This window comes from Tursiops truncatus, chromosome 3 (genome assembly GCF_011762595.2).
Source record: "Tursiops truncatus isolate mTurTru1 chromosome 3, mTurTru1.mat.Y, whole genome shotgun sequence".
NCBI lineage: Eukaryota > Metazoa > Chordata > Mammalia > Artiodactyla > Delphinidae > Tursiops > Tursiops truncatus.
Genome location: NC_047036.1, coordinates 128,672,577 through 128,816,755, shown reverse-complemented (window position 1 = coordinate 128,816,755; position 144,179 = coordinate 128,672,577).

The window sequence follows — 144,179 nt, the reverse complement described above, 5'->3', positions numbered from 1 at the left end:
TTTGTGAAATTGAGTTTCTTTTACTTTGGGAAAATTTTGTGAAATACTCAATATAGTGAAAACAGACCTGTCTTTCTAGAGGAAAGACATTGGAACTGACTCATATTTCTGCCAGCAAGGACTTCTCCTTGGGAGAAATAGAAGTTGCCTTTGTCTGTTTTCCCTAACCCTGTGGCAGTTAATCTCTCTCCTGCTTCAACCACATTACTGAAGCCAGGGAACACGAGGGGACAGGAACAAGGTGGTGAACTCAGTATGATGTCTAGTTTGTGGATGCTTCTATTATATATGTATATATATATTATATATATGCTTCTATTGTATATAATAGAATTTATATTATATATAAATATACAACTTATTTATTTATTTATCTTTGATGCATGCAACAAGTGCAAGGGAAGATGTGTTAGCTGCTAGTTTTCCCATCCTTCAGTCGGACTGCTGGGTTTGTTATTTTGTGTAGTCAGATGATAAGCTAAAGGTCCTGGAGAGACTTAATCTTTGCTGGAGCTGCTGCCTGGTGACACCATGACCTGGGAAGTCCTGTCTGCAGTGGCCATGAATAATAAGAGTATTGTGTGCCTGGCACTGAGCTAAGAGCTTTACATGCACATTTTATTTATTAATCACAAAAACTTTATCATGTGGGTTTTATTCTTATTCCCATGTCACCAGTTAAGAGAATTGGGCAGAGCGAATAGAATGGCTTCCATATGTGGCTGGTGAGTGATAGATCCATGATATGAACCCTGTTCTGTTTGGCTACATATCTTTACCTTCAACCAACAACTATATTGCTTCCTGAGTGAGTGTAGATATATCCTACAGAATAGGATCACTCAACCCACCCGGTATACACAGCAAAGGGATAACAGAGTAGAAGGAGGGCAGGTGATTTTCTCTGTGTCATACAGTGAATTAGCAACAGAATCAGAACTGTTTCCTGAGTCGGTATCAATGGCTTTCCTAGTTCCCGTGTTCTTATGCTTAAGCATCGTTATTACTCTCTGTCTTTGTGCTTCTCTATGACAACTGGGTGTCTTTTAGTCGTCCCTCTCATGACTCAATGCTGACATGATTTCTGTCCCATCTATGCTTACTTAGTCTACAAGTCCATTTTCATTCTCTCCCACCACATAGTCCTGTTAGCCCAGGAGGCCTGAGGCTCTTCAGTTATACACATTTTAATTTCTTCACAAGCCATTCATCCTGGATGTTAGGTCTGATTTAGTAGAAACTTTAGGGTGAGGGACAACACCACCACCTCGCCTATCTCATTGCTAAGGGAATGGTACTGTGAAAATCATGGATAATCATTTGCTCACTCTTCTTCATTATATATAATTATCAAGAAACCCAAAAAGGAACTTGTTGGGACCTTCATCACATGGACAAACATATGATAGCATGAGTCGGACAATGATTGCAATCAGTACACTCACTCATCTCTATTAGACCTTGAGAAAATCTGGACAAGCTAGAGCCAGTGGCTTTGTAATCACATCTTCTAAAGCAAAGAAACTACCTAAATTAAAATAAATTGCTTTTCCATTACCTCCTGGAAACATTGTGTCATCCCTTTCTATTGGTGTCCTGTGAAAGTTAGGATGCCACCCCCCCACCCCCGTTTTGTGTTACCAGAGAGGGTGATACAGTAATTGTGATGTTGATAATCAGTAATATCTTGAATGTGCTACTATTTTGGCTAGTGAGTAGAAAAAAAATGAATTCCAAGCAAGGTTGAGGACTGATTTACCTCATTTCCCACCAAACTCAAATCAAAATAAAATGCCTTCCATGTCCTCTTAGATTCTCTTACTGGCTTTTAATTATTCCAGCTAACATCGATATTCCCTATTCTCCCTTACTATTTCTCAGAGAGACACTGGGGCTTATTAACCATAAGATGTGGGAAGTATTGTTCTTCTAGAGTAGTGTTTTCCAAATTCCAGTACAAGAATGGATGTTTGCATGATATTTACACTAGTGCATGGCAGAATGAATAAATAAATCTGTACGATATACAGATTGCAAAGGTTGTTACTCCCCAATCCCCTCCACGTGATCTCCACTGGGTCTTATCTCCTTCCTCACCACAGTATTTCCACCACCAGGAGCACTGAATCACACAACAGGCATTCAATACAATATCCTTTCAGTAAATGAATGAATGCAGTGTCCTATTTTGGGAAGAGCTGTTCTTTATTCTGTGATTATGTCCTAAGTTTTGGTGTCAAAATATCTTTTTAAAAAGGAAATAATAGTAATAGAAATTATTTTTAATACCCTTACTTGAAAAAACTAAAGGCTAAGGATCCTGTCTTGGTCATCTGAATTTGATTTTTTAAATTTCACTGGGTTGGAAATATAACAACCTGGAAATCACTGGTATAATCTATTTCTTAATGTTAAAATGGGGGGATTGCTGTCCAGAGAGAGAAAATAACTATTCTAAAACCTCAGTAACTAGATTTTTATCTATTCCCCCATACCCCTTTTGTTTTATAGAATTATAATTATAGGTTGATTCTTTTTCTCCTCCCTCCCTTCCTTCCATTCATTCCTTCATTCTTGTGTTTTTATAGATAATTGTGGTTTTTAAATATCGTAAGCTTCTTGAGAATGTGGCTCATGCTATATTCTTGTTTCATAGGATTAACAACCCCCCATGTTTGGGATGACACTGTGCTTGGTATGCAGCTTCTGCCTTGAAGACTATGCTTAGTGGATACAGATAAAAGCAAGGAACTCTTTTTCTTTTCTTTTTGGATATTAATCCCTTTTCTGATGTATGGTTTGCAAAAATTTTTCCCTATTCTGTAGTTTGTCTTTTCATTCTATTAGTTGTTTCTTTTGCTCTGCAGAAGCTTTTGAGGTTGATGTAGTCCCATTTGTTTATTTTTACTTTTGTTGTTTGTGCATTTGGTGTCCTGTCCAAAAAATCCTTGCCAAAACCAATATTGATGAGCTTCTTCCCTACGTTTTCTTCTAAAAGTTTTATGCTATCCAGTTTTATATTTAATCCTTTGATGCATTTTGAGTTAATTTTTGTGAGTTGTGTGAGATTGGGGTCCAGTTTCATTGTCCTGCGTGTGTTTCTCCAGTTTTTCTAGCACTATTTGTTGAAGAGACTATCTTTTCTCCATTGGGTGTTCTTGGCTCCCTTGTCAAATATTAGTTGACCATATATACTTAGATTTAATTCTGGGCTCTCTATTCTGCTTCATTGGTCTATGTGTTTATTTTTCTGCTAGTACCGTACTGTTTTTATTGCTATGGCTTCGTGGTATAGTTTAAAATCAGGAAGCTACATGCAGATGAAAAGATGCTTGACATCACTAATAATCAGGGGAAAACAAATCAAAACCACAATAAGATATCACCTCACACCTGTTGGAATAGTTATCATCAAGAAGATGAAACAACAGGTGCTGTTGAGGATATGATGAAAAGGGAACCCTTACACCCTCTTGGTGGGAATGTAAATTTTTCCAACCACTGTGGAAAATAATTTGGAGTTTCCTCAAGAAATTAAAAATAGGCCTATCATACAATCAGGCAATTCTACTTCTGGGATAATATTCCCAAAGGAAATCAAAACAGAATTTTGAAGAGATATATGCACTCCCATGTTTATTGCAGCATGATTTACAATAGCCAAGATATGGGAGCAACCCAAATGATCATCACTGGATGAATGGATAAAAAAGATGTGGTACATATTCACAATAGGATATTATCCAGCCATGATAAAGGAGGATATCTTCCCATTTGCAATGACATGGATGGACCTTGAGCACATTATGCTAAAGGAGATAAATCAGACAGAGAAAGACAAATATGATATCATATCACCTGTATGTAGAATTTAAAAACTCATAAAAGAACAGTAAAATGGTTGCCAGGGGATGTGCGATGGGGGGAAAGATTGATGGTGTTTAAAGTTACAAACCTGCAATTAGTAATAAATAAGCCATGGAGATCGAATGCATAGTATAGCGAATATAGGCAACACTATTGTATTACAATTTTGTAATGTGATAAATATCACTACGGCAGTCATATTATAATATATACATATATACTATATGTATATAAATGTATCAAAATGATACAATGTACACCTTAACTTTACTTCATGTTATACATCAAATTTATTCAATTAAAAATCAAGGAAATCCTATTAACTATCACACTTGTTTCAGAATATAAATGGAGACAAGAAAAAATAAGCCTGAACCTGATATGTAAACCAAGTATTGATAAAAATCTGTTATCTGATCAGTCCCTTGTAGGGAAAGAAATTGATTTATAACAGATCAATTAGTTCATAAAAGTGGAATGACACATAGAGCATTCACCTTGAACATGGATTTTGAGGTTAGGTTTGAAAAGATGATTGATACCCCCTGCGCACCTAACCCTCGAAAATGAGAAAAAAGGAGACATTATTTCTGGATCTTGTTGAAGCTTGTGATATTGCAAAAAAGGACCACATTTCTAATATTTAAACCAAAGATAAAATATGTAGATAAAAACACCTAAATGAAATGAACTTTATTAATGATGCAATGAACATTAGATAGATCTAAGAAGAAATATCATAATTTACTTTTGTCTAGGCATTTGCTCTAGATGCCTGAGAAGAAATAACAGACCTCTCTTTATCTATATTCTATTACACGTTTTGCACCTTTCCACTTTACCTATTGTTAGTTATTCATAAAAATCTAATTAGTAATTTGGTTGAAAACTCCTTTTATACTAATTGGTCAGAGTGCACATTCTTTTTTTTTGGGGTGGGGGGCGGTACGCGGGCCTCTCACTGCTGTGGCCTCTCCCGCTGCGGAGCACAGGCTCCGGACGTGCAGGCTCAGCGGCCATGGCTCACGGCGCAGCCGCTCCGCAGCATGTGGGATCTTTCCGGACCGGGTCGCGAGCCCGTGTCCCCTGCATCGGCAGGCGGACTCTCAACCACTGTGCTACCAGGGAAGCCCCAGAATGCACATTCTTACTAAAACTGACCTGACCTACTAAGGACTGTTTTTTCCCTATCTGGTTCTAATTCCAATTATGCTTTATTTTACTTCTAACTTTAATTGTAATTTCTTACATAAGTTGTCCTTGTTTCATACATATATATAAAACTTCTAATATCTTAAATGGTAGTATAATAGGGAAAGCTTCCTCTTTTTTCTTTGCCTTTTTATATTATCTTGCATGCGTTAATTGTGCAAATTAAAAATCACACAAATAAAATAAAAATGAAATTAAGCCCTAATCAACTGAAGGACCAAGTCCCTGTTTTTTCTGCCTGGTTCAAAATTTGCCCAGGTTAATAATACCAAGTAAAACAAAATAAATAAAACCTGATAAACTTGGGGAAACTTTTGCTGCAATTTATTATTATTATATCTGAAACTCTTAAATACAGCCCTAAATGTTGTCATAAGGTAGGTTATTAAGGATAAATCAAGGTGCCAACTTGGATTTCAGTGCAAAATGCCCATATGCCAAAAGGGTGGGGGAGTGAGTAATTTGGGCGTGGCGGCTCCCAGCAGACACATTCAGTATCAGTGTTCCAGTCAAACACTTGGCTATGAGCCTCTGGACGTCACTTGTCTTCCTCCTACTGCAGAATGTCAGCTGAGGAGAGCCTGTTCTTAATAATAAGAAAAAAGAGATAATAGAAAAGGAAGCAATGCTTCTGAAATTCCCTTGATGCTCTCAGTGCAGTCATACCCTCAGGGGGTGAAGTCATCCAGACAGGCTGCTGCCATTTGGGGGACAGAGTACCCCATCCCAGGTCTGCTCACAGGAGCTTATTAAATTCTAGAAGAAAGACAAAGCTCCTTGTGTGTGCTCCATACCAATGGATCAAATGCATTAGGTCCAGCCCGCTTGCGTGCTTCATCCACTTGTCTTGGGGACTGATCTGGCTTTATAGACAGATTGAGGTGTGCATGTGCGCCTGCGTGAGTGCGTGTGTGTGCGTGTGTGTGTGTGTATGTGTGTGTGTGTAAATGCTTGGGGATGGACATGGGGCACATTTATGAGAAGGATGCAGTACACAACACCAGAGCAAAAATTTCTGGTGAATTTAGAAGAGGTTACGTTTTAAGTTTTACCTTTTATTTACACAGCATATTTCCATTTGCAAAGTGCTTTCACATTGCAATCTCTAATTTAATCCTAGCAAGACTCCAATGATATTACGAAGACAGGCATAATTATCCTTTTTTTTTTTTTTTTTCCAAATGATACAACTAAGGTTACACTACTTGCCTGTGGTCATATAGTCAGAGTGGCTAAGTGGGATAGTCATGCCTCCAGCATAGGACCCATCTCTAAGCACAGTGTTCTCTGCCTATTCCCAAAATTGCTGACCAGTAAACATATAATAACTAGTTAGTTTGCCTTTTTATTAACTTTAAATTCTGAATATATCAAATAGTTGTGAAATCTGATTTATACTTCCATGGTGAGGGCATTTTTTTTCTCTGGTATAAAAAGAAAATTTTCTCTTAAAGTTGCAGTAATAATACTACTACTGACATTCAAATTATCTTCACACAGATTATCTCTTTTGAATTGCAGAACAACTCTTTGAGATGAGCAGGCAGGACATAGTTCTTATGACACAGTTTAGTGTCCCTAGCAGTTCATTTCTTACATATAGGAAGTGTCTCAGCCCATCAAATATACTTCCAGCCTTGGAAAATTTCTCCAACCTTTGTTGGTAACATTGTGTGTTTTCCTCAATATCCTGCAGCCTATATGTCCTATCTTTTGACCGAGTCCTGGCATCCAGTACTCTGAACTTGACAGAGAGTTACACATCCTCACTTATTTGGGGAAAGAGCTTGTTAAACTGCTTTGACAGTCAGAGAAACTGAGACCAACAAAGTTAAATGACTTACCTAGAGCCTGCCTATAACTCCTAACCAATAAAGATGTAGGAACTTTGTCATTATGAAGGCCCATCACGGAGTCTCCCACACCAGAGCTGACATCTGAAACAAACATATTTACCATATGTCTTTGGTGTAGTTCTTACACATCAAATAAGGAGGCATTCTTTTTGGTATAGTGATTTCAGGGGACATTATATTTCTCTATAATAGCTTCTCCAGTGGTAGATTGATAGCTGCAATTCCACCATTGGATAAACACCTCATTTATGTCTTTCACTTGTCCCTGGGAGATCATAAATGTAATTGAGAGGGGTAGATATTAACCTCCTTTTAACCATTACCTAGTTGACATAAAGTTTTCAGTCCCTTTGTGAACGGGATTGAGGAAAGAGAATGTGAGGATAGATCATGGGGGGATGGGGACTCAATGACCATAACGATGGCTACTTACTATGTTACAGGCATGGTTACACAACTCTACATACCTTTTATTATCTACTCTTCAAAACAAAGCAGTTTATAATGCATAATGTCATCAGAAGAGGAAGTCAGCTTATATAGAAGGAATAATTTTTCCAAGGCCACCATGGTTGAAACAGATTTTTTGTTGTTGTTTGATATACACAAGATCATGCCTTTCTACTATACTCTTCTGTCTCAGGCAAGATACATTCAAGGAATCATACAAAATAGACTTTTAATGCAGAAGTAACCATAGAGCTTCCTGTTATTCCAATGGAAAAGACAGATCTGTCCTACTTCTCTATGTAGGCCCATCACCATTCTATAACATTGCCCTAGGACCTAAACTTTTACTTATGTACATATGTTGGCTTCAGACCTGCGGAATTTGAGAGGCTACTCTGCAATTTTTAGAAAGAAAGACCAGTAAGGACTGTTTTTTCCACCTGGATGAAGTCACAGAAACATTGAATACTGTCACTGAAGCACAGAGCAATTACTCCTGGAAACTGTTCAGCCCACACCTGCCTCAGGGGCAGGCCTCAATCAAGGGGGAAATCAGAAATGAGTGTTTGACCTTCCCGGGATTGCTAGTTTATCCTCCCACTTTTCTATGGAGGCCCAGTATGTAACTCACTGCACTCTGTTGTGCATTTCTGCCTCTTTTCTACATGTGCAAAGAAAGGTGAGGTTTTCTAGGAAAGAAACATTAGGCATTGTTCAGCACGTTGGGGAGGAATTTGGTGTTGGATTGGGGTGAAAGGCATCCCAAAGAAAGCATTGTGATGGTAGGAAGAGCCTTGAACTGGGAATTAGGGGCATCTGGATTCTGGGCTAAGCTCTGACACTGAGCTGCCCTCTGGCCTTGGATAGCCACACTGGGTGACCACACTCCACCCAGCAATTCAGTGTACCCATGGTTCCAACTACCCGTGCTCAGTCCTGCCCTGTAGAAAGCAAGGACTGCCATTGTTGGAGTGCCCACAAAAGTCTCTTCTCCTGGTCCTTCAAAGTAAGTGGACAAATATGACACATAGAGATCATCTCTAGAACTGTCAACAGAGACTAGTTTTCATGGATTGTGAAATGGGGAGTGACTGCTAAGGGGTACAAGGTTTTTATATGTGGTGATAAAAAAAGTTCTAAGGAGATTATAGCGATGATTGCACAACCCTGTGAATGTACTAAAAACCATTGAATTGGGGTGACTTGTATGGTAGAGGAACTATATCTCAATAGAGCTGTTATTAGTATTTTTTAGAAAGGCCTTACAGATCAGTGTCTAATTTTGTCAGTGTGTCAGCTCATTCTCTTGCCAATTTTGACCTTGAGAAATACGTGCCCTTTGGGACAAGGCTTGCTTCTCCCAAAATAAAGGCAATATATTCTTTCCACCAAATATTTAGGGCAAGAGTACACAGTGGGCTTACTGTTTGTGCAGCTGATAGGTGAGAAGATGACAATTTCCTCTTTGGTATGACTTTAGTCACACTTATCTGGAGGCAAATTAGAGATGATTTGAGGGGAACTAAAAAGGATCATCCACCTCAAAGAACTACCTCTACCCAAAAAAGTCAATTATTCAGTCTCAGGAGATGAGCTTTGCAGTTTCTGATTTCTTTTAAAAATCAAATCTTACCTTGAATGAATACTTTAAATCTTCAACTTAGGGTTAATTGGTTAATCCAATCTGTTCCCTGTATGATGATGGGTGTGGTGTTTCCAACAGTGTTGAAATTCTGGAAGATGTTGAAAAGTGAGGTGTGGACGTAAAGTGGGAGAGAACAGAGAGAAGGGATGAAGGCTCCAAAATCAGTCTTCACTAAATTTTTAGCCCATGATTTAAAGCTGCTGCGGATGCTGAAGGGAGGAGCGATTGAAATTCAGGAGTCAGGATGTTTTTGTTTCACGCACAAACTAGGTGCAAGTTGAAATTGGGAAAATAACACTATTCAGGAGAAAAGGGGTGATTTAATTGGAAGGCTTTAAAAATGATTCACTCTACAGGCGTGTGCCCTTAGAAAATGTGTTTGAATAGGAGAGGAAAGGAGGAAAGGGTTTAAGAAAGGAGACAACGGCAACAGAATCAAGACCAAACCCTTTAAATTAAAGACCAGAAATGTTCCTTTTATCTAGGTTTCCACTAACCTCAAGCTACATGGTTCTTCCTCCTTACTTAGCAACTAGGGTGACTCAGCACAGGATGAGTTGCAGAGAATAGCTGTGTGGGAGATTATTGTTTTCATGCCCAGCTATCCTGTCCCTCCCAACACAAAATATTCTTTTGGGAAGTGGCCCCTTTCACAAACTCTGTTCATAAGTTTCCCATGGAAGCAGGCGTGTTTTCACATGCCCTCCCCGCTGCCCAGAACTGTTGTCTAAGAGTGAACATGTGACTAATCTATATAAAGAAGTCTCTTCCTTAGGATTTCTGGTGCCCAATGCTTGTTCTCTAGTAAATGATTGAGCAAAGTTCAATATAGAACACAATATTATTTTAACATCTAAGTACCCAAAGGGAACTCTGAACAGAATATTTTCAGTTGGCATCTCTAATAAAGTTTGATGTTGTTATTTGCTCTGTGGATAGTACTACATACTTCATGCAATTGACCCCAGCCTCATCCAAAAAAAAAAACAAAAAAAACACCTCTCAGGCTATTGAGAAATTGATATCACATGAATTGATTTATAATAACCTAAACCACACGCAATAAACCGGTAATTGAATCGAACACATCATAAATATCCACCTTGACTTTACCTCCTGGCTGAGCAGATGATGCTACCTTCAAGTTTTAAATTTCATGATAAAATATTTAAGCTGGTGTAATATAATAATAGGGCATTAGCATTACGGATAAGATGACTTCTCTGCTGCTTTTCTCCTGTAAGTGGGAGAATGTATTGCTATTACTAATGATATTTCAAGGTCGACATCATAGCAAATGTTAGGCAAATATTTTTGACATAGAAGAAACTACCTGAAGTAGAGAAAAGTCTGGAACCTTCTTCTGTCTCCAACTCTGTCCCTTTCTAGCCATGTGAACTGGACTACCACCTTTCCCCCTCTGAGCCTTGGTTTCCCCCATTATAAAATTATGGTATAAGATTAGATAAACTTTTAGTCGTGAATCTAAACATGACATGTGTCACATAAACTAGGACATTTAGCCAGACAGACTCTAAATATTGTTACTGCTCTATGAATAATTTTATAAAACAATTCACAATTTAGGTTCAGAGGAACTAGTGTGTAAATGTTAGATTTCCCACTTATTAGTTGTGTGACCTCTTGACTAAGTTACTTAGATGATCTAGGACTCAGTTTCCCTGAAATTGAAAGTGGTGGTAAGTCAAAACAGTAATATCTATCTTACAGAGTTCTTATAGAGTGCAAATGAAGTATTGCATGGCCAGATACTTAAATGTTTATGTTTTTCATGGTAGTAAAAAATGGAAGAAATGGTAACAGTAAGTAGTAGTATTAGTATTCAAGCTGTGATAACAGCTAATGTTTATTGAGCCCTAACTATATACCATACACTGATTTGAACATTATATACGCACTGTCCCATTTCATCCCCGTAACAAGTCTTTCAGAAAGGTACCTTAATTTCCCCACTTTATAGTTAGAGAAAAAGGCTTACAAAATTCAAGTTACTCGCTCCATGACACAGTTAATAAATGGTGGTACTCAGATGCAAGCCCGGGGCAGTCCGAGTCTGGAATGTGTTTTTACCTACAGTGTTATACTGATTTATTCCTCCAGAATAAAAAAGATTCAGATTTATATGTGGAGATTTCTACTTCCAGCAATATTTTTGTTTGAAATGAAGAGTTCCACTAAGAATACCGGAAAAGCTCTACCGTCAAAAAATCTGTTTAAAGATGTTAGAGAAGTAATAAGGCAGGGAGAAATCAAGGGATAAGCCACTAGAGAGAAAAGGAACTCAAAGAACTCAAAGAAGTGAAAGTGACATTCAGCACCTTTTTTTAATTTTTTTGAGGCATTGACCAATTAAACTGCACCTGAAAGGCTGAAAAGCTAAGTAGGACCTTTGAGAGTTTCATGGGGCTGGGGGCCACAAAATGTAGTTCAAAGCCCACCAAACGGATGGTCCTTGGTAGATACTCCAGGTTTTTTTTTTTTAAATGGAAATGCATTTCTTTTATTTATTTTTTTATTTTATTTTACTTTTGGCTGTGTTGGGTCTTCGTTTCTGTGCAAGGGCTTTCTCCAGTTGTGGCAAGCAGGGGCCACTCTTCATCGCGGTACGCGGGCCTCTCACTATCGCGGCCTCTCTTGTTGCGGAGCACAGGCTCCAGACGCGGAGGCTCAGTGGTTGGGGCACACGGGCCTAGTTGCTCCGCGGCATGCGGGATCTTCCCAGACCAGGGCTCGAACCCGTGTCCCCTGCATTAGCAGGCAGATTCTCAACCACTGCGCCACCAGGGAAGCCCTACTCCAGGTTTTTAATTGTGGGTTTTTTTTTTGGCCGTGCTGTGGGTATGCGGGATCTTAGTTCCCCAACCAGGGATAGAACCTGCGCCCGCTGCATTGGAAGTGTGGAGTCTTAACCACTAGACTGCCAGGAAAGTGCCTTAATTGTGAACTCATTCTAATAGTAAGGGTGAACTGGAAATAGATTAATCCTCATAAAATACTGAAGTCTCCCTCTGAATCCATAACTGTATTAAAATAACTTGTGCCAATTCAAACTGCCTGCTAGAAGCAAAAGCAAATATCTGGGGGCAGATAACATTATCCAGAGCCTCAAAGATCCTCTGGGATTGTTCACATAATGAAAATAAAAAATCAAATAAAAAAAATCACTGGTTGTAAAAAAGACAAACAACTTGGGTCACTCAGCACAGAATTGACCAAAGATGATGAAAACATAACAGGACCACAAGAAACTCAGATATTAAGAGTTATGAATTTAAAGTAACCATAACTGCTATGTTCAAGATAGTGAATGACAAGATGGAGAATTTTCATAGAAAACTGATGTCTTCAAAAAAGAATATCGATCTACAAAAAAGAATAGCGAAAAACCACAATATCTCAAATTAATAACAGAACAGATAACAGTATATTTGCAGAGTAGAGAAGTGGAAGAAAGGTCAGAAGAAAATATGTAGTCTGAATCACAGACAACAGGATGAAAATGCAGAAAAAAACCAGAAGGGACATGAGGACACAGTGGAAGGATTAAACATAAGCATAATTCGAGGCCCAGAGGGAGAGGAAAGAATGGAGCAGAAGCAATACTTTAAGAGAAAGCGACTTAGAATTTTCCAAAATAAGAATTATTTATATGTGTGTGTATATATGTGTACACAAATATATTTATATGTATATATATGTATTTTTTTCCATTTTGACACTGAATTATTAATACAGGTTTATACGCTGGGGTTATTGTTCTCTCTTTAGCTGGAAGAGACCTTTGAGGCAATGAAAATTTCAAACCACTGAAATGACAGTTGCAGAAAGGTGGATATTTAGGGGCTCTGTACTTTAACAACAGAGGGGCCCTTTGATGATGTGAAATTTGAGTGAATGAGAAACGTTGGGAAAAAATGAGTACCAGAGACGTGATGAAATTTGGCTTCAGAATCCTTGCTCCCTTACATATGTGGAACAGCAGATCATGGCTTTGGGATCAGAAGAATGTGGGGCAAAATCATTGTTTTTGTTTTGAGAGAGGAGTAGGGAAGTGCTTACTCCCTACCCACTCCCTCATTGATTGTGTCATTCAGCTTCTTTAGGCCTCAGCTCCCTCAGCTGAAAATAAGAATGACAATGCATTCTTCACAGAGTTTTTTTTTTACATCTTTATTGGGGTATAATTGCTTTACAATGGTGTGTTCGTTTCTGCTTTATAACAAAGTGAATCAGTTATACATATGTTCCCATATCTCTTCCCTCTTGCGTCTCCCTCCCTCCCACCTTCCTTATCCCACCCCTCCAGGCGGTCACAAAGCACCGAGCTGATATCCCTGTGCTATGCGGCTGCTTCCCACTAGCTATCTACCTTACATTTGTTTGTGTATACATGTCCATGCCTCTCTCTCGCTTTGTCACAGCTCACCCTTCCCCCTCCCCATATCCTCACAGAGTTTTTATGATAACTGACAATGTACGCAAAGAACTGGCCGAGAGCCTGACACATACAGTGTGCTCTGTTAATGTTAGTGCCTCCCCACACATTTTTTTTCTTTCCTTTATTAATTATGAAAGTCATTTCTGACTTCCGCGCAGGGTTTCTTGTGAACTGGTCGAGGTAGCAATGGTTTTCTGCCCAGCAGAACCAGAAAACAAGGAATAACAAGGATTCAGTTATAGTTTTATTATCAGCAATATCAATACCTCTGAGAAAATTTGGTTACCCAGATGTTGGGACAAAAGAGACAAGGCAAGTATTTAGATTTAATAGGTACTTTTTGAAAAGTTAGTGTCCCAATTAGCAGGGAAGGAATCAGGTAAAAGAGAAATCACCCAGTCTTCAAGAACACTAACCAGGAGTCACAGGACTATTTGGGGAAAACCTCCTTTATGATTACTTCTGGTAGAATGGTTTTATTCCATTAGTATATAATGGTTTCCTTTTCTATTTCATCACTTGAGATCGTTCCCTTTCCCTAATAGCAGGTAATTTGATGTTTCTTGTATTCCAGTTTCTCTCTGGTGGCATAATCTCAAAATTCTTATTAAACATAGTGGTCCCATTGGAGTTCATGTTTTCTATATTATCAACCTATCCATAACACAACGTGAAATAACATGCACTAAGCAGTTTTTACCCAAGGATAGGAAAAGCAAAATGGTCGGGAGTGGGGGGTGGTAGACACGACTAATGTCTGTCCTGGGGTGAATCAAGGTCTTCCAGCTGCCCGTATCATACTTCCAAAGGTCCCAAATCATTCTAATATATGTTGTCTTTCTACCATATTTATTACATGATAATATTGTTTTGAGAACTGGATGAGGTTATCACAGGTGAAGTCATAATATAGAAAAGTTAATAACTATTAGTTGTTTTAATGGTGAAGCTTATGATAATGATGGCTGACAGTGTTTTCTAGCAGAAGTTGTAGACGAGCTTTAAGATAAATAAAAGAAAGTTATTCCTCTCCTGTATAAAATATATGAAGCGTGCTGGATAAAGAGGTTCTACAGGTTGAAACTACAGGTTTTGGGAAGATGAAATTAATTGAGACTAACTACTAAACCTGCCACAGGTAATTTAGGGGAGGAGATAACTTTGTCTTGTGATCATGGATTTAAGTCCTCTAGAATGCCTTCGTAGTTGACTGTCCCTACTCTTTGGGATAAAAACTCACTCTCTAACAAAATCTAGACAATCCACTCAACTTGTACCATGAGATGATTGACAAAGAGTCATTATCTGTGTTGTTGTTTTTTTAATTGAAGTATAGATTTACAATATTGTGCTGTGTTCTTAAATGAGAGATTTTCTCTCTACCTCTAGTAAATTTTGGCTTAAAAGGAAGAGCCAAGATGATAAAGTTGGGTTCATATTTCCTTAGATTTCCACCCACATTACTTTGTGTTCCATAGACATGTTTCTACAGACAAGTTCCATAATATTTAGGAAGCAACAGGGCATCCCTGTTAGAAAGTTAGGAAGAACAGAAAAATGTGGATTGACGTAGGTGATCATGGTAAGGTTGGTGATGAAAGGGAAATGTGCTATTCAGTTTGCCCTTCAAGGAGGACTAGTGGCCCTGGCTCCTAGGAATGCTGTCAGCAAACAGACTTCAGTTGGTAGCACCTTCCACAGCTGCATCAGCTGTAGAGAGTCAACCTCATCCAACTGCACATCCTTCCTAGGTGGCCCACATCCAATGACGGATCAAGGTTGGGATATAAATGCCTACTCATTTTGGGATAACCTGGGCCACTTTAGTTCTAGAGTTGTCTGTGGGTTTGCTAAGGATATCGTTGGGTCTGTTGCACAGGTCTCTGCTGAATCCTGATTCCTTCCCTTCCCTTCTACAGGTGTTAATTCCAAGGATACCCAACCCCAATAAATATTGCTGCACCTTTAACGGTTTCAGAGTCTGCTCCCCAGAAAACCCAACTTGTGACAGATTTCTACTCTATGGGGTAAGTAGAAAATACCCTGAATTTAAAGTCTGAAAATTCTAGTGCTGTCTGTGCCACTTATTTATGTGACCTTGGATCAGGCATATCACATCTCTCAATGGTAGGTTTTTGTCTCTGTGTTCATGTGTGTGTGTAAAATACAGATAGAAATACCTTCCTCACAAAAACATCTCTCAATGGTAGGTTTTTGTCTCTGTGTTCATGTGTGTGTGTAAAATACAGATAGAAATACCTTCTTGTCATGCAAGAAATAAATGAAAGAATGGTGGTAAAAGTGCTATAAATATGGTAGGACAATTTGTAAGTCCCAAAGCGTAATGATGACGATAATTACTGAATCCTCATTGTGTATTTCTTTAACCTTTGAGCAAGACCTTTGCAGATTACTGTTCCTGTATTAATAAACGAATGCTAACACATTACTCTCTTGAATGCCCTGGAAAAACCTTTCAAAGAAGTTCTTAAATAGTCATGAGCTTGGAAAACATAGGAATATATGTTTTCCTCCAAATGAAATAGGTAAAAATATAATGGTAAAAAAATGATGGCTAGAACTTTATTGTAATTACCTGTATTTGTATTCATGTAGCACAACTTTATACTCTTTCATCTCAAAATTGAGATTTCTATGCAAGAGAGATGAATACAGAGATCTTCTGTTTGATATTTCGTTTGAATTGTATTTTTCTCTGCCAGAGAAAAGTTTCAATATTTCATATATTGAAGATGCCATAAAGAACAAAACAAGACAGAATTTAAATAATTAGGTAGACATGCACCTTATAGTCCTATAAGGGAATCAGGAATCAAAAAAAATCAATTCCAGTGCGGAAAATTAGACATTTACATCTTGTTTCAGGGAGTCTATAGTTATGCCTATAGATTGTAAGTAAAAAGAAGTCTATCAATTAACCAGACTTCCAAGCCTCAAATATTCCGTTATATTCATTATATTCATTCATTCATTCACCCACAATAATTTAATGTAGTACAATGTACAATGCACATGGCTCCTTGAAAGCAGCATTTACTTCTTTTTTGTTCACTGTTACATTCCCAAGAGTCTGGCACAGTGGTTGGCACAGGGTCCATGCTTGAAAGTACTTGTTGAATTCATGCATGAATAAATTAATGAAAACACTCGTCTGGGTTCCTTGGCTGAAAGCCAAAATGAATCAGCTGTAGATCATAGGTCCTTGTCACCTCCTAACACCTCCACTTCATATCTCCTCTAATCAGACTGTAAGTATTGCTGGTTGTCAAGGTTTTCACTATCCTTTACATAGGGAAGTTCATCAAACTCAGTATTTTTCTTTTTTTAAAATTAATTGGAAGTACTTATTCAGAAAAATGCACAGGTCATAAGTAGACAGCATCATGAATTTGTACAAGATGAATACACTCATGAAACCAGTACCCAGATCAGGATGTCAGATATTACCAGCAACACAGAAGCCTTCTTCAAGCCCAGTCTCAGTCATTATTCCCTATATTTCACAGTTTTAGTTTTCATAAGATTTTAGTTTTAGCTGATTTTCAACTTATAAAAAATGGAAACACACAGAATATATTCTTTCATACCTGGCTTCTTTTGGTTCACATTGTATTTGAGATTGACCTCTGTTGGATATAGTTACTTCATCTTCATTTCTGGATACTACCCATTGTATGAATATACCATGATTTATTTATCCATTCTTCTGTTGATAGACATGTGGCTCTTGGGCTGTTTTCAGTTTTGGCTACTAGGGTTAATGCTGCTGTGAGTAATCTTATGTACCCTTTGGTACACATACTAAGCATTGTGTTGAGCATGTATTTAGGAGGGTAATAGGGTATGCACTTTTCAGTTTAAGTATACGTATTACCAAAGAGTTCTCCAAAGTGGTTGTATTGGATAAGCAGTGTATTAGTGTTCCAACTCCTCCACGTCCCTGCCAAAACTGGCTATTTTTGTTGTTTTCATCCTAGTGTATGTGTAATGGTATCTCATTATGATTTTTTTTTTTTTTTTTTTTTTTTTTTTTTTTGCGGTACGCGGGCCTCTCACTGTTGTGGCCTCTCCCGTTGCGGAGCACAGGCTCCGGACGCGCAGGCTCAGCGGCCATGGCTCACGGGCCCAGCCGCTCCGCGGCATGTGGGGTCTTCCCAGACCGGGGCACGAACCCGTGTCCCCTGCATCGGCAGGCGGACTCTCAACCACTGTGCCACCAGGGAAGCCCCTCATTATGATTTTAATTTTCATTTCCTTAATAATTAAATTGAGCTGTTTTTCGTATGTTTTGGGGTCATTTGGAGATCCTCTTTGGTAAAGTGGCTGCTTGGCCATTTTTCTAAGTTTTCTAGAAAAATAGGAGTTTTAGGAGTTTTAATATATTCTGGTTGTGAGTTCTTGGTAGATAAATGTATTGCAAACATATTTTCCCACTCTATTGCTTGTCTTTTCACTCTTTCTGTGCTGTTTTGTTTTTTTCTGATGAAAGAAGTTCCTAAATTTGAAATAGTCCAGTATAAAAAAATCTCATTTCCCGTCAAGGTCATAAAGATAATCTCCTGTGGTGTCTTCTAAAAGCTGATTGTTTTCATTTTTCTGTTTAGATTAACTTTCTACCTAGAGTTTTTGCATACAATATGAAATAGGACTTAAAATCTCTATATATTTTCCATATGGATATCCAATTTATCTAGCATAATTTTTTGAAGAGACAGTGGTTTTCCATCTTCACTGTAGTATCTGTCACCTTTGCCATCAATCATGTGACCATATGTATAAGAGTCTGTTTCTGGACTCTTTTTATTCCATTTTATTTATCCCATTTTATTTCATCAGTCTTTTTATATTTATCTTGTACTAATATAGCACTGCCATTATTGTTGTTATTTTGTAATAAATGATGAGACTTGGTAAGTCTTCCAACTTCGTTCTTCTTTCTAAATAGTCGTGGCTTTCTTTTCCTTTGAATTTCTATAACATTTTAGCATCTGCCCATAAATTATCTCCCCTCCCTTCTCCTTCCTTCTCCTCTCCTCCTCCTCCACCCCCTTCTCTCTCTCTCACATACACACACATACACCAGAAAAGCAAAAACAAAAACTCTTCAGCAAAGTTTTTTGAAAATTTGAACATCCATAAATGCAACATACCATACTACCAGAAAAAGGGTACAAATACAACTATTTTAACTCCACATATACTTTGAACTCCACAATACAATATTCTTTTTCTTTTTTTTTCGGGTGCTGCATAATTTTGTATTTCTTTCTTTTTTTTTTTAATCTTTATTGGAGTTTAATTGCTTTACAATGGTGTGTTAGTTTCTGCTGTATAACAAAGTGAATCAGCTATACGTATACATATATCCCCATATTCCCTCCCTGTTGCGTCTCCCTATCCCACCCGTCTAGGTGGTCACAAAGCACCGACCTGATCTCCCTGTGCTATGCGGCTACTTCCCACTAGCTATCTATTTTACGGTTGGTAGTGTATACATGTCCATGCCACTCTCTTCATCCCAGCTTACCCTTCCCACTCCTCTACAATATTCTTAATGTTTTTATTATTTTTATTTATCTTTGTATTATTAATAATTTTTGTTACTTTCTATTACCATTGCTTACTTTATTTTGTGCTTACATGAGGTATCATATTCTTACTCCCTGAGGAATCACATGTACCTATATATCTGAATTCATATGTATGCATATATTCTTACCAGTCTTGGTCATTTCACAGTAGCTCATCAAATGCTTCCTTCCTGAGTTGTGCTCTGTCTTTGTGTCGTGACAAATCTCTTCTGATTTTCTTCATTCCACCCTGGCTGCACCTTCTCTGTCCCTTGTAGGCTCACTTCCCTCTGCCTGACCCTTAAGTATTAATGTTTTACAGGCTTCTGGTCTGCCATCCTTCACTGACTTCACCTTGTCGTGCTAATGCCCAAGGCAAGTAGAGGACCAGAGAAACCGTGGTGGAAGAAGGTAGGTCATGAAACTTGTATCTTCATCAAAAGGAGAAATGTGTTAAACATAAGTCAGTAGTACAGCTTTTCATCTCTTGCTGGTGATTGAATGAAGGTACCCACTTCTGTCTTTTAAATGCTAACTCCTAAACCTCTAGAACTTCCTCAGGTTTCTCACCTGAGCATGTTCAAATATCAAATGAATGGTCACATTTAAATGTCCTGCAAATACTAAACACCCAACATGTCCAAAATAAATGTATAACTCAGCCCTGTTCTATCCTACTGGCTACCATAGCTCTGTGAATGATACCCTCGTTGACCCAACTGCTTAAGCCAGCAACCTAGGAGTACTCTAGATTTCCTTCCTGTCAATACTCAGCTCAGATGTTACAACGTACCAACTGCCTGTCCCAAGGATTTTAGCTGCACTGTGTGTATGTGTGTGTGTGTGTGTGTGTGTGTGTGTGTGTGTGTGTGTGTGTGTGTGTGAGTGAGAGAGACAGACAGAGAGAGAGAGAGAGAGAGAGAAATATTGCATACATTATACCATGTTATATCTTTGGCATGTCTGTCCCCTCTATCGGACTATAAGTTGCTGAATGGCAGACACTGTGTCCTATTCATCTCTGAATACCTAGTGTCTAGCATGGCTCACTACTTTGTAAATATTTTTGAACCAATTTGCATATTTCAAGGTTAAGTGGGAAAAATGTGATGGAAGTAGAGCAGATGGATTTCTGTAGTGGTCACTAGAAGGAAAGGATCCTTGGAACTGGGAATGCCAAAAAGGGCTTCATTGAGCAAATGGCAGTTAGATAGGATTGGATTCTAGACTGATACTTACTACTGGTGTTTCCTGAGACAATATGTATAACATGTGTAATACTAAGTTTTCCCGTATGTAAATTGGGTATCATCATTTTTTTTTACTATATCTGTGAGAATTAAATGAGATGGTCCACTAAGGAGAATGACTAGCATAAAATAACCACTCAGTAAATGTTAGTTGATAATATTAACAAAAGAACTCAAGCACTGATAGTTGGGAGACTACAGTGCACAGATGGAGGATAAGGAATCTGTGAGGTTTATAAAACAAGACACAAAGGAGAGTATTACAAATTTAGCTGAGAAAGTGAAGAGAGATTTAATTCAGCAGAAGACAGTGAATGTCCTCCTAAGTGGTCTTAATTCTGAAATATGTAATTATCTGAATAATAGGACTTAATTAGTGGAAAAGGACAAAGGGGTCATATAGCTGGCACGCAAGCCTTCACTTCCTCAGTTCTCTGACCATGTCAGACAGCACTAACCAATGACATATCTAGATGTGGCTTCCAAATTCTGAATAGATTGGTCCAGGCAGGCATTTCCCATCAGTCAGGAGCTGACTTACCATCTCTGAGTAGCAAGTGTCTCTGTGGCTCCGTTTAATTTTGCATGTGCTGACATAGCCCAAGTAAGGGGAGAAACTACACGATCACTAATTAAATAATACAAGAATAATCAAAAGCATAATTGTTAGTTACACATATTTCTAGTCTATACCCTGAAATTTCCAGGCTGTTTTTTTACCCCTCGAATTAGTATGATCAGGGCTTTCAAAATCCATACACATGATCACATTTTATCCTCAGAACAATCCATGAGGGTTTGGAACCAAACTCACAGAATCCACCTCACAAATAAGCAAACAGATGCTTTGTGATACCTTAAAATTCTCGAAGTGAATTAATGTTAGCACCAAGGTGGAAACCCTGGCCTTGGATATCTATTTCAGAACTGGGGAAGGCAGGGGCTGATTGTTCTGAGTAGCTTTTGCCCTCTAGCTCAATATTCTAGTGCAGATCCAGTTTCTAATTAACAGTCATAAGTTTTATCGGAAGCACATTTTCCTTTCTTTTATTACAGTTCCCTTTTAGTTTCTTTAGTTCAGCGGGTGATCTTCGGAAGTGATCTATGAAACGAATAGATGCTTAAGTAATTGGAGGTTTCCTCCTATCTCCTACGTGGGGGCTAGTATCCTAGGTGGAGTTGAGAAGGTATGTTCTGCACTCCTCACCTTGACCTCATCCATCAAATACTTGGGGAAACTCTAAACTGAGCAAAGGTCAACAGGTTTCTTTCTCGCAGGACTCAGAGCCTTTATATCCCCAAGAGAGTAAAATAGTATTCAGTGCCTCATCTTTTCTGTGCATTTGACGTCGGATCACATTTTGTTTCACTTTTCATTTTATAGTGAAATTTATCTTTCTCTGCTTATTTTTTCCTAAACAAGTGAAAAGCTTCTCTCTAAAATTAGACTCTAAGCTTCTTGATACTGATGATACGATAGAATTATTTTCTAGATCCCATAATACGCAGTGTAGTACTGAGATTATGCTATTAATTCCACGTTTCAGATGTGGAAATTGGGATTAAGAGAGTAACGTGAGTTTCTTAGGGTTTCTACTCTTAGCCCAAGGGCTCTTGGGCTGTACTGCCTTGTCTCAGTTTCTTTATCTGTAAAACGGGAATGTTAATAGTATTTACCTCATTTTTTAAATTGGAGTATAGTTGATTTACAATGTTGTGTTAGTTTCAGGTGTATAGCAGAGTGGTTCAGTTATACATACATATATATCTATTTTTTTCATATTCTTTTCCCTTATAGGTTATTACAAAATATTGAGTATAGTTCCCTGTGCTATACAGTAGGTCCTTGTTTGTTATTACCTCATGGTTTTGTAAAATAAGGATTAATTGAGTTAATTTATGGAAATTCTTTGACACAGTGATTAGCATAGAGTAACTACTCAGTAAAGATTATGTATATTAATATATGCAGATTAATATATGAAAGAAAATAGAATATATTGTGATCACCCGGCAAAGAACTATTGTAAATTATGTCTTCAGTCAAGTTGTCTGCAGTTCAGCAGCTGTCCTTTTGCCCCTATTTTATCTGAAACAGGAGTAACTTTTTCTCTTGACAACTTGCTAGGGGTTCAGCCAGTCACTGAAAGACAGAACAGCTTGAATGTGGAAGACATTCTATTCCAAGGGTGTTGGGCTATAATAGGATTCAACCCTAGGCTCACTGTGTTCTAATCTAGAAAGCTCTGTTCCTGCTTTTTATGACCTTCTTCCAGACAGAAAATACTCTAATTTAGTACTGGGGGTTCAGGATGGAAGAAACTGATCAATTTTAGCATATCTTAGCTTCACAGTTTTTATAGGCCAGGAAACATCAAACGGAAGCTTAAAAGAAGGGAATGGGAAAAATATCAAATGGACACCAAACTCATGACAAGGTTACAAGTGTTTGAGTATTTTGAATTTGGGATTATGAGTGGTGAAGTGGGACAAGAATATGATCTAGAATCAGAGAACCAAGATCCCAGTCCTGGCTAGAGCATTAGTTTGTGTAAGACAGTGTGAATTTGTCTTCTCATCTGAAAATGAGTACAATAATAACAGCTACCCCACAGGATTATAGTGAGGGGAAAATGAAATAATGTATGGGAATGCACCCAGGAAACATTCACTATTGTCATTAGAAGTTAAGGACTGATGTCATCATTATTCAACCATCCAGAAAATGTACAAAGACGCAAGAGGGAAGAGATATGGGAACGTGTGTATGTGTATAGCTGATTCACTTTGTTATAGAGCAGAAACTAAGACACCATTGTAAAGCAATTATACTCCAATAAAGATGTTAAAAAAAAAAAAGAAAATGTGACACACTCAGCATTGTTCTAGCCTATTTTCCAGATGGAACATAAAGCAATATGCTTAGTCTGCAAAAAGACCATAACCTAGGGGCACAAAAAATTAGGACCAATGATTTTACTATAGTATGCTTCCAAGTCTTTATTTGAACTTTTCTACGTATTCCCCTTGAAAATTGCTAAATCTTCTTTAGTATATACTTTTGAAAAGTGTATATAAGAGAAGGGCCTTGAGGAAACTTTAAACTTGCTTGTTGCTTATTGAGGGTCAGTAACAGATAATGATTAACATACAATACAGTCTCTTCAAGCTGTGGAAAATAGCATTTGATTTGCCAACATTAATCACATTTCCTTAACTTTGGGGGTGCTGAATGAAGGCTGTTTGTTGAGTGGTTAAGAACACAAACTTTGATTTCTGACCAGGACACAGTTTGCAAGCCTTGACAATTGTAAGTTACAAACATTTGGACAAGCATATGACTCTCTTAGCCTCAGTGTCATCATCAGAAAAGTTGGAATATAGTCCGTGTGGGCTGTAAAGACGACTGAATGAGATAACACACCTATAGGTAATGCCCAGCACTTATTAAACTTCGAATCTCATTTAGTTATCCCTTCTCCTTAATGTTGTACCTAGGGTACTGGGAGACGGATTGTGCAGAATCCTTTATCAATTACATCTGCTCGAGAAACAGAAATATACAGAACATAAGAGCTGGCCGGGGCATTAGATATCATGTAGTTTCAAACCATCTTTTCCCGAAGGGTGTCTGATGCTCTGACTAGCTCTGTTCTGATTCGAGGCCAGATTGCTATACCTTCCTCCCCACAGGACTTCATCGTCTTCGTCCCTGAGGGACACTTGATAGCACACTGGGAGGGAAGGGACCTGGGGACGTAGAGAGCCTAAAGGGAGATGAGAGGAAAGTTAACCTGTTGGAAAGGAAACTTGAAATAAGCTTAGACTTAAATCAGAAGAAAAGTATGCCCCTAAGCCCTTTACACAAAAGCCCATAGCCAAAGGCAGTCACTTGGAGCAAAAGAAAATGTTGCGTTAAATGAATTAAAAGTTGTGTGTGCCAAGGCGGAACAGACTTGCTAACAGTGAGAGACCCATTTAATGAATATCAGCCAGGTATAGATTTATGCACAATAAAATTCTGCATTTGACAGATTTTTACTACTCTGCATTTCAAGTTTATACAAAGAGCTAATAATTTTTCCCGATAGGCCATTCTTCCCAAATGCATTTAATCAGTGATAAGAACAACAAAAAGGCCCCATTCTGTGCTTCAGCCTTTATGATTCTCTGTATGCTATTTCTATGTTTAAAATAAAATTGCTCTTTGGGGAAAAATTTTAAAAGCCTGGGCAATGCTTTGAATGTGGGTGAGCATTCAGGAATGTCAGAGCTGGAAGTTTCTTTAGGGGTCATATTAGAGGTCATTTTCAATACGGGAAACCAAGACACCAAAGTGATTTAGAACAGAAAACCAGGTTCTCCCGTAGAAATGCTTTATAAGCTTCCAGATTCTAAAGTCTTATGCTTGGGGAAAATAAAGTAGGTGTTCGTCTACTTGTTATGATTGAGATGCTTCATCTCTACCTCCCCTATATGGCTTTGATGTTTGAAACTCCAGTGCTCTTTTTGTCAGGTTGTACTTTTGTCATGCAGGGGGGATCATGGTCACATGCCACTTTCACCCAGCAGTGTAAATATAACATAGGGTTTGTCAAGAAAAAAAACTTCTAGGAAAAAATAGTAGAGTGCATAGGCTAGGCTTAACTGCTCTACAGGCATTATGGCCAACCTTTTAGAAGAGAGGGCCCCTGGCATATGTTCTGCATATTTACAGGGTCAGAGCGATGGGGACATCCATGTGACTATTTCAGTAGTGCACTGGGGCAGGCTTCTACTGTGTCATAAAAGCTGACTGTGCTCACCTTTTCCCAGTTGTGCCTTCATGACTTCACATCGTTAGCTTGATATTGGCCACGGTGAGAGTACTTACACATCAGAAATTGACATACTCTACAAAGTGAGGATTTTTTGGGGGGGGACAGGGAGTAGCTTCTCTACTACAGTATAGCTACAGCTGTACAATAATGGAAGCTTTCTGGTTAGAGATGTGCCTTTGTTAGAAAGAGGAAGACTTGGGTGTTTACCCAGACCTTCTGAGCTCTCTTCTGCAAAGCTACCCAGAAAGGGGATGGGGGTAGAATGAGCACTCCAGATCTGTCCCTCACCAGCTCTATTACAAAACCCTCATTCTCCAAAGAGTGAAAATAATTATAATAATACTGATAGCTAGTATCGAAAAGCCCTTACCATGTTCCAGCCAGTTAGCTAATTTGTCATTTAGTTCTCAAAGCAATAGTTGACACAGTTATCATCACCATTTTATAGATGAGGAAACCAAGGCCTATAACATACTAAATAACTTGCTTGAGGAATTAGAGCTTTATAAGAGGCAATGGCAAAGGTCTGTCAGATTCTGCACCAGGAACTTCTAAGCATGACTCTTTTCTGTAGATTGTTCTTAAGATAGTGGTTTCCAACTTATGGACTGTGGGTCCCAGGGAGAAGGAGGTATAAATGAGCTGTAGAAGACTTAAAGGGGTAATTGAATCTATACGCACAGGAATCATTGGGTATGAACCAAATAATTATCTCGCATGTGTTCATACTATGGTATTCAAATTTATGTGAATACTGTTGAGGTGAATACATATTTACTTTTTGAATCTATATTAGCATTAATTGTCTACTTTGTTCTAAACATTTCACCATGTACTGAGCATATAACAACAAAATAGATAAATATGTCCCTTGACCTAATATAATTTCTTAATTAATAAACGCTAAATACTGTGATGTGAGGTGATAAAGTTTTTTGGCAATACAGAGAACACCTTGTTTTGGAAATGTTCGGGAACTCCTGCCTCTGGAGTGAATGCCTCTTGCCTCAGCAGTCTTTTTTTTTTATATATATTTTTAATAATGCCTCAGCAGTCTCATCCCTAAATCTCTCTGCCTTTTGTCCCATATGTGCCTCTATGATCCAATCACTGCAACTACTGTTACAGCGTCCTAGCTGATCTATTACCCTCCAGTTCCTCTTGAACCAAATCTGCCCTGCCTGCACTGCCAAGTGCTTCTTTTTAATGCTTAGATATGGTAAAATCATTTTCTTCTGCCGAATGATGGTCAAATCTGACCAACAAAATACAGGTCTAAGAATCAACGTGTGTTTATCTCTCCAAATTTGGTGTAAGTCTGTATAAGTGAACTATACTCACGTTATTTTTTTTTTAACATCTTTATTGGAGTATAATTGCTTTACAATGCTGTGTTAGTTTCTGCTTTATAACAAAGTGAATCAGCTATACATATACATATATCCCATATCCCCTCCCTCTTGCGTCTCCCTCCCACCCTCCCTATCCCACCCCTCTAGGTGGTCACAAAGCACAGAGCTGATCTCCCTGTGCTATGCGGCTGCTTCCCACTAGCTATCTATTTTATGTTTGGAGAGAGTGGCATGGACATATATACACTACTCATGTCATTTTTAATGTTCAGTATTTACTTATTGTACTTCCTTCATGTTCCTCAAAATCTCTCCCTCTCCCCCTCTCCCTTTCTCTCCTTCTCTCCATATCTTCCTGTCTCCCTCCCTCCCTCTTTTACACACACACCACACACCTCAACAAAAAAGCAAAACAAAACAAAATAAAATAGTGCGCAAACAATAAGATACCTTTTTAAAGCATTTTAAAGGCTTTGGCTGAAGCAAAGATCCCATCTGACTTAAAGTTCAAGTACTGATAAACTTTGCAAGTATTCTCCCAGCAAGTCCCAAGTCTCTCCTCTGTCAGATCTAAAATTTGCATCATTTTCTATTCCACCTGCAATTTTCTTTTAATTTATGTTATTTTCAAACATAATTCTAACTGAAAAATACAGTATATTAAGCATGATATACCAGATCTAGATACAGTAACCGGTTGTTTTTCCTCAGCTAATGTGCTTTTTAAAATCAGTTGGTATTTAGCCTGAGAAAACACCTTTTGAAATCTTAATGAAACCCTATTATGAGAAAGTTAATTAAAATGTGTCACTCTTCCCTCTTCTCCCCCACCCCTGAAGTATGAGGTGTTGCTTTGTACGTGTGTAATCTGGATCTGGAGGGGGAATTTCTCCATATTCAACTTCAGAGACTGCTTCTTGAAAGGAAAGCAAACACTCTGATTTTAAGAAACATGATCAATATATTTCTCCTCGTGGTGTAGAAAACGTCAAAGCGAATCAAGTGTGATTGGGGAGCTAATTTCTAATTTAGCTGGGCCAGTGTAGAAACGCCTAAACTGGCATGGTGATAAAATCCAAAGAAACCACAGATAAATGGCTATAGTGGCGGGCAGCATCTCTTCCATCAACCCCCCCATCAAGGCTCCAACACTGTGCTCACATGGAAATGTTCCTGGTGCTGGGATACTTTCTGCGCAGCCTCCTGCTTGTAAAACCGCATGCTAACACTCTACAGCTTCATTAATGAAAGAAGGATAATTGGGAGATCTCCTTAGATTTGAAAGTGAACATCTGCTTTGGAACATTTGTTAATTTTTTTCTTTTTCGGCTTCCAAGAAGGTCCTCACATTCAATATCAAGATGGGAGTATAATTGAGACCTTCCCTGCTGACAGTATAACTGCCTTTCATTGCTGAAGCACAAATAATTACTTATAAAACAGAAGGTGGTCTGCTTAAAAAATTCAAATAAATGTTCTAGGTATTTTTAGACATCCTTTGCTACAGACCTTTCTCATCCACTCTTGGATCAAATGACCCCTCTTAAAAGAATCAGTTAGCATGATGAATACTCTGACAGCTGTTTCCTATAGATGTATTCACCTTCATTTCTCATTTCTTTTTCCACTTGTTGAACATTGATCTTGTCTCGTCCTTAAAGCCATCTCCATCTGAAGTATATGGAGATCCGTGTTTTTATTTACACAGTTATATCATCCAAGGATCCCATCATGAACTTAGTGACTTATTGTGTTTGCCTGTTTTCATCACCAAGAGAGAGCAGAGAAGTTAAGATGTTTGTTGAGAGAAGATGATGGAGCTTAGAATTCAGCATATCAAGTTGGATTTAGGTGTGGTGCTGAATTCCAGCTATATCTCAGAATTGACTTTTCTCCCCATTATACGTGTGTCTGTCTTTCTTTTTCTGTCCTACCCTCTATTAAAGCCCCCAAATTGTTGGCTATATGGAAAGCTGCTATTATCAGAGTGATATCATGCATTATAAGCAAGATAAACGTAATCTTCCTAACTTAATACATTTTTTTTTAAAGGACATTGGCAACACACAGAATCAGTAGGAAGGTTAGAGGACCAGTCATGGACATATGGAGGAACCAATTCATATTCTGCCTTTTTTTTCCAAGATTCGTAGTCCTGGGAGAGAGGAACCAATTGTCTGAATTTAGGGTGTATGTTCACCATCAAGTTTACCTGGGTGGTAAGAGAATGGACCTGGTATAACGTACCTCAAGGAAGTCCTTAACCATGGCAGAGGATCTCAAATAGGTTCTTCAACTAAATTGTAAAACAGAAAATGATTTGTGTGACCATCTTTTGAATTCTTTTAAGGATGGTGTATAGCTATTACCATTCTACATGCCTGAGGAGAGAAATAATTATGTACAATGGCTGCTTAGGCATCAAAACTTAATCCTTTTCTGAAACCCAGTTGGCTCCATTTGATAAAATAGGCATCTTAGTTTACTAGCCCGCTAAGGCTGCACTCAAGGAGGAGATACCATTCCTCAAAAGGAAATCGGAGTGCTATTAGAAAGTAGAAGCTGACCAGCCAACAGAAACCCATTTCTACTGCGCTGCATATACAATAATCTTTGGCACTCACAAGGCAGCACTTTTTGAAGTGTTTTACATGGACTACTAATATCCCTCAAACCAGTGATAGGTGTTTCTAGGCAAAAGTGTTCTTAGAAAAAAAAGTTTCAGAAATACTCTCTACTATAATCCTTTTCTAGGAGATGAATAATATGAAAGGCTCTAAGAAGTCCTACAATAAATAGTCAAAAGGACTGTTTAACTGTATTTCCCAAACTTCTGTGATTTTTGAATCCTCTGATAGAGTATCCTACAGAATTACTATCGTAAAGAACTTACTTTAGAAAACAGTCTTGAAGAAGTATGTTTTGATACTTTTAGGAATTCTCCAATTTGCTAGTACTACTCTAGGATTTAAATTCCCTCATGGAAATGATCATAGCCAAAGGTGAGGATACTGAAATAATGTTTAATTACTTACTTGTCATTCCTTGCCTGAGTACCCACCATTTTCCTACCTCCTTTCATGTGGCACTGCCCATAAAGAATGGGAAGATTATTTTATGTGGTCCTCTTCCCTTACCGTGTATGTACATTAGGGAATCACCTGGGGAGCTTTAAAAACTATTATCTTCCATCTTGATCTATGAACTTAGCCCTATGTATAAATGATACCTTGAAGCCATCATGATTGGAAGAAGTTTTAAAAATAAGTGTATAGAACATGAAGACACACTGAAACTAAGATTCTGAAACTTTAGTATGTGCCAGAATCACCTGGAGGGCTTCCTGAAACACAGATGGCTGGGTCACACTTCAGAGCTTCTGTTTTTGTAGGTCTGTGGTGGGGCCTGAACACTTGAACTTCTACTGAGTTTCTGGGTGACGCGGCTGCTGCTGGTCCCAGGAACACACTTTGAGAATCATTTTTCTAGAACATGAAAATATACAATTGACAGTGTTTTTAGCGTAGTAGTCCTATTTACTTCCCAAGTTGGCACATGAATTTGTTTAAATGAGAACGTATTGTCTTTTGTCAAGCGCTATGCACACCTACAAGTTTATTACTTTATTTTCACTGTAGCATGTATTGAATCTTGGACCAGTATTGTGTTGCCCAGACTTGTCCACCGTACAGTGAAGGAAAGCAGTATTCTCAAAACTGAGTTTTAAGAAGAATCTAGATTTGTGTTCACTGAGGTTTGGAAGCAACAGAGAATATATGAAGTGTGGCTTCATAAGTATTTGACATCAGGGGTAGAGGTCAAGAAGGATTATTCTGTATACATTTTCAGAGACTATTTCTTGAAAAAAGAAGTAAACTCTTACTTTGAAAACACTGATTAAGACAGCTCCTGCCTCTGTGGAGATAACCCAAAATAAAATCAGATGTGGGGCTTCCCTGGTGGCGCAGTGGTTGAGAGTCCGCCTGCCGATGCAGGGGACACGGGTTCGTGCCCCGGTCCGGGAAGATCCTACATGCCGCAGAGCGGCTGGGCCCGTGAGCCGTGGCCGCTGAGCCTGCGTGTCCAGAGCCTGTGCTCCGCAACGGGAGAGGCCACAACAGTGAGAGGCCCACGTAACACACACACACACACACACAAATCAGATGTGGTTTGAACTATTTTCTCAATCATGTTCTGAAAAATCATGTCTTTGTGAGGATCTTTTTCAGCTATTAAAGTATTACATCAATAGAAACATGACCTGAAGCTTAGACAAAGCTTCAAACTGGTTTACCACAAAATGTTAAATCAGTATTTTAAAGAAATAATAAATTATTATCACGTCATATACCAATAATAAATAGTATAAAATTAAATCTTACTTTTAATTAGTATTTTATAATCTGTTTTAATATTGTTTATTTTATCCTCTAGAACATTTAAGATTATTTTATGGCATAATATATTAAAATAGTAGGGCTTGGGCTTCCCTGGTGGCGCAGTGGTTGAGAGTCCGCCTGCCGATACAGGGGACACGGGTTCGTGCCCCGGTCCGGGAAGATCCCACATGCCGTCGAGCGGCTGGGCCCGTGAGCCATGGCCGATGAGCCTGCGCAGCCGGAGCCTGCGCTCCGCAGCAGGAGAGGCCACAACAGTGAGAGGCCCGCGTACCGCAAAAAAAATAAAATAATAAAATAAAATAGTAGGGCTTATATATAATTTATAGATAAATATGCATATGCCAGAATAGAAGCACATTTATTTGTGAATAAAATTTTCGCTGATATAGTATATAGTAAAAAAGTTTGGAAATCACTTCTTTAAGAAGTTCTTAGAGGTGCTGTTTAAAATTGAGACTCTGATGTGCATGGACCAATTCATCTTAAGTGTATCAGGCAACATGCCAGCCCTAGTACCCATCAGCTAACACTAAATCATCTCTCTATGTTGTCAGTAAGTTAACTTTCATTCGAATAGCCACTGAATCCTAAAATATCAGACTGGGTTTTGGTGAAGAGGGGATTTCTTTGAACCAGAGCTTTTGGCTGGCTTTCAACTCATGAAACCCATGATCCTCTAAGAGTTAAATTATAGTGGGACATGAATGGCAAAAGATGAGCAGTGCTGTAGCGTGCTAGTCATGATCAATGTCTGCTAAGCAAGTGCTTATCAATAAGGAGGCTGTCACCTCCTGTTATTCAACTAGCCAACTCTAAGCATAATTGACAGAAAAGAAGCAAACAGGGAAATGTGGTGGTCTCGTTAATTCTATGGGGTGAAGAAACCGCCAGAATACGTTTCTGGTGTATTTCTGATTCCTAGAATACTAGAATATTAGAGTGTCTCCCGGGCTGTCCAAACTCTACATATTCCAAAGGTCTTTAGGACTGGTCCTTGACCAGCTCCTGGAAGATAACCTCTAAGTCCTTGGAATATTCTGCCCGATAAGAGCATCTTTGTATATGTGAAGACTTGGGCCATGCCAGATAGTTTATGCGAATAGGGGAATTTATGGTGAATACCGGTTTTTATTTACCTGGGGTCCTGGGTCAAACCTCAGTTTGACCTCTGGGGGCGGTGCTGAAGATTGAGTAGCTAAGGTCAGTCATGTGGGTGCCCCAGGCCTATGTGACTGACCTCCACTTTGGACACCAAGGGTCAGGTGACCTTCCTTGGTTGGCAGTGCTTTGTACCTGTTGTCACACATAGTTGCTGGGAGAATTAAGCACTGCTATGTGCCTCCACTGGGAGAAGATAGCTGGAAGTTTGCACCTGGGTTCTCTTGGACTCTGTCCTATTTGCCTTTTACCTTTACTGATTATCATCTGAAGTTGATCTTGAGGACTTGTGGTAACCCTCCACCTGCCCATAATTTTATCTCCATGAGGTCAGAGATCATACTCATTTTTATGTATGTTTTTTGTCCAGAATGTTGTAGGTCTTTCATTTATATTTGTTGACTAAATTAATTACGTCCATAGTGAGGGAAGAAATCTTTACCTGTGAGCCTTCAAGCTGTTTGTCATCATCATGGTCCTGTCTTTGCCCCATCTTTTCTCTGCCATGGATTCCTCACCTTCCTTAGACGTGGACTGTGGCTTTTGGAAGCACCAACCCATATCTTCCCGCTTTCTCCAAGTTTGGGGTAAATGTCAAGGGGCCTTTCTTCTACAGAAAGTCTGTGGCCTCTAACTAATGGAATTTCCTCCTAAACATGCATCACAGAAGAAGTATGGAGAGCATAGCAAAGGGACATCTGAGGAGGGAGAGTTCACTTCCTTTCACAGGTTCCCAAAAAGTACATTCAAATTAGATATTAGAAGAGGCAAAGGAAAAGGGCCTTGCTGGCAGGTGGAAAAAATGTGAATCAGCATCAAATTAGGAAAATGTTTGTCATAAATTGAGAATATTAGGTACTTAGTTTGGGTGAAATCTAGATAGTATTAAGTGAGTAATTATCTTTTAAAAAAGACAGGGATTAGGTCATGAATGGCCTTAAATGCCAAACTAAGACATTTGAATTTTACCCTTAATTCACCGGGAGCTATTGAAAGATTCAGAAGTAGGAAATCAAATAGTAAACTGCACCTTAAGAAGTTGCAAGCTAGATTGGTTGCAGTGAGAAAGAAACTACAAAAGGAGAAACCGGTTAGGAGACGGTTGCAATGTAAGTTGAGGAGGAAACGGCAAAATCTGCTTTTTAGTCCTAACACCAGTTTGCAACAGAACTGTGAGTTCCTGAATTATCAGAAGCAGCAGCATGTTCATTTTTCTGGAGCCTTGAAACTGGCTCCCTCTTCAAAGGAAGTATTTTGAACCCAGTGTAAAAATCATACGTCAGCTGGGAACCACAGAATTCCCCTGGCAATTTTCCAAGATCGTTAGAGGTAATAGGAATGATTTAGGTAAAAATCAGCATGAAATGCCCTCAGTGACAAAATAAATGAGATTCCCTCTTGTATGTTCCAAGTTAATATTGCTTTGTGTAGGTGTGTTAGTAGCTTTGCTGATTTATATTGAGTCTTAAACGTGCAGAATGGACACAGGCCAGAATGGAGGCAATTATTAGGAAAATTGAAGCCAAATAATCATTAAAACTTAAAGAACTGATTTATGGAATCCGATTCTTAAGTTCAATTCAAAATCAATAACTTCAAACCCTCCATTATTTTCATTTCATATATCCCTTTCTCTGAGAACCCCCTTCTCCCTAACTCACTTGCCTGTAGTACCTCAATAATCCTTAGATCCTACCAGGCTCTCTAATCCATGATCCTACAGGATTCTCATTATCCCTCTTCCCTTTGATGCCCTCACTATCCTTCTTACCCTGTATCAGTTGTTACAATCAGTTCCTTGATTCTCTTCTCCCTTTCTATGGCTTGGCAAAACACTACCTGGCTCAGTCCAGCTTTCCTTGTACTCTAGGACACAATCTTCTCTTGGTTTTTCTCCTATTTCCCTGACCACTCCGTAACATCCTTTGCTGATTCCTCTTCTTCCTATCCTGTTAATGATACGGGTGCTCATTCTGTGTACACTCTGCTCTCTTTCTCTGTGCATGCTTCTTTGTTGATCTCATCCCATCTTGGCTTTAAATACAATCTGTATTCCGATGTATGCCTCCATCTGAGACCTCTCTCCTGATTTGCATATCCAGTGGCTACTCAGCGTCTCCATTTGGATATTGTGCTGGTTATTTACCTAATGACTCTCAGCCCCAAATCTACTCTCTGAAACTCTGCTCGTTGATGCTAGTCTTGGGACTCTGAAATATATTTCCCAGATTCCCTTGCCACTGATTTCCTCTTAGATTCTCCCAAATGAGGTCTCGAGAGAGAATTGGGTACCTTGCCTCATATGCCGTTGACCTACCTTTCATTTCAGCTGTAGTGCAGAGAGCAGCGCCGTGCCTGCTGACAGTGTTCTACTTCAAGGGCTTGCTATTGTCTTTCAGCTCTTATGCCTCACAGTTCTCTCCCAAGCCAGAGCACCCACTTAGCCTGTATACAGGTGCAGCACAGAAATTCAGGAGAGTTAATACCCCTGCAGGAAACCCTCAACCAATGACATTGGCTAAATACTCCATCCTCCTGGCTTTCCTGTGGACAATCCTGGGAGGAATTCGGGATACTTCTCATAAAAAGAATCCACTTCCTGTTGCTTACAGTCAAAAACCTTCATAATATATTCATTTTTGTTACTTTTTCTTTTGCATCTTATTTTGCCCACCTCCTCACTCCTGCTTCCTGGGATCATCTCCTAAACAAACTACCTGCACCCAGGTCCTTGTACTTTACTTTTAGGGGAACTCAGACTAAGACAGCAGTAGAATTTGAAGGGGTTCCCTTTGGAGGTTTTGTTTTCTTCTAGTTCCCCCAGGGTCATTCCAGAGTGGCAACAATGAACCCAGCCTCTGGCTCCTTTTGGCACTGCTAGATCCTCATTAATGTACTCTTTAGTGCTTATCACCTTCTAAGATGCTCTTGGGTTTACTTATTTATTTTGTTTATTATTGATGGTTTATTATTTATTTGTTTATTATTTATCTATTTCCATTTAAACTCTTCAAGGACACAGATCATGCTTATTTTATCACTGGTGTATCCCAGCTGCCACAAAGGGTGTCTGAGCACACAGTGAGCACTGAATAAGTATTTATTGAACAAAAGAATGAATGGCTTGACCACTTAATTATCCAACTGGAGAGAGCTGATTAGCATCTCAATTTCTATTTCTTTACCTATAAAATGTAAAAATAATAGTTACCTTCTTCACAGGTTTATTATATAAACCTATGAGTGAATAAAAGTAAAGGACTGAGCACATGCCTGGTACTTAGTGAGCCCTTTTTACACATTAGTTATTATAAGAGTGTTAACACTTCCTCCGATGCATCATAGATATTAGACAGTCAGACACACCATTCATGTTTTCTCAGGCAAAATATAACAATTAGACTGATAAGTTGCTTAATCACAGACAATCAGCATGGTTTGTACAGACCCAACCCAGCTCTGTCACCTCCTGTTTCCTGAACTTGGCTCCATACTACTTAGGGCAACATACTGCCTTCCTTGGAGTTCACCTGAGAATTTATAACTAGGTATACTCACGTTTTTCATGATTAAAATTGAACCTTTGATTCACTCTACCTTCAGGAGAAATTAGTTTATAAATAAAGGCTCCATGCCAAGAAGCCAGATAAGAAGTTAATTAATTGAGTGTTCAGTGTGTATTACTGCCAGAAATTCAATGTTTTATACAATGTCTTTTCCCTTTTGATCCAAAAAAATTTTTTTCCAAACAGCCATGGAATGTGTTTTGTTTTGTTTTTTTCCCCTCTGTCTAAGTCATAGAGCCAACGGATATTTGAAGCTGACCTTTGAGATACTCAGGTGCAACAATGTTATACACTGGGGTGGACGGCAACAATGATGCATCAGAAATAAATCCAGCTCCCCCAAAAGGCACAGCCAAACAGGATACAGAATAGGAAAACAGGCTCTAAGAGAGGGGCATATTTTCTCAACATTACCAAGCAGGTCAGTGGCACAGGTTAGGACTGGACACCTAGTTACCTTATCCTTGGTTGACAACCACCTGTCTGTTTTCTCATCTTTATGGAAATATCACATGCAGTTCTTGAAAACTCAAAATCACACATAGAGGGAGAAATCTGCTTTATCCTCTTTTAACAAGTCTTGAATTTTGTCTTTATTATGCAGGGAGGACTAGGCTTTCATCTTCCTTCTCCCTCTCCACTGGGCTTGGACTCTCTTACATTTTTAAAATGCTGCATAGAGAAGAAAAAAAAATCCCCCAAATGGACCACATGCTGAAAAGCTCCTGATGTTGTCAAATGGAGCTAGAGCATTATGTTTCCAAATTTCTTGGGCTAGAGCCCTGCCTTCCACAATGGTGCTTTCAATTTGGGGGACTAAATGTTCTCTGGAGAATGAGGTGGGGTGGTATGGAGGAAGCACCGGCCAAATGGAATTAACCAAAAGTCAAGAGCCTCTTTGTTAGGAAACAATGCCTTTGATGACCTGGAATCATAGAAACCAGACTCCAATGTACAAGTATTTTGGTATACCACACCCCTGCCCATCAAGAACAGAAAGATAATTTTCCTAGGCACATCAGCAGATGGAATTAAGCTGGAACTGGTGTCCTGTCAGCTGTTCCCATCTGACAGTGAAGCTCTCCAAGTGCTTAGTAGAAAAAAAAAAACACATTAAGCCCTATAAGCTCTCAATTTTGTACCGAAGTTGAATATCAAACTATGCTTCAAAACTTTCTCTTGTCAGGTCTAGCCATGCTAGACTTGAAAAAAAAAAATCCCTCCTATAGGTCATATCATCTTACCTCCATGTCTAAACATATGGGGTTCCCTCTACCTAGAACACTCACCACCCTCAGTCTGCCCACCATCTCCTTGCCCAGTGGTTAAGAGCAGTTCTCCCTTAGTTCCAGTCCCAGGTCTTACCCTAACTAGTTGTATAACACTATAGGAAAAGTGCTGAAGCTCTGTGAGCCTTACTGTCCTCCTCCAGAAAATGAAAATATCTCAGAAGATTGTCATGAGGAATTAACCCATGTTAGAACATTTAGAAAGGTGACTGGCACATGGTAGGTGCTCAATAAATATTAATCTTATGATTATTATTATCATTATGAATGTGCTTGGATTTTGGAGTCAGACATGCTTGAATCTAATTTAATTTGATTCCTGGCTTGGCCACTTACTAGCTATATGTTCCTTACATTTATGTTTCCTCATCTGTAAAAGGTGAGACGACCACCACCACCACCATCATCATCATCATCATCATCATCATCATCATCATCATCATCATCATCAAACTTATCCACAGAATGTTATAAAAATTAAATGCGTTAGCAGCATGCCTGGAATTTGCTTAATACTAATAACTTAATGATTCCATACCTAATAACTCTGTTATTTTTTTAAGGCTCAGTTGTGATGCTACTTTTTCCAGAGATATTTCTGTTACTCATTAAGTCAAAGCCTCTTGACAGCTCTCACAGCACCCTGAACTTTCTCCTGCTATGAGAAGACTTGCCATATCGTAATTTCTGTTTACTTGCCTGTTTGCCACTCTAGACTCTGAACTTCAGTAAGGCAGGAATATTTCCTGGTTTATTCCCCATCATCTCCTAATCAGCCAGCACATGGCCTGGTACATGGTAGGTTCAACAGAAGAATGAAAGACTTTGTTTCTGTCAGTTTCTTCTCATCCTGTTTTCTTCCTCCTGCTGATGGTAAAGGCATCCATGTATATTCCTTTAAGGACTTGCCAAGACCTGGCAAAGCATGGGATTGCATCGTGTTTTGTTAGACAACATAGAGTTTAAACATTTTAAATTTATTTGTCAGGCATCAAAAATCTGAGGATTTAATAATCAAATCTGATTTCTGATTTCTCATGAAAAACTTTTGAGATTTCACAAGACTGAGGTTCATAGACAAATTCCACTTAAATAGGTTCAAAGTTTAAAGATCCATTTTGCAAAAATAGCCTAGAGCCTGTCAACTGAAAAAAAATGCACAACCTAAAAGCGGAGAATTATGTTTTATTCGGTAAACTTGCTGAGGACTTGCCTCTCAGATAGCTTGGAGCAGGGGTGGGGAACTGCTCTGAAGGGGTTGGGGAGGAGCCAGGAGATATAGGAGTTTTTGCAACAAAAACCAGGTAGTCAGAACATCAAAAGGTTACTGTTGATTAAAGAAAACAAGACATCTCAAGTTAGTGAACTTAGCACCTTTCTATGTGTGGGAAGATGCAAGAGTCTGGGCTCATTGAAATCATTCCTTTGATGTACACCTTAACTATCTAGGCCAGTATCCTGCTTTTCTCCATCCTCCGGCTGCTGTGGCCAATGGCTTGATGGCTCCAACATCCTTTGTTTACTGATATGGCAGGCAACTTTCCTCATCCAGAAGCCAAATAATAGCTGCCCCTTTTGGGATGGTTTGATGAAGTCTTCACTCGGCCTGTTTCACTCATTTGTGTTCCCCTTCTGAACATAAAGCCTTGAGTTTACAACCCTTTGGCTAAGATGAATAAACAAACTGATATTGGATATGAGGGGAGGGGAGTAAAAAATTGATAAAATCCCATGATCAAGAAGGGTATTTTAAAAAAAATTTTATTGAAATATATGTGACATATAACATTATGTAAATTTAAGGTATTCAACACGTGAATTGGATACACATGTATCATAATAGCTATTGTAGTGATAATTAGCACCTTTATCACATTACATAAGTATCCTTTGTTTTTAGTGGTTGGAATCATTAATTTCTTATCTCTTAGCAAGTTTCATGATTACAATACAATATTGTTGTCTATATTCATTATACTATGCAGTAGATCCTAGGGCTTATTTACTACTCATTGTAAGTATGTACTGTTACGAAATACCTCCCCTATCCCTCCACCACACAGTCCCTGGTAACCACCATTTTACTATCTGTTTTTACAAGTTTGGCTCTTTTAGATTCCACATGTAAGTGATATCATACAGTACTTGTCTTTCTCTGTCTGACTTATCTCACTTAGCATAATGTGTTCAAGGTCTACCTGTGTTGTTGCAAATGGCAGAATGTCCTTCTTTCTAGTGGCTGAGTAATAGTTCATTTTACATACTACATACACACATACACACACACACACACACACACACACACTGCATATATATATATATGCATATATATGTGTATATACATTTATATACTTATGTATATACATTTATATACTTGTGTGTGTGTGTGTGTGTGTGTGTGTGTATACATCTTCTTTATCCATTCATCTTTTGATGGGCACTTAAATTGTTTTGTTTCCATAGCTTGGCTACTGTGAATAATGCTGCAATAAATATGAGAGTGCACATATCTCTTGGATATCTTGTATGAAGGGTATTTTTTTCTTAACCTAAAAAAATACATTTTTATGTTCTTTAAATGAGTATTTATTGAACTGCTATACTCGACGGCAGGCAAAGTTATAACAAGCCTGTAAAATCAGAATGCATCTACTTCCTCTCATAATACTCTGTGGCTCTGGGTGAATGGCATCAGTTATATGGGCCAGTATCTTCATCTGAAAACCTGGCTTATGCTGTGTTGCCACAGACACACCACCACCACTTAATACCACACAGGTCAGTTTAATGTGAACATTAAGAGATGTGATTGTGGAGCCCAACAGAGTAAGGTTCAAACTACTTACTAGGTGGATGATCTGGGGCAATTTTTTAAATGTCTGTGAATTCAGTTTCCTCTTTGTAAAAGCAGGATAGTAATATTACCTGCCTCCATGTGTTATTACAAAGATTAAATGGGATAATCCATCTAAAGAACTTACATGTTCACACATATAGTAAACTTTCAAATGATAGTTGTTTGTAGCAGTTGAAGCAGTATAAAGGGATTAGTTGTTGAAGAGGTTATAGAATAATGAACAAAAATTTCTGAAGGATAAGAAGCCTCCAGAAGCCATCCACTTTGTAGTAGCAAGATTTTTTGAAGTAAATACAATGATCATTAGACAATAATAATATTCCACACACATAAAACATTTCCTCTCATCCCTGACTTCTGGGAACTAGTAGAGCAGTATTTATATTATGATCAAAGAATAGAAGCCGGAGAAGTATGGTGATTATAATGGCTTATCTATAACTAACTTGTTGGGATTAGCAGAAGACACCTCCTGCCTTTAAAAAGATAGCTTCCCAGCAAAAATATTTACATAATAGTTAAGATAATGAGCATTGGGATAAGATTACTTGAGTTTGATTTCTGGTCTATTACTTACCAACTGTATGATCTCAATCCAGTTGGTTAAATTCTCTGTGCCTCAGTTTCTATATGGGTACAATAATAAACACTAGAATGTCCCAAAGAGTATTGTGTGGAATAAATCAGTTAAAATGTGTAAAACATTTAGGACAGTGCATAACACATTATAAATGCTCAATAATTTATCTCATATAATTATTATCCTATATTTAAGATGACTGTAAATGGAGTTAGCTTACAGATATTGCCATAAAGTTGTCATACTAATTAATGCACATGAGAATTAAATTCCTTCATTTGTGTTATACTCTTTATTGCTGTTTTGTTATTCTTAACGGGTTTCCCTCATGTGAACCAACCAGGAAAATATGCCTAGAGTTATCCTGGAATGTAGAATAAAACCCTAAATTTAATTAAAACCTAAAAGATGTCTTTTAATCAATCCAGACCTTTGCCAATAGAATGAGTTTCCCAGAAGGCTGGCAAATCATTAGGTATAAAAAGGCATTTGTAGGAAGATAAAATATGGAGGGATAACATGATTCTTAAGACTGTTACTGCCCTAAGATTGCACATCAGGATCTATTGCCAACATGGAAAAGAATGATCAAATATTGTATTGTTAGACAATTTAAAATTTTACTGAAGAAAATTATAATGACAGTGTACTTTTAAGAATTTCTTTAAACTTTTCTATAGAAACAGAGAGGTAGGGTAGCAAAACAACAGTCATCAGTAATATCTATAATATACACAAAATATGGAAGCCTGGAGACAAACCACCACCTGTGTGTGTCATATTGGGATCGGTGTGGAAAGAAGCAGAGGAAGTAATGGAGTGTTTGGATAAAACTGAGGACAGGAGAGTTCTAAAATCACAAGTAGGAAATCTGGAACCATGGTGGATTAATTTAAGAAGAACGGCAAACATCAAAGGATTCTTTGCATACTCCAACTCAGGAGTGAGCACAAGGCATTCATGGTAAGGTATAAGGTGACCAAAATATGATGAGCCCAAAGAATTCTCAAAACTGGCTAACTGATGCTCCATCCGAGGACTGAGAAAAATTCCTGAGAATAGAATCCAAACTGAGTAGAATAGATATGATAGGATCAAAGGAAAAAGAAGGCTCAGATGAAGGAAAGCAGAGGAAGAAGATCTTGGAAAATGCAAGATTATATTGGAGAGAGAGAGGCTTTGTGTGTGTGTGCATGTGTGTGTCCATGCACGCGCGTGCATGCACATGTACGTGCATTTCAGAAAAAGGCAGAAGGAACTCTAGATCAACAAGCTAGAAAAGGAATTTTGGCCCACTCTTCCTTCATACAAGCTTAGGAAAAGTATTCTTATGTAGAAGTGAGCAACAGTTGAAGAATAGCATTCAAATCTCATACAAAGTTATTATAAGAGTAAAAGATAAGAAGCAGCAGAAAAATGTCCCTACACTCAATTAACAAAAAGAAATAAAGTGACACAATAAATATAAGAAGGATATAAGTCAGAATAAAAAATTTAGAAATCAGAAATGAGGTGATACAATACAGGACAGAATTATAAGTAAAAGAAAATTCATTTCAGAAATGAAAGACTAAACCAGAAGGTACATGGGAGCAGATAAACACAGCACAGACAGCTTAATGGAAATGGAAAATTGAAGGGAAGATAATTACGAAAATTTTAAAAAAGAGTGAAGAGCTAAAAGAATTTGAGAGAAAATGAGAGATATAGGAGCCAGGCAAACAATATCTAACATGGATAAAATATAAGATCTCTGAAGCAATGAAACAAAACAAAAACTAGAAGAAAAACTATTTCAAGAAATTGTTCTTGAAATAAAAGCAAAACATGAAACACTGTGTACCTGGGAAAATCCACACATAGTGACTAACTAGAAGATATATCCTTGTAGGTCTACTGAACTTTAAAGACAAAATGGGAAAGAAAATCTTTGGGTACTTGGGCACTCATGAAGGAAAGAAAGTCAAGATTGTTTCAGATTTTCTAAAAGTAAAATTTTGTTAGAAAACCATGGAGGATCATTTTCAAGATTCTCAAAGACAGGATATTTAAGCCATAGTTTGTTTTTGTTTTACTCTACCAAACTGACTTTCAAATGTAAAGTTCATAAACATTCTCTTATAAACATGAAAGACACAGGACATATTGTTTCAATGGGACTTTGCTGAGGAATGTGCTAGTAAATACATTTTACATAACTGAAATGCCTGTGAATACACTGGTACATAAGTACTTGTGGTGAGCATTACATAATGGATTTTTATAGAACTAATAATAAACGATGTTTCTAAGTGAGAGAGTATAGTATAAAGGAGCTATGTACTTTGATATTATAAACACATTATAACTCTAAAACATGGGATGAGAATGTGGAAAGTATATGAAAAGTATGCTTGCTAGTTGCCTTCCAGTTATTAATTAGAAGAAAAGAATGGTACTTCATATTAGATGTTAGGCCAGTGAGAAGAGGGGGGAAGAAGAAGTTACTAGCTAGTTCAATATTGCTCACTGTTGTGAACCAGTAGTAAATAACTAAAATGAGTAGACAAAATACAAAGAAAGCAAAATAAATACATCATATTTTTGAATACATATAAATTACTTGTATTAAACAATATGGCAGAAAAGAAGCCAATCTTATCAATCACCCCAAGAAATTTAATTGGACTTACCAACTTATTAAGACAAAAAAATTTTTTTCTGACTGGTTAGCAAAGTAAAATGCTGCTGTAAACAATGTGAATACCTAAAATAATGAGATTCATGGGTGGGGGAAGTTTGGACCAGAGAAATGCAAATAAAAAGAAAGAGGAAGTCTTGATATTGTTATCATAACAAGGCAAAGTGTAAAGAAAAGGCCTTACAGAGAAATGAGGAAAACTTATCATGATAGAGGCTCCAATTCACAGTGAAGGTGTGTCAGTTATTAATAGTTATATACTCATTAACACAGTATTTTCATAAAGCAGAAACAAAAACAAGATGCAAAGATAAATTGACATAGACACACCAATTATAAGAGATTTTTCACACGTTTTTCTCAATGTACAACAAATCACATGAACTAAAATTGAGTTGAAATTTAGAAGACTTAAATAACATAACCAATAAAATAGATCTTGCAGATATCAAACTATGAGCCCAGATAACACAGAATATACTTTATTTTCAGGTGTACATGCAGTGTCCACAAGAATTGATCATATCATAGACCAAAAAGAAAAGGTTAATAAATTCTAAATAATAGAAATAATACTAGGAGCATTCTCTGGTGGCCATGCACTAAAACAAGCTACGATAAAAACAAAACCATAAAGGCTCTTTGCCTGGAAATGAAAAGGAAAAGAAAAAATCCTGCTACTAAGCAACCCTTGGATCACAGAATTTCTTGAAAATGAATAGGAATAACGCCACACACACACACACACACACACACACACACACACACACACACACACACACACCAGAATCTACAGTGTACAGCTAAAGTAGTTAACAGAGAAAATTTGAGAGCGTTAAATACTGCTAACACTAAAAATCAAACTCTGAATGTAAACAAATTGAAAAATCAAAAGCTAGAAAAGAAAACCATAGTAAGCAAAAGAGACCAGAACAAATTCATAAAAGCAGAATTCAGTTAGAAAACAGAGAATGACACCCAACATAGGAACACCTCAATACATAAGGCAACTGCTAGCGGCTATAAAAGAGGAAATCGACAGTAACACAACAATAGTGGGGGACTTTAACACCTCACTTATGCCAATGGACAGATCATCCAAAACGAAAATGAATAAGGAAACAGAGCTTTAAATGACACAATAGACCAGATACATTTAGTTGATATTTACAGGACATTCCATCCAAAAACAGCAGATTACACTTTCTTCTCAAGTGTGCACGGAACATTCTCCAGGAAAGATCACATCTTGGGTCACAAATCAAGCCTCAGTAAATTTAAGAAAATTAAAATCATATCAAGCATCTTTTGTGACCACAACACTATCAGATTAGAAATGGATGACAGGGAAAAAAACATACAAAACACAAACACATGGAGGCTAAACAATACGTCACTGAATAAACAAGAGATCACTGAAGAAATCAAAGGAAATCAAAAAATACCTAGAGACAAATGACAATGTTAAACATAATGATCCAAAACCTATGGGATGCAGCAAAAGCAGTTCTAAGAGGGAAGTTTATAGCTATACAAGCCTACCTCAAGAAACAAGAAAAATATCAAATAAACAATCTAACCTTACACCTAAAGGACTAGAGACAGAAGAACAAACAAAACCCAAAGTTAGCTGAAGGAAAGAAATCATAAAGATCAGTGCAGAAATAAATGAAATAGAAACAAAGAAAACGATAGCAAAGATCAATAAAACTAAAAGCTGGTTCTTTGAGAAGATAAACAAAATTGATAAACCGTTAGCCAGACTCATCAAGAAAAAGAGGGAGAGGACTCAAATCAATAAAATTAGAACTGAAGAAGTAGAAGTTACAATAGACACCACAGAAATACAAAGCATACTAAGAGACTACTACAAGCAACTCTATGCCAATAAAATGGACAATGTGGAAGAAATGGACAAATTCTTAGAAAGGTATAACCTTCCAAGACTGAACCAGGAAGAAATAGAAAATATGAACAGACCAAGCTCAAGTAATGAAATTGAAACTGTGATTAAAAATCTTCCAACAGGCCTTCCCTGGTGGTGCAGTGGTTGAGAGTCCACCTGCCGGTGCAGGGGACACGGGTTCGTGCCCCGGTCCAGGAAGACACCACATGCTGCGGAGGGGCTAGGCCTGTGAGCCATGGCCATCGAGCCTGCGTGTCCAGAGCCTGTGCTTTGCAACGGCAGGGGCCACAAAAGTGAGAGGCCCACATACCGAAAAAAAAAAAAAAAAGTCTTCCAACAAACAAAAGTCCAGGACCAGATGGCTTCACACGTGAATTCTATCAAACATTTAGAGAAGAGCTAACACCCATCCTTCTCAAACTGTTCCAAAAAATTGCAGAGGAAGGAACACTCCCAAACTCATTCCATGAGGCCACCATCACCCTGATACCAAAACCAGACAAAGATACTACAAAAAAAGAAAATTACAGACCAATGTCACTCATGAATATAGATGCAAAAATCCCCAACAAAATACTAGCAAACAGAATCCAACAACACATTAAAAGGATCATACACCATGATCTAGTGAGATTTATCCCAGGGATGCAAGAATTCTTCAATATACGCAAATCAATCAATGTGATACACCATATCAACAAACTGAAGAAGAAAAACCATATGATCATTTCAATAGATGCAGAAAAAGCTTTTGACAAAATTCAACACCCATTTATGACAAAAACTCTCCAGAAAGTGGGCATAGAGGGAACCTACCTCAACACAATAAAGGCGCTATACGACAAACCCACAACAAACATCATTCTTAATGGTGAAAAACTGAAAGCATTTCCTCTAAGATCAGGAACAAGACAAGGATGTCCACTCTCACCACTATTATTCAACATAGTTTTGGAAGTCCTAGCCACAGCAATCAGAGAAGAAAAAGAAATAAAAGGAATACAAATTGGAAAAGAAGAAGTAAAACTGTCACTGTTTGCAGATGACATGATACTATACATAGAGAATCCTAAAGGTGCCACCAGAAAACTACTACAAATCAATGAATTTGGTAAAGTTGCAGGATACAAAATTAATGCACAGAAATCTCTTGCGTTCCTGTACACTAATGATGAAAAATCTGAAATAGAAATTAAGGAAACACTCCCATTTACCATTGCAACAAAAAGAATAAAATACCTAGGTATAAACCTACCTAGGGAGACAAAAGACTTGTATGCAGAAAACTATAAGACACTGATGAAAGAAATTAAAGATGATAGAAGAATCAATTAGAAGAATCAATATTGTAAAAATGACTATACTATGCAAAGCAATCTACAGATTCAATGCAATCCCTATCAAATTACCAATGGCATTTTTTACGGAACTAGAACAAATAATCTTAAAATTTGTATGGAGACACAAAAGTCCCCGAATAGCCAAAGCAGCCTTGAGGGAAAAAAACGGAGCTGGAGGAATCAGACTCCCTGACTTCAGACTATACTATAAAGCTACAGTAATCAAGAGAATATGGTATTGGCACAAAAACAGAAACAGAGATCAATGGAACAACATAGAAAGCCCAGAGATAAACCCATGCACCTATGGTCAACTAATCTATGACAAAGGAGGCAAGGATATACAATGGAGAGAAAACAGTCTCTTTAATAAGTGGTGCTGGGAAAACTGGACAGCTACATGTAAAAGAATGAAATTAGAACACTTCCTAACACCATACACAAAAATAAAATGGATTAGAGACCTAAATGTAAGACCGAACACTATAAAACTCTTAGAGGAAACCATAGGAAGAACACTCTTTGATATAAATTACAGCAAGATCCTTTTTGATCCACCTCCTAGAGTAATGGAAATAAAAACAAAGATAAATAAATGGGACCTAATGAAACGTCAAAGCTTTTGCACAGCAAAGGAAACCATAAACAAGATGAAAAGGCAACCCTCAGAATGGGAGAAAATATTCGCAAATGAATCAACAGACAAAGGATTAATCTCCAAATATATAAATAGCTCATGTAGTTCAATATTAAAAAAACAAACAGCCCAATCTAAAAATGGGCAGAAGACCTAAGTAGACATTTCTCCAAAGAGGGCATGCAGATGGCCAAGAAGCACATGAAAAGCTGCTCAACATCACTAATTATTAGAGAAATGCAAATCAAAACTACAATGAGGTATCACCTCACACCAGTTAGAATGGGCATCGTCAGAAAATCTACAAACAACAAATGCTGGAGAGGGTGTGGAGAAAAGGGAACCCTCTTGCACTGTTGGTGGGAACGTAAATTGATACAGCCACTATGGAGAATAGTATGGAGGTGCCTTAAAAAACTAAAAATAGAACTACCATATGACCCAGCAATCCCACTACTGGGCATATACCCTGAGAAAACCATAATTCAAAAAGACACATGCACCCCAATGTTCACTGCAGCACTATTTACAATAGCCAGGTCATAGAAGTAACCTAAATGCCCATCGACAGACGAATGGATAAGGAAGATGTGGTACATATATACAATGGAATATTACTCAGCCATAAATAGGAATGAAATTGGTCATTTGTTGAGATGTGGATAGATCTAGAGACTGTCATACAGAGTGAAGGAAGTCAGAAAGAGAAAAACAAATATCGTATATTAACACATATATGTGGAGACTAGAAAAATGGTATAGATGAACTGGTTTGAGGGGCAGAAGTTGAGACACAGATGTAGAGAACAAATGTATGTACACCATGGAGGAAAGTGGCGGGGGTGGGGATGGTGGTGTGCTGAACTGGGATATTGGGATTGACATGTATACACTGATGTGTATGAAATGGATGACTAATAAGACCCTGCTGTATAAAACAATAAATAAAATAAAAAAAGAGAATGAGTAGAATTAATAAGTCCAAGAACTGATTCTTTGAAAGCAAAAAATATAGACAATCTCCTAGCTAGCATAAGCAAGAAAAAGAACACACACATATATAAAATTAGAAATGACAAGGAAGAAAGAATCTTCAAAACAGAGGAAATTTAAAGGCATCAGAGACTATTTTGTACAACTCTATGCATTTCAAGTTGAAAATCTAAATGAAATGGGTGATTTCAAAGAAGAATATAACTTATCAAAATTGACCTCATTAAAGACAGAAAGTCTAAAAAGAGCAGACATGCATAGAAGAAATAGATAAAATGGTTAAAGAACTCACCCAGAAAAGCATTATGCCCAGTCCCTGCCTCCCTTCCCCCAGTAACACTAAAAAAGGACTCAAGTCAACTTGAAGAGGCTCTCAGTTGCCATTTGAACATCAACAAAGATAACTGCAAAGGACCGAAACATTCTAAATGTCTCATCTATAATGACGCCAAAACAAACAAATCCTAGCTGGTCACCATGGGAGGATACCAGTAAACCAACCCGTTATTTTGAAAACTGATAAACAGCAGGAAAGAACCAAGCATTTATCCTGTTTTCCTATATGAGCTGTATTGCTCGGTACGTAAATAGATGGTCAAGGCAACTTTCTCTTTATAGAATTATTACACCTAGTAAATGAATAGTATTTTGCAATCTGTAATGGATTAATGGATCACAGTATATATCTTAAAGGTCTGCTCACATCACAAAAAGAGAGACAACCAGACATCACATGCCTCCTGATACAACAATGTAATGTCTCTTGTGAATTAGTCTTGCCAAAAAAAAAAAAAAAAAAATCAATCCTTGATCTGATCAAGACTTTAGATCCAAACAACTTGCAAGAAGCCCAGGGATACAAGCATAAAATCCAAACTTCAGGAGCCTCTACAGGACAAATAATCTGGTTTCTTTATTAAATAAATTGAAAGAAAAAGAGATTGAAAGGAACTTATAGATTAAAATAAATATAAGGCACACATCAACTAATCAATGTATGGACCTTATTCAGATCATCATTGAAGTGGTTAAAAAAAAGAAAACGTGACATAATTGCAAATTGGACCATGGATTGGATATGTGTTAACATTAAAGAACTATGATGATTAATTTTTGATTGAGGAGTGATAATGATATTGTACTTTTGTTAAAAAAAAAAAAAAAAAGCCCTTGCCTTACCAAGTTAAATACTGGAATATTTACAGATAAAATGATATGATGTCTGGAATTTGCTTCAAATAAGGGGAAAGTAGGAGGAGAAACAGATAAAACAAGATTGACCATTAGTTGAAAATTGTTAAAGCTGGTTTATGGATATATGGGAGTCCGTGATACTATTCTATTCTTGTGCATATTTGAAATGTTTCATAATATAAAAATTAACAAAAATTACATTACTAAAATTAGGGCATAACCCTCATGAATATCACATAGTTATTATTAACTGAACTGGGAGAAAGGGTTCCATTATCTCTGCTCTAACATGTTTGAGATCACTCCAACTGCAATAACAAAGGAAGTATCAAAATGCTAACAGGGGCAATAAATTCTGTTTTTGCTCCTCTGATTCTTTCTCCATTTCCAGACATTCATTCAGCTTGCAGTTATAGAGCTGCTGATATTGTAAAAATGTTGCTTAGCAACATGTTAATGGGGAAAAACACTCCTTAAACCATCAGGGTTTTTGTCTTTTGAAATGTACTAGTTCAGCGTATGACACCTCCCACAGCTCAATTTAACAAGAGAAAAAATATCAACTTTCTGAATATAGTTTTTTTTTTTTTATCTTCTTAGCTGGGTCTGAATTAATAGGACTATAAGAAATGGAGTATGACATTGATTCTGAACTACATAGAGTTCTATTGGTCTCTTTGCTGAAAGTGGTTTAGAGATGACAGACTACGATAGCACTCTGTCCCTTACCTAGTATTGGGGGTAGGGGTGGAGATGCTGAGGTCCAGAAGGTATGCAGGGAACATGCCCCAATCTTTATCATCCACTTGATTTGAATTAAGTACTGAAGCATCTAGAAGGTGGGCCCAGTGAGTCTCTCTTTAAGCCTTGGTTCCTCTTCAGGAAATCAGGGTATTTGACCAAATGCTCTGGAAGACCATTTCTGCTACACCATGTTTCTCTGTTGAAGAGCCCTTAGGCCAACGCTTCTCAAACTTCGATGTGTTGGTTGTGCCTTTCCTGGACATCTTATGAAAATGTGGATCCTGATTTAGTAGGCCTGGTATGGGGCCTTGAGTTTTTGCATTTCCAACAAGCTTTCAGGAGTTGCTAATTCTGCTGGTCAGGGGGAATCACACGTTTATAGCAAGTCTCCTGGCCACCGTGAGTGACTGGAGAGATTAGAAGATGTGATTTGTCAGCCTTGGCATGGTATATGGTTCAGAGGACAGCTTGAGCATCAAAGAGACTTAGGTTCAAATCTTGACTCTGTCTTTAGAAGTATGGCTGAGCCATGCTGGTCTTCAAATTCTGCATCTGCAAAATGAAGCATGGGCATTTTTTGCGAAGACTGAATGAGATATCAATATCACTTGTAATGTCCTTAGCCAGGCACATAGTAAGTGCTCTGTAAGTATGAACTATTGTTGGCATAAAGAAAAACAAAAGAGCATTGATGGAGGTCATGTTGCCGTATGAAGAATCTTTGCTCCATATTTATGAGTGAAGCAGTATGAAAAATTGGAAAGAGCCTTGGGCTGATTCAGATTGGAGTTTCTCCTCACTGCTACAGATGTGGCAGTCATATCCTTTACTGGCCTCAGTTTACACACCTGCCCAGTGGAAAGGCTGAATCCATTCCTACCTGGTCCGAAGAGCCTAGGGATGTGTTTTAGCTCCCTTGAATGATTCAGTCCATGCTCTGCACCAAGGAGCTCCAAGGAATCAGCTCTGCAGCTAATAAACTGAGGGGAGAAAAGAGTTAGGTGGCAAAAAGCTTATCAGAATTGGATGAAAAGCCCAGACCCACAAGAATTTGCTAAGCAGTGGATCTATTTTAAAACCCACTTCTTTTTAACAACAGAGAGCCAGGGCAGTGATTTAATTACCGATGGGCTACATCAGAAGCAAGATTGGAGCTAGCATCCCTGAATTGGGGCAAAGAACAGATGAACCAGTTCTGGGGAGGACAGGTCTTCTGAACCTTCCCACTACTCTCCCGTTCCTACGTCTTTTATGTCTCCCATGTGCCCAGCTTTCGATTTTTAAACAAATGTCCTTGGGACTGTAAAATTTTGTCCATTTTCTAAAAGATTTTCTAAGCATCTGTCAGCTTCTGTCTGAATCATACATAAATGTGCATATGAATCACTTCCTGTTTCACACCATGATCCCCAGCCCTGCTCTTTCACAGACATCCTCCTCCTTTCCCCCACCACTCCCCACCATTTGAAAAGAATAAATGAAGAAACTGATTTTGTGGTGATTAACATGGTTAATCTTTCGAAACCACCAGGATTCAGAATCCTTTGGGGAGACTTCTTCATGAGAGAGACTCTGGGGGATCCTTAAGGGTGGGGCTGGCACTGAGAGCAGCTCATTCTACAAAGAGTTCAGTGACTGACACAACTGCTGTGAACCAGGAAAGAACTTGTGTATCCTGTGAGCCTCAACATGGTGATTAAGAAAGTCCTAGATTCTTAGAGAGGGAAGCTTCATAAATATTACTTAATAAAACCTAAGTAACTTGGTCACAAGGACAGACTTTTGAGTGGGATAACTTTGGCTCACATTCCTGCTTCATCATACACCAAATTTGCTTAACTAAATAGGTGACCTTGGGGCTTCCCTGGTGGCGCAGTGGTTGAGAGTCCGCCTGCCGATGCAGGGGACACGGGTTAGTGCCCCGGTCCGGGAAGACCCCACATGCCGCGGAGCGGCTGGGCCCGTGAGCCATGGCCGCTGAGCCTGCGCGTCCGGAGCCTGTGCTCCGCAACGGGAGAGGCCACAACAGTGAGAGGCCCGCGTACCGCAAAAAAAAAAAAAAAAAAAAAAATAGGTGACCTTGAACAAGTTACCTCACCTTTCTCATCCTCCTTCCCCTCTAATGTGATAATGAACTACCTTTGTCTCAGGGTTCTTGTAAAGATAAAATGAGAGTTCACATTTAAAATACTTGGGATGGTGTCTGAAACAATGTCTTAGTTTTTATAATGATAATAATAACGATAATGGACAATTGTCCTAACAAGTGAGTTTTAAGATGCTTTTCTAACTTCTCCAGTGTAGGATTTAGAGCAAAGGTGTCACACAGACAGCCTCTGGGCTGGAGTTCACCTGCAGAAGTATTTTGTCTGCCCTTGCTGGCGGTGGTCAGGGAGCGTTTTTGTTGTTATTTGCAAATACTTTAAAATTGAGCATCCTCATCTCTTCAGGATAATTTTGCATCCTCATCTACATTTCTTGAAACTTTTTGAATGATCAGAGGATCTGGCAAGCACCAACCCCACATTCCTACATGAAAATGGTCAGTCCGAGGTGAGAAGGGGCTGCCCCCCTTTGTATAACGCTTTTTCCTCCCCCTTGCTGCAGTCACCAGCATTCCCTGCTGTAGTACTATCGCACTACTTTACTTCATGTACATTGTCTTCTGTATCTGAATCGGTATTTGAGTCTGCCATCCCTTGGTAGGGTATGTAGAATGTAACACCATGCTTTAGCGTGGTGTGACTAGCAACAGCAATTGTGAGCTTGTTATTAGATACAGATGCATTCATTAATGATTTGAGAGAATGTCATGTATCAGGGTACATTATTAGAGCAGCCCATTTTGGGGTACATTCCCAGGTCATGCTTGATTCTTTAAAATTATTTGCTCTTCCCACCCACAACCATGCTGAAGAGAGAGGAGTTAGCCAGACAGCTGCAGGAATCTTGTGAGACTACCCTCCCTTTGGTCACAGATGGTTGGAGCAAAAGTCAGTCAACACCTGATCTGAGACAAACCAATCAGATGCTCTCTCCCAGAAGTTCTGAGCTGCAATAGTGAGAAGTTGTCTCTGTGGCCGATGATGGCAGCACTGAAACTAAAAGCTCATGCAGAACTGAGTCTGGATGGGGGTGGTGATGGGAGACAAAGACCAAGACCATGCAAACCAACGTTCCGGAGGAGCATATGGTAGCCAGGAGTCATCAGAGGACGTCTGTCTGTTAAATGAAATAGGAAAGCAGAAGAGACTTGTGGAAATGACTGTGTGGCCCCCCAGAAGGAGAAAGGGTATCCATTACTGACCTTCCAGTCTGGTTGTAAATGCTTTGCCATCTTCAGTCACTTATTCCTTGACCTTCTTCCTTTCTTTATTTCTGTGATACCGTCCTCTCTTATTACTCTCCTACCTCTTAGAATCATTCTCTCAATCCCCTCTGTTGGCTTCTTTTCCTACGCTGACCTCAAAATGTGGAGTTTCCTGGACTCCATTATAAGTTCCCTTCTCTCCTCTCTTCACATTTACTCTGCTATGGGCTGAAAGTTCGTGTCCCCCCAAAATTCATGTGTTGAAATCTAATCTGCAATATGGTAGTATTAGGAGGTGGAGCCTTTGGGGTGATCAGGGCACGACGGTGGAATCCTCAGGAATGGGAATAGTACCCTTATACAAGAGACGCCAGAGAGCTCCCTCACCACTTTCACCCTGTGATGATACATCAGGAGAACAGCTGTCTGTGAACCAGGAAGCAAGCTCTCGCCATGTACTGAACCTGCTGTCACATTGATCTTGGACTTGCCAGCCTCCAGAGCTGTTAGAAATAAATGGCTGTCGTTTATAAGCAACGCAGTCCATGGTATTCTGTTACAGCATTTTGAACAGACTAAGACACACTTCACAGATGATCTCAGCATAATGATAGTTATATGCTGATATATTCTAAGTTTGCATGTATATATTCATTTTTTTAAAAATTGTCTTATTCCTTACTAGAATGTGGGTTCAGTCACCTTGGGCAAACTTCACCTGTCTGGTTTACAGCAGTGCCTGACACAAAGTAGATACTCAATAAATGTGTCCTAAATGAATGGATGAATGAATAAATGAACTGGATTTGTGTCTCCTGTCCGGACCTAAGCCATCCCCCTTATGTGCTATACCAAGCCCCTGGCACACTGGATGCCTCTCAACTTCTCTGATTTGCCAAGGTCTTGCCTTCCTTAAAGTCTTGGAAGATGCATTCCTTCTGCCTACAAAGCTTTCCTTGGGCTCTTCCTTCAAGTGTGGACATCAAAGCTTTCTCCTCTGTGGTATCCTGCCATTTCCCACATGCTTTCTGTAATGATAACACTAGTCATTACATGCATAGCCTCACTTTCTTTTCTTAATTTGTAAATATGCATGAGCTTTTTGTTTGCCATATATTTGCCTATTTCCCACCCTACATTTCATTTTCTTTCCTCAAATATGCTGTTAACTTCTTGATGCCTCTTAATATACTTAATGCCAAGCACAGTTTCTAGAACAGAGTAAGTGTTCAATAATATATGTCTAACGAATGAATGGATACCCATGATGTGTTATTTTATTCTCTCCACAAACCTCATTTTTACGTGAGCAGTTTGATTTGATTTTGGTTTCTTGTAATGAGAGAGCTTTGACTTTGGCAGTTATTAGTGATGAGCAGAAATTTATACATTTTAGGTGCTTCTGCTATTATCCTTTTAATAGACTTGAAAAAAAGCAATGACATTCACAGATGACTTCCTAATGACATTAATTATGTACATTTCTATAGTTTACAGAGTGCATTTACATCTATTATCACAGTTAATTCTCAAGACAATATTGCACAGCAGAGGGCAGTTGAGACAAAGAGGTCAAAAGAGCTAACAGGAGCCAGGATCAGAGCCCAAGTGTTGTGTTTACCAGCCCGTTGCTCTATTGCTATATCACTTGGCTTCCATTTTTAAATTTATACTGCTGCTACTAATACTACTACTCATACTACTACGGGCTGTGATTTATTGAGCACTTACTACAAACCAGGCACCTAGCTACGTACCTTCCCTTAGTTACATCAGTTAATATCCACAGCCTCGTGGGGTTGATACTTTTATTGACCTTTTAAACCAGATTAGGAAATTGAGGCAGAGAGATGTCAGAGATCTAATAAATGGGTAAACCAAGATGTGAGCCCAAGGTTTTTCTGATCTCTGAAACCAAACTACTATACTAAAGTCTTTCTTGCTACAAAGAAAAGTAAAAGAACAGCTGGGACTTTGGAATTCACTCATGCAGAATAATCTAGGGTCACGTTTTTTGGTACTAATCCCAAACCCTTCGAGGTACAGTGAAAAGTTATTCAAAACTTTATGGGGGGCTGCCCTGGTGGCGCAGCGGTTGAGAGTCCGCCTGCCGATGCAGGGGACACGGGTTCGTGCCCCGGTCCGGGAAGATCCCACGTGCTGTGGAGCGGCTGGGCCGGTGAGCCGTGGCCGCTGAGCCTGCGCGTCCGTAGCCTGTGCTCCACAACGGGAGAGGCCACAATAGTGAGAGGCCCGCGTACCACAGAACAAACAAATAAAAAAAACCCAAAACTTTATGGGAAGAGGAAGCACAGAACGATGGGACTGAATATGAGCCACTTCACCAGTATCCTCTTTGAAATGGGGACTTAATTAATGCACTTAATTGTTGAGAGATACGTAATGAGATTATTGAGAGCCTGGGCTGTGCACGTCTTTCCTTTTGTTAACTGTGTTAATTTGCAAAGATGCTCAGGATGCTGGCTGAATGGGAACAGGCTAAATGAAAACTCTATTTTTCTTCAGAGTGGGAGAAAAGGTGATCACCCTGAGTAATTTGATTTTGATGCACTGCTTTCCACCCTCCCCCTTTTAAAATACACATACTCTTTATAAATAGGTGAAGGAGTGTGATCATTTGGTGAGCACAAGAAGGCTGATTATCACAAATATGACAAAGGGAACTCCGTCAAGCCTTCCTCCGTGTGGAGGATCCCTGGCTCGTCTTCCATTCGGGTAGAACAGAAAGGAAGGAGGGAGGGGTAAAGAAAACATTCAATGAGCGTGGCTCTGTAGAAAGCATCCTGTCAGGAGCTCTCACACCCATTCTTTAGCTGAATCTTAACAAAGCTTGTGGGTGCAGCTATGTGTACAGATTGAAAGGAGCCCATTTTACAGATGAAAGGAGTCCTTGACTTGATTCCTCCTGTGACAGGAACTAGGAAAATAGTTAAAACGCCCAACTGTCACATCTAGGAATATACCAAGAGGACATATTAAGAGATGTGGGAAAAAATAGAAAAGAGGGATGGGGGCAGAAGTGGGGCTGTGGAGATGGGCTTATGTTATATTAGCATCAAAGAACCCAAGTATATATATTCCCCAAATAGATTTGATAGTCAAACACAGGCTTAGTTAGTTTAAAAATATATTCGGTTACCTCATTCAAACTTATAATAATAGTAATGATAATAGAAACTTGCATTTTCAAATTCAAAGTATTTTTTAAAATTTTATTCCCTGCTCCCCAACTGCCCGAATCACATTTGAGTACTTTTGTTGCCCTTCTTTCAACCTTCCAAATGTGAGGTTTGGTTAAAAAGCAAATTATCTTTATAAAGAGCCCAACCCTCTTGTCTCTGGACCTCACAGGGGGGAATGGTTTTTGAAATCATTTTTCACTCAGTTCACACTCTGAAAGATCAAAGAACTGTGCTGTGCGCTCATTCCAGAAGCCCCTCTGGGATTAGCCCATCATGAATATAAATCAGTGTGTTTGTTATGTTTCCAAAATACCCATTCATCATCCGTCTTTGTATTGTTCAAAGGCTTGGGGTCAGTTCAGCTCCCACCTCCACAAGGCTTCGTGCTTCCGTTTGTGCAGCCAAAGGAGCACTGGAGACAATTAGCTACTTGCCGCTGTGGCTGCGGCCAAAGGTCTCCCCCAGGGGGCTGAGAAGAGCCGTCCTCAGGAGGAAGCTCCGTTCAGGCATCAGTGTGGCTCTTAGCCAAGGAGGCAGTGCCTTTCTCTACCCTCCAACTCGGGGCCTTTTTTGTGTAGCAGGAAAAAAGCAAACAGTGGCCACCTCCTCTCTCCTGGAGGTGACAAGCAGAGGAAAGTATAAAGCTAGCTTTTGAAAACTCAGCCATTGAACTCCCTGCCACCCCAAGAACCTGACCTGAATCCACTTTCTGACAACCACAGGAGGCAATTGTCCTTTTCTTTAAGAAGCTCTCAGCTTGGAAAAAGACCACCAAGAGGGAAAGGGATTGCCCTGCAAAAGGGTCTTAAAGAATATCAAAGCTGAAAGGTCTCTTAGTGACTACTGAGTCCCACCTCCTTAATTTATAAATGAAACCCTGAGGACAGGAAGGCTTAATCCAAACCCTACAGCCCAAGGCAGGCTCCCCCAAATATTATCAGAACAACTCGTTGGTAAGTCAGAGCTGAGTTTTTCACTCACTGTGGGAAGAGAAAACACTACCTACATTGCCAGTCTTGATTACATCTAGTAGGGGAAATAGCAGTCAGAGTATTTGTTGAAGTCTGGTTTAAGGAGGGTCCTTCAGGGGAGTAGGGGGGTCTTGTTAGGAGCAGATGGGATCATGATACGATAGTTTAGAGTTGGTGGACGCAACAAGGCAAGGATTTTGAGGTGAACAATTGAAAGGGTCTTGGGGTAGAAATAGCTGATGTTTTCTGTGGAAGAATGGATGGATCTTTCAGGTAAGTTCGTGGAATGTACAATTACGTTATTTTCTCTTCCTGGGAAACATATCCTGAAATAGTGAATTCATGTTGATGAAGACAGAGGACTAGCAAAGTCATATCAGAGTAGACAGGAAGCTGTGTGGAGATAGATAGTTCTGGGTGTCAGAATCCAAGCCCTCCATTTATAAATGAAACCCTGCTCCGAGCCACACAGCTCTTTCAGTGCAAAAGATGAACTGGAAACCAGGTCCCAAGTTCCCCACCCTCTGGCCATTTTATGACCCAGTGATGGGTTATGTGAGCCAAACGAATAAAACCAGTCGCTGGATTTAAAAAAACTTTTTTTTTTTGAAATATTGGAAGAAGAAAATAAAAGATAGGAACGAAATAGAGAGTATGTGTGTGGGAGGAGCCTGGATGCCTCAGAGAGGGATTCTGGAACATCTTTCTGAGGAGGTGACATTTGAGATGTGACCAGAATATGCAAAGAACTCAGGAGCTCTTCAAGCTGAAAGAGAGCAATTGCAAAAGAAGAAGACTGCTTGGGGTTTGAAGAAAAGAAAGAGCATGCGTGACTCAAACCCAGGGAGCAAGAGAAGAGAGGTAGGAGAAGAGTTGAGGCTGGAAAAAGGGACCAGATCCTTGGAGGACTTTTGGGTGCTCTCAGAATGCCTGGCTGGGATGGATTTGTCCTGATGTTGTATATGCAACATGTGCTCTGCTTGTTCACCTTGTGAAAACTCACAGTAGAAGCTATTCTTCCATAAGTGTTGAAGACCTTGTCCACATTTTCCAAGGAGAGGGTCTGGGAGATATTCATTCAGTTATTCATTTTGCCTGGGCAAAGTAAGAAATATATCAACTAAGCCAGCTGTAGGGCTTCACAGAGCAGTAAATTATCTGTTTTTCTTTTAGTTTGTTTGCAAGAAATGCCTATGATTCCAGGATATTCTCCTCTTATTCTTAGCTATTATCACGCTCCAGCATTCATTTTCAGTTTCTAATGTTGAGCTGGATGGTTTTCATGGCATCTCAGCTGGAGAAGAATGAAAATGAATGAACAAAATGAAAGACAAGATTTATTTGGGGGTGGGGCATATTCTTTGTAGTTTGTCCTAAAGCAAAAAAGAAACTTTTGATAGGACTTAATTACGTGCAGCATTTTCTTTTAAACTGTACACACAGGCACTAATTGGACAATTCACATCTTCTACACCTAGCATTATCAACAGATGATGATTAAAAAGTTTAAGAGCGTTGCTTGATTCTTTCAGGAAACCACTCAATAGTCTATATGCAAGCTTACCAAGGCTGCGTAACAGATCCAAAATGCCAGAAAATCGGTAATAGAAAATAGCAAAGCACTCAATTTATCAACTGGAATACTCATTTTTATTTCGTGAATTCAAACACAGGAAAGTATTTGTGTACTGACACTTGGGTGTATGTGAGCTGTTTTAAAACTCATTCTGTTTTCATTATTAATTCTCAAGAAATGAATACCACCATTGCAGATAAAATCACTGGGCAGAGTCTGGGGAAGTTCAAGGGTGTTAGTTTTACAGTAGACTTTCCCTCAGGACAAGGTAGGACATTGTAAATAATCTGGGAGAGAGTATTGCTCAGCAGTTAATGGTGTGAATTTTCAGTTTTGAGTCTCACTTTTATCCTGAAAAGCTACTTCATGACCTTGGGAAAGTTATTTCACTTCTGTGATCCTCAGTCTTCCAGCCTTTAATATGGGAATGACGATAGTAACTAACTCATAGGTTGTCTCTGAGGATCAAATCAGACTGTGTAAAGCTTTTTCTTTCTTCATCTAGCTTTATTGAGATATAGTTGACATACAGCACTGTATAAGTTTAAGGTGTACAGCATAATGATTTTACTTACATCATGAAATGATTATAATAAATTTACCGAGGGCTTCCCTGGTGGCGCAGTGGCTGAGAGTCCGCCTGCTGATGCAGGGGATGCGGGTTCGTGCCCCGGTCCGGGAAGATCCCACATGCCGCGGAGCAGTTGGGCCCGTGAGCCGTGGCCGCTGGGCCTGTGTGTCTGGAGCCTGTGCTCCACAATGGGAGAGGCCACAACAGTGAGAGGCCCGCGTACTGCAAAAAAAAATAAATAAATAAATAAAATAAATTTACCGAACATCGATCATCTAATACAGGTACAAAATTACAGAAATAGAAAAAAAAGTTTCCTTGTGATGAGAATTCTTAGGACTTAACTCTCTTAAAAAACTTTCATGTATAACATACAGCAGTGTTAATTATATTTGTCACGTTGTATATTACATCCCTAGTACTTATCTTTCTTAGAACTGGAAGTTTGTACCTTTTGACCACCTTTGCTCAAGTCCCCCCCACCCAACCTCCCTCCACTCCCCACCTCTGGTAACCACAATTATAAATCTCTTTTTCTATGAGTTTATTTCTGAAGTACGGTTGACCTATGTTAGTTCCTGTTACCCAGCATAGTCATTCTATATTTCTGTACATTTCAAAATGATCACCACAATGAATATGGTTATGATCTGTCACCATACAAAGATATTACATAGTCATCGACTATATTCCCCACACTGTGCATTTCATACCCGTGACTCATTTATTTTTCAGCTTGCAGTTTATATCTCAGTCTCCCTCATCTATTTCTTTCCCCGCCCCGCACCCTCCCCTCAGGCAACCACCTGTTTGTTCTCTGTATCTACAAATCTGTTTCTGTTTTATGTTTTTCCATTTGTTTTTTAGACTCCACATATAAGTGAAATCATACAGTATCTGTCTCTCTCTGTCTGATTTATTTCACTTAGCATAATACCCTTAACTCAAGGCCTAAAGCTTTTAATATCTTTATTATTATTGTATAGAATGACTAAGAGATATATTACAGTCAATTCCAGAAAAGAATGGCTGCTGCCTTTATGTGTGTGTGTGTGTGTGTGTGTGTGTGTGTGTGTGTGTGTGTGTGTGTGTGTTTCTCTTTGGACATAGCGGTTCAGGTATAAGGCAAAATGTAGAGTTTATAATGAAAGCCTGCAGTCACCTGCTTGCCTTTTTCTGTTTTCTGTTTTCCTCAGAGGAAAACCCTCTTAACTATTTCCGTTTTTCTTTTTTCTGAAGGTATCCCATATATCTAAATAGTATGCCTGCACACCATTTCTTCATTCATCAACTTTAGGCAATATCTTTTTACTCCATTGTGTAAGAACTGAAGATTTATTTGTTCTATTATTTTTCCTTCTTAACCTCTTGTCTTCCCCCAATGCTTGATGATTTTATTATTTTTTTTATTTCTTCTATTGCTTATTTTTATAACTTTTAAACAATAAAGTTGTACATATTTTTTTTTATTCTATCAATTTTAAAAACTATCTGGACTTACCTCTATAACTTGCAAGTATGCGTTCCTTACTCCTTTCCTCCCTAATTTCTGAATGCTGTCTCTGTGTGTGTTTGAAAGATGTCTTAGGAAAAAGTTTCTCAGAGTAGAGCTTGCAATGGGGGTTCTTGTGCCTGTGACTTATGGAGGGTGTGCTTCCAGTGGGAACCTGTAAAGGAGTGAGGGAGGCAGGGCAGGGAAAGGGCAGAAGCCAGGGAGGATGTGGTTTTCATCTGGGGTCTGGTTTCAGCCTGCTCTCATGAGGAGCTCTAGAATGTGAATTGTACCCCAGAATGAGGCTGCCCTTTGGACATCCCTTATTTGGCAATCACTGTCTGTAGGCCCCCTGCAGGAGGAGGAGCGTGGCTTCCTGCAGGAGAAGCAGACTCTGGCAACTAAGGACAGTGCCCCAGAGAAGGGGGCAGCTGTGAGCTCTTATCAGCCGACAGTCTCAGCAGCTAGAGGATGGGTGCACAGGCCAGGTAAAGGGGTCTGGGTGGAGGACCAACAATCCAACAATCTCTAACACATAGGTGCTGAGGAGGGGGGTGTGATGAAGACAGTGGTCTCTGCTGCCTCATCGACTTTTACATTATTTGAGATTCATTGTTTTATTTATTTATTTATTTATTTATTTTTCCTGGTACACGGGCCTCTCACTGCTGTGGCCTCTCCCGGTGCGGAGCACAGGCTCCGGACGCGCAGGCTCAGCGGCCATGGCTCACGGGCCCAGCCGCTCCACGGCATGTGGGATCCTCCCGGACCAGGGCACGAACCCGTGTACCCTGCATCGGCAGGCGGACTCTCAACCACTGCGCCACCAGGGAAGCCCGAGATTCATTGTTTACAAAGCATTTTCACTTATATTTTTCATTTAGTCTTCACTCAAACATGCATACACATACACACACATACACACCCCGTCACCACCACCACCAATACCGATAACATCAACAAAGCAATAGGAGGTGATGCTGGTGTTATTCTCTTTGTTTTAAAAGTTAAATACGTGATCCCAAAGTGGTTTTGTGGCTTGTCCAATACAAACAATAATTGGGAAAAATGAGACCTAATTCCAGTTTCAGAATCTAGTTTCTATATGAACATCCTTGGTTTCTTTCTTCATAGTTCTTTGCATTAAATCCATTTGCCATATATTTATGTTCCTCCATATTTGTCCTAACTTTGCAGATCACTTTTTTTTTCTCTGAACCCATTTTTTTCTTTTGCATTTCAGATTGGTCTCTCAGTCTTCCTGGTGGTTTTGTTCATTTCCATCATATTACACCTCTATCAGCCAGGGCACTTTGAAGCCACAGACAACAGACTAACTAGCCATGGCCTAAACAGTAGAGATGTTTACTATTTCACATAAAAAGTCCAGAGCCATAGTAGTCCTGTATCCATCCTGTCACATCATCAATGTCATTAGGACCAGGCTTTCTCCTTCTTCCTCTGTCTCCTCTGGGCAGTGGCTTTCCCTCTTAGGTCAGTCATGCCAAGACAGTGAGGAGGCTGCTGCAGCTGCAGGCTTCACATTCTCACCATGGGTCTCATATGCAGACAAGGGGCAGTTTTTCTTCAGTCATCCTTTCTCTTTCAGAGGAGGGAGGGAACGCTTCTCAGAGCCCCCAGTTCTCCTCATGCCCCATTGACCAAGGTTCGCCATATAGACTTTGCTTCCAGCAACGGAAGCTGGGAAATTAAGGACCTGGCATTACACTGTGTGTGTGTGTGTGTGTGTGTGTGTGCACATGTGTGTGTGTAGGGGGGCCTCTGTCAGTAAGGAAGGAGTGGAAAGAGTTTTTGGATAGGCAACTAATAGCCATTCTCTATAGCCTCTCTTCCCACCATTAATACACACATACACATGCATGTACACAAAGAGAGAGAGAAACGGATAGATGATAGACAGATAGATCTAAAGATAGATAGATAGATGATTCATTTATCTTACCTCTTTTTGTGTATAACCGGTTAGTTCCCTGTTGGTGAGGTCCCAGTTAATGAGGTGGTTGTTGTTGCTTTCTTTCTAACTTGAGGTTCTGCTAATAGAGCACAAAGTGATCTGGTAGTAATTTTGTAACTCTTTTTAATGAAGCAGAGTACAAAATGCTGTCTGAGATCTGCCTTACCCTACTATACTGTCTATCTGTGGTCCGCAAATTGACTGTTCTGAGGCTGACCACGGCAAATATACCATCAAATACTGTGACTCCCTGTTGCCTAGATTATTCTCTTTGGAGAATTGTGGGACAGGATATGTGCACATTTGGAAGAGTTATGAGGATCGCGGGAGCAAATGGCAGTAAACATTTACTTCTGGGAGGGCAAGAGTTGATACACACAGTTCTGAAATAACGATGGGCAAAATCAAAGTTCACTGACAGCAGAGACACGTGTCCAGCGTGCATTCCTCAGAAATTGCTTGGGATGTTAGAAGAAAGATTCTGGTCAAAAAATGGACTTCTGGAGATCTGTGGGATGATGGCTTAGTTGCGAGTGTAAGAAAACGCAACTAGCAGTTGCTTATGCTAAAAGAGCCTTTGTTGGCTCAGATAAATAAAACAGCTGAACATAGGGTATAACTGACTTCAAGTCCTGCTGGCGTTAAAGGCTCATTGTCATGAGGATCTTGTCATCTTCCATCCTCCCTCAGTTAACGAACTTTGGAGATCTGTGTGGTGGCAAGATGGCGCACCAGCTCTGGGTTCACATCCTTTTGTGTTCAGGTACGGGGCTTCTTGAACACAAAAAGAAGGAGCTTCTTTTTTTCGTAACTTCTTCAAAGGGCCTGAGATGCACTCTGTTTAGCCAGTTTAAATTAGCTTAAGGAAGGAAATACTTTTCAGCTTCGCCCTAAATCACTCAAATTAGCGATGTCTCACCCAAATCATATAGACTAGAAGTGGGGTGAGAGTGACCTGCCAGAAGAAATACAAAATAGGAAGAATGAACAATGGGCTTTAGACAACATCTGGTCACACAAGCGTTTTAAAGGAAAGACTGACCTCTAAAGTCTGGAAAACTGAAGATCAGCCAGTTTATACTTCTTTGAAAGGGAATTTCACCAGCAAAAGAAAAATTCACGTGTGCTGGTTTGGGTACTTCTCTGAAAGTACTTGTATTGGGATTCGCATAAGCCGAATAGTTTTGTCCCCATGAGATTTATAGCATGGCAAATAAAAGGTTGCAGTACAGTTTCCTACTGCAGCCCACATGGCTTGGGAAAGTGAATCTAAGCTCTCCTAAACCCACCTCCCTGCCAGAGCAAGTGGTAAATAAATCATAAACCACTTTTGTACATGTTTCAAATTCTGATGTAGATGAAAGGCAATTTACTCGTGCTCGAAAACGAAATTCCTGGCAAAAAGAAATGCCTCTTAACAAATGGAACAGTCCCCTAGTGACAAGATGGAGGCGTGCAACGGGTTACATTTGTCATTTTAACTCCAGGGGCAGACTGGAGGTATTTTAATCATGCTGAAGTAGAATTACAGGTAGAAACAGCATCCTATTTGATATAGGAAAGAATGCCAGCATTGCTCCTTTGAACAGGTTACTTCCTACATGTGAATGATTTGGTAAGAGAACTTAATATTCTATATTTACTTAATTCCTAGGTATCTAAAAAAAGTATAAATGGCAAATCTTTTTCAAATTTATCTTTCCATCCATATGGCTGCAAATTACTCCTGTGAATGTACTATTTTAACCAAGCTGTCTCTGTGCTCAAACACCTTCAAAAGCTCTCATTGTCTAGCCAGGACAGGGAAGCAACCTAAGTGGTCCATCAACAGATGAATGGATAAAGAAGGTGTGCCACATATATACAATTAAATATTACTCAGCCATAAAAAGAAACGAAATTGAGTTATTTGTAGTGAGGTGGATGGACCTAGAGACTGTCATACAGAGTGAAGTAAGTCAGAAAGAGAAAAACAAATACCGTATGCTAACACATATGTATGGAATCGAAAAAAAAAGGTTCTGAAGAGCCTAGGGGCAGGACAGGAGTACAGACGCAGACATAGAGAATGGACTTGAGGACACAGGGAGGGGGAAGTGTAAGCTGGGACAAAGTGAGAGAATGTCATGGACATATATTCACTACTAAATGTAAAATATAGATGGCTAGTGGGAAGCAGCCACATAGCACAGGGAGTTCAACTCGGTGCTTTGTGACCACCTAGAGGGGTGGGATAGGGAAGGTGGGAGGGAGATGGAGGCAGGAGGGGATATGGGGATATATGTATACATATAGCTGATTCACTTTGTTATACAGCAGAAACTAACACACCATTATACAGCAATTATACTCCAGTAAAGATGTTAAAAAAAAAATAATAATAAAGAAGCTCTCATGGTCCACAGAAAAGCTGTGACTCAGTAGCTAGGCATCTTAGGGCTTCTGAAGGAGAGACCTCAAATACTTTTCTAGACTTCATTTCCACCATTTTTGTATGAATGAGGAGAATCTAGTTTATGTTGTGTGCCTTAGTTTTCTACTGCTGTGTAACAAATTATGACAGACCTCACAGGTAAAAAATTGTTCATTTGTTACCTCCCAGTTTCTGTGGGTCAGGAAACTGGGCACAGCTTACTTGGGTCCTCTGCTCAGGGTCTCACAGGCTACAGTCTAGGTACAGGCTAGACAGCTATGCTTTCTGGAGTTTGAGGGCATCTTCCAAGTTCACCTGATTGCTGGCAGAATTAAATTCTTTGCAGTTGTAGGTGGGTGAAGGAGTTCCTGTCTTTCCTGTGGCTGTCAGCTAGAGGTCACTCTTAGCTCCTAAAGGCCCCACCATTCCTGCCACATGTCCTTCTCAGACCATGGAAGTTTACTTCTTCACAGTCAGAGGGGAATCTGTTAAGATGGAGTCTAACATCACATTAGGTAATCACAGAGGTACTTTTCCATCACCTTTGCCGAATTCAGCTGGTTAGAAGAGAGTCACTATTCAAGGGGAGAGGATTACCCAAAGGTTAGGCTACCAGGAGATGGAAATCATGCAGACTGTCTTGGAATTCTGCCTACCACACTGTGATAACGAACAGCCCTTACATTTCAGTGCCTTAAAACAATGGCTTGTGTCTGTCAAGGGTTGGCTGAGGGCCTTAGCTCTGCGTCATTGGCAGGGAACCAGCCTGAAGGAGGCTCCAACTCCACACTGCACTGCTGCTGAGGTAGGATAAATGACATGTAGCAAATCTTGCTTCCTCTCAAATCTCTGTGGTCAAAGCAAGTGACGTAGCTACCTCTAGCTTTAAGGGGTTGGGGCAGGTGCCCAGACATAACACTGGAACTATTTGGTGAGGAGCACAAATGAGGACTGACTTCTCCTCCAACAAAATGCGTTCTTGCTGCGTTCTGGAGAGAGCTATTTCTCTTGTCAGGTCATTGATTCATTCTATTCTCTCAACCGAATGACCTTTCTGCCACATCCCTGTTTCCAAATTCCTCCTGTCCTATAAGGTCCAGCTCAAAATCTACTTTCTCAGTTAAGTATTTTCTGATCTTTCCCATCAAAATTAATTTTCCCTTCTTGGATACCCCATAACACTCCTCTGTACTTTCTCCATCTGTCTTATATGGCTTTTATTTTATTTTATTCTATCTGGAGAAAACTCTAATTCAAAAAGATACATGCATCCCAATGTTCATAGCAGTACTGTTTACATAGCCAAGACGTGGAAGCAACCTAAATGTCCGCCAACAGATGAATGGATAAAGAAGATGTGATATATATATATATATATGTGTGTGTGTGTGTGTGTGTGTGTGTGTGTGTGTATATATATATATATAAATTATATGGCATTTATAATTTCTTAGTTTTATCCCAGATATTTATTTTAGATACCTTAGCTCCCATATTGGATTGTGAACATCTTGAGACAGGAAACATGTCTGAGTCACAATTCTCAATTCAGGGCTATACTCAATGTAGTGATAATGTTGTTGGTTAAGTGAAATTGATCTTGGTCCCCCAGAATGTCTATTTACAAAGATAACTTTTAGCTAAACTTTGAATTATTTAAGGAAAAGATTTGCCTAATTTCCTTATTCTATCTTAAACTCTAATGTTTTTCCAGTTAAACTCTTTTCTGAATATAACCTAAATCTATCCTTAAAGCAGAAAAGCAGTGCTTTTTTTTTCCTTCTCATTTCCTCTTGTTTGTCCATAATGAAGACCACATAACACAGTTGGAACAACCTTAAAGATTGTCTAGGTCAGTGATTTGAAAGTTTTTGTTTAAGAAGCTGGCTCCTTAATTCAGATGAAACTTTAAGCAGAGACACAACTATAAAACAGCAACAATAATAACAAAAAGCTGATTATCTGATGGAAATGAGAATGGCAAGTTCAGAATTCTGGTCACTTAATGTCTCCTGGCCAGTCTCCAGTCCCAAGGGGACTTTGGGACACCTCTATGAAATGCTAGACACTTAGTTTGAAACCCCTTGATGTTGATTCAGCTTTTCATATTATGGATAGAAAAACTGAAGCTAAAGAGAAGAAGGCCTTGTTCAAAGCCCCACAGACATAGAGTTGGAGAATCTATTTCCATAAACATTTACGGAGCACCTACCATGAGTTTGGCTAATAACAAAGATACAGCAAGCTTCTTGATATAGGTAGTGATAGAAGCCACATTTCCTCACTCTCTGCCTTATGACTTAGATGGGTCCAATGGTCAAGACTTCCATTTCCTTTGAGTCTATTTCTGTGACTTAGCAAAGTCAAGGTCAAAGAATAAATGGTTAATTTTAAAGTCAGCTTCTACAGTAGATTTGAGAGTTGAGTTCATGCTGATTTCAAAGCCAAATGAGATCCTAGCGCACAGTCAGAGCCTCCTGTGAAGCTGTATGGCAGCGCCATTTACTCACCTTGAATTCCTAGAATTCTCCACTCTTGTCAAACACAGGGGAAATGTCAGTCTCTTAGAGGAGCTCACTCTTGCTGGGAATTCATTTATATTTTATGCAGATTGGCATCCATGTGCATGAAAAAGATCAGAAGAAATACGTTGATCTTATCCATCCAGCTGCTCCTGCACAGGGCGGTCCTGTGGCTACTTAGTTATAATTGAAAGTTGACTTTCCTCACACATGTGGGTGACTTCAATCCATTGTCATCCACTCAACATCAGTTGTTGCCCACAACAATATATCATTCTCATATCATCATAGGATTTATATACTGTTAGGAAGTTTGAAAACGTGTACAGACAAAACAAATGGAAAATATGTTAATATATGATAAGGTTCTAAATTACATAGTATGAGCTCTAACTGCTGCTGGAGTTTGAGAATGGCACTGATCAGTATATATTAGAATAGTTGGTAGAAAGCTTCCATGGGGAGGAAATGTCAATGAGGGTCTTGACAGAAAGTCAAATGTGAATTGGATAGATGGGTGGTGGTTAAGGGAGATGAGTGTCCATAGCTATGCCATGGGCAAAGGCCTGAAAGATGGAATGAGCATATTTTCATAGTAACTAAAATTAATTGAGAACCTAAGATGTGTTATGCTTTGTATTTCTCATTTGACTGTGATAATCTTCTGAACAGCCTCATGAGGAAGAACTGATATTATCCTTGTTTTACAAATGAAGAACTAAATGTGGTTAAGTAATTTGTTTAAGATTATACAGTTAGTGAATTATGGAGCTAGGATAACCCAGGTCTGTGTGATGCCCAAAATGACATTATTAAACAAAGCTCCCTGCGGTCTTCTGATACATGCAGGAAATAGTGAGGACAAAAATGTGATGGTCCAGGGTAGGGCACGTTGGGGAAAGAACATAGGAAGTTGCATAGTGAAGGTGGAATCAGCACAGGTTAATGGTCTTCAAAAGGTGTGATTTTGCCCCCCTCCGGAGACATTTTTGGTTGTCAAAACTTGGGCAGAGAGAGCTGCTTCTGGCTTCTAGTGGGTAGAGGCCAGGGGTGCTACTCATCATAGTACAACACACAGGAATTACCCACTGCCAAATATCAGTAGTGCTGAGAAAATTGGTTATAGATAGATTGAAGAGACTGAACTTTTCCCTTTAGGGAGTAGATCCTTGACTATAGAACTGAAAAGGCCAATGTGACCTTCTAGGTTTGACATCTCGCCTCAGTGATCACCCGTCACTTAGTTCTCCAAGGCAGACTCATCATTCTGCCCCAAATGATGTGTTTTCAGTGTTTCTCTCATCTTTCCACTCATCTCCAGGTCCACCTCCAGCACTCTGTGGAGCCCCCACCTTCTCCTTCCTGGAGTATGGCACTGACCTCGGGTTAGGCCTGCCTTCTCCCTCCTTGTGTCCCCATTGGGAAGTTCTCTACAGAGTAGTTGGAGTCATTCTCACAAAAAGTAAATCTGACCAAGTTACCTTAATGCATAAACACCTCCAAAAGGCTCTCTCCACTGCTCGATCTAGAGGGCCTGGCATGAGCTTTTCATGGCAAATCTTTGTCTCCTGTCCTCTTTCTTTCAGTTCCTTGAAAGTGGCCCCCACCCCACCCTCTTCTTTTCCTCTAGGACTTGTATTACTTATTCCTTTGCCTGGAAGCTTAGCGCTCACCCCATCCCATATCCTTCATTCTTTCCACCTGGATCATGCTTCCTCATCCTTCAGATTTCAGCTTAAATATCACTTCCTAAGAGAGAACTAAGTCATGACGTACCACCCTGTATTTCCTCTTTCATAATGCTTCTCACATGACTAATTATTAGATCAACATCTGTCATCCCCGATGGACTATGAACTTCATGTAGGTGGGGACCGTTTCTGTCAATATCATATCCTCAGTGCTTAGTCGGGACTCAATAAATACTTGTTGAGTTAACAAATAAATGAGCACAGTCCTGGGCGCTGAATAGGAGAAGAAAGATTTGCTTGATTCTCCGTCCATTTAAAGCTCCTGCATTTCAGAATATGTGTGGCATGGGCAGGAATAGAAGTAAGCACAGATGTTTCTCATCCAAGGAAAAGGAGCACTGGGCAAATGAGGAATTCAGATGGACATGGGATTTGGATAATCGATGGCAAAAACATTTGAGAGACACAATAAAAGCTATGGTATCCTGAGCAATCAAAACCTTTCTTTTCCCCTCAGCATCATCACCATGGCTTGTTAAAATAAGGACTTTTTGTTGACGAGGAACATTACAGTCATGCAGAATGCAGACAATATCATACAATTATTTATACTTTAAGCTAAAATCGCTAATTTCCCCTCAGCCTGAGAAGACACAGGCAAGGTACAGAACATTCTCGCTCAGAGCAGCAAGCCACTAAAATACCATTTTTAATGGGAGAACAAGGGCTTCCCACATTTTCCCTATGAAAATGTCAAATCTTTCTCCTTTTTTTTTTTTTATTGCTGCTAATCCCTAGCCTTCCATCTGAAAGAAGATTCCATTTCAAGACTAAATCTGCCGCTACTTAACAAAGAGAAACTGGTGAACACCCTTACCTCAAATTTACTGCCATCTGACACACCAGATCCCCTAAGTGGTATATAGAAAATTTTTTTTTTTGCATTTTTGTTTATTTATTTATTGGAAGGTAAACAGATAGCCCACCACAGTTTGATTTTCTTCTTTGCATAATTGTTTCTAATGGTCTTTAATTTCACTCTTGCAGTGAAAATTCAAGTCTCATTACTAGGAACTTGATTAATTGGACTTTAGCTATGAATGACAAATTACATGTGAAAAATACCTTGCTTGAAGACAACTTCTGTTCTATGAAAGATAATAACTAGCACAATTCTCTATTCTCTTCCGTTTTTGAAGGGTGAGTGTACCTTTATGAGTATAAAGTTGGCATCATAGACATTATTTTTAATGGAATCAGGCATATAGCCAGTTCTAAAGGCATTTTTTTTTTTACAGGTAATTGCCATTTGCCTTTCTGTCCTTTCTTCCTTTCTCCTTTCCTTCCTTCCTCCCTTCCTTCCCTTCTTCCTCACTCCCTTCCTACAAATGCACATTAAATTACACTCTGGACGTAGTTCTGTTTTAGACATTGCAGATTTGGGAGAGAGTTACATACAAATAACAAGTTCTCATAGACTTTAAATTCGAACAAGAAGGAGAAAATAAAGACATAATAGAAAATTAAGTGAAATATCAAAACCAGGATAGTTGCTGTAAATAAGACAGGAAAAGGGAAAAAAAAAAATGATGAGGTTAATCCGGTCACATAAAGACTTAAGAGAAGGGTGTTCTAGACGGAGCGGCCAGCAAAGTCAAAGACCCTGACCTAGAACCCAGCTTCGCATATTTGTGGAAAAGAATGAAGGCTAGCGTGGCCGGAGCAGACTGAACACCGGGTGTGAGAAGGGGACCACTGAGTTGGGCAAAGAGGTAATGGAAAGGCCTGATATTGTGGGGCTGTGACAGCCATTATCAAGATTAAACAAACAAACAAACAAAAACAACTAATATTGGGGAACTATGGGGAGAGTTTTCAAAAGAAACGTGATAAGAACATTTTTTACATTTTCTATTGTAAAAGTTTATTTTACCTTTGAAAAGTTTATTCCGGCTTATGTGTGGAGGAGAAACTTTAGGGGGTGGCAATATTGGGGAGAGGAGATCTTTCATGGGCTATTGCAGTGTTTCAGGAGAGAGATGTTGGTGATTTGGACCAGGTGATAACAGTGGAGACAGAGTGGATGCACTTGGCATACTGAAGGGCTGCTGCCCTGTGTACTTGGGAGGAAGGCAAACAGTATCCATTCTGCAGTGTCTGTGAATGACACCTCCTGCACCCCAACTCCATTGTGTATGAGGACACCCATCCCCCTTTAGCATCAAACAATAGTATTTCAGGGTTTGAAAGATCCCTAAGTTATTACCATCTAGTCAATTCTCTAGGACTCTATCCCTAATAAATTTCAACTTTTCAAATTCTTTTTATTATTGCCACACATCTAAAATGATCACGCACAATGTTTATTGCTTCTTTCAGCTTTGCAGCATCTGCAAATTTGATTCAAAATGCAATCAATGTCTTTATCCAGCTCAGAATAAAAATATTTACTGGGACTTGATTGAGGATGAGGCTGTGTGACAAGGAGATTAGAGTCTGGTCTCCTATTTGACCTCAGTGCACTAAGCCACACTCTAATTATGGTGATTTACATGTTTTAAATTCCAATTAAATACACCATTGTTAGTCCTTCCAACTGATGGAAATTTTAAGTATTTCAGTTCATTTATAGGAGAGATATATATGTTCATACGGGCCTTTTACGGTCCTCCTTTCACACCACACAGATATCCCTTTCCATCTTATACAACAATATCTAAACTCATGGTTTTGCTCCTAATTTCTATTCCAGGGCTAGGGTGAGCCAAAAGGGAATAGAGTTTGGGAAGTGAAGAGATTAAACTAAAATTTGCCTTATTTTACTTTACAAAAAAACTTGTTTTGCCATGCTGTGAGAATATCATCTATCTCTTTTTTGATTGACTGCTAGGAAGCTCAAAAACTATATTAATTTAGATTTTTTGGAATGTAATTTCTGCTTTATGTGTATAGTGTTTGCTAACCTGATTTCTATTTTATAAACATCTTTTTCTCTAGTACCTTTTATTGGACTCCACTTCAAGATATTTTATACTTATCTGATAATTTTAAGTAGATTCCTACTTTTATAACTAATGTGTTATTTAAATGTCTACACATAAAAGTTAAACAATGCATGTGCATGACTTAATCATGATTTCATTTCACAGAACTAAAATTGATAAAACTTTAATCTTACTGTAATTTTAGAGATAATATAATCCCAACATCTCCTCAATATTTCTGAAGATTGAATTTAACAGTCCCAATTCCCAATAAACTACAGTAAAGCGCAAGGTGGCTTTCCAAATGACCAGTGGCGGTTGTGTGTATGAGTGTGTATATGTGTGTGCACACACCATATGTCTGAAACAGGCTTCACTGATGAGTGCATTATCTTGAAACATTATTCGTTATCTGATGTATGCAGTCTAGATGTGGTACTCTAGAGCTGGGTTAGAGCTGTCAATATATGATGCTTCAAACTGTGGATTGTTGGGAAATTGAACGAATAAAAGACAAGGGCAGCCTGTTAAGTATGAATTAAAATACACCCATAATGGGGCTTCCCTGGTGGTGCAGTGGTTGAGAGTCCACCTGCCGATGCAGGGGATGCGGGTTCGTGCCCCGGTCCGGGAGGATCCCACATGCCACGGAGCGGCTGGGCCCGTGAGCCATGGCCGCTGAGCCTGCGCGTCCGGAGCCTGTGCTCCGCAACGGGAAAGGCCACGACAGTGAGAGGCCGGCGTACCACAAAAAAAATAAATAAATAAAATAAAATAAAATAAAATAAAATACACCCATAATGAATGACAGTGCTTCAAACATTGGAAGAGTGATCCTTCTCTTCATTTTAAACAGCGGCCGTCTAACAGAGAAGTTAGCTGTTCCAGAGAGTTAACAAGTTTTACAAACCCAAGTTTCACCCCACCTTATGGACAGACATCTACTTGCAGCTTCTCCTCAATACCTCTAGGCTCTGAAAGCTCAGGCTCTCTGCTGTTGGGAGGATTTGATGAGACGGTGAATACAAAGCACCTAGATGGTCAGTGGTACGCAGTGAGTGATCGATACACACTGGTCGTTATTGTTCCTATGATTCCACCGTCTCCATTCCTCTGATGATGTGGTTTGGAGAGTGCCCTCACCACCCTGGCTTGCTCTTCTCTGCATGAGCTCTGTTTGTTGAATTGGGCACCTCCCATCAACATCTTTCATCCTCTTAGACTTACCTTGGACTTCAGCCATGGTGACCACACCTAGTTCTGCAAAGATGTTGACTCACTTCCTGCTGAGAAAACCTCATCTCAGAGTTGCACTGTGTCTCTCCCTTCCTTTCTGGGACTTCTCTGACACTACTGAATCCCCAGGAACCTGCTTGCTCCTCACACATGTGCAATGGAGAAGTGTAGGGCGCCACCTGTGACCAAGGGCGACAGGAGATGGATCGATGTAACGTTTCTCCCTTCTTTCTCCCAGGCAAGCATTCTCAGAGCTGATCATAAGAGTTGATCCAATAACCGGTTGCTTGCACTGGTGGCCCACTTGGTAACACTTCTTCCTCTTACTGGGTTTCACTCTTTCCCTATTCACTCTCCTGTGCCTCAAAAAATACCTTATTTGCAAGTCTTTGTCTCAAGTGCGTCTTTCAGATGACATCCAGGAGAATATAATTATGTGCAGCACTTGGAGGCAGATTATCCTGAAAAACATTCATTTACTCGCTCATTCAAAAGATGTTTAGTGAGCAGTTACTCTATGAATAAAACTCAGACAAGTATGATCTTTATATTTTCTGATCTTCTGAAGTACTTATAATTAAAGGTACAGTTTAAGAGATAGTTATAAACTATCTGCATATCTGCAGATAGTCCTGCATATCTGATGTTCTTTCATATTTGTCAGTTATGTAACAATAAAAATAATAGTTAATTTATTGAACACTGATTATGTCTGAAGTGCTTTCCATGTACTATCTTGTTTAATCCCCAAACCTACCCTATTAAGTAGATTCTATTATCCCAATATTAGAGGAGATGGAAAAGAGGCTAAAGAGATTAAATCACAGGCACTAGGTCATATCTCTAGTGAAGTAGCTGGCCTGAGACAGAACAAATGCTTTTAATCATTATTTTGTTCTATACCCAGCAACTGGGTTCCCTCTCCCTCTCCCTATCTTTCTCTCTCTCTCTCACACACACACACATTTACTTAATACTTGACTGATTTAGGGAGTGTATACTCAAGAATTACAGCATATGAGCCATGAAAGAGATAATGGTAACCTCAACATTCCTTCTCATTTTATGGATGGAAAAACTGATGTAGAAACATGATGCAACTTGACCAGATAAACAATAACGGACAGGGGGAAAAGTGCAACAATACATTAAAGCTCTTTGTTTCCCAAACAGGTCTTCTTTCCAAATGGGTGTCAACTCAAATCTAGAAATGACAATGCAAATATAACGGGGTGTCTGTCTGAGTCCAGAGTTTAGCTGAAGAATGAGGTAGCTTGTGGTATCTTTAGGTGTTTACTGAAGTTGTTCTTATACATGGAGACTTTTTGCTTTTTTTTTTTTTTTGTAAAGCACGTACTGTGTCTACGTCTGTTTATAGACCCAGGGAGGGGGAAATATGGAAGTAATAAAGAATGAACTGCCATCTGTCCCATATCTGGTCTCTTGGACAAGGTATAAACTTCTCTTCAAGGAAGATGGTGAATTGAAGAAGCCAAGTATTATTTTAAAGTAAAATTTTGTGAGTCTCTGAGTGCAAATAGAGCTGTAAGGCCCTGGAACAATCTTTATCTCTGGATTGAGGAGACATTGTTCTCATCACACTTGCAAGAGCTCCTCAAAGACAGATGGTTTGAGGAACCCGGGAGAAGGTACTCTTCATGTAGACATTGAGCATCCAAGACTGGCAACCACCACGTCCCCATAAGCTCATAAAACAGCTTGGTGAAAAGAATACACCCAAATCTGAACAAGGCGACTATGGGGAAGAAAAGAAGCGGAAAAGAACATGGTGGCTGCCTTGAGTGTTAAAGAGGAGAACAGAACACCACCAGGGAGTCCCCCAAAAGTATGAGGTACAAGAACCTGGAAATCAATTTATCAGTCTGATATCACCTCATTTGTATCCCTGGGACAGCAAGACCTTGAGCAATATGAATTCTATCATAGGGAGTAAGAATTCCTAGGGTTGACTGACTACCAAGTAGACCCGAAGGCCATTAGGAGAATGGGCACATTTCCTTTGATCTTTACATTCTGATCATTAAAAAGAAGCACACACATTCTTATCAGATCTTTTCAAACTGTTTCTTCTTCCTACCCACTGATTTCCTAAGAAATACACTAAAAATATAAAACAAATATAGATTTTACATCTAGGGGCTTTATAAAAAATCAAGTAGGAATGACTCAAGCCAGTGCTTTCCAGTCTCTTCCATGCTGTAACACATAAAATATTAACATATTCATATACAAACTGAGGTAATTGGATGAAGTTAATTGGCCCAAGGCAACAGTTCCTATCCCAAGGCTGAGGGATAAATATACAGGCCCACTGATTAGAAGCTCTGACTTAAGAAGCAAATGATGAAAGTTAGAATAGCCTGAAGTTATGTTTTAGGAAAATGTGACTTTATTACAGATCACTAATTTGAGTTAGTGATCATTTAATCTCAGCATATCTGTCATTTACTTTTGTGCTACCAGAAACATTAAACTACCTAGCGGTGATGTGTTAGATGAATCATAATGGAGGAAGACCAGAAGCGGTGAGATCTATTAGGAGTCTATTACAGAAATTCAGGTGAAAGGGAATAAAATGAAGGATTAGGATGAAGTCTCAGGAACACATCTGATTCACTATCTCTCGTAGCACCTTGCCCTTAGATTCCTCTTTAAGTTAAAAAAAAATGTGGTGAGAACACTTAAGATCTACCCTCTTAGAAAATTTCAAGCATATGATGATACAGTATTGTTAACAATAGTCACCATGCTGTACATTAGGTCCCCAGAATTTATTCATCTTGCATAACTGAAACTTTGTACCCTTGGGCCAACATCACTCCATTTACCCCCAGCCCCTAGCAGTCACCATTCTACTCTCTACTTCTATGAGTTTGATTATTTTAGATTCCATGTATAAGTGAGATCATGTAGTATTTGTCTTCCTGTGTCTGGCTTATTTCGTTTAGCATAATGTTCTCCAGATTATTCCATGTTATTGAAAATTGCGGGATTTCTTCTTTTTAAGGCTAATACTCCTTTGTGTGTGTGTGGGGGGGGTATGTGTGTGTATATATATATATTTCTTTATCCATTCATCCATTGACATTTAGGTTGTTTTCATATCTTGGCTATTGTGAATAATGCTGCAATGAACATACAAGAGTTGCACTTAGATTCTTTTTTCTTTTTTTTTAATTTCCTTTTTTTTCCCCACAACTCACACACACACACTGTATTTTATTTTTACAAGAGATAATAAACTGACACCAAGCATTGTAAATGGATGACCACAACAAAAGCAACAATGATTGCAATTACCAAACACGAAACACACTCATACTATGTCATAATATTGACATTCAGTCCAGTAATCCTCCACTGCAACAGCTCCTTTACTTTGCAGTGAAAATTGATTTGTATATCTTTTGCCTCTGAGTCCTTGTGGGATTTTTTATTTTTTTATTCCAACAGAAAGTCACAAAAATTATAATGATCCTCATCAGTTCACTCAGTCCCATGTAATTAATTTTTTTTCATCTTGATCTTTTGTTAGCACTTTTATGAATTCATCAGTTTTCCATTAGAGTTCTGAAAATGCTTATTCATTCAGTTCAGCAGTGTAGTCAGTTACCAGAAACCTGTACTTGTCAGAGTCTTTTCCATGAATTCCTTGAAGATGAAACCCTTTTATAGGAACATTTTTGCAAAAGCATCAGAGTACACCCAGAACTGTCTGTAAATGACAAAAGACTTAAAAATGACTATGGTTAAAGATTTGATGAAAGTTCAAAATAATGCAATTGACAAGGAAATTTAGTTATTTCTGAGATACACATTTTAAAGTAATAACTAGAATTATGATGTATTATACCAGAACATATAAGATTTTTAGAAATTTCATGTAATGTCTGAAACATTTATATTAACATATTTCCATACAAATAACCCAAAGAAAGTTTAGTATTAGTTGTTTTTGTTTGTTTGTTTTTTTATACTGCAGGTTCTTATTAGTCATCAATTTTATACACATCAGTGTGTACATGTCATACCAATTGCCCAATTCAGCACACCACCATCCCCACCCCACCATGGTTTTCCCCCTTGGTGTCCATATGTTTGTTCTCTACATCTGTGTTTCAACTTCTGCGCTGCAAACCGGTTCATCTGTACCATTTTTCTAGGTTCCACATACATGCGTTAATATACGATATTTGTTTTTCTCTTTCTGACTTACTTCACTCTGTATGACAGTCTCTAGATCCATCCACGTCTCAACAAATGACTCAATTTCATTCCTTTTTATGGCTGAGTAATATTCCATTGTATATATGGACCACAACTTCTTTATCCATTCGTCTGTCGATGGACATTTAGGTTGCTTCCATAACCTGGCTATTGTGAATAGTGCTGCAATGAACATTGGGGTGCATGTGTCTTTTTGAATTATGGTTTTCTCAGGGTATATGCCCAGTAGTGGGATTGCTGGATCATATGTTAGTTCTATTTTTAGTTTTTTAAGGCACCTCCATACTGTTCTCCATAGTGGCTGTATCAATTTACATTCCTACCAACTGTGCAAGAGGGTTCCCTTTTCTCCACACCCACTCCAGCATTTGTTGTTTGTAGGTGTTCTGATGATGCCCATTCTAACTGGTGTGAGGTGATACCTCATTGTAGTTTTGATTTGCATTTCTCTAATAATTAGTGATGTTGAGTAGCTTTTCATGTGCTTCTTGGCCATCTGTATGTGTTCTTTGGAGAAATGTCTATTTAGGTCTTCTGCCCATTTTTTGATTGGGTTGTTTCTTTCTTTAATATTGAGCTGCATGAGCTGTTTATATATTTTGGAGATTAATCCTTTGTTGATTCATTTGCGAATATTTTCTCCCATTCTGAGGGTTGTCTTTTCGTCTTGTTTATGGTTTCCTTTGCTGTGCAGAAGCTTTGACGTTTCATTAGGTCCCATTTGTTTATTTTTGTTTTTATTTCCATTACTCTAGGAGGTGGATCAAAACATATCTTGCTGTGATTTATGTCAAAGAGTGTTCTTCCTATGTTTTCCTCTAAGAGTTTTATAGTGTCCGGTCTTACATTTAGGTCTCGAATCCATTTTGATGCACTTAGATTCTTGACAATTATTTGGAAGATGAATAGGTGGAGTTGTTGTTAAAGACAGATTATCCATTAAAATAATAATAATAATTATTATTGTAGTAATAAAATAATATTTTTGTCATTGACCCTTTAATGTTCTTCTTTTTGACAAACTGCATTCTGAGTGCTAGAAGTGAGCCTGGGAGTGTTTGAAAATATTACAACATTTTATAATATGTTAAATTGTTGGTAATTATACATATAGGGAAATGAGTAGTCTTTTAAACTGTTGGCAAGAGTGAAAATTAATGAATTGAACTGAAAAGCCATTTGGTAGGCCTTTGCCCCAGGAAGAAATAGCACATTATGATCTTTTTCTTACCTCTAGATGAATGGTAGTTTATAATTAAAGTGAAAACTTCTTTTATAATATATACTTTTTTTGTTTACTTCCAATTTAGGTAGAGATTTTCTGTTGTCCTCTAAAGCTATTAAAGAAATTGTGGAAAAAATTTCTCTATTCAAGTCCTTACCTATATTGTCTTGAAATTTTTATATCTTTTTGTCCTTTTGGACTCAAATCTTTGCACACTTTAGGAAACTTAATGAAGATTAAAATGTTTATCTCCTATGCCTCCCAGCATTTCCCAAGTATCACTTAGGTAAAATCTGGCAAGGGGTGGGGAATCAATGGATTGTTTTGGGAAAGGGTTTTGCAATTTTACTTGCCAACGAAAATGATGAGTAAATTCCATGTCTCAGTGTAAATATAAACAGAGCATCGCTTATCTACTTTCACGTCCATATGGCTGTAAGAATTACTAGGGGTCTCTCTAAACTCTGGAGAGGGAGATAATCAAAACTTGCTAGTAATATCCTTCCAACAGAAGAAGCCAAGATTTCCAAGATTATGAGTGATCTGTTAATGTCTAGAATGTAAGGGCTGCTACTTTGTGGTCTATGGTCCCAGTTTCCCAGCATCCTTAAGCAACATTAGATTAATTTGAGAATTAAATCAGGCAGGAATATATTTGGCTGTAAGAAAATAGAAAACCCTACTTCACTGGCTTTAAGAAACACGAGTTTACTTTTCTCGTGCTACAAGCAGTCAGGAGGTAGGCAGTCCAGGGCTGCTATAGGAGTTCTATGATCTTTTGTCCTCACGTATGTTGTCTCATGGTTATAAGATGGCTGCTGTATCTCCAGGCCTCATTTCCACTTTCCAGGCAGGAAGAAGAAATTGAAGGCCTATTTCTAGCAGGTCTCTGTCTTTATGTGCAGAAAATAAAGCCCTTCCCAGGAACATTTTCCCAATCTCATTGTTCACCTCTGTGTGACAGGGCCATTCGTATGTGTAAATAAGAGCAGAAAATCAAGAATTTTAGTTTTCCATCTTTTGTAGTATAGAAAGGTAAGAGAGAAGTGGGTTGTGGATAAAACTGGGGTAGCATTCCACAGGAAGCTCAACTTGAAAACCAAAATAGCACAAATTTTTATGCACAGAGCCATTGATATGAATCTAAGCATCATGATTTGGTTCCATGACTAAGTGCTAGATTGGTTTTGCCAACTCTCTCCTTAAAATTAATCTATTTCGAGGCCTGCAGAATAATTGAATGACTAATTTCTGTTGAGATTATTTTACAATAAATGGATACTGTTTAATACAGAGTTTATGTTTTGTCCTTCCATAGTGAACATCTGTTCTGTTTGCTGCCAAAATCCACTCCTCCTTCCTTTGGCAACAGAAAATCCAAGTTTCCTTTCTGGAGCCAAACCACCCATACCTTCAGTCCATATGGTTGAAATGGGACTGACCTTATCTCTGCAGGGGCCAATGAGTCATGCATAAGCCAGTCAGCACATGCCATTTACTCAGATTGATTGGATTGGTTGATTTCTTAGGGATGGACATGTGACCTATTTTAAGCCAGTGAGAGATAAGCCTAAACCTGGGTTGATACTGCTGAGGAAGAGAGGCTTCCTTTTCCATTAGCTCAGAGCTGTGGGTGTCTAAACTTGGAAATATTGTAGGACACTGCATGGAGAGAGCCTTACTGAAGGTGACACAAACCTGGAGGACAGCAGAACAAACAGAGGTGGAAAAGAATACTACACCCTGCATCCAGCCATGTCTGATGCCAATATATCCCTAAACTTTCCAGTTATGTTAACCAGTAAATCTCCATTTTTATTTTTGCTTAAGCCAGTTGTTTTAGTCTCCTGCTCTGACGAAGCCCTGAATAATACACTATCTAAAGGAAATTTTCTCTTTTAAAGTAGACTGTGTCCTTAGTCAAAGAAATAAATTTCTATTGTGAAAATCTGAGCACAAGTTCATACCAGTGTGGGAGGTATATTTCACTCCTTTAAATCACATTATATACGTGACCAAATACTTGCCCATGAGTAGATACGAAGGTAACAGGATATTGTAGTTCACCAGCTGGCAGAATAGGTATTCAGGGACCAGAGTTCTAGTTCTGACCCTGCAAATGACTTGTTCTGTGATCCTGTTCAAGTGGCTTCAGCTTTCTGCACCTTAGCACTTGCATTTATAAAATTGGGTTCAAAACCCCTGCTATGTCAAATTGCCAGTTGAGTCTCCAATGAGACAATATATTTCACGGCCCTATGTAAAATATATATAGCAGCAAACAAGCAAAACACATGACCTAGAACAGGGATCACCAAACTCTTGCCTACAGGCCAAATTCTGTCTGCCACCTATTTTTGTAAATAAAGTTTTATTGGAATATAGCTATGTTTAATCATTTAAGTGTTGTCTACAGCTGCTTTTGTTCTAAAGTGAGGAGTTTCAGCAGAAAGTATACAGCCTAATTATCTACTATCTAGACCTTTGCAGTAGAAGTTTGCTTTCTCTCAGTCTAGAATTAGGAAACCTTTTTAGCACTAAGCAGAAAAATTCTCATGTCTAATCAGCATCCTCGGAGAGATTAGTGGATATTCACTTTGCTCCTTCCTTCTTCTTTTCAACTCTTCTCAACTATGATTTTAATAGCATCAATATAGAAAAACTGAGCAGCATGGAAAAATGGAAATGGGAGTAATTCAAAAAATGTTCTTTTTAAATATGCGTTGCACACAGCTGTTGAACTAAAATTTGATTATTATTCTATTGGAACAAAGGCATTTTGGACAGCTAGATTGGTGCTTTAAAATACAAGCAAAAAATGTCTCAAGTTGGAATATAAAGAATAACTTCTGCTTCATCAGCTTGTGTGCGTCAGCTTGCGGTTGAACAAGTTGAATCAGTTGCTCAAAGAGCCTTGCCCTCAGGGTTTTATAAACGGAAGGACGGAATAGGAGTATTCCTCTTTCAAATGGGTCACTAAGCGCAGCTCTGCATCATGCATTTATTCATTGATACAAAATGTATTTACTGAGAGCCTGATACGGACCTGGCACTGTGCCGGACCCTGCAATTAAGGCTTTGGACAAGGCAGGATGATTGCTCATGATCTCTGCCCTCATGGGACTTCAGTTCTACTGAAGATACAATTTTCATTTAGTTTCTTCTTGATTCTGATATGCCAGTGCTTAGCTTTTGCTTAAACACACTAGCAATGCAGAGTGCATTTCTTTGTTGAACAAATGTATTCATTAGAGAATTTATTATTATTATTGTTATTATTATTAATCTGAAATAAAGTTCCTTGTAACATCCCTCTTTTTGTCCTGGCAGTATACTCGGGACATCACAGATTACATCTGTACTCACTTTCACATAGCAGTCTCTTTCAGATACTGAAAATATTCTTATGATCCATAGCTCATCTCCAAGCTAAAAATCTTGTAATTCTTCCAAATACAGATTTCAGAATTTTAGATGATATTCTACTAAATGCTAACCCATGTTACTTTCAGTCCAAATTATCCTAAGTGTATTAGGATATGCTTGTTGAAATTTGTAACAAAAGTCCTGTTAGGCTGAGATTAATTTATTTTGCTCCTGAATATGCTAGGAATAATACATAACAACTCCTTATCAGGGCCATTTCTAATTCTAAGAAACTCATCCGATTACTCACATTAACTGTGAGAATGGGAGCCAGTTACTAGCTTGAAAATTGAATCGGGGCATATAAGAAGTTTTGGTTTCCAGAAATTTTTAATTAATGATAAATGTCAGGTAACGTATCTTTTTACTCCTTTTAGGTTTAGCTTAAAAATGTTTTGAGTTGCTTTGTAAATGACCTTTTGTGTCAGCAAATGAATTCATTCTCGGTTACATTATCCCACAAGAAGAAAAGGCATGGGTTCTCAACATTCTAAGTATACACTGAAATCCTAATCTTCTCAGCCTTTGCCTTATTTAAAACAATTCATTGATTTTTAGAATAGCACACGTCTTTAAAAACTGTACCATTGCATCCAGGAGGAGATCAAATAACTCCTTTAATCCCACACTGCCTTACAGGATTACTTCTTCCTCTGTTTAATTTTTGCCTGATAAGGCCAGAGTAAAATCGCTGGTTTGAGCCAGATCTCAAAAGCACTTATGATGAAATGCTGTGACCTTTTAATATGGTTAATCTCATAGTCTCAATGGTGAGTAGGAGGTGCCAGAATGGCCATCCCATTATCCTGATCATCACAATCACCCCAAAAAGATCAGTGAGCTTGTCCACAGCTGTTTTCCCAAACAAGAGGCAGGTGGGATAGTGTTCCAATTACCTAATAAACCAGCACAAAACTTAATGACTTAACGTTTATTTTTCTCACACTTCAACAATATGAGCAGGGCTTGGTGGAGACTTGAAATCAGCTGGGCAGCTCAAAATGTGGGAGATGGAAGCAACTAAAGCCTTGCTCACCCTCCTGTCTGGTGTCTGGGCTAGAAAGAGGCAAGCAGCGGGGGTTGGAACGGACGGGACCCCTCTATCACTCTGTAGTTTCAACATGTGATCTCTCCAGCATGGCAGCCTCATGGAAACTGGACTTCTTACCTATTGTCTTAGAGCTTCCAAGGTACATGTTTCAAAAGGGTGAGCAGAGCAGAAGCTGTACTACCCCTCATAGCCCAGCTTCAGAAATCATGCAGCATCACTTCCTCTGTAGTCACATGCCCACCCAAATTCAAGGAGGAATTCTTGGAAGAAGGAATGACAAGACCACATTGTAAGAAGATCATGTGGATTGGAGATATTTTGTGTGGACACCTTTGGAAAATGCAATCTGTTACAGGTCAGGACAGAAGCTCTCCCTCAGATCTTGCTGTTGAGAATATTTTGTATTGGGGAAGCTTATTTAAAGGTCAATGTAAAGCTAAGAGGAGTCTAGGCATCACTTTCCACAATCACTGGCTCTCTCTGGGTCTGTAGGTTTGTAAGGTGAGGGGAACATGCCCTCCTCAGCCTCCACCCATCTCTCAGTAATCTGTAACTTCTTTCTCTAAATCTTCTAGCGCTCAATCGGACCTACAACGTCTGCTTACACCCCACTTCAGCCTGATTCTTTCCTCTTCTCTTAAGTGCCACCTTTCCTTGTTCTCAGTCCCAGTACTATTCCTCCTTCAGCTTTGAAGTTGCTTGGCCACCCCACCTAGTGTTCCTGCTTAGGCTCCATTCTTCACTCTGTCCCTGGAAGAACTTGCCCAGTCATAGCCTCACTTTCGTCTGCCACTCCTAGCCCTCAAATATTGACTCAGTCTCTAATCCCCAACTCCATCCTTCCATGCTTCTGTCCCTGGACCAGATTCTTCTTTCCAGGCTACCACTTCCAACTTTCCCATGCCTCCATCACATGCCCCCAATCCTGCATTCTCTCCATTGTTCACATTAGCTTCTTTCCTTCTATTGTTTTAATAGCTTATAACCTTGATAAGTGAACTAGACTCACTTCCCTCTGCCTGGCTCTGGTATTTCTGGTCTCAGCCCTGTAACGTGAGGTAGGAGGCTTGTCTTTCTCATTACCACTGTGGTCCTTGTTTACACGTTTTTGTACTTTTCTGTCTTATCTACTTATCTTTTTTTCAAGAGGTCCACCATTGTCATCTCCTAATAGTTGCATAATATTTCATTTAACCTAACTAGTTAACTATTGGTGGGCACTTAGGTTGCTTTCAATTTAGTGAAATAATAAACAGTGCTGCAGTAAACACGTTTGTCATAAGTCCTGTTCTGGGAAACAGACTCAGAGAGATTTGCATTCAGATGGTTTATTGGGAGAGGTCTTAAGAATAACACCTATAAAGAAATGAGGAATATGATACACTTACAACAGAAACCTCAGTCAATCCCATAGGAACATCTGAAACTGAGATGGCCAGGATGCTGTAGCCCTGGAAAAAGACAACATGATTCCAACAGGCAACACTACTGGCATCTGGGAAGATGAGTACCTCAGCATTGTAAGGGGTATATGGGCAAAATAACAATATACTACAATGGCCCATTATCGCAGGTCAGTGGAAAAGTACATTTAAAAAATATCCTTTGATCAAAAAACATACTTTGTGTAACTCAAAATCTTTAAAATTTATTGAGCCTTGTTTTATGGCCTAAAATAGAATCTACCTTGGTCAATACTGTGTGCACTTGAAAAGATTCTGTACCCGGTAGATGTTGAGTGGAGTGTGCCATGAATGTCAATTAGATCCATCAGTTTGAGCATCTTGTTAAAGACTTGTATCTTAAATGATTTTTCTGACTTCTTGATCTATCAGTTATTGGGAGGGAGTATTACAGTCTCCAACTATAATTATAAATTTGTCTGTTTTCCTTATGGTTCTCAATTTTTGCTTAATGAATTTTAAAGCTTTACCTGGTATATCAACTTTCAGGATTGCTATGTATTCCTGATAAATTGACCTGTTTATCATCATAAAATTACTTTCTTTATCTTTGGAAATATCCTTTACTCTGAAGTTTACTTTGTCTGATATTAATATAGCCACTTTAGCTTTCTTTTGGTTAGTGTTATCATGGCATGTCATCTTTTTCCTTTAAATCTTAAATTTTTATCCAATTTGACAGTCTCTGATGTTTAATTATGGGTTTTTAGACCATCTGTACTTAATGTAATTATTGATATGGTTAGGTTTAAATCTATTGTCTTGTTATTTGTTTTCTAGTGCCCTACTTTCTTTTTTCTGCATTCTTTTAAATTGAATACATAAGACTTCATTTAGTCTCCCTTGTTGACTTGTTCACTATAAGTCTGTTTTATTATTTTTTGGTTGCTTTAAGGTTTTTAGTCTACATCTTTAATTTATCATAGTCTACCTTCAAGTGATACATATCGCTTCACATATAATTTAAAATGCTTATAATAGTATACTTTTATTTTATCCCTTCTGGACTTTATGATCATAAAATTTACTTTTATAAATGTTGTAATGCCCTAAATGCATTGTCATTACTTTTATTTAAGCTTAACTTTATATTTTAAAGAGATTTAAATAATAAGAAATTTTATATATTTACCCATATATTCACCATTTCTGTTTCTCTTCTGTGCTTTATGTAGATCCATATTTACATCTGGTACTGTTTTCCTTCTGCCTGAAGGACTCCCTCTAATATGTCTTTTAGTGTGAGTCTCCTGCTGATGCATTCTTTATTTCATTTTGGTTTTGAAAGATATTTCACAAGGAATAGAATTACAAGTTGACAGATTTTTCTTCTACCAGTACGTTAAAAATGTTGTTTCATTGTTTTCTTGCTCTCATTGTTGCCAACAAGATATCTGATTTAACTTTATCTCTGTTCCTGCGTATATAATGTATTTCCTTTCTTCAGCTGCTTTTCAGATTATTTCTTTATCTGGTTTTGAGCAATTTGATTATTATGTGCCTTGGTTTAGTATTCTTCATGTTTCTTGTGCTTGAGTTTCATTGAGCTTCTTGGATGTGTGGGTTTATAATTTTCATCAAATTTGGAAATGTTTTCAGCCATTATTTCTTCAGGTATTTTTTTTCTTCTTCCCCCAGTAGTTTTTGGATATTCCAGTTATATGTGTATTAAGCAATTTGATGCTCACAAAGATCACTAGTGCTCTTTTCACTCTTCTCTTTTACTGCTTTTTTCTGTGTTTCATTTGAAACAATTTATATTGCTGTGAATTCAAATATACTAATCTTTTCTTTCGAAATGGTTAAGCTGCTGTTAATTCCATCCTGTGTATTTTTCATCTGAGAGATTGCATTTTTCTTCCCTAGAAGTTATTTTGGTTCTTTTTTGGTATCTTGAACATCTCTGCTTAACCTTTTGATCATATATAATACAGTTATAACAACTGTCTTTATGCCATTGTTTAATAATTCTATTGTAATATCTGTGTTAATTTTTTATTGGTTTTGACTGACTGATCGATTAAGTTTTCTTATCTTTTCTTATTAAGTTTTCTTATAATGAGTCAGGTCCTCCTGCTTCTTTACGTCTCTGGTAATCCTTGACTGGATGCTAAACATTGTGAATTTTACCTTGCTGGGTGATGCGTATTTCTTGAGCTTTGTTACGGTAGGTGGTTTAGTTGTTTGAAAACAGTTTGAATTTTTTGGGCTCTTGGTTTTATGATTCATTATGTGGCTCCAGAGCAGTACTTCATCTAGAATTAATTTTCTCTCACTAATGAGATAAGGCCTTCCTTAATATTTAACCCAATGCCCCGTGACTCCCCTATGAATTTTCCTTTCTGTCTTGTGGGAACCAGTTCTATTTCCAGCCCAGTTTGAGAGTCAGGTACTGTTCCCTCTAATCCCATCAGAGGTTTTTCTCTCTGACCTTGAGTAGTTTACACACACATGCGCACACATTCACTTACTCGCTCATTAATATTCTGCTGAATACCTGAGGGGGACACTCCTTAGGTCTCTCTGTGATGCTTTCTCCTTTCTGGTACTTATTCCTATGAATTCTAGTTGCTTTGGTTTCTCCGCTCTGTCTCCTCAACTCAGGGAATCTTCCAGCCTCTACCTCAGTCCCTTCTCCCTGTCCAGGGCCTGAAAACTCTCTCAATACAGTAACCTAGGACAATCATGGGGTTCACTTTATTTATTGTCTCACTGCCTGATGTCCAGGGCCTTAAAACCATTGTTTTATATATTTTGTTTTTTGCTTGTATTTGGTAGTTTCTTTCAGGAGGACAAATTGGATCTCTTTTATTCCATATTGGTCAGATATAAAAGTCTAGAACTTATTTTTAAAAGTCATATTCATGGAATGGTTTCTGAGTGATCCTACCCTAATACAGATGAATGAATGAAATGACCTGCTCAAATCCATCTCCCTCTATCAGTCCTGTTTTCTGCTGCTTGGATGCTGTTCTGAGAGAGAATTTCTCCAGTAATCTGGGTTTCCTCCTGGGGTCCATGATTTGCCCTGCCTGAATCATATCAGGCTGTAATCACAGTTAGCTCTTGAGAAAGAATTTTTAAATGCTGTCACTCTCAGGCTGTAGGTCTTCACAAGCTGGCATTGTCATTAGTGCCTTTATCTGATTTGGTGTCATAGAAACACAAGTCTCAATAGAGACTCAATAGAGTGTTTAAAAAGGCTAACATCTAATAAATAATCTCCCACCTCCCTTACCCACACATATTTTATGGAGAAAAATTTGTTTCTGACAAATGAAGGCACTGTCAAAATTATTATTGTTAAGAAGGTGGTGAATATAGAGCTGGAGGTTTACCTCCCCATGTGCTTCTTTTTAAATTCCATTTTCTAATCTAAAGTGCTACAGACCTACCTACAGTATGGGCCTCCACTTGGACAATTACAACTTGATGGAAATATTGAATGGGCTTCAGTGGTAGGGGCAGAATTTGATTCTTAAATCCAGGTATTATCCATGGGAGTCCATGGTATTGCTTAACAGTGGTGGCTGCCTGCCCTTCTCTCTCTCTCCTCGCTACATCTCCTGGGATCCCCAGCCCAGGCCTCAGCTCCATGGGAACCCATTACAGCATATTGACTCCCTCACTCTACCGTAGAGCTGTTTACTGTTCAGTCAGCTTTCAATTGTGAAACATGAGATTCAAGCTGCAAAGACCTAATTCAGTCCTCTTTTTAGAGATGAGGAAGTGGAGGTTTGAGAAGGAGAAGGGAAATGCCCAGGTCACACAACAAGGTTATGACTAAAACAGAGGTAGAATACAGCACAGCCCACTACTAGCAAAGTTAAATAGCATAGTCATCAAGTCAGGTTCTCTAGAAATACCCATCAAAAGAGATGGGTATTGCCTGCACTCCTTCGTAGCATTTTCATGGGATTAGAGGATGTGGCAGCACTTCTTTGGATGACCTCATTACACAGAGGTTAATCAGGCCCCCAGTTCAATATCTTTTTCAGTCTTCCTGCTCAGACTTCTTTGCCAATACTGTCAGATCCTGTAATTAATAGTTATATATAATAATAGGAGGGCAATAACTATCTTCTCTATTGGTATACGAATCTATACTTTTAAAAACACTAGTACTTACTTTTTTTTACTTTTTTTTTTTTTTGTGATGGAAACTGGTCATATTGAACTATCCAGCACCTAATCACCCACTCCCTCTTCCTGACAGCAGGGCATGTGTGTGATGGGTGTGAGAAATTTCTTCTCCTGTATCATGTTACCTCAATGAGACTGCAAATCAAGTTACCCTGCCTTTTTTTTTTTTTTTTTTTTTTTTTTTTTTTGCGGTACGTGGGCCTCTCACTGTTGTGGCCTCTCCCATTGCGGAGCACAGGCTCCGGACGCGCAGGCCCAGCGGCCATGACTCACGGGCCCAGCCGCTCCGCGGCATGTGGGATCTTCCCGGACCGGGGCACGAACTCATGTCCCCTGCATCGGCAGGCGGACTCTCAACCATTGCGCCGCCAGGGAAGCCCTACCTTGCCTTTTTATCGCAGAGATCAGTGTTACCAGAAGATTTCTTTCTTCAGATTTTTCCTTTTGCTGGCCTTGTACAGACAAAGGGAAGTCATGTGACTCAAGCTTTTTCCAATCTGACTCTCTCTCCCAGGACTATCAATCTTGAATATGACGGCTTCAGGATAGGGACAAATTTAGAGGTCATTCATTAGGGTTGTAAAAGATATAAAATTGATGTTGTGACAGGTTGCACCATGATGATCAGATGATCATGTATCATTAAAAGCTAAGTAACATCTCACTTGCTTTCAAGAATATGGGTTCAGGGATGTGCCAAGATCATGAATGATATTCAATAACTATTATTTGCATAGTGCATTTCCAATTCCCCTAGGTTTCTTTGGTTTTCCCCATTAAGTGCACCCAAATATCAGAAGCCTGCTTGAAATGGAGCTCCATCACATCTGAGGCACATACTTCAAAAGTGAGAGTCCTCCAAGCACGACTGATGAAGGTACTTATCAAATTAGTATCTAACTCAACAGTATGTAGATTCAACAGATTACAACGGAAACATATTTGATTTATTTACACCTTTAGATAATTTCCCTTGTGGGGTTCATGGTCCTGAATTTGTTTTCATATGACCCTCTGCTACGTCAGCATCCTTCCCCAGGCAGGGGGTCGAGTGGGGTCTGCTGACATGGAAAACGCGTGTTCCTATCAGTTTCCAAGTCTGTAAGTTATCTGATAACCTTCTAATAAAGTCCTTTTCATTGCTTAGGCTAGCTAGAATAACCTTCTATTACTTATAGTCAAAGAATTGTTAGCGATACACATCCTCACACTGCCTGTAGAAGTTAGTCAAGGCTGAGATTGATACATACATTTACTATATAATGAAATCGAAGCTTAGAGAGATTTAATCACTCAGTGCTTTAAGATTAGTGAGTTAGCTACAAATCTGGAATTACAGTTTGTCTCTTGACTTTTAATTCTGTACATTAACCATGTTGACGTAAACACTGTGTGCTTTTTTTAAACATTTATTTAGCTTTGCTCTTATTATTATTTATTATTTTGGCTGCATGTGGACTTTCTCTAGTTACGGCAAGCAGGGGCTACTCGATTTTTTTGTGTGTGTGTGGTACGCGGGCCTCTCACTGTTGGGGCCTCTCCCGTTGTGGAGCACAGGCTCCGGACGCACAGGCTCAGTGGCCATGGCTCACGGGCCCAGCCGCTCCACAGCATGTGGGATCCTCCCGGACCAGGGCACGAACCCGTGTCCCCTGCATCGGCAGGCAGACTCTCAACCGCTGCGCCACCAGGGAAGCCCCAGGGGCTACTCTTTATTGCGCTATGCGAGCTTTTCTTTGCGGTGGCTTCTCTTGTTGCAGAGCACGGGCTCTAGGCGTGCAGGCTTCAGTAGCTGCAGCATTCAGGCTCAGTAGTTGCGGCATGCAGGCCCTAGAACATGCGGGCTTCAGTAGTTGCAGCACATGGGCACAGTAGTTGCAGCGCACGGGCTCTAGGGCATGCGGGCTTCAGTAGTTGTGTTGTGTGAGCTCAGTAGATGTGGCTTGCAGGCTCTGGAGTATAGGCTCAGTAGTTGTGGATCATGGGCTTAGTTGCTCCATGGCATGTGGGATCTTCCCAGACCAAGGATCAAACCCGTGTTCCTGCGCTGGCAGGCAGATTCTTAACCCCTGTGCCATCAGGGAAGTCCCACACTGTGTGATTTTAAAAGTAAGCACTTGATAAAAGAACAATGATTGTCTGAGTTTGCACTGTCCTAGAATTAGGTCCTGACATAAGGACTGGCACACAAATAGTTGGTCTGGAATGTGATTCCAGGAAATAACAGTAAGGGAGTGAGGAACTGAGTCATAATGGAAGACCGACAAAGGGTGTGTTCTTAATACCTGGAGCTTAACTGCCTGGAGAGTTCTGAAAGCTTGTGTTATGGACTGACTTGTGTCCTCCCCAAATTCATATGTGGAAGCCCTCACCTCCGATGTGACTGCCTTTGGAGACAGGGCCTTTAGAGGGGTAATTCAGGTTAAATGAGGTCATAAGGGTGGGCTCTAATTCAATTAGACCGGCATTCTTACAAGGAGAGGAAAAGATACTCAGGAAGCATGTGTACAGAGCAAGGGCCATGTGGGGACACAGCAAGAAGGCAGCCATCTGAAGGGCAAGGAGAGATGCCTCAGGAAAAACCAACTCTGATGACACATGATCTTGGACTTCTAGGCTCCAGAACAGTGAGAAAATGAATTGCTGTTGTTAAATCACCCAATCTGTGGTATTGTGTTATAGCAGCAGACTAATATAGCCAGTGTGGATGACGCACCTCAGAGTTACCCCAGCTGAAGAGTGATGACAGTAGGATATGTGCACCCTGCTGTTACTCAAATTGTGAGGTCTGGACCAGCAGAATCCCCATTATTTGGGAACTTGTTAGAAATGTAAGTTCTCAGACCCATCTCAGACCTACTGAATCAGAAGCTCTGGGATAGACCCAGCAGTGTGTGATTTAATCAAAGCCTTGCCAGGTGATTTGGATTCCCACTAAAATTTGCAAACCTCTGGTATTTACCAATTCTCACCAAGGATTGATTAAAGGGCCGCTCCTAAAGGCTGCCCCTGCATCTCTGGCCAGGCAGGTGAACAGACTATATTCCACTGGCTAGGGAAAGCCAAAGACAAACTGACATGTTTGGCAGGTAAGGTGATATGAGCTGAAAGGAGAAGGCCCAAGGGGGGATATGTGTGAAGTAGCACCTGCTCAACTCACCATGATGATACTGAGGAAGCATTCTATCACGGGGTACTTGAAAGCAGCATTCCTTCGCAACTTCCCTGTGGTCTTCCCTTTGGTCACAATTTCCAAGTGACTAAGGTTTGTCTGTCCACATAGGTGGTAATATTTTTGAGAGCAGAAGAGCAAGAGAGAGAGAAAAAAAATGTGTTATTGCGTTTCAGCAACTGCAATCAGGACCTTAAATGTACTTAATCTTTGCAATAATCTTGCAGAGTAAATATCATTATCCTAATTTTACAGTTGAGGAGGTTGATATATAAAGAAATTTGCCCAAGATCGTATGGAAAAGGAAGTGGTGAAGCTATAGGATCTGAACCTGCAAGGGCCTGACTCTAGATATTCATGCTCGTTCCACTCTCTGAACCCCTAGGAGTTCATAGTGATTTCTCAAATATAATATATTTGGAGATTTTGTTGTGAGCATGTCTGGAAGAATCAAAACTTTGGCCTGCAGTTGGAAACTTACACTTAATCTACATGAGTACTGGGGGAGGAAGCCAAGCCTTAGACTATAACTATCACTACCACTGGGATTTGCTCAAAAGGCAAAAAAATGGGTCTCTATTACAAATGGCTGTTCCTAGGAGATTCCTAGTCTTCTCTAATAAACTATCCTCAATGCACTTTTTTTTTTTTTTTTTGCGGTACGCGGGCCTCTCGTTGTGGCCTATCCCGTTGTGGAGCACAGGCTCCGGACGTGCAGGCTCAGCGGCCATGGCTCACGGGCCCAGCCGCTCTGCGACATGTGGGATCTTCCCGGACCGGGGCACGAACCCGTGTCCCCTGCATCGGCAGGCGGACTCTCAACCACTGCGCCACCAGGGAAGTCCTCAATGCACTTTCTTAAGAAGCCTGGGCACCAGGCCAGCAATCCTAGCTGTGGTCTTATATTTCTCATCTGTTGAGTTTAATTGTGTGCACAGCGTTCCTTTAATAAAAAAGCTGGGACACCTCTGTTTTCACTGCCCTAGCAATATAGGGAGCCCATCTAAAGGTTCTTGTGCAGGAAGACTACTTAGAAAAAAATCCTCATTGATACAAAATTTCTGGATAGGTGGGAATTAGAAGATTTTTGAGCGAAGAGAGCTCTCTCAGTGCCATTCAGTCTAAACTCACCCTTAAGGATGAAATCCTCCTTGGAATAGATGGTGGGCATAAGCCTCCTTGGACCACCAAGCACGCAATCTATGAGGCAGCCACTTCCAGTGGAGAGCAGTTGGGAAAGCAAAAGGAAAACCAGAGTTTTTTCAGAGAATTATGACCTGAATGTGGCCTTCATTAGTGGGACCAAAGCATGACTTTCTTTGCACTAGATTATATTGCTACCAAGCTACATCTTTCCTATTTCTTCTGGTTAAGAGTATGGAAATCATGAAGCAGGCAAAATTTATCTCTAGGTCCCCAACACTTCATCTTTTGATTTTGCCTCCATTGGGAGAGACCAGGAGATCAGACAGTCAGGGCTCACATGTCTCTGCTCATATATTGTATAGATAGCAGCCTCTCTCCACACTGTTGTCTGGGAGATCTTTAACCATCATTAAATAAAGCAATTCCTGCCAGACCTCTTCCAGCGGAGTTGTCCTTGTGAAAAGCAACTCAGTGGCAAACAAACCTGCAATTTGGGCCTCTGTTCCTATGCCTAGACTTGAGATTCTTACTTAAAACTATGGTTTGTTTTTTTCTGTCCATGGTATCTTAATGTGTTTGGAGTACTGCTTGGGAGTAAGAGTCACTTGATCTCCCACTGAATCTTTCTTTTTTTTAGTTTCTCATCAAGGGGCCTGGTTTTTTTCCCTGGGGTGCCTCCCAGAACCCCACAGAGACAATATTTTTAAATTATACCCTTCTAAACTCATGCTTCAAAGTTAACCAATATCTTTCCAGCATTTTTCATATGATGTGGTATCCTATAAAGAAATACATTGCAAATCATTTATAAAGCTATGAATATGCATTATATATATCAATATATATGACTGTATCCTTTTGGCATATGGCAGCTGGCACTTCTTGTATCTTCTTTTGATAGACTTGGGTAAGGTTACCTTCAGGGGCCTAATTTCTTGACCTCGTTGCTTTTTTTTCAATAATCAGTTTTTTTTTAATTGAAATATAGTTAATTTACAATGTTGTGTTAGCATCAGGTGTACAGCAAAATGGTTCAGTTTTATAGATACATATATATATCTGTTTTCTTTTTAAGATTCTTTTCCATCATAGGTTATTATCAGACATTGAGTATAGTTCCCTGTGCTATACAGGAGGTCCTTGTTGTTTATCTGTTTTATACATAGTGGTGTGTATATGTTCATCCCAAACTCCTAATTTATCTCCATGCATCCCCCCCACCCTGCTATCCCCTGCTAACCAAAAGTTTGTTTTCTATGTCTGTGAGTCTATTTCTGTTTTGTAAATAAGTTCATTTATATCATTTTTAAAAATTCCACATATGAGTGATATCATATGATATCTGTTGTCCTTGTCCTTCAGTATCATCTCAAAGATTTTGGGGAATTACTGGGACCTTCTGTCCATGTATCTATGTATGTATGTGTCTATCTACCAAGTGTATGTGTCTATGTATGTGTGTATGTATGTATCTATCTGCCAAGTGTAGTCCACTTTAATAATTTCCCAATTATGTTAAACATTTCCCCATTTTTATTCATTCACATCATGATGTTAATGGCTGCATAATATTCTAATATGTGAATGTGCCGTAATTTATGTAACACATCCAAATCTCATTTCGAGACAATTTATTTCCAATTTAATTAATAATCTTGTGCAATTTCCCTCACTCGTATTTCTCATGATTTCCTTCGAATAAACTCCTAGTGACAGAATGGCTGGGTCAAAGGTTGTGCTTATTTAAGGCTCCTGATATATACCACTGATTGTAAGGGTCACTAAATTATATTCTCGGTAGCAGGGAATGGGATTTCTTGATTCTCTACATCCTGGGTATTAGCCTTCTTTTTCCTCTCAGGTAAAATTACGCCCTTGTCCTGACTAGCCTTTGGCACAAAATGGGGATTCTACAGAAGGCAAATCATAAAATAAAAAGAAGAAATAAACACACACACAATGACCCATGATTGTATTTTTCTTAATTAACCTTGTAAATTAAATTCTTCCACATTGATGAAAATATATTTTCTTCTGCCTGACTCAGTTTGGGCTGTGAAACATTATCCTTCAGACTCTTGTTGCCATTGGACTCTTCTTGAATATAAGTTGTAGCTTTTATGACACACAAAATATGCATGTTCAGTAAGATTTAACAATCATTTGTCAAGTCTGTGCTAAGAGCAAGGCTATGCCTGACACGGGGCAATGCTGGGGAATGAATTGGATATGACAAGGCCCCTGTCCATTGCGGGCTCCCTCACAACTCAGTGAAAGATTGTAGCTATTACCCAAGGCCCACTGGGTATGCAGAGGCTGTATCAGAGGAATCAAACTCAGTGAGAGAACAGATAAGTAACAGTACCAGTGAAATAACAATAATACTAATATGGTTGTTACTCTTAAAACCCTTTTAAATGCTCATTGTGGACCATGTAACTTATTGAGTGCTTTAGATATCCTATTTCATTCAGTGATCCCCACGTTAATGTGAAGTAGCTACTATTATCCATTTTTGTGTATGAGGAAACTGAGGAGACACAAGTTGCCTGAGGCTGTGTTGTTAGAAAACATTGGAAGCAATGAAAAGGCCTTTTGGAGAAGGTAGGGTATGAGATCTAGAAGAAGGGTCAAGGCTTCAGCATACCGCCTGGAGAAAGGGGTATCCCAGGCAGGGAACACGGCCTGAGCAAATGCGCTGCAGTAAGGCCAGGGCAGGCCACGTATGAGGAAGCAGGATTGTGGAACGGAAGCCAGGACACGGTAGAAGACAAAGGAGGATAGGATTTGGTATGGAAAGCCTAGAATGCCAGATTAAGGGCTGCAGATTTTATTGTGTTGGTAGCCAAAGGGATGTGTTCTAAAGCCTTTGCAGAGGCTGTGTGATCTGATCAGAGCATTAGAAGGTAAGTAACATTTTATTAGATGAGGCTATTACCCTAGACTAGGAGTTTTATAAAGAATGATAGATGAACTCATGATATATTTATGTATCTAGGTTTCATATTTGAGATCTTGTGGCTAGAGATGGAGCCATAGAAACAATAATAACCCAGATGTCATTGGCATTTGCTCCTGAAATTGGACTGCCCCTAGGAACCCCGCTGTACTCTCCTCCTACCTCACAGAGCAATTTCACCTTACCAGTTCTTAGCCCTAATATACATACTCATATCCAACTCAGAAGCACAAAGGTACTTAAGTGTGTAAGAAGCTTTTCACTACCCCCTTTTATTATCTCTGTGGTTTTTTTTTTTGTTTTTTTTTTTTTCGGTATGCGGGCCTCTCACTGCTGTGGCCTCTCCCGCCGCGGAGCAGGCTCGGGACGCGCGGAGCACAGGCCCAGCCACTCCGCAGCATGTGGGATCCTCCCGGACTGGGGCACAAACCCGCGTCCCCTGCATCGGCAGGCGGACCCCCAGCCACTGCGCCACCAGGGAAGCCCTCTGTGTATTTTATTTTTATAAATTAATTTATTTGTTTTCGGCTGCATTGGGTCTTCATTGCTGTGTGCGGGCTTTCTCTAGTAGTGCGCAGGGGGCTACACTTCATTGTGGTGTGCGAGCTTCTCATTACAGTGGCTTCTCTTGCTGCGGAGCATGGGCTCTAGGTGCACGGACTTCAGTATTGTGGCACGTGGGCTCAGTAGTTGTGGCTCGCAGACTGTAGAGCGCAGGTTTAGTAGTTGTGCATGGGCTTAGTTGCTCCGCAGCATGTGGGATCTTCCTGGACTAGGGCTCAAATCCATGCCCCCTGCATTGTCAAGTGGATTCTTAACCACTGTGCCACCAGGGAAGTCCCTATCTCTGTGTATTTTTATCTAATTTCTAAATAGACTTGGTGTTTTTTCAGGGTAGGATTGACCTTTGATTTATTTTTTCCTAAGCGTGCAATACTTAGCACAGCATTTTGTGTGTGATCAGTGTGAAGCATTGAATGGATAAACCACAGGTGGAACCCAGACTAGTATCCCAAACTTTGTTGCCTATGCCTGGCCACAAATCTAGAGCTACATCTGGGTCTCTACCAACCTCGAGCCAATGTCCATTAACAGGGATAACGTTTAGCACATTTAGACGTGAGGAACCTATTTACATTTATATTGGTGTCTAAAATCATCTGATGGGAGTGAACTCATTTTAATTTATTACAGCCTTTACCACCTGCCGGGAAGCAATGAAGTGCTCAAATTTCACTTGCGTTTCTTAGCAGGAGCCCGGCCTCAATCAATATTTGGGGGAGTGGGGGGAATGACAGTTTTGGGGAAGGCTCAGTGTCTGATTCTAGCTGATACATTATGATCCTTCAGAATAGACTATCGTGAAGATTCTGATGAAAGAATTTGCCACCAGTTGTTCTCTGTAGTTAGAATTGTTTCTGAATCCCATGGAAAATCAGCGGGCACGTTTCTCTGAGGATAGATCTTGGCCACCAGAAGTTACTTATGAAAAGAGCACTGGATTGGGAGTCTGGAGATCTGCTTTTTCTTCCGAGCTCACCTGCCAGTGAGCTGTTTGAAATTGATAACGGGTCGTCTGAAAGATGGAGGTGGTAATTCAGCCTTAGGATTTTGGAATCACCTTAAGGCTCTCTTGCTCTGGGCAAGGTCAATAAAGCCATCACAGTCAACTGAGAAGCAGGTGGGGAGAAACGGTACTGGGGAAGTCTGATCAAAGTTTGATCAAAACAAGAGTTTGGGGGTGAGATGAACTTTTGGAACCACCACATGGAAATTTCCCTATTTGCTTTATAAACCATCAGCCTTCATAACCTTTTTATGAGGTCTTCTCTTATCTGAAGTCATACTCTGCTTTAAATCTCTCCCCTATAACATTGTTACCGTTCCCTTTTGATCCTTACAAACCCTCGTGCTTTGCAGAAAAGTACTCGGGAGGTAAGGAAGCAGGCATCCATTTTAGAAAAACAGAAAAAGAAGAGGTTGTCTTGAGTGCATTTTCAGGACTTCTTTCTTTGCTCTATTGTGCTTTAGTGCTTTCCTTAGAACTTCAGACGTGGGCGTGCAGACACTCAGCAAGGCAGGCAGGAAAGGAGAAGCTGGGCCTGATCTGTGTATGAACGATAGCTGATAATTATTATCTGTCTTTTTTTCATTCAACAAACACTGATGGAGGGTGTTCAAAACAATGTGCAGCTGTGGAGTCAGACAGACCGGGTTTGTGTATCCGCTCTATTGTGAGATGGTTTGGGTAACCTTGTGCAGCCAGATTAACTTCTTAACTTCTCCCAGTCTCTGTGCCTTTGTGTGTCAAGGGGAAATGATAATAGTATCTGCTTTGTAAGGTTACTGGAAAATTAAATAAAAAGGCATTTAAAGTGCTCTGCAGAGGCTGATTTTGATAAACAGAACAATTGCCATTAGAGGGTGTACTCTGCTTGACGTTCTGGAGGAGGCAACGTTGAATGAGGTAAGGGCATCATCTACAGAAGTCCATACCTGGTCTAATGGCTGACGCATCCCATCCAGATTGAGCCTAATGGAAATTCAGAGAAAGCATACATTTCAGCTGAGATACTGGGAATCTGGAAATCACAGAGCAGGTGATAGTGGATCTGAGTCATGAAGGATGGGAAGAATTGGGATAAGGGGAGGGAGTAGGGAGGCCGTATATATAATATGATGTATGTATAATGTAGGTACTACCATCCTCCAGTTGTCTTCTACCCATCTTTCCCTCATGTCCCTTCCAATGAATTACATGGTGCCTCTCTGTGACCTTGTATCTCCCTGTGGACAATGATACCCAGTTTTAGTATTCTTTCACCTACATAAATATACTGCAAGGCTCTTCCTATGACACTCTGAACGCTTTACTACCCTCACCTCAATAGCCTTCCCTGATGTTCTTTCTTCTCCCCTCCTAACCGTTTCTATACATTTTGTAGGACTAAATTTCAGCCAATGAAGGGAAGTAGGTAAAGGAGTTACCGAGCTCCTTCTGTGAGCCAGGCACTGTAGGGAACATTTTATATACCTTATCACAGGCATATAGGTAGGTAGTACTATCTCATTAGAGGTTAGAGAATTGAAGCTGAGAAAAATTAAGTACCCTGTCTGTAGGGGTCAAAAACAGGAAACAAAAAGAACGTTGAATTTCAGGGGAAAATAATGAAGGTATGTTTCTTCGTCTTTCTCATTCATCTCATTCGTCAAAAGCTCCTATTCATCCTGTGTTTTCTGGAAGCTCCATTTTACATGTCTTCAGCCTGGCACTTAGGCCAACAGAAAGAACACTCTCAATCATGGTCAGTCCATGAGGCAGAGGGACAGAAGAAACATGATGAATGGGGTGCTTATTCTGAAGCATTCCACCCAGAAATAATGTGTGTTACTTCTCAGCTTTCAATGGACATGGCAAGTCACAAGGCCACATTTCCCTTCAAGAGGGAAGGGACGTCCAATCTCATAATCTAGTCCATGAAGAACGTAGAATATTTAGTGAACAGACTGGTGACTGCCATATTGCCCAAAGTCACCCAGCGGTACCTAGGTCAATCCAATTCTTAAACATGTGCTCTTAGACACAGCTCCCATTGCGTCTTAGCTGGGGATCAGATAATCCCCACTAAGCTACTAATTGACAAGGCTTTCAATCATTGCCTAGATCAAGGGTATTTACTTTAAGGACCGAATATTTGATTTCTAATGGTGAAATTTCGACCCTGCATGAGGAAGAGATGAAAGATTTAAGCTAAGGGTGTTGAAGTCTCTTCAGATTACACAGCGCAGGACTCTATTTATGGGAGATAATGGATGTCACTTTGACACTTTAAAATGACAAAGAATTATTCTGTGGCCTGTGAGCTCTCATGTTTAAGTCTGGACTGATTCCTGATGAGGATGAGTCAGATGCTGGGGATTGTAAAACAGAGGGGCAGACGGTAGTGACAAGAGCATTAGACACCTATGCAAGACCTAGGTCCTGTACACAGCTTTGCCACCAGTAACCAACAGGCTGTATGACCTTGGACACGTGCATTCCCCTTTCTCAGCCTCAGTTTTCCCTTCCGAAAGATGGAACTGTGTTAGATGGAATATTCTCAAGCTGTAACGTGTTTATGAGTGCCTTGGGTATTTTTTTAAAATGCAAATTCTGAATCAGTAGATCTGGGGTAAGGGCTGAGAGTCTGCATTTCAACAAATTCCTGGGTGATGCTGAAACTGGACCCCTGGACTGTACTTTGAGTGCCAAGACCTAGTTTCTAAGGCTAACTCTAGGAAGTCAACACACATTTATTTGCTTCCTCTTATGTGCCAGGCACTCTGCTAGGGGCTGTTGATACTGAGATAAAGAAGACCAGGTTCTACCAACTGGAAATACTGTCCAATCAGGAAGCGAGACAGATCATTTCAAAATAGTCTGATCAATAACAAAATTGAAGTTTGTATAAGGAAAAGAGATGCCACGAACAAGGAAGGAGTGATTGACTTGAGGATGGGAGGGTGAGGGTATAGATGTCAGAAAGTCACAGATCATGTGGAAGAGGGCTGAAAACTGTCAAATGCATGTATAAAGGGAGTCTCTTTATCTCTGAGGACACTCAAGAATTCCTTTGTCCAAGGGAGGCACAGCTGTGGGTATTGGAGGGGAATTATTTTGATCAGTAATCTTGACTACTTCATCTCACTCCGTGATTGTTTTCTCTGTGCCTACCCATGCCCCGGCTGTCTGTTAGCGCCCTGCTGATGAAAGATTTACTCCCCTGGCTGAAACTGGGGTCTGTTCCGGAGTTCTGGCAAAGAGGAAGCAGGTGGGGATGTGACAAAGGCAGCACCTCCGCCCCCGCTTAGCTCCCAATGGGCCAGAAGCAGTGAGTCAGGAAAGGAAAAGCAGGTGGGTGGAGAGAGGATGCAATCTGCATCTGTACCAGGCAGGGATGAAGTTTTCTTAAAGAACACCTGAACACACAGCCAGCCACCCGGAAGGAGACAGGGGCTGTTCCCATCCCCTGAATAACAGGGGGCTAAGCCGAAGGCAGCTTGAGTCAAGGATTGTGGGGAAGGGGAGAGGACAGGTGAAGGAGGGAACATCCAGGTGTGCAGTCTTCCTCTGGCTCGACATGGGTTTTATATTGAAACAGTTAATGTGATGCCAAAAGGTGATCATACTAAAACGAGTCCTGAGGTGCTGTTGGGAGAACGGCCTTCTGGTGCCAGCTCACAGTGTGACCTTGGGCAGGTCAATCTCTTTCTGAGACTCAGTTGTCCCAGCCATGTCATGGGAATGTTGGGCACAATTTCTTGGGTGACTTCTAACTTGAAGAGCCTATGATTAAATTTTCATGTCCAAGTTCAGTTACCCTGTCCCATCAATATCTAACAGAGATCAGCCCTGGCATCCTCAGCACCTCCACCTGCCGCTTCTCCTATACAACTAGATTTGTGGCCGAATTGGTGATCTCAGAATCTATATATTTGTTCCCACCGATTAGATAACTACCCAAATAATTATGTTTTTATTCAGGCATCTAGCCTGAACCTTCATTTGCTTTCAGAGAGGGAACTGGGCATGGAAAACCACCGTCATCCCTGCTGGGACTATTGTAGCAGTTCCCTGGCCACCCTGGAGCCACTCCTGTACCTCAACACTTTCGTATCCAGGTGCAGCCAAAGAGCTCTTCTGCAACATAAATAAGATGGCATCACTCTCTGCTTACATCGGCCTCCTCATGTGTACAATAGAAATAGAAACTCTAAAATAGAAACTCCCATGTGGCCTACAAAACCTTTCACCTTATGACCTCTATTAATCTTTGCAATCCCAATTCTCATCCTCATCCCATGGTTAGTGTGTCCCAGGCATTCAGACCTGTCTTCTGTTCCTTGAAAACTCCAAGCTAGTTCCTACCCCAGGGCCTTTGATCTTGCTGTTAGTGCTGCCTGAAATGTCCTCTCTCCAGACCTTTGCATGTGAATGAAGCTCATTCTCATTCAATTCTCAGTGCAGATGATGCCTCATCATTGAGACCCCCCTTGATCACACTGACAAAAGCACTCCCCCTATAACATGTCACCCTCTGACCCTTAACTTTGGTCTGTTGCCTTTATAGCATTAATCATCACCTGATATTATCCTGTTTACCCTTTGCTTCCTGGGTACTGTCAGCCCCACTGACGTATAAGAGCTCTGAGATCAGGGACTTTGTCTTCTTGCCTCTAGAGCAGTGCAGGTCTTAAAGTAGGTGCTCAGGGAATATGAGTTGCAAAAATGGATGGAAAAATGAAAGAAAGGGAGGGACAAAAAGAAAAAGGGGTAAAGAGAGGAGGAGGCCGAGGAAAGTCACATTACTGACAAGGTATAATCCTGGATGTTCTTCTTTTAAAACCCTTGTGATATAACTTCATCTTCATAACCACACTGCAAGGAAATGGGAAAGTACTCTGTGTGTGATTTGAATTCAGCTCTTTATGGCTTCAAGTCTCAGAGTAGTTAAGCAAGGTGTTGGGTTGGTCTGAGCCTTGACAGGTACAATGTGATGCCTCCTAAGTAAAGAGCCGATTTCAGCCACAGGAGAAAGGATGCGGTTTCAGAAGTGGTAGAAATGGCTTCCAGCTCCACAGTGCCTCCTGTCCTCCCTGGATGAGGCCTTAACTGCGCTCCATCAGAGCCTGAGGGGGTCGCTTAAGACTTTGATCCCTATTTTTAAAGCAAATCCATCCGAGACGGGTAAGGCTTGTAGCTCCTCTCTTTTCTATCTCTTTGTGAATAGCATTAGCGTCAGTAGATTTAAGTGTGTGTTGAGAGATGGGAGGTGAGGACAGAGGGGTAGACCCTGAAAGGCAGTGTAAAGAGGGATTCTCAAGCCTGGCTCCATATTACAGCCACTGGGAAGATTTTTAAAATATTCATGCCCAGGTTCATGTCAAGATTCTGATTCAAGGGGTCTGGGGTGATGCCCAGGATAAGATACTTTCTGAAAGCTCCCCAGATGATTGTATGGTACAGCCAGAGTTGGGACAACTAATGTAAAGATTAGGCTTCTGGAAGACACAGCTTGTGCCAAGACGTCCCCTTCGTCATTTGGGGATTTGTTGCAGTGGGATTTGCCAGGCAATTGACGATCTCTGAAAGCCAGCCACATATAAGGCATGGGGACAGAAGCTTTGGGGAAGATGGCAGAAAAATTTCTCAGACAGGCCTCTTACCCCCAGGACCTTACAAAACAAGCAAGATATGGATTGCAGACATTAATTAAGTATCAAATAAATGATACCAGTTAAGAGCAGGGTTTCTCAACCTCGTCACTGCTGACAGTTTGTGCCAGACAGCTCTTTGTGGTGGAGGCTGCCCCGCCCATCACAAGATGTTTAGCAGCACCCCTGGCCTCGCTTGAAATTGCCCTTGCTTGAAAACACTTGTGGTTTACAGAGATCAAAGCTCGTATGGCAAGGTGTCAATGTAATGAAATCTTCATAGATGGGTAAGATGTGAATGAACGGAAAACTGAGCATAAGTATGCATTAAATTCTTCAGATGTATGCATGATGAAATTGTGGAGATGGTCGTTGGCGATTTTCTGTTTTATTTAAAGAGTACAGGTAAGTAGCTTTTTGCAGACCATTTGAAATGACGGAAATGGTAGCAGGGGTGGAGGCAGAGAAGTTAAGTGTCTAATTTCAATTACACGACACTGAAGAAATGACTGATTTTGAAGGTTTTGAAGGCCCAACGAGACCTTTGAAGCTTTATTACCTGGGAAGAGGAGAGGACTGAGGATTCCTGTTTCAAGAGCAGAAAACAGGTGGTCCTATTCTCAGGGAAGGGTTGATTGTACTCCTTGGGGTTCTGACAGGGGACTTAGATTTTTGTGGGTTCTGGGGCAAGGCCCAAATCCCTCAGTGCAGTTCCCTTGAGGTGGTACCACCTCCAGTGGGGGCTACCTGAAGTGGATGCTTGCCAGGGCTGGGAACTCATCCCCTTGACCTTGGCAGCTGGGGCTGGTTTCCAAAATTAGGGAGATTGACAGCTCAATCTCAGTTCAAGTTGCCTTCACTTCAAGTTGCTGTTGAACCACCAGCAAACATGCAGTACAAAGAACGGGCACCAGATAGAGGTACAAGTGAATGGAAGCAGCGTCCAGGGTCATTGTAGTCTTTAGGGAGTGGGGGACCCTCCAGGCTGGAGAAGTAAAGGAACCATGGGCTCCATGACTTTTGCCACATGTATACTTTGAAGGGCCATTGGCCATATTATGAGGCAATTATTTTCTGAAACTCGATTACATACTTCCATGTCAACTGGCTCAAACAGGACCCCAAAGACCCCAAAGTGGCTGTACCCTAAGCAAGCGGGAAACTTGTCACTGACTGCAACAATGGAGGCATGATGATGGCGTACTAGAGCCCTGAGGACTGCAGAAGCCTTGCCCCCATTTTTCTGGAATTCATGAGGGCCCCGGAGCTATGTAACTCAAGGGAGTGGTAGAGCAACAGGGAGGATGATGAGTATTAAAGTCACTGGTGACTCAGGCCTGGATTTGTTTTGATCTAAGAAAATAAATCCATGTGTTCTCTCTTGTCCTTGAGTAATATCGAGTAATTCATTCTTGTTATAATAATGAGTCCACTCTTAGAATTTTATCCGAATGATCTAAACACAATTGTAGGAAAAGTGACCTACAGAGATGTACATTACACCACTTTCTATTAGAGCGGAAAATCGACAAAGATGTAGATGTTTATCAATCGAATACGAGTTAAATAGATTTCAGTTCATTTACACAAAGTGGTATGCGAACTATAAACATGGCATTGTGGAAATTTCTTTAATTAGTAGGAGGAAGTGAATACATTTTAAGTGGAAAATAGGTTACAAACAGTACACATTTTTGAAAAAATTAAAATGGAGCTAGCCTAGGTACATATGCGTCAAAAGAGTCTGGAACATACACATCAAGGGGTAACAGGAATGTCTCGTTGGTGGAATAATATGTTATTTAATTTTTATCTTTTTGCTTGTAGTTATTCTGATTTCTCTACAATGATTTCTCTATTCTGATTTCTCTACAATTTAAAAAATAAGGGGATAAGTATTAGGGGAAAAAGAACAAATCTTACCCAATAGTACTTGACTGTATTGAAGAAACATGGGTTTGAAATGGATTTCATTCTTCCTTGGCAAATGCCCCTTCTGTTACCCTGTTTCCTCGATAAAACAGCCATGTTGATGGATTGACAAGGGTTCTTTCACCTCCTTTAAAACTATATCTTCTTTCAACTGCTGAAACTTCCCACTGAGTCCACTTCGAGCTTACTGAGGGGAAGCATTTTCATTAGAAGGTTGCCTCTGTTTCTCAAGGAGGAATAAGAGCAAGAGGTACATCTCCCCTCTAACCCTAACCCCCACCCAATTCCAATCTGCATTGTTCTTTCCCTCTTTGAAACTCCCAGAGCATTTATTTATTTATTTATTTATTTATTTTGCGGTACGCGGGCCTCTCACTGTTGTGGCCTCTCCCGCTGCGGAGCACAGGCTCCGGACGCGCAGGCTCAGCGGCCATGGCTCACGGGCCCAGCCGCTCTGCGGCATGTGGGATCTTCCCGGACCAGGGCACGAACCCGTGTCCCCTGCATCGGCAGGCGGACTCTCAACCACTGCGCCACCAGGGAAGCCCAGCATTTATTTTTATACTGTAAAATTTAGCTGGATTGCAGAGCATGTTACGTTATTCTCTAACGGCATTTGTCTTTTCCTCAAGCTGGATTAAACCTCAAATCCAGGATCCCTCTTTTACATGGTTTTTAGGTTGTTATTCTTTTTTCTTATTATCATTACCATCACTAACATGATTGTTGAATGGCTGAGAGAGAATTTCCCAGGGAGGTGGAGTTTGAGTTTTGATAAGATTTGGCTTTGAGAATGTGTTGGTCAAACTATATTCCATAAATCCAAGGGCAAATGGAAAATATTACTCAATATTTACAATAGTAAAGGTAATAATGTATATGTGAACACTGTATAAATGTTTTATATTCTTCCAAATCATTTTCACAAATATTACTTCATCAATCCTCATAGAATACCAGTGAAGTGAGTAGGGTAAATGAGTAGGAACTTTCTCCACTTTTACCGATGAGAGAAATAAAATACAGAGAAATTAAGTGACCATCTTAATGATTTCCAGTGGATTGGTGTGCAGAACTGAGACTAGAATGTAGGCTTCCTGATCTCCTCACTGAAACTGGTTTCACATGAGCACAAATCCACTCTTTGCTGAACTTTAACATGTGCTTATTTGGTTTTGGATTTTCAAGTCATATAAACAACAGTCCTCTCCTCTAACGTTGTAAATTGTAGATCCTATGTAATGAAGACCAGAGAACTTAAAGGTGGAACAAATATTGGAATTTATCCTTTCCCATAAGTCTGGACCAGTGAAGAATACACACAAGGGTCACTAGTTCAGTGTAATAGAAGTAACAGCGTTTTTCACATCCACAGAAGCAACCCAATATTCCACCTAAAGCAGGGTAGCCTAGAAAGATGGACAGGGAGAATAAACCCTAGACCTGAGGCTGCTTAGGACCTACTTTTCCCTTCTCAAACCATCCTTTCCACCAAGCCTTTGGCAGAACTGGGTCCACAGAGCAGGCCTGGAGGCCAGCTTCAAAGGCTACACAGCAGGAGGACGGCCAGCTTGCACACCACGGGGAGAGCCACTCATCAGGTGTGACTAGGTATGCGGTGGGAAATGGGAGCAAGCCAGTTTCCTGACTTTAAAGGGTAGGAGCCATTCCCATTGATAAATGTTAGGTTGCAAAGGTCTGGGAAAATCATTCCTACCTTCTTCCTTGGGCAGAGGAGGAGAGGGTAGATGTTCATTCCAATCTTCTTTGTTTCAGCAAAAGACAAAAGTAATACAGAAGTCGATAGATATTATCTGTTAGTTACTCACTTAGAATTAAACCCAACTTACAACAACCTACGAGCTTGTACTCTGTTGGCTCCCTAATCTCTCTTTGGAGTCATTTCTCATTGTTCCTCTTGCTTCCTCCCCCCTCCCCCAGGCCCCATCCATCCCTACTCCCCTTCCTTTTCTCCAGCCACACTGGCCTTCAGGCTGTTTTCCAACATGCCTGACGTACTCCTGTCTCAGGACCTTTGCACTAGTGGTTGCCTTTGCTTAGAGCAATCTTCACCCAGATATCCACATGATTCAAACCCTTGCCTTCTTCAGGTCTTTATGCCAGTATCATTCCCTTATTGAGAACTTCCATATCCACTGTCTCTGGCATCCCACCTAACACTCCCTTGATATATCTTACTCCATAGCACTTATCACCCTCTAACATACTATGTATTCTAGTGTGCTTTGCTTTGATCATTGCCTTCTCCCCTCACTAACTTCTACCTTGTGAGAGCAGACAGAGACTTTTAGCTGTCTTGGTCATTGCTATATTCACGTGACCTCTGTGGCAGGCATAGAATATTCAATATATATTGTTGAATGACCGAGTGAATAAATAACCACACTGACATGATACATGGGCAGAAAGAGGCCCAGAGAAATGAACTGACTCTCCCAAGGTGACTGGAGAAGTTTCCTGGCAGAGAGAATTTATCACCCATTGGAACTCAGGTCTCCTGACTCCTGCTTCGGTTCACATCCCACCACATCATGATGTATTTCCACATAGAGAGTCCTGATGTTATCAAATGGCTATGCATTTAAAGATTACAGAGTGGCATTTTACTTTAGCAAATTAGCATAGAGACAAAGGAAGGGGAGACATTCAGTTCTCCAGAGAGAGAAGGCAACCCCTGTTGGTTGGACTTTCAGCATTGGGGTTTTCCATTCTACTCCTCCACAGAACTGCTTTTGAACCAGGGAAATGTAATTCTGCATGACAATGAAAGCACAGGAACTTTCTCATCTGGTAGAGAATCTCACTAGCTGTTTCAGGAACAAAGTACAAACTCACAAACTAGGACAGGGATTCCCTACCGTTTTTGTTGGACTTCACAGTGCTCCTTTCTTCCTAAAAGCGCTCTATAACAGTAAGGAATCATCAAATTACAGGAGCCTAGCGCTTTTGAACTGCGAGGCCCCAGGAAGGTTGCAGGCTGTGCGCAAGTGGTAGCAAGATACCCTTTAAGAAGCTGGGAGTTAAAGATGTACCTGTTCTCCTAAAGCCAAGGACCTTTATCTATACATGATGGATTAGTACAGAAATTAGAGAAGTCCTCACTAGGGTGTGGACTATTTCTTAAGCCAGAACATGATTTGATGATTTTTTGGTCTGTGACATCCAGAGTTTTTCATTTGAGTTTCAGTTCTCCCATAATATTATATAGCACTAGGTAAAGTCAGCTGTCCCATTTCCCTGCGTAAAACGGTCTGATAACTTCCCACGGACAGGCGTGCCTCTCACGCCTCCTCCCCTTTCCCTTCCTGCTCCTTTTGTCTTTTCTAAGTGTGGTGGTCTTTCTTTAGCTCCTTGCACAGACCATGCTCCCTCACACATAGAGGCCTCCCCGTAGGACATCTCATGATGCTCTTTCTGAGTAAACGATCCCCAGCTTTCAGATCTCTGCTGAGGTGTTGCCTCCTCTAAGGAACATCTCCTCCCCTGGCCCTCTGATTGGGTGTTTAAGAGCCGTCATAAGGGCTGTCATAGAACCCTGCTCTACTGCGCTGGGTCTCTTTAGTTTGCCCCCCTTCTGATCCCCTTCGATCCTTCTCCATCCTCCCGTGTACCAGTATAGTCTAAAGATCAGAAGGCTGATCTTTATATTGCAACACGATCCTTGCCCTGCAGTTTCCAGTTAGGTTTTACCAGGCAGGAGATGAGTGGGGAGGCAGGCGAGGGAGAGAGAGGGTGGGCTGCGGTGGGCTGTTCATGGCTCTACCCCAGGCTATAGCTTCGGTCAAGCAGCTCCCTCCACACAGCTCTCTCCTTGGTAATCACCCTTTCCTCTGGCCCTTTAGAGCCAGGCATCAGAAGAGCTCCCAGCTCTTCTAGCTTCAGGGCACTGCACTATTCCTTGTTGGGTTTCCTCTATTCAGGCCTTTGGGAAACAGTCTCTCTACTACCCAGAATACATATGCCATTTGTTTCCGGACTGATGTGTTTGTTAATTACATTTGTTAATTCCCTAGTTTCTCATCTTGTCTCTATTCCCTCCCAGCCTGCCCCACCCTCCATCCAAGTAGAGAGTAAATTCCATGGGAGAAAAGAGACTTCTCATTCCCTTTCATATTTAAGACACTCCTGGAATTACAATTGCACATTGTCAATATTAGATTTTTTTTGAATAAAAGTTAAAATAAAACATAGTAGATTTATTTATGTGTTTTTATTTGCCCAGAAATACAAATCTTGGAGTTTGAGTTTGGTTTCATTTGGAAGATGTAAAGACTGTAATAAAATTGTCTTGGAACAAAGATCAGAAATTTAAATGAAAGAGACAAGGAGAACTGTGGGTGAGGGAAGGGACTTTTGTTGTTGTTTAAAGGCCAAATTGGGAAGGAATAGAAGAAAAGATACATGGGACAAGGACCTTAGGAAGCAGACGTAGACTATTAGCTAAAGGAAAGTGAGAATCAGCCATCAGTGCAGATATCTGACACCTGAGCTTTTGTCTTGATTTTTTTTTTTTTTTTTTTTTTTACCCTACCTCTCAGTAACATTTATGAAAGAATTCGTTGTCAAACTCATTATCTCAGTCTACAGTTTTTTCCCACAATAAAATGTCTTTAGGGGAGTTGAATTAATATTTTTTAAAGTGACGTACTTAGTTTGCTAATAGAAGGTGTGTTTCCGTCTTTGGAGAATCGAGGACAGTTTTATCTTCTCTCTCCATTAGACTTTTTGTAAATTGACTTTTTCACAACGTCCACATTCAGTAAAGTGTATTAGTCAAAAAATATCTAGGTATTTATTCCTCTAACAACTATAAGTGGGTAACAATCAAATACAATTACTTAAACTGTACTGAGGTTAAATAATTGAATTACATACTTTTTGAGCTAGAAGGAAAGTGGGATATTGTTGTAAAATACAGTAGTTTTGTAACTGTTCATTCTTTCTCTTATCCTTTTATTCTAGAAATAATTACTGAGTGTGTATTTTGTGCCAAAGTGCCAGGCTTTGTGGATTCAGCGATGACTCCTGCCCCATGGACTCTGCATTCCAATGCAAATATCTCACTTTTGGTCCATGAATCACCTACTGAACCTCTGGAGAGAATCTTGGAAAGTATATTTTCCAAAAGCTCCCCAGAAGTTTTAATAATCACCAATTGGCCTCTGCAAAATTCTGGCCATTCATGGACTAGAAAGCTGGGTTGGAGGGGAAAGGGAAACTTCTACTAACCACAGATGATCCTGGATGAAATTCAGGAAGAGTTATTTAAATACACAGCTGACCTTGTTAAACCTTGAGGAAAATTTACAGGACCCAAACACAAGATCAAGGCAGGAATCCAGTCTACTAAAGCAAAGAATTAAGACTGAAAGAGTAGCTGCCCTGAGGGACACTAGGAACCTCAGCCTGATTTCCATCAGACAAACCAAGAGCAGGAGACCAGGCCCTACATCTGCAGCTGGTGGGTGTTTGGGAATGAGACCCCACTCCAATCCTTGCCTGGTAAAGTAGAGACTCTCAGGGGGAAGGTGCCCACATTCTCACTTGCCCTGGACAGTCATGGTTTATGCCCGTTTTCTCCGTATCATTACTAATAGCACCCGTTTCCCTCTCAGAAATACCCAGGCTTGGACAATGAATGACACTGTCAGTCTACTCAAGGGCTACTTAGTGAAAGGATGGGCAAGGAAAGAGAGAAAGCATCCAGCTTCTGAGAGAGAGAGAGAGAGGGAGAGAGAGAGAGAGAGAGAGAGATACTGAGGAGAGAAAGCATCCGTCTTGGCCTTGGCTATGGGTAAAAAGAGATTTAAACATTAATAAAAGTATGTCCCCTGAAAATTAATAACTAGAACTGTGTCGTTACTTAGCATGCGGGTCAAAAATTTATATATGCATTGTATTTAAAACCTGAGGAATTTTTAAAAAAAGGGACAGTCAATCATATTTTAACCAAATAAAGATAATGTTAATATCATCTTTTTTCCCCTCTTCAGTCTTGTTTTTGGATGAGTTTATTTCTTCTTCACTTTTTTATTGGATCATATTTTACAAAATAATGTTATGTACTGAGTTTTCGCTAAACATAATGAAGAATTTTATATACATGTTGTAAACTTTACAAACGATATTTAGGTTGCCTGTTTTTATTCTACTGAGTGACTGCAATTCAATCAAAACCCTATGTTGGACATTTAAGCTGTTACCAGCGTTTGCTATTCGAACAAATATCATGATAGACATTTTGAATATAAATCTTTCCTGACATTTAGCATAGATTCTCCAAAGTGAAATTACTGGGTCAAAGAAAAAGGTCACTGTTAAATTTCTTGATCCATGTTATCGCTGATTGGTTTCCAAAAGGCCGTATCAATTTTCATTCTGTTTCTTTTTGACAGGACTGGGCAGTCCTTTATTGAAACATCTTCCTGTACAGGTTATGAATATCCAAAGCACTTTGGAAGAGAGCACTGTTCCTTCACCACTGAGGGCCTTGCCCAGAAATTATCCATAAATAGCTTGCAAGTTCAGGGCCATGAATGTGAGATGGGGAAAGGAGGAGGGGCAAGAAACCACAGGCGCCACAGCCTGTCACTGTGAATCTTGGCAGTAGGAATTCCCTAACTCAGACAGCCAAGATATAAAAGGGATATTAAAACTGTAAATCATTTCCAATTAGCACCATTTTCTATGTTTTGGGCTGCTTGGCACTCAGATTTCTGTTGGTAATGAGAGAGTTGGGATGCTCCTCCACCATGCTGAAGAAAAGCCCTCACACCCTCTCTGGCAGAAGAGAGAGAACACCCATGGCCCAGCCCAAGGGTCATCCTTGGATTTTAAAGGACACAGACCCTATTCAATGAATAAATACACCCACTTTATTTGAGAGAATCCTGAGACTGAAATGTATTTCTGAAGATGGATGTTCCGTAATAGAAATGGAGAGAGCATTGCATATGAGGATTAGGGATACGGGTTTAAGTTTTGCTCTTTCCCAAATAACCGTATGACATTGGATGAAGGTGGGGAAGATGATAATGATGATAAAGATGCATTCAATAGGTAGTTATTGTGTGCCTACAATGAGTCAGATATTGTTCCTGACTCTGGGGATGCATGAGTGAATGAAACAGACAAACACTGCCCCAGTGGAGCCAGCTTATCAGTATGTGACAGGGAAGAAACATAATAAATAAGTATGCTACGTAGTAGGTTAGAGGGTGTTATTATGGTTAATTTTATATGTCAACTTGGTTGGGCCACAGTGCCCAGATATTTGGTCAAACATTGTTCTGGATGTTTCTGTGAGGATTTTTTTTTTTTTAATATGAGATGAACATTTAAATGAGTGGACTTTGAGTAAAGCAGATTGCTCTCCATAGTGTGGGTTGTCCATATCCAGTAAATTGAAGGCCTTAATAGAACGAAGATTGACCTCCCTCAAAGGGGAAGGAATTATACCAGCAGAAGGTCTTTGACCTTAAATTGCAACATCTATTATTCCCTGGATCTAACCTGCAGCCTGCAGATTTTGGTCTTGTCTGCTTCCATAATTCTGTGAGTCAGTTCCTTCAAATTAAACCTCTCTCTCTCCCCCCACCATTCTCAATATACCCTATTGGTTCTGTTTCGCTGGACAACCCTAATATAGGTGATAAGCACTGTGACAAAAATAAGAAGATAGGTAAGGGGGATTGAAAGTCTGTTGCTTTCCCCCTTGAATCTTCTTACCTCCTTCTCTCTGATTCCAAAAAATGGATTTAAACTTGGGAATCTGTGTATGTGTTTTGTTTTATAAGCAGCATGGGTGATCTTAATAGGCAGCCGGGATTTGGGTTATACTTTCAAAATAATCTGTCTGGATTTTTAATCCCCCAGGTTTACTTACTCGTGGAGATGATGATTATTGTCTCTTCAGGAATAGAAAACGACATTATTTTTTTCTTGTATCAACAGACTTTGTGGCATCTTTGAGCTAAGAGATACACTAAAAGTTTTGGAGTTCAGTCATGTTCAAACTTTAATGATTATAAAAATCAGCTGGTATCATGGTGAGGCTACATAATCTTAGGCTCCAGCCCTAGAATTGGGCCCAGGCATCTGCACTGCACCAGCAGCCTGGGTGATTCAGTTGTAGATGAAAAGAAACGCACTCTGAGAAGCATGATCTCATTCAGCTGTCTCAGCTGAGGCCAGGAAGGGGACGTGATGGACTTAAGGTTACTAAGTGCGCCAGGGGTACAGGTCCAATCCTTTCTCATTTTTCAGCTCTGGCTTCTTACCCTCCACCAGTGTCTTCCTTGGGTTTGCAGCATCAGCATCACCTGCAATCTTACAAGAAAAGCAAATTCTTAGACCCAGATCTAGGCCTCCTGAATCAGAAACTCTAGACCCAGAATCTGTATTGCACACCTTCGCCAGGTGATTCTCATGCATGCTAATTTACAAACCTCTGCTCCACCCCACATTTCTTGGAGAGCTGCTGGTTTCAGTACATGGTAGTCAAATTGTAACCATGTGCCCCTCATTAGAGGTGTTAGGCATTTCCATGGTGACATCGCGAGACTTAACGTTCTTTAGCCAGGTGTTGCCCATCAGCATTACTGTGGCTCTACTTAACTGAACCCAGGGGCGGGCTTCTGCTGTTTTGCCTACCGTCCTCTAGCCGGTCCTCTCCGTGGGCCCTGAAGCCTGCTCGTCCATCCAGCTTCTCCCTTGGTACCCACGATGTGCTTCCACCTTCAGTGCCAAGGCTAGGGTGAGTCACTTCTGATTGTTAGATGTAAAGCGTGTATCGTTTGCTCAGGGGGGCGAGGACTTGGGTCAGAACCTGGCCTAAGAATTTCAAAGCGTTCGTAAAAAGAGAACAAGGTATGTTGTCTGTTAAGGACCTTGGGCTCAAAAATCAAATGTCAAAATTTCCTCCTGTGCCACATTTTCTGCTCTCAATGGACAGGGACCAATTCAGTCCTTTTCTTCACTATGGGAAGGAGAGGATGGGGAGGCAGAGCTTTGCTCATCTCGCCCGAACAGCTGCTTAATGATAATGATAATGAGTTGCGTTTATGCGGCGCCTTTCATCCAAATAACTCTACAGGCTGATTTTCTGTTCACTATTGCTTAAAACATACTTCACAGAGTCCCAAGGGTGTACCTCTCAGAGCCCCGTAACCTCTGCATTTGTTAAGTGTTCCGTGGTCTCTCTGCTTACACAGTCTGCAAAGAAAGATGGGTAATGAGCAGAGGAGGTGCTGTAATTAAGGCCGCAGACTGACAGAAAGGAGATTTGATCTATTCTGACTTTCTGGTGTGTCACTGGGTCCGATTCATTGCTGTGTTCTTCCAATTTTACATCTTTGTCAGGGGTTCTCTGGGGAGGAATTGCTTTAACTCTAAGTGAGAGAGGTGCAGTTGAACTACTAAAAGGCCAATCTGAACGCTTCAGACCGTTTGGAGGAGAGCAGTGCTCTGAGGACTGGCTCCTCTCTGATGACTCCATTGTCAGGAATCGGCTTCCTGGCATGTGGGACTGGGAGAGGAAACCATGTTGAAGTGTGTGGACCCTTGTGGAAAATTAGTAAGTAGGGAAAAGGGTCTATGGCCGTGAAGCATGTTGCTTCCAAGTCTCTAAACCTGAAGGTAGAGTGTGATTTGGGCTGTTATGTGAATGGCTTTTTGTTGAGGCACAGGGAGGGGTATAATTGGGAGACCAGGTGTGATTGCGCAAGAAGATCTGCCTTCAGCAGGGAGCCGGTCCACCTTTGGTGCCCATTAGAGTGGCATGTGGAGCGAACAGGAGGGTGAAGGAGACTTCATGTGTGAGGTTGTAACTCCTTCTCAAAAAACATACATCCTGGAAGCATATGAAAATTGTTTCATCTCTAGATGGTACACTCAGAAGTATTTTTTTAATGTTCTTTGTGCTTATCCCTAATTTCCTTAAATGCTCAAAAATAAAGCCTCGGTGATTCCATTTAGACCTGTTGCCGAACCAAACTTGGGACCACTCACCTGAATGCAGTAAAGCTGATCTACTGAAACCAGGTTGTGGTGAAGGAAGGTGCAGCGTTTTTTGTAGGGTGCAAGGAGTCTAGGTAGCTAGTGCTCAAAACCCCGAAATCCCCGGAGGCTTTCCGGGAAAGGTTTTTAAATATAGGGTGACGGAGGGGGGGTTGTGGGGTGTGCGATCAGCTTGTGGACATTCTTCTGATTGGTTGGTGGTGAGGTAATTGGGAGTCAGCATCATCAGCCTTCTAGCTTCAACCCCTCTGAGGTCTACGTGCTTGTGGGCAGCGTACAGTTAACTTCTTCCACCTGGTGGGGCTTTCAGTCTCTGCATTGTAAACAGCTCAAAGGACACGGCTCAGGAGATTATCTATAGCCCTGGAGGAGTAGATAAGGTGCTTGAGTATGTTTAATGGCTAGACTATTATTCTTTTGTCTTACTTGACTATTTCCCTTTCTATCTGCATTTTCTCACTTCTCTGATTAAATTTATTCTATGACTAAAGTTTTTCTACAGACAAGAGGCAGGTGGAGGACATGGGGTAGTGAGGTGTGGGAGGGTGTCTGTCCTGGGAAGACCCCATAGGTTCCTGCTGGGTTCCAGACCTACTGCATGAGATCTTCTTCCCTCCTAAGGTGTGGCCCAGGGACTCCTGTTATTAAAAGCTGCTCCAGAGATTGTGATGACTGTTCTCAGATATGTTTGACACTTGGTCCATGGGAAACGTCTAATTACAACTCAAAGTTGGGTTTTATCTACAAGTCTCCACTTCATTTCCACTTTTTATTGTTCCAAGTCACCCACAGTCTCTCCGTTATTCAGGTTTGATTCTGACTTGGGCTGATTAATAGAGTGGTGATGATTCTGGCTACATTTCCTGAGCATTTGCTGGGTAGCAGATCTGGGCCATGCGTTCATGCATTGCCTCCTTTAATTCTCCCAATCATACATTTTGTGCTTGAGGCAACTGAGGCTCAAAATTATGGGAGCTTAAAATTATTTGTTCGAGGCAACATAATTCGAAAGTGATGGAGCCAACATTTGAACCCAAGTATGTTTGACCCTAGAGCCTACACGTTTGATAGCAATGGTACATTAAGACTCACCTATGAGATTTCTTAATTATATAGTTAAAGCCATGAGTCCGGAAGAGCAGAAGAGAAGGTTCCAAGTCCGATAATATTATAGCCAGTGACAGAACCTCCTCGTGACTCCTCTTTCAGCTCTGGGTTCTTTTCCAGGTGCTTGGTCTGTACACACATAGGCCACTGACAGCGTGCCATGATCAAGCCTGTCTCTAGTCTTATCTTCTGTAAGAAGCCAAGGGCTTCTCATCTACATGATCTGTTGCTTTAATTCTCAATCCCCGTGTGGAAAGTTGCTCTTTCTCCATTCTTCACCTCTGGTTCCTTCAATAAAACGTGTTCCATTTGTCGTGGCACAACCTCTCTTTCGGCAAGTGTGTGAACAGCCTAGAAACAGAGGCTTTCTGAGACTGCCCAAATCACAGTGCAGAGTCTGGCTGACTTACAGAACTGATTGTTAGGTAGGGCATCATTAAATGGGGAAAAAAACTGAACAACTGACAAGGGATCTATGAGACATGCATTGATTTCCTGGAATCTTTACGTTTTCTATAATAGTTTTCCCAAGAGATGGGATATACAGACCTATGTGATAGCAGATGTGTCTCTAATCACCGTAAAGTCTGCTCTCCTCTTTTGCATGATTGGTGGGTTCTTTTTAAGTCAGGGTTATTCCTTAGGGATATTAAGAGACATACCACTGGGGTCTGAAACCCTTACATTATGGCACAGATTGAATAAGTAAATGAATTAATGAAGGCAGTATTTCCCAAAGATGGAATGAATACCACAGGTATGCAAAATGTGTTGGGTTGATTCATGGACATTTTCCAAGTTTTAGTAGTTACCTTTAATTGGTATTACAGCAAAATTAGCACATGAAGCTGTACACTAGGATATAAATTTCAGTAGACGTGAGTTATGGTAACTAAATAATAGAGTTGCACAAGTATGGCATATATGCATGCTTTACATAGAAGTTCATCTTTAGAAACAATAGGTGAATTTGTAGTAAGATATGAATTAAACTCAATAATCTAAAGTGGAAGTAGAAAAAAAAATGTGTGACAGGCAAAGCTGGGGACACTGAAATGATGAGAGGTACCTTGAAATGAGAAAGGAATCAGGAGGAACCACCTGATGCTATGAATTTGCAGAACACTGATCTTTCCATTTTCTGTCTATAGGTTTATCCTCTCTTCTTTCTCTATTGAGCTCTTACAGTCATCCTGCCTAGGAAGCCCCCTTACCAAAGGTTAGAAGCGGTTCATAGTTGTTAGTTGTTGAGAGAAATCTCATCCTAGTTTCTTAGAATAAAAGAAATAAAATTGTTTAATTTTTCCTCTGGGTGGGAACTAGATGGGGAGGGAGTGATTGCAGGAAATCTGGAGGCACGATCATTTATCCAGTAAAAGTCATGAAGTAGTCATGGTGGGCTGAGGAATAGGTATCATTTTGTAATGATCTCCTGGTCTTAGGAGATATCAGGAAAGACCTTAGAAAGTTATTTTGTTCAGGACTGTTACACGTCTTTGAAGATGACAGTATCTGAGGCTCAGAGATAAGCAGCGACATGAATGAAGCAGCACAGTGACAGGGAAATTCTCCTTTTCATTAGTTTGGGAGCTAATGGTGGATTCCATACAAGCTGTCTCGGAGTAGCCCAGGTTCTCATGGGGAGAGAGAAGGAAATGAGGGAAAAATACAAAGAAAATTTTCAATAAATCTCATATGGGCAGTTGAGGAAGTTGGACTACATATTCTCCAAGTATTGTTCAACTCCCTCTTTTACTAAAAAAGTAATTAAAAAATTTTTTTTGAAACGAACATTTTGGGAATCTAATTGGAACCATGCATTTTCTCTCCAGAAAAACACATACACATTTCAGGGGATATAGTCTCCCCCTAAATCTAAAGTCCCCTGAATGGTGCCCTCAAAAGATGTGTCCATGTCCTAATCAGAACCTGTGAATATTATTTATATGATAAGAGTAAATATTACCTTATATGCCAAAATATGTGTTTAAGTTAAGGATTTTGAGAGAAGAATCTTATCGTGGATTATCTAGGTGGACACTAAAAAACAGTAAGTGTTCTTATAAGAGTGAAGCAGAGGGGGATTTGACCAACAGAGTAAAGGAGACAGTATGACCAGAGGGGAAGGGATTGGTATGAGGTGGATGTAAGTCAAGAATGCCAACAGTTACCAGAGGCTGGAAGAGGCAAAGAGAGGATTCTCCCCTAGAGCCTCCAGAGGGAGTACGGAGATGTTGGCACCATGATTTCAGACTTCTGCCTCCAAGACTGTGGAAGAATAAATTTCTGTTGCTTTAAGTTATCCAGGTTATGGTAATTTGTTACAGCAACCAAAGCAAACAAATGCAACCTCCTATTCCAGAAAGTAAACACAAGGCTCTTGAGAATCCATACTACCATGATTAAGAAACATGTGACAGGAAGGTGACAGCTTAATTGTCACTATACTGGTTACACCCACAAAAACTCCCTTTTCTGATAATCTTTAGTTTAAATCTTTCCATACACCTGGTTCCTTTTTATCTACGGAGACTTATTCTTCCCATATCTTTGATCCCGTATGAATGGGAAACTTGTTAAAGATGAAGTCCTTAGCATATTTGGAAAGGATAAACACGAGGGTCATGATGGATACATTCTGGTTTAAACTGTCTGCTTCAATAGTTGCTGACCGTTACAAAATATTTCTAACAAGTCTTTGCCAAGACATAATGTCTCTATATTTACGTTAATTTTGGAATCCCTCATTAAAATGAAGAGGGTAAAGCAATAATTATATCCAGTTTCTATGAGATTATAATAATAAAGAAATCCCAATTCTGATGCACTGATCAGTGGGGAAACAAACCACAGAGAAGCAGAACCTGTTTCTGCTGGATAGGACTTGAAGAAAAACTCGTATAAGATCTAGCCCCTGTCTGGAGATGAAGTAGCACTTTTGTATGATGTGTTAAAACTCACTTTGAGCCCATAGGTCACTGGTTCCCTAATGTGAAAGTGTTCAAGGACAGCTCAGGTGGCTTATTAAGATGCAGGTCCCAGGGCTTTCCACAATAATCTATTGAAAAAAGTCTTGGGAGAACTGGCCAGGGAATCTGCATTTTTAAGCAAGTTCCCCGGTGGATTATTTTGCAGGTTGTTTATGTAGCATATTTTTAGACTCATCATCCTCATCTTCTCTCCAGAGAGTTGTCCTGATGGGACCCAGAGAAGGGATATTAAGATCCAAATGGAAGAAGTCACTGATATTATATCCTCTGCTAGCTAGTCCAACTAGAGAGAATGATCATATCATGAGATGATCATGTATTGGGATCAACTTGGGACAAGAAGAATGAGAGATTGGTATAACTTCTTTGTCCAAACTGGCATCCTCTTTTTTAAGTGTCTGGTATTCAGTGGTTAATTTGATCAACCTGTGTGGACTTGTCAGGTAGATTTGAGAAAAGATCAAGCTCCCTTTTCCATTATGCCCCAAGCTAGGTTATTGCCTGCTTGTGGTAATTTGTCTCTGTCTTATGTCTAATGTTGTTACGTGTGCAACATTCCTACTTCATTCAGGGTTGTTAGTAGAATACATTAGAAACCACTTCTGGTTAGTTTCAATAGAACACGATGCATTTATGAAAAGAATGTATAGTAGCTCATAAGAATATTCAGGAGAGCCAGAAAGCCAAGCTTTGAGGCCATGAAGCTATAAACAGTGCCCCAAATTGTCTCAAATTGGTGTAGAGAACATCCTCTGCAGCTGGTCACTTGGCAAATGATCCTGACTTTCTTCAGCCTCCAGCTTTGGATTAAGAACTGAGATAGGAACATTTGATACAGCAAACGCAGGTCATGTGTCCATGCCTAAACTGAAAGGGCTAATTGGAATAAGATCATGTGGTATCTTCAGCTTCTTTATTGGCCAATTCTATCTTACATAGCAGGGAACTCCTCAAACGTAGGAGAAAGGTTCAGATAATGGGTTGCCAAAATTATTTTTTAATTCCTTCTTCTCTCTTACCTCCTTTACAGCTCTTACCCACCCTTCAAGTGCCAATACACATTTAGCCTCCTCTAAAACTTTCTTAGTGACTCAAACCACGTTGATCTCTCTTTTCTGATCTGTCTCACTAATAGACTGAGTCCCCCAGTACAGAATCTACTTATAAGCCATTTTGGCCCGTTTGTCGATCATCTCACATGCACACGTCTGTTCTCCCAAAAATGAATCGTCAGCAACTTGAGAGGAGACTCTATGTTGACTACTTACACAGCTGGGTATCGGGGAGCATGTGAGGCTCTGTTGGAGGTCATCCGCTAATGCTTGTTGATGGGCCAGAACAATATCAATTGCTTGCAGTCTGTGAGATGAATATAAGTACAATAAACAGTTAAGAGAAGGAAGATCAGAAGCAACCATGGCATGGACTCAGCCATAAAGGATGTCAACTTTGGACAGGGACTTAGAATAATGTCACCTATTCTAACTATGAGGTCACTTCCAGAGTGACTGGAAGATAATATTTCCATACAAGAAACATGCTTCTGTCCTAGCAGCAGGCCCACCTGAAATTTTTCCCCCAAATTTTCTTGTACTCCTGGGTGGACACAGTTGGAGTAGAACATGTGGACTCTTCATTAAAAAGTTACTGGGCAGCTTGTTCTTTGAATACTGTTCTTTGCACAGTGGCAGTATCTGTTGGATGTAATAATTAAGGAATTGTATCTCTACCTTCCTCTGTAGTATCCTCAGTGTTCTACCAAGCAATTAGTATCTCCTTTCCCATTTAAATCTGTCATTAGTAAAGGTACTTGATCATCAAGTTACTGTGTTCTTTGATCATCAGCCTGTGAGAATAAATGAGGTCACACTAACTTTTAATTGACAAATTAATTTAAATTTCCCCTGAGTGATCTGCCCTCTGGGAAGATCCATCTTAGCCACACCTCTGTCTTTTCCTCCTTCCCCAATTATGCAGTGGGTTTTCTCAAATCCGCAGGAAGGTGTGCATGGGTGCTCACGGGTGTGTCCACCCTGCAGAGCACCAAGCTGCAAGGGGTACATTAGCCAATGTGCTGGAGCCTCCCTGGTGCCGTGGCTGCACAATGGTTTGTGGTCAAGGAGTGGAAGGCCCCTCTGCCCTTGGAATTTCACCATTAAGTGGTCCCCAAAGCAATGCTGCTTGGGTCTCCTAAGTTTATTCCGAAAAACTAATTGGACAGTTCTTTCCTCTTTCTTTGAGTGAATCAAGAAACTTCTTCCTGCCCCTTCTTTCCCTCCTTCATGCCCCATCTTGACATGTCTAAGATCAGATGAAGTATGGATCTATAACAGCTATCATAGTATGTGCAAGGACTGGACTTCCCCACCGTGGTTGACTTTGTCACTGTGTCAATATGGTTCTGCTTGGCACCTTCATTTCACGGGATGTGCTGTCCTGCAGGAGGCCCCTTGGCCCTCTCCCTTCTCTATCTACCTCCACTCAAGGGGATTCCCAGCATCAGCAAGCTGATGCAGGAGATTTGAATGTGTGGGGGCAGGAAAGACACTGGGAGAGATGGATACATCCAAGTAGTCCTGTCCTGAGAAGACATCAGACTTCGAACCTCAAATGAGAATGTTCCTTGTTCCCAATCGTTTGCTTAGCCATGATAGAGAATTTGCTTCTAAACCTGATCAAAGATACTGTATAGAAAGAAATACTAGTTAATAAACTTCAGTTCTTACATTTTTTCAGCTTATTTTGTCCTTGTTGGTAGGAAGAGTCTAATGTGCAAACCTTGAATCCCAGGAGGCTGGCCATGAAGCCCTTTAATACTATAGCCACTGAGACAGCAAATCTCATCAGGAAGATGTCAGCTGAACCTGTCTGGTTACTCTTGCCTAAGCCATGTGGTCATTGAGTATGGATTCTTCATGCTGAGGGTTTCTGTCATCTCTGGGTCCTGGTTTTCCCAGGGGCATCATGTTCCAGGAATCCAATGGGTTTGACGTGGTTTACAGGTTTTGGTAAGGTAGAGAAGTAGAAAGAGTGAGCCCTGAGTGCTCAGTGCAGTATAAGCAAAGGCACATTTGGGCTAAGGAAACTAAAACTTAATAGGTAGGAAAGACCACACTCTCAAGAGGGCTGTGAGAAGCCAGGAGAAAAATCAGGGACAGGGTAGCTATCGCAAACCAAGTTCTATTTAACAAGCATTTATTGAACATCTTTTACGTGTGGACCTTGTATTATGTTCAAGCATGCTAGTTATTAATTAGAGCTGGACATTGAAATCGTCTGTAGAATTTGTTTTGTTTTTGAAAAAGCAGGCCCATACCCGCCCTCTGTCTACATATACCTCATCAATTTCTTTGGGGATAAAATTTGCAGTTCTAAATGAAAAGAATAAAATAACCATCACAAAAAATCCTCCGTAGTTGATTCTATGCTCATGCCTATTTAAGAGCTCTTCTGCTATGGTGTCCAAATAGAAAATTCATAGTGCTTGTTATTGGTATGCTAATAGCCTAGTGGGAGAGTCTAGTATCTCAACAATTAGGACTCTGTGACTTATCTGTACTGGATTAGAACATTCATGAATAATGTATTTAGATCCCAGCACACCCCACCCCCAATCTTTTTACATTCATGTACACAAAGGAAATGGTCTAATTTTCTTTTCTAAAAACTTCTTTGGTTTGGTGTCAAACTATACCAGCCTCATAATAATTGGAAGTTTTCTTTTTTTTCCTCCTATTTTCTGAATCTATTACATAATAAAAGAACTATCTAATCCTTGCTGGTTAGTGTCATTGATGGTAGATTTAAAAAAATATTGAGGTGAAATTGGGTGGAATATGTGATAACTAATTTGTTTTCTACTGTTTTGGGTGGCTTTGATAATTAGTATTTGTTGTAGAAAACCAGCCATTTTATGTGTTTTTGTATTTATCTTTGTCATTCAGACAACAGATAGTAATTCTGTCCTATCTCCAGTTACGTCTTTCCTCTTTCTTAGTATTTATTCTCCCTCCAATAAGCTTAGCTGAAGCTTGTCTAGTTTACAAGATAAGGTTTTTGACTTTACCCTTTTTATCACATCATGTTTCCTATTAGAATAATTTGTGCCTTAATGTTTACTTCTTTATTCTTCCGTATTTCATTTGGTTTATGATGTTTCAGCTTTTGTAGGTGGATGCTTATTTAAAGTTTAAAAAAAATAAATTCAGTATGCCTATAATTCTACTTCTAAGTACCATTTTAGTTACTTCATACCAGTTGAAACATATGATATTTTGATTGTCATTCAGTTATAAGAATATCCAATTCTCATAAGAATATTTCCAAATTGATTTTCTTTGTTATCACATGAATTATTTTAAGCTTCCAGATCTTTAAGACTCTTCTTTGTGTTGATTTCTAATCTAATAAATTGTTGTCAATGGTCCTTTGTGATACAGTACTAAGGCAGGCTTTCTATATGTTACATGAGTTTTGAAACATGTATATTTATTTCTTATTGGGTGCAGGGATATGTATGTCCAAGTGCATTATCAAATTTTCTTTTCTTTCAAAATTATGTAAAGCATTAATTTATTACAATAAAAGTAGATTAAAAATCTATCACCTAAGTTTTTCTTCTATTTTTCAAGACTATGAATATCCAAGGACATGCAAGATGTTTCAACTTTTAATTTCAAAATACTTCCAGAAAAATAGTTATAATAGGAAAAATACCTATATACACTTTACCTAGATTCATAGATTGTTAATGTTTTACTCATTTTATGTTTTATCATTGATGTGCATACTGTGTATGTGTATACACAGTTTTTTCCTGAACTGTTTGAGGATAAGTTAATCATGGCCCTTTAAGCTGAATACTGAAGTATACATTTCCTAAGAATAGGGGTGTTTTCTTAAATAGCAGTTGTCAACTTCAGTAAATATAACATTAATATAATACTTAAATATATTATCCATATTCCATTTTTGTCAGTTGACCCCATATGTTTTATAGCTTTTTTCCCCTTTAATATAGAATCTAATCTAGAGTTAGGTGCTGTATTTAGTTGTCATGTGTTCTTTAATTTGGTACGTTTCTATAGCCTTTCTTGGTGTTTTATGACACTGATGTATTTGAAAAATAAAATCTGCACCCCCTTTCCTTTTTAATGAGATGTTCTCATTTTGGATTTATCTGTTGTTTCCTCAGGGTTGGTTTTAAATTATGCCTTCCATTTTGGAAAACTACATAGGTGGCCTGTCATTCTCAGGGTATCACACTAGGTGTATCTGCTCCTCATTAGTGATGTCAATTTTGATCACCCAGTTAAGACGTTGTCTTATGTCTCCACTGTGTATACTTTTTCCCTTACAACTAGTTACTTGAAAATGAAGAAACAAGAATAATCTTTTTTATGAATTTTATTTTTTTATACAGCAGGTTATTATTAGTTATCTATTTTATGCATATTAGTATATATATGTCAATCCCAATCTCCCAATTCATCACACCGCCACCCCCGCCCCACCACATTCCCCCCCACCGTGTCCATACGTTTGTTCTCTACATCTGTGTCTCTATTTCTGCCCTGCAGACTGGTTCATCTGTACCATTTTGCTAGGTTCCACATATATGCATTAATATACGATATTTGTTTTTCTCTTTCTGACTTACTTCACTCTATATGACACTCTCTAGATCCATCCACGTCTCTACAAATGAACCAATTTCCTTCCTTTTTATGGCTGAGGAATATTTCATTGTATATATGTACCACATCTTCCTTATCCATTCGTCTGTCGATGGGCATTTAGGTTACTTCCATGACCTGGCTGTTGTAAATAGTGCTGCAATGAACAATAGGGTGCATGTGTCTTTGTGAATTATGGTTTTCTCCAGGTATATGCCCAGTAGTGGGATTGCTGGGTCATATGGTAATTCTATTTTTAGTTTTTTAAGGAACTTCCATACTGTTCTCCATAGTGGCTGTATCAAGTTACATTCCCACCAGCAGCGCAAGAGGGTTCCCTTTTCTTCACACCCTCTCCAGCATTTGTTGTTTGTAGATTTTCTTATTATGCCCATTCTAACTAGTGTGAGGTGATATCTCATTGTAGTTTTGATTTCTCTAATAATTAGTGATGTTGAGTAGCTTTTCATGTACTTCTTGGCCATCTGTATGTCTTCTTTGGAGAAATGTCTATTTAGATCTTCTGCCCATTTTTGGATTGGGTTGTTTTTTTAATATCGAGCTGAATGAGCTGTTTATATATTTTGGAGATTAATCCTTTGTCCGTTGATTCATTTGCAAATATTTTCTCCCATTCTGAGGGCTGTCTTTTTGTCTTATTTATGGTTTCCTTTGCTGTGCAAAAGCTTTGAAGTTTCATTAGGCCCCATTTGTTTATTTTTGTTTTTATTTCCATTACTCTAGGAGGTGGATCAAAAAAGATCTTGCTGTGATTTATATCAGAGTGTACCTCCTATATTTTCCTCTAAGAGTTTTATAGTGTCCAGTCTTACATTTAGGTCTCGAATCAATTTTGTGTTTATTTTTGTGTATGGTGTTAGGGAGTGTTCTAATTTCATTCTTTTACATGTAGTTGTCCAGTTTTTCCAGCACCACTTACTGAAGAGACTGTCTTTTCTCCATTTTATATCCTTGCCTCATTTGTCCATACATTAGTTGACCATAGGTGTGTGGGTTTATCTCTGGGCTTTCTATCCTGTTACATTGATCTATATTTCTGTTTTTGTGCCAGTCCCATATTGTCTTGATTACTGTAAGTTTGTAGTATAGTCGGAAGTCAGGGAGTCTGGTTCCTCCAGCTCTGTTTTTTTTTCCCTCAAGACTGCTTTGGCTATTTGGGGTCTTTTGTGTCTCCATACAAATTTTAAGGTTCTTTTTCTACTGTAAAATAATGCCATTGGTAGTTTGATGGGGATTGCATTGAATCTGTAGATTGCTTTCGGTAGTATAGTCATTTTCACAATGTTGTTTCTTCCAATCCAAGAACATGGTACACCTCTCCATCTGTTTGTATCATCTTTAATTTCTTTCGTCAGTGTCTTATAGTTTACTGCATACAGGTCTTTTGTAGGTTTATACCTAGGTATTTTATTCTTTTTGTTGCAATGGTAAAGGGGAGTGTTTCCTTAATTTCTCTTTCAGATTTTTCATCATTAGTGTATAGGAATGCAAGAGATTTCTGTGCATTAATTTTGTATCCTGCAACTTTACCAAATTCATTGATTAGCTCCAGTAGTTTTCTGGTAGCATCTTTAGGATTCTCTATGTATAGTATCATATCATCTGCAAACAGTGACAGTTTTACTTTTTCTTTTCCAATCTGTATTCCTTTTACTTCTTTTTCTTCTCTGATTGCCATGGCTAGGACTTCCAAAACTGTGTTGAATAATAGTGGTGTGAGTGGACATCCTTGTCTTGTTCCTGATCTTAGAGGAAATGCTTTGTTTTTCACCATTGAGAATGATGTTTGCTGTGGGTTTGTTGTATATGGCCTTTATTATGTTGAGGTAGGTTCCCTCTATGCCCAACTTCTGGAGAGTTTTCATCGTAAATGGGTGTTGAATTTTGTCGAAATTTTTTCTGCATCTATTGAGATGATCATATGGTTTTTCTTCTTCAGTTTGTTAATATGGTGTATCACATTGATTTGCGTATATTGAAGAATCCTTTCATCCCTGGGATAAATCCCACTTGATCATGGTGTATGATCCTTCTAATGTGTTGTTGGATTCTGTTTGCTAGTATTTTGTTGAGGATTTTTGCATTTTTTTTTAACAGTGATATTGTTCTGTAATTTTCTTTTTTTGTAGTATCTTTGTCTGGTTTTGAGATCAGGGTGATGGTGACCTCATAGAATGAATTTGGGAGTGTTCCTTCCTCGGCAATTTTTTGGAAGAGTTTGAGAAGGATGGGTGTTAGCTCTTCTCTAAATGTTTGATAGAATTCACCTGTGAAGCCATCTGGTCCTGGGCTTTTGTTTGTTGGAAGATTTTTGATCACAGTTTCAATTTCATTACTTGTGATCGGTCTGTTCACATTTTCTGTTTCTTCCTGGGTCAGTCTTAGAAGGTTATACCTTTCTAAGAATTTGTCCATTTCTTCCAGGTTGTCCATTTCATTGGCATAGAGTTGCTTGTAGTAGTCTTTTAGGATGCTTTGTATTTCTGCGGTGGCTTCTGTAACTTCTCCTTTTTCATTTCTAATTTTATTGATTTGAGTCCTCTCCCTCTTTTTCTTGATGAGTCTGGCTAATGGTTTATCAATTTTGTTTATCTTCTCAAAGAACCAGCTTTTAGTTTTATTGATCTTTGCTATTGTTTCCTTCATTTCTTTTTCATTTATTTCTTTATGATTTCTTTCCTTCTGTTAACTTTGGGGGTTTTTTTGTTCTTCTTTCTCTAATTGCTTTAGGTGTAAGGTTAGATTGTTTACTTGAGATTTTTCTTTTTTCTTGAGGTAGGTTTGTATTGCTATAAACTTCCTCCTAGAACTGCTTTTGCTGCATCCCATAGGTTTTGGATCATAGTGTCCTCGTTGTCATTTGTCTCTAGGTATTTTTTGATTTCCTCTTTGATTTCTTCAGTGATCTCTTGGTTATTTAGTAACGTATTGTTTAGCCTCCATGTGTTTGTGTTTTTTACATTTTTTTTCCCTGTAACATTTCTAATCTCATAATGTTGTGGGCAGAAAGGATGCTTATTAAAATATCATTTTTCTTATATATTACTGATTTGTGACCCAAGATGTGATCTATCCTGGAGAATGTTCTGTGTACACTTGAGAAGAAGGTGTAATTTGCTGTTTTCGGATGGAATGTACTATAAATATCAATTAAATTTATCTGGTCTATTGTGTCAGTTAAAGTTTGTTTTTCCATATTAATTACCTGTTTGGATGATCTGCCCATTGGTGTAAATGAGGTGTTAAAGTTCCCCACTATTATTGTGTTACTGTCAGTTTCCTCTTTTATAGCTGTTAGCATTTGCCTTACGTATTGAGGTGCTCCTATGTTGGATGCAAATATAATTGTTACATCTCCTTCTTAGATTGATCCCTTGATCATTATGTATGTCCCTCCTTGTTTCTTGTAACATTCTTTATTTTAAAGTCTGTTTTATCTGATATGAGTATTACTACTCCAGCTTACTTTGGATTTCCATTTGCATGAAATATCTTTTTCCATCCTCTCACTTTCAGTCTGTATGTGTCCCGAGGTCCAAAGTGGGTCACTTGTAGACAGCATATATAAGAGTCTTGTTTTTGTATCCATTCAGCCAGTCTATGTCTTTTGGTTGGAGCATTTAATCCATTTACATTTAAGGTAATTATCGATATATATATTCCTATTACCATTTTCTTAATTGTTTTGGGTTTACTTTTGTAGGTCCTTTCCATCTCTTGTGTTTCCCACTTAGAGAAGTTCCTTTAGCATTTGTTGTAGAGCTGGTTTGGTGGTGCTGATTTCTCTTAGCTTTTGCTTGTCTGTAAAGCTTTTGATTTTTCTGTTGAATCTGAATGATATCCTTGCTGGGTAGAGTAATCTTGGTTCATCGCTTTAAATATATCATTCCACTCTCTTCTGTCTTGTAGAGTTTCTGCTGAGAAATGAGGTGTTAACCTTATGGGAGTTCCCTTGTATGTTATTTGTCATTTTCCCCTTGTTGCTTTTAATAATTTTTCTGTGTTTTTGATTTTTGTCAATTTGATTACTGTGTTTCTTGGCGTGTTTCTCCTTGTATTTATCCTGCTTGGGACTCTCTGCACTTCCTGGACTTGGGTGGCTATTTGCTTTCTCAAGTTAGAGAAGTTTTCTACTCTAACCTCTTCAGATATTTCCTTGGGTCCTTTGCCTCTCTCTTCTCTTTCTGGTTCTCCTATAACGCGAATGTTACATTTAATATTGTCCCAGAGGTCTCTTAGGCTCTCTTCATTTCTTTTCTTTCTTTTTTCTTTATTCTGTTCTGTGGCAGTGAATTCCACCATTCTGTTTTCCAGGTCACTTATCCATTCTTCTGCCTCTGTTACTCTGCTATTGATTCCTTCTAGTGTATTTTTCATTCCAGTTATTGTGTTGTTCATCTCTGTTTGTTCTTTAATTCTTCTAGGTGGTGGTTCTTTAATTCTTCTAGGTCTTTGTTAAACATTTCTTGCGTCTTCTCAATCTTTGCCTCCATTGTTTTTCCGAGGTCCTAGATCATCTTCACTATCATTATCCTGAATTCTTTTTCTGGAAGGTTGCCTATCTCCACTGCATTTAGTTGTTTTTCTTTGGTTATATCTTGTTCCTTCATCTGGTACATAGCCCTCTGCCTTTTCATCTTGTCTATCTTTCTGTGAATGTGGTTTTTGTTCCACTGGCTGCAGGATTGTAGTTCTTCTTGCTTCTGCCGTCTGCCCTCTGGTGGATGAGGCTATCTAAGAGGCCTGTGCAAGTTTCCTGATGCGAGGGACTTGTGGTGGGTAGAGCTCTGGTGGGCAGAGCTCAGTAAAACTTTAATCTGCTTGTCTGCTGATGGGTGGGGCTGGGTTCCCTCCCTGTTAGCTGTTTGGCCTGAGGTGACCCAACACTGGATCCTACCTGGCTCTTTAGTGGGGCTAATGGCTGACTCTGGGAGGTCTCACACCAAGGAGTACTTCCCAGAACATGTGCTGCCAGTGTCCTTTTCCTCACGGTGAGCCACAGCCACCCCCCGCCTCTGCAGGAGACCCTCCAACACTAGCAGGTAGGTCTGGTTCAGTCTCCCATGGGGGTCACTGCTCCTTCCCCTGGGTCCCGATGCACACACTACTTTGTGTCTGCCCTCCAAGAGTGGAGTCTCTCTTTCCCCCAGTCCTGTCAAAGTCCTGCAGTCAAATCCCACTAGACTTCAAAGTTTGATTCTCTAAGAATTCCTCCTCCCGTTGCCAGACCCCCAGGTTGGGAAGCCTGTCATGGGGCTCAGAACCTTCACTCCAGTGGGTGGACTTCTGTTGTATAAGTGTTCTCCAGTTTGTGAGTCACCCACCCAGCAGTTATGGGATTTGATTTTATTGTGATTGTGCCCTCTTACCATCTCACTATGGCTTCTCCTTTGTCTTTGGATATGAGGTATCTTTTTTGGTGAGTTCCAGTGTCTTCCTGTTGATGATTGTTCAGCAGTTAGTTGTGATTCTGGTTCTCTAGCAAGAGGGAGTCTAAACAAGAATAATCTTGAATTCAAGATTCAATCCTGAATAAATGGGATGGACACCATGCAAAATTTGGTTTTGGTGTTGGAATTGATGATGCCACACACATATTAAGAGGGTATGAGAAGATATATTATTCAAATAAATAAAGCTCTTTTATTTTTTCTTCTTGTGTAGACAGCAGGAGGGCAGGCTTCCCAAACAGGCCCAAACATGCTTTGAGAGAGAGTAGGGAAAGGAGACTGGCATTTTATTGAGCTTAGGGGTTACATCCTGGATGAGAGTTCCTATAGGGCAGGGGCTTGATTGATTTGAAACTCCTGCCAGTGTCAAAGAAGGGAGCACCTTGGCCTTCTTTATCCATTTCCTCAGATGGGGACCAGAGAGGGAAAAGAGAGGGATGAGGCTTACAACCTGTCACTAGTTCAATGTCAAATGATGAATTCAGGTTCTGTATTTAAAAAAAAAAAAAAAAGTCCTGATTCTCAGCATAATATCCCCCATTAATGATTCTTGCATAAATCAGTCTGTATTATAATCAAATAAAAATACTGATTTTATTTTCCTAATCACTGTAGCATGTCCTCCACATTTACCAGTCAGCCCTCAATATTTTGTTGTGAACAAGAGCCCACCATGCTGAGTATTCCCTCCTGAACTGGTCATTTTAGAACTGTGTAGTAATCCACAGTTATTTCAAAAGAAAAGTTTAATTAAAACAGACTATACAGTTTTTTCTATAGGCATCTAAAAATTTACCAGTATTTTAAATTAAGATTTGTGCTCCACTGTGTTTTGGTAGCCTCCATGCCTTCTTATTTGAGGTCACATGATTTTCTTCCCTTAGTAGTTGTTTTGGTTTGGGTAAATTATCCTAGCTGTCATATGCCTGTAAACATTGTATAATGGATTTTGAATGATTGATTGTATAACATTTCTTGGTTGATGAGTTTTTTATTGTTGTTTCGTTTGTTTGTTATTTGTGTTTTTTTAGCACTGCCCAGAATGGACATCTTTTGTTGCTGACTAAAGTCAGCTTTCAGTTTAGTTGCCCTTCCTTTGAAGATAGTTATAATTTGAGCTTTCCGGTTTTTTCTTTCTGATGATGATAATATGTCTATATGTGGACATACTGTATTTATCCTTGGTACTAGCAGTTCTCCTGTAATCTACAATGTGATTTTTCTTTCATTTTGGAAACACTTCAGCTACTTTTATTCAAATTTTGCTTTTCCATCTTGCCTTTTTTGTTTCTTTAAAACTTCTATCAATTATGTGCTAGAATCCTCAATCTATCTTCTCTCTTAATTGTTCTTTCATCTCTCTCTCCCCTCCCTATCTCTCTATTTATTATTGGCTGGGTGGGCAGTATTTGGGGTAAATTGATGTTGATAGTACAGGAAGATCTATTCCCTTCTTTAATAACGGGAAGGGTTTTTTTGTTGGTTTACTTTGTATTTAACTCAACAGAAGAATGTCTTTTGGTTTTATTATTCTCAGACAACGATGCACTGAATATTTCATCTATGCTACAACTTTCCGAGATAGCAGACAACTCAAATAATAGTTCTTTTTATGCTTCCATATGTTTTGTTGTTTTGTTTTGTTTTGCTTTTGCCCTCCATAATACATTTGCTTCTTCAGCCTCCATACTTCCATGGTTTAAGTATTTCTGCAAAATATACCCAATGACACATTTTGTTTTGGAAGAGAGAAAAAAATCTGGTTGAGCATCACTATTGACCCTGAGTATTATTTTGGACTCTGATTTGGAGGACATAAAAGATCCATGAAATTGTTACAGTTTTATGTTCATATAAATAGCAAGTTAAATGACTGATATATCGCCTACTTTGAGGTTTAAATGATTAGAATTTCAAGCTGAGTGCAAAGAATGAATCCAGTTCCAAGTTTAAGCCGGTAGTGATATCTGACACTGTAAAAGACTTTCTCCATTTTAGCTACTATTGAAAAAGTTAAACAAAACCCTGGATGTCAATAAACACAAAGAATTCTTCTACATATAATGAGCTCACATCAAGTGGTGTATAGGTAGCATGGGAAATACATTCATGTAGACATTTAAACTTCCTCTGTGAGGACAAGTGTTAAACTATTGTGATATGAATGACAACTAGTTCCATCAATCACTCAGACTCTGGAAGTTTTTTTATGAAGTCTCTATTCTTAGTCAATTTTTTCAGTTGTTTTCATGCAATTAAGTGTTGTCCCTAAATTTGAACAGTTCTATATTTGTCCCCTACATAAGTTTTTGGTATATAGACATGGTTAGTTGATGTTTCGACTTGTCAAATCATTGAGTGCAAGTATTTCTGTCTGTCATCCCCAATTATTTCTGTCTGTCGTCCCAGCTATAAATGACAAGTATTCACCCAGTTTTGTAGAAGAACCACCAAACCCAGACTACGTATTTGGTCAGGTGTTTTTTTTAAGTGAGAAATTCAGTAATATTACAAAATGCAAATGTATTAATTCCTTCGAGCCTCCCCCACTCAAATCTTAAATTTAAGATTTAAGCCCCCATCTTAAATCCAATGTTCATTGCCGATTAGGATGTTAAGCAGTAACTTACTTGACTGTTAAAAAACTAGATCTTTAGTCTTTTCCCTTGAAAGGTATTCTTTTTTTAAACTTGCATTCAAGTTGCACCTGGCTTTGTTTACTCAGTTATTCTTGCTTGTGTTTGCCCAGGCCCGGGAGCACTTTTCAACATGGAAAGATGGCTTTTACAGGGCTAGCTGAAGTCACAGTGGGGGATCCAGCAGCCACAGAGTGCTCTGAAGCAGGGCTCAGTGACAGGTGAAAATGTGATTCTGAGAGGTGTGACAGAAATTTTGAAGCCATAATGTGTTATCCTCTTCCCCTCCCCCCAAGTGACCATGTGCACCTGCTCTCTCCAGATATTTACATTTTCTCAGAATAACACTGTTTAAAAAAAAAGAAAAAAAACAATACCATGGATTCTGTCATATTGAATTGAATTTCCACAGTGGCTAGGGAAAGAATAACAATGGTGATAAATGTGCTGGGAAGAAAGCCAGATGCTTTTTTCAATAGATTCACAGGATTTTCAGTTGGAAGGTGTTAAATAGGTTCTTTTTTATTTTTTCTCCTCTGGGGAGACCTAATACCTAAGCAGAAAACAGAATCAGACTGCATTGTGCAGATTCACAGGAGCCTTTAGACTTTGACCTCTCCTAAACTTAGGCTGATGAAGAATTCTATTTTATCCTGGGTCTGATAGTTCTTATGCACTCCCATTGTTCTCATAAACCCCTCTAATATCAGAGGTGGGAACTGAGGGCTTTCTGTTTCCTTTTTGCTGGAGAACCCTGTGATGAAGATACAGGTAACTTTCAGGGAGGGGAAAAATCTCCCCCACTCCTCTTTGTTCTTTTGGCTGTTGTTGTAATTAAGTGGACACAAGGCAGGTTAACAGGAAGAAAAAAAAGAATAATTCATATGGTAGCTCACAGAAATAAGAGACTGAAATAAATGAACAAAGGAGGCAGCTTTTTATAATGTTTGGGGATGGAAAAACAATTATTTTGTAAAGAATTGACAAGACAAAGGGGTTTGGGCTGAGGGTAGTAAATTAGAAAGTAAAGTGGTAAAGAAGTAACGAGGTTTGTTTCTACAGCCTTCTCTGGTGATAAGGATGTCCTTTTGCCTCCTGATACAAAGAGGGCACCTTTGACGTGGGAGATTTATTTCCTGCTTTCAGGGCGACTGAGGAGGGTCAGAGTGTCCTTCTTGTATCAGTTGTTTAAGTAACTTTAATTGAAAAGAATCAGTATACCAAAATGACATATTTGGGGGCAGCCTTCCCTGAACCCCATCATAAGGAAAAAACGAAGCAAGTATCTTTCTATAATAGTAGTAGTAGTAATTATTATAATGTTAATAATAACCATTTTTTGAGATAAGTATGGCCCTGCTTTTTGCTGGGAGATTTTCCCACACTCTCACTGAATCACCAATAGATGTGACCATCATTGCTACCATATTTCATTTGAGAAAAATGACTCTCGACCAGGTTAAGTAGTTGCCTAAGGTCATACTGCAAGTTCATGGCCATGACCGTGCTTGAACCCCTGGTGCTCTAACTCCAGTAATACCTAATTACTGGCAAGTATTCACTGATACTCTGTCCATGGTGAAGTGAATCTATGTAAAATAAGGCTTTCAAAATGTGAGTGTTATATCAATAAATTGTGGGTAGGGTATGTTATGGTGTATTAGAATTTTGGGAACCACTGGAGACCTTTGGAATTGGAATTACTGGTCATGAAACATCAAAAAGAAGCAAACGTATACAGCTATGAGTAAGACTCGGCCTGTTTTGAAGATAACTGTGTGTTTCTTATATGAATCTACAAGTCTCAAACAGTTAACAATAATTTTGTGATTATTACTGTTAAGTATTGAAAAGAATAGGAACTATTTGCAGTAGGAGATCCCTATCTTGCATGGATATAATTTCTTCCTACCAGAGTCTGCCTCTCATCCTAGAAGCTATAAATATACTTTGTTTTCCCACTTGCTCTGCAGTTAGGAAAAAAGACATGTAACCAGTGCTGGCCAGTTGGAGCTGAGAAGCTTTGGAGGTGCTTCTGGGAAATGTTTTACATCCTCATAAAGATAGACATGGAGGGAAGGACCTCCCCCATTCTGTTAAAGGTAGACATGGAGGGAAGGGCCTCCCCCATTCTGTTAAAGGTAGACATGGAGGGAAGGGCCTCCCCCATTCTGTTAAAGGTAGACATGGAGGGAAGGGCTTCTCCCTTCTCTGGAAGCTAAGGGTCTCCCTGTGATGCCTGGGACTGCTATAGCTGTGTTAGGAACCTGAGGAGAGCAGAGACAGGTGGGGAGAACCTAGGGACCTGATGAGGTGACTGAATACCTGAGTTAATCCTGGGACTCTATCCCTAGATGGATTTTTACGTGAGGAAATACATTTATTTTTGTTTAAACCATTTAAATTACAGTGTGCTCTTGCTTGCAGCTGTAAAATTCCTAAATGGTAAGGAGGCTTCCCCAAAGAAGAGGCATTAGCATGGGCATATAAAGGATGAGTAGTTCTTGGCTAGCTGAAGAAGGAGTAAGAAGAGTTGCACGCACAAGCAGGACAGAAGGTGGTTGAAGCTGGTTGAAGTACTGTGTCACGTTTGTAAAATAGAAATTAGAACAGTATGGAATAGAGTTTAAAAAAAAGAAGAAAAAAAGAGGGAAAGCAGTACATGATGAATTGAGAAGTAAGAAGATACCAGATCATATAAGGATTGTAGGCCATGGCAAGGAGACTGAACATCATCCTAAGAGTGGGAAGTTTATTCTAAGGTTTTGTTCACAAAGAAATATTCATGTGCCTGGCACACAGTGAGGTCAAACAAACTGAAATGTCAGAGTTTAGAGCAGAGAAAGGTTTATTGCAGGGCCTAGCAAGGAGAATGGGTGGCTTATGCTAAAAAAAAAACCAAACTCTCCAATGGTTTGGGAGAAGATTTTATAGGCAGAATTTGGGGTGAGGGCTGCAGGGTGTGTGACTTTCTCCTGATTGGTTGGTGGTGAGGTAACAGGGTGGTGTTCCAGGAATCTTGTGCTCAGCCTGAAGTTGCCATCCTCCATCTGGATGGGGGTCTTGGTTCTTGCAGGAGAACTCAAAGATACTGTTCTGTAGATCCCTTGAAGTGGAACCAGGATCTTGCCTTAATAGCTGCACTACTGTTTCTTCTTTACTCTTCCTTGGTTTCTGTATTCCCTTACTTCCCTAGTTAGCAACTGTTTGAATCTGCTCTTTGGTATTCAGGAAGGACTAGGAGTCTGAAGCCTTTATCCTGCAAATAAGATAGGGGGACATGGAAAGGCTTCTGTGCCCAGGAGGACTCGAGAGAGTCCTGCTCAGTTTCAATTTTAAGAAGAATAGAGATCTGCTAAGGACAAGGGCTTAGAGTAAGGAGAAGCACTGCTCGAAGTGGAAGAAAGCACAGAAGACTAGAGAACAGAAAACAAAGAGGAGAGGGATTTGTAATGTGGCTGCTCCGTTGGGAGGGAGATCACACAGGAGTTTGCAGATCATGTCAAGAGTAACAGCTGTTCTGCTCACATGGGTGTGGGCATGGGGTCTGCAACTCTCTCCGTGAACTTCCTCTTCCTCCCTGACCTCAGCCCGATGGGTACAGACGTGTGACCACGTGGATCTTCAGAACACTAAAGTCGTCATCATCTTTTCTGCCCCTCTCCAAAACCTTGCTTTGTTTTAGAAAATGTGGAAACAAAACTGAGACTGTGGTCGATACCTGCCCAGAGTCTCACGTGAATTAGGGACATATTTGGGCCTGGAGCCCTGGTCTTTTTTTTTTAATTATTTTTATTTATTTTATTTTATTTTTGGGTGCGTTGGGTCTTTGTTGCTGCGCACGGGCTTTCTCTAGTTGCGGCGAGCGGGGGCTACTCTTCGTTGTAGTGGGTGGGCTTCTCATTGCAGTGGCTTCTCTTGTTGTGGAGCACAGGCTCTAGGCACATGGGCTTCAGCAGTTGTGGCTGCAGGCTCAGTAGTTGTGGCACACAGGCTTAGTTGCTCCACGGCATGTGGGATCTTCCCAGACCAGGGCTCGAACCCATGTCCTCTGCATTGGCAGGCAGATTCTTAACCACAGTACCACCAGGGAAGCCCTGGAGCCCTGGTCTTGTGACTCCCAGTCAAGCAATCTTTCCAAACAGCCATCTTTCCCAGAAATCATCCCCAGAATGTGGGTAAGACTTGATTAGGATCGTGTAGAGTTTGTTATTTATTTACTTATTTATTTTATTTCCTTTTTTCTTTTCTTTTTATTTTATCTATATGGGAAAACGGATGTTAGCTGAATCTATTGTGGTAATTATTTTACAATACATGTATTGAATAAATCAGGCCATCATGCTATATGCCTTAAACTTATATAGTGATATATATCAGTTATTTCTCAATAAAACTGGTCAGAGGAGGGAGAAAATCAACTATAAAATAGCTTCACTTAGGAAACAATTGTTCAGAAGTTATTTCTTCCTGGAAGTTTTCTGAATGTTGTCTTTAATGGAAAAATAAAGAGGCAAAAGTTCAACACTGTGACTGAAAGCCTTCTTTCAGAATCCTTCTTTACGTATGATTAATATTAGCCTTATCTTATGAGTTCTTCCTGAGTATGATAGGTAGATAAAGATTTTTTTGACTTATTTTATTTTTTTATACAGCAGCTTCTTACTAGTTATCTATTTTATACATATTAGCGTATACAGAGTGTTTTATTTATAAATCTGTGGCATTACTGTATTAATCATTTCTCTACTAAAACTCGTGGCATCGAATTCTTTGCCCCCACCCCAATGGACTAGCTGATGATCAGAGGACAAAATACAGAACGTGAGCTAAGAAATACGAAAGTGATGGGGCAAGGATATTGGGAAAGGTCAGAAGCTGACAACCTTCACCATCCAAGGACTAGGAAGGTAGGGGTGATGAGGTGGCTGGGTGGTAACCGAGACCATGTATCCCTGAAGGGGCAGCTGGCACCCGTCCTCAGCCAGGCGTTGCCCTATAGGAATGTACGTCCTGGGTTGCCTTATCTTCCCGTTTTTAAAGAGAACCTGGAAATTTGGATTTGCATGTGAAACGATAGTTAACATTTTTAAATGTTTGCTTAAATTGGTATTTAATATTTGCATAAATTGTTGTAAAACACTTCATAGGCAGCAGTGAAAACAAAAACTATCTCAAGTAATTTCCCCTCCTGGGGAGGAGTGATTTTCAGGGTGTTTTTTTTGTTTGTTTTTTAAATTTTTTTTTGAGGAGAAAAATGTTTGTTTATTGGTCGTATGTAAAATATTACTAATATCATGTGAGTTATTAAACCTACATAGAGCCCAAAGAAAATTAGATGAAATTCACTATATTAGTTTCCTGTGGCAGCTGTAACAATTATAAGAGTGACTTAAAACAAATATATTGTCCCACAGTTGTGGAGTTCAGAATTCCAAAATCAATTTCAATGGGCTGGAACTGAGGTGTCAGCCGTATTCCCTCCAGAGGCTCTTGGGGAGAATGCACTCCTTGTCTCTTCCAACTTTTGGTGGCTGCTGGCATTCTTTGGCTTGTGGCAACATCTCTCCAGTTTTCAAAGCTAACATCTTCAATCTCTCTCTGCTCCATCTTGCCTTCTCCTCTGTGTCTGACGTGTCTCCCTCTGCGTCCCTGTTACAAATATACACATGGTTAAATTCAAGGTCCACCCTGATAATGCAGGATAAGTTCCTCATCTTAAAATCCTTAATTTAGTCCCATTTGCAAAGAAGCTCCTTACATGTAAGGTAATGTTCGTAGGCTCTCTGAACTAGGACCTGAATGTCTTTTTCTGGAGGGGGGATTTTTCACCCTCTCACATGGGCATTTTAACGTTTTGCTTAAGAATGCTGTACACCTTAATTATCTAATATCTTAAGTTACGACACGTACACTTAGGGTGACATTTGATGTTAGTTATTGGTTATGGTTATTGGTTACATATTTAGTTATGAGTATAAATCCTTATTTCAAAAAATCCTTATGATTTCAGTATATTTTACTGATTTGAGCAGAATTGACTGGATCTTCACTACTTCTGCATCATCACGTGGCAGATAAAGCAGCTCAGTAGAAGTGGCTGTTCTGCTATTTTCTTGGTGTTTGCTCATACTTGCATCATTCTTACTATCTTCATCTGTGTTTTCTTAATGCCACTTGTTAATTCTTTAAAGTTTACTTTATCTAGCTATAGCTAAATTAGTCTGTAAATCTGTTTAACCTGGCATGGTTGAAGTATGATATTTTGCAATACACGGAGAGCAAAAAATGAGTCAGTTCATCCTTGTAAACTCCCGTCAACCCCCGCCTTTGCTCAGGTTGCCCTGATGCCACGTGTGACTTGCAACTGCTGACATAAAGGACAGAATGACTGCGCTAGTGTCCATCCAAGTCCTGACTGTCAGAAAAACTCAATTTCTTAATTTAGATTAATGATGTATCTAGCTCTTATGTTGGGTTCCCTAGAAGCAGAGCCAAAGATGGGAATTCTTGGCAAGCAATTTACTGAAGGGGTGCTCTGAAATACACCCATAGGGGAGTGAAGAAAACAGGATTATGAACAGGGAAGGTTAGCAGAGACCTAATTTCAGGAGAAGTCTAGCCTCAGCCTGATCTCACTGGAGCTCTGGAGTATAAACGGTACCACAGTGGTTGTATAACGCAAAGGTAAGGGAGTCTGGAGTGTTAAACCCAACATCAGTGTTTGATGGTGACAGCCTCCTCCAGGAAGGGTAGAGCCTCCCAGGCATGCTCTTGGCAAGATGGTTCCTGTAAGTCAAGGGCAATCCTCTGGACGGTAGTGCGGGTAAGGGCCATTAGCAGCCATCTGCAGCAGCTGGAGGACAGGCGCTCCAGCTAGATTAAGGGAAATCTGGGTGGGATACCATCAGCAGCTGTCACAGAATATGAATAGAAATCAGGTGTGTCAATCCAGTAGCCCACTTTGAAGGCCGCTGGGCTAGAGAAGGAATTCTCAACCTTGGCACTATTGATATTTTTGGCCAGGTTATTCTCTGTTGTTGAGAGCTATGCATTGTATAATGTTTAGCAGAGTCCCTAGCTTTCACCCACTCGATGGCCACTAGTAACGATATCCCACCCTCACACTGCTGTGATGATAAAAATGGCTTCAGTGTGGGGGAAATTAATGTCCTCCACAGGCCTTTCCACATCAATATGGAAAGGAAGGAAGTTGACTATTGAATTAGTACAACTCTACATGTATATGGATAGCCCATAAGAGACAGCAAAGTAAAAAAAAAAAAAAGTCACATTATTTATATAGCAACACAAATAGAAAGTTCTCATGGGAAATAAAGTAGCTGCTTAGTTAATTGTCCTCCTCTGAAAGAATAATGAAATGTCTTATATCCCCAAAAGGCATTTAGATTCTCCCTGAATGACAGTTACATCCTGACATGGGCTTCTATGTTAACTCTGTTTAATGAATTTTTACATTTCAAGGGGTAATGGGCCTGTGGCTTTGGAGACATCTCTACACTGTAGCGGGAGCTTTTCTACTCCCTGAAGAGATTTGTCTACAATCCGAGTATTAAAGAAATGTCTCAGTCCCACTATGTCTTCTAGGAGACTCTTTAAAGAGGAGAAGAGGGGCCAGCTGATTCCGTTCCCTTTATAAGCAGAGACAACTTAGTTAAAAAAAAAAAAAAGTAAGATTGCCAAATGTCCCTTGGGGAACAAGATGAACCCAGTTGAGAACCATTAGCCTAGAGCAAAGGGTGACCAGATTAGCAGTCAGGTGGCAACGTGAAGTCAAACAAGAACTTGGAGAAAGCCATGGGAAAAAAACAATCTTTGCTCATAACAGTTTTGTCTTGTTAAATAAAACAGGGAGGCAGTCAGACTAAGGGGGCTCTACTGCCATGGAGGCCTATATAAGCAGTAAAGAAGCCTGTAAATGGATCAAGGTTATGAGATAGAAACCTGTGGACCACAGATCACAAACTGCCAAGTAGGCCTTAGGCTACAGCACATAGACAATTTCCTTATCTTGCTTCCTCCTTTTACTCTGTAAAAGTCTCTCCTTGAGCCCCTGTTGGTGGAGCACTTGTAACCCCTTCTGATTTGGTGTTGCCTGATTTGAGTCGATTTTTGCTAAAATAAACTCTTAAGTTTTTGTTTTGTTTTTTTAATGTGTACTTCAGTTGATCTTTTAACTGTTCAAAACTGTTCTTTTGACTTGGGGCTCATTTGGTTACTATTAAATCCTCGTATTATTATAATATTACTACTACAGAGGCCCAGTATTAGAATAGGAGGGAATTTCAATCAAGGAGAGTTCTGTACATCTTCTCCCTCATCCTCTGTTTTCTGGCTTGGAACCAGGCAATGGAGCTTATTTCCTCTGGTCAGGAATAGACTGAATGGCTTATCTTTTACTAATTGTCTTTCATTGTTCTCTTTGTTTCCTTAGGAAATTGCTTTTGAATACTTGGCTAACCTTTTTTTTTTTTCCCCTTTATTCGTGCCTTCTTACGGCTGTCTGATAGAAATCTCATTTCCTTCATCAGTTATATTTTTAAGACCTAGCTTCCTTTATCTGCTGTATAATATATTCATAACTTGGGTTCTTTAAAACACAGTGCTAGATTTAAATATGGCAAGAAACTGGGACGTCTAGAGTGGCTGGCAGTGTCCCCCACCCTCAAGTCTGAATTAAAGATGGTATAAGTTATGGGATATCACAAATAGCCCAGAAAGCAAAAACGATACCTATTATTCTGATCATTATAGGTCATTGGTTGTGATGATGGTGGGAGCAAACTGAAGTTGGGAGGAAATGTAAAAAGACTTAGTCATGTTGGGCAGTGAATGGTGCATGTATTCCTCATGGATGCCCCTTGCTTTGAAGAAGGCTTGGGGACTGGATGTTTTCTTCTCTTTGTGCCAATAAAGTCTGCTGAGATATAGAGTATGGTCTCTGCCTTCACTGGTATCTTATAACATGAAGATGTCATAACCTTAGAAGAGAGACTCTTGGTACAGGCACTTCATACAGACTCATGAAATAGTTGAGTATTTAAATGGCATCTATACATGCACAGCTGTTAGAATCCTGGGTTAGAGAGGAAGAAAACTTTACCCTTCTAGGTTCTTCTGGCTGGTCGAAGAATTAAATTGACATTTAGACAGATGAACAAGAGAAAATCAAATCTAACTTCACATGTACAGGAACCCTACTTACATGAGAGGTTCAAGGACCCCGCAGACTTGAAAAGTTCAATCCGAGTATTAAAGAAATGTCTCAGTCCCACTATGTCTTCTAGGAGACTCCTTAAAGAGGAGAAGAGGGGGCAGCTGATTCCTTTCCCTTTATAAGCAGAGAAAACTTAGTTTTCTAAGTTTTCTGAGAAAGGTACCTTACCTTTTCTAAGAAAGGTAAGATGAAGTATATACAGTTGACCCTTGCAAAATGTGGGAGCTGGGGCACCAACCCTCAAACAGTTGAGAATTGGTGTGTCACTTCACAGTTGGCTCTCTGTATTCATGGTTCCATATTCATGGATTCAAACAACTGTGGGTCAGGCCATACTGTAGTATGTGTTTACTGAAAAAATGCCTTTATAAGTGGACCCACACAGTTCAAACCTGTGTTGCTCAAGAGTCAACCATATACCATGCTAAGCTAAGGAATGAGATTGGGGCCTGGGGCTTCCAAGGACAAGAGGGTTATTCACAGCAGAAGGAAAGCAGATTTTTGGTAATGAGAGGTTTGCCCTGCCATATAGATGGGGCAACTTAGATAAATTTTACTTCTATTTCTGGGGAAGATCCCCAATTTAAATTCTTCTAGGTAGTTAAGGGAGGGGCCATTGTTTGTCTTGAGCCCACAATGTGTCCCTTGACTTTAGCTCAGAATACTCCACGTGCCAAAGTAGTACAACTTGAGGAGATCTGTTCTGAGCACTTACACTGGGGTTTGTGTGGAGAGTCTGTTCCACGTCTCTATTTCAGAACAAGTAGAAAAATGTCAGGCTCTAGCTTGAACAGTAATAACTGAGGTGCGTGTGGAACAGAGGTAACAACTAGTCAGGATACAAGTGACTAAGTATGAGCTGGGTAGGCTTCCTGTTTTACCCAGAGGGGATGTTTGCAGCTTTATTGTATGCTTATTCCCTCTTCCTAGTTAATACTTTGTGTCAGTGGAAAAGTAGGCATTACCTGTAGTGCACCCTTATGCCTTATATTCTGATTCTATGGGAACTATTTAAAAATTATGTGAACTGCAGATACCTTGTTAGGCATGTGAATTCTGTCTGGTCTGGAAGAGGTTCACTTGGCTTCCTTTCCTGTTGCTTCTCTGTGAGGGACAAACAAAAATTAGTTGTATCAGGACTTCCCTGGTGGCGCAGTGGTTAGGAATCTGACTGCCAGTGCAGGGGACATGGGTTCCATCCCTGGTCCGGGAAGATTCCGCATGCCACGGAGCAACTAAGCCTGCACGCCACAACTACTGAGCCTGCGCTCTAGG